This window comes from Astatotilapia calliptera, chromosome 23, assembly GCF_964374335.1.
Source record: "Astatotilapia calliptera chromosome 23, fAstCal68.1, whole genome shotgun sequence".
NCBI lineage: Eukaryota > Metazoa > Chordata > Actinopteri > Cichliformes > Cichlidae > Astatotilapia > Astatotilapia calliptera.
The window spans coordinates 13,581,609-13,707,835 of NC_137443.1; the positions used below are offsets into that span (position 1 = coordinate 13,581,609).

General features: G+C 42.0%; 3 protein-coding genes across 8 annotated transcripts; 1 reads left to right on the forward strand and 2 right to left on the reverse strand.

Annotated features, from left to right (window-relative positions):
- The first annotated feature begins 2,195 nt into the window (after positions 1-2,195).
- zbtb11 (zinc finger and BTB domain containing 11) lies at positions 2,196-14,734 on the forward strand. The gene is made up of 10 exons (XM_026157693.2): positions 2,196-3,415; positions 4,146-4,393; positions 5,322-5,553; positions 5,636-6,657; positions 8,477-8,794; positions 8,877-9,297; positions 12,693-12,810; positions 12,891-13,049; positions 13,594-13,769; positions 13,965-14,734. The coding sequence occupies exons 1-10, from the start codon at positions 3,106-3,108 to the stop codon at positions 14,504-14,506; spliced, it is 3,546 nt and encodes a 1,181-aa protein (XP_026013478.1). The 5' UTR covers positions 2,196-3,105; the 3' UTR covers positions 14,507-14,734.
- A 1,323-nt stretch (positions 14,735-16,057) lies between these two features.
- On the reverse strand, positions 16,058-75,071 carry tp63 (tumor protein p63). Of its 5 annotated transcripts, XM_080297453.1 has the most exons (15): positions 75,014-75,071; positions 74,781-74,911; positions 44,355-44,489; positions 41,677-41,806; positions 31,137-31,394; positions 23,471-23,657; positions 23,267-23,382; positions 22,865-22,974; positions 22,646-22,782; positions 22,376-22,458; positions 22,169-22,293; positions 18,882-19,027; positions 18,481-18,628; positions 17,512-17,605; positions 16,058-17,413 (listed from the first exon to the last, which is right to left on the reverse strand). In XM_080297453.1, the coding sequence occupies exons 3-15, from the start codon at positions 44,432-44,434 to the stop codon at positions 17,117-17,119; spliced, it is 1,911 nt and encodes a 636-aa protein (XP_080153579.1). In that variant the 5' UTR covers positions 44,435-44,489; positions 74,781-74,911; positions 75,014-75,071; the 3' UTR covers positions 16,058-17,116. The 5 variants fall into 5 exon arrangements, with proteins under 5 accessions (XP_080153579.1, XP_026013480.1, XP_026013479.1 ...); XM_026157695.2 differs by lacking the exons at positions 74,781-74,911; positions 75,014-75,071 and adding an exon at positions 49,757-49,998 and having other exon boundaries at positions 22,658-22,782; XM_026157694.2 differs by lacking the exons at positions 74,781-74,911; positions 75,014-75,071 and adding an exon at positions 49,757-49,994.
- Positions 75,072-89,385: 14,314 nt separating this feature from the next.
- Positions 89,386-116,621, reverse strand: tprg1 (tumor protein p63 regulated 1). 2 transcript variants are annotated; one of them, XM_026159681.2, is made up of 6 exons: positions 116,432-116,621; positions 116,031-116,290; positions 114,900-114,991; positions 111,384-111,560; positions 94,047-94,200; positions 89,386-90,400 (listed from the first exon to the last, which is right to left on the reverse strand). In XM_026159681.2, exons 2-6 carry the CDS (start codon positions 116,268-116,270, stop codon positions 90,206-90,208), a joined length of 858 nt encoding a protein of 285 aa, XP_026015466.1. In that variant the 5' UTR covers positions 116,271-116,290; positions 116,432-116,621; the 3' UTR covers positions 89,386-90,205. The 2 variants fall into 2 exon arrangements, with proteins under 2 accessions (XP_026015466.1, XP_026015467.1); XM_026159682.2 differs by lacking the exon at positions 116,432-116,621 and having other exon boundaries at positions 116,031-116,410.
- Between the last annotated feature and the right edge of the window lie 9,606 nt (positions 116,622-126,227).

Below are 126,227 nucleotides of genomic sequence, written 5' to 3' on the forward strand. Positions count from 1 at the left end.
CTGGGGATATTTTTGTGTTTTCCCTCCAAAAAAATCCCTTTTTTTTCTTGTACTTTAGGTTTTCTCTAATTGTTTGTGCCTTTTACACCATATTATAACTATACATTTTAGAGATACAGCTTTGAATAAACTCTAATTATGCACAAGTACTTCAGAGTCCACACAAATGAACGCTTTTTAGTTAATAACAAAAAATATCATCTCAAATTTCTGACATTGGAGAAATCTGCAGAGTTTAATGAATGCTGTAAAGAAATGTTTACAGTCGATATTTCTTCTGTGAGTGGAAAAAACCACTGGTGGTTTAACAGCAAACGTACAACCGAACACAAAATGGCCATTCCAGCGCGTAACAGGGGCAACGATCGGTGCTGTTTTTCTCCTCGGAAATGCCCGAGGCTATGCTGACTCTCTCTCTTATTTCAAGCTCTGAACTTGAGATTTTTTGGCTCATGCACATCTATGCATCACATGATGCAATGTGCACTTCTTTGTTACAACATGTGCACTGAGGATGAGTACATCTTTGAATTCTGAATGCATGTCTGACCATAAATGAGCAGGCTTTTTAGTCCAAATGTACAACTCCGGTGAGAAAGCACATAAATTGCTCGTATGGGAGGCTTTTATTGATAAACTTCCATTCTGTGATTCACTATGAAGCTGGGGAAATTGATGATAGTGGCTAATAAACAGAGGAAGAGGGTCCATTAGGACATACAGATTCCATGGAAGCTTTTTGTACAAAATAAATGACTCTGAAGTTAAAGCTGTTATCTGCTGTCAGGGTAAAGTGGTAAGAAAAGACCTGGTTTTCAGCTTTATGGTTAAAGTAGCGATCTAAAAAAGTGATCCCAAAGCAAAAATCCATCCACCTGGAATCAACGCTCAGTTATTCAACAAAATCTGTTTTTTTTTTGTTTATTCAGAATGATCGCACCACATAAAGTATATCACTTTGAGCTTTAAAGGTGTGGCTATCCACACGTTGTTCATAAAAATTTCTAAAATGAACTTAATCTGACGCATTAAGATGTTAAACTACTGACTGAGACCTTAAACGCATCAAAACAGCAGTATGCTCGTTTTAGACCTACTTTCAGCTGCTCCCTTACTCACAAGGGAGCGCCACAGCAGGTTGATTTGACAGAGTTTATAAGTCTTTCATGAAATAACCACGAAGGATTTATGTCCCAGGAATATTTTGCTGATTAGGCAAAGTGTAACCCACTGCACTAAGAGCCACGTTATCCAATCAGGAGTCGGCCCCTGCTGGATATTGAATAAACAGGTTTACGACACTTCTAAAGCGACTTCGCTTTATAGAATTGGGAACTCTGTGGAGGCTTTATGCTATATTGTTTATGGATAAGGTGACATTATAGAAACATTACAATGAAAACATAAAAATTTAGACAAAATAAAATAGCCTTTAAAGCAATGTCAGTATTTAAATGAGCCTACACCCTCCCAGTTGTCTGACATGCATCATCAGTGGAGATGTCACTCCCAATGAGTTTCTTTAGCATAATGCTGCCTCGTAGATTTTGGGGGGTATATATACACACATATATAAAAAGAAAGCTTCCTGTTTGTATGATCCTGAAACGTTTGACTGAACAAAGAACCTCTCTTAGCTGGTGTTGTATTGTTTTTTTACACCAGCCTTCCTGTTCTGAGTAATAGGTGCCTTTGTCTTCAGACCAGGAAACCTGCATTAAGCTAAACAATAGTACAAAGGAGAAGGAGATTAATGGTGGAGCCAATAAGCCAAAGAGGAAGTGACAAGATGTGCAAAGTGGGCATCAAACTGTGACGTGATGAAGGAAACACAGGCAGCTCATGTTTCCCTGTGAAGGTGTCATACTTTAGATTCACCTGCTATTAATCCTCTAGTTATTACTGGAGAGACCAGACAAACGTCATGTGACACAGAAACACACTGACAGGATGCAAACGATCTTATTTTTTCCCCCAGCGCTCACACAAACACTCTGCAACACGTGTTGGGGTGTCTGCCAGCAGCAACTGGGAATAAACAATATTAAATCTCTGACTCACAGGAGAGGGAACCGGATACGTCAGATCAACTCTGCATGGGAAATTAAGCGAGATAGGAATGGCAAAAGAAGAAACAGCAGCACTTCATTTGAAGCTTTATGATACTTAAACAGTCTAGAAATCCAAGATTGATTCCATTTTCTTTATGAAAAGCAGCAGAGGAAGCAGTAAAAAATGTAATGACCAAACATCAGGCTCTGGATCTGAAACAAGGATGAGATTGCAAGTGTTACTTTGTCTCCCCCCTCCCCGTCGGCCCAGTGTAACTCTGTGAAAATATGACGCTGTGGTGAAGCCCTGGAATGATTAATTTCTTTTTGCAATAGCGAAAGTGTGCAACAGCGCCCCCCTATGGTCTGCTGGTCCTTCAAGAACCACACAATTCCTCAGATACACACACACATACATATATATACACATACATACATACTTTTTTCTTTTTCAAATATTACTTATAATTATAAACATTCATCTTAAAGTTATTTAGTTAGACAAATACAAAATAAATTCAAGATAAATACATATAATTATTTAGGTTAAATATTTATTTGTGGGATTTAATTTATATTTTTAAATAAATACAATTTAAGATCAATACATGTCCTTACTCAGTGTCAGGCGAGACTGTGGGTTTTGTTACGCCCACTAAAGAATAATAAAGATTTATTTAAGTGCAAATATTTAATCTATAAATAAAAAATAAATACACTTTTAAATTGCTCGGGTTCTTTTCCATGACGTTAAAGCTTTGCACATTGTGCCCTCTTGTGGCAGGGAAAACATTTGCGTACTTCCGCCCCTGTTACGCCAAATCCGGTTGTGCAGCAGCCATTTTGTCTGTTCGGGCATTTCTCCCCAGTCAGTTGCGAACTGCAGTTCCACCTTCGCAAATAATTTGAAATGCGGTTGTAGCGGCTCTATTTCGCATTAGCAACGATCCGAGCGACGTCGAAAAATTTCCGTCCGATTTCGGTAAGCTGAGGAGGGCCCTCCTCTTCCAGAAAAATCCACAGTTCAGCCTGAGAAGCGCGGCTCGGCTCGGACATGTCGTGTGAGGAAAGCTACTTGGCCATCATACGCTACCTTACCGACGAGCGGGAGCCGTACGCGCCGGGGACGCCCGGGAACACCAAGAGGAAGATCCGCAAGGCGGCCGCCTGCTACGTGGTGCGGAATGGGACCCTATTTTATCAGCGCAGGTTGAAGGGCCAGAATGACTTCACGGAGCTGGAGGTGGTGCTGCAGGACGAGCGCAGGAAGGAACTTATCAACGAGGCGCACATTATGATGGGCGGAGAGCACCTGAACCAGCAGCTCACCTGGGAAGTCATCTCCCAGAAGTACTGGTGGAGAGGTGAGAGAGCGAGGGGTGCGGCTCATAGTTAGTGTGAGGAGTGTGAATGAGCCGGTGGAAATAAATACGATGAGCCTGCCTGCAGAAACGCATGCTCACTACTGCTCCCTGTCGCCATCTAGCGGCCAATGAGGAGATTGGTTTCGAGCGGATGGATGTTATTAGAAGGGAATATTAAATTAATATAAAGGAGAAAACGAATCGCTTCTTGTGCTTGCTTCGGACACATATCAGATACATGTCTGCGTAGAACCAAAGAGAACCTCAAAAATGTACTGCTCTGAAACTGTCCGATAATAATCGTAATGTGTACATTGAGATCAGATATCCTGGACAGGCGATCCAGCGTTTGCACAAACAAGCACAGATGCAGTGAGGAGGTCTCTGTTTACTGCACACACCGATGAAACTGCAGAAAGGCAAATTTAAGCGCTTTCTAACGATGCCCTGAGGTTATTGGACAGATCGAGATGGCTCAGGGCACACAGCTGTTTGCAGCTGTGTGCCCTGGATTGGTTAGTCCTCATTTCAGATCCATCTTTTTATTCTTGGAGTAGCTTTTTATGATTCAGTGTTCAAAATAAGCCTCCCTTGTCTTAAACCTGCCTAATTTTAATCCACCACCAGTCAGGAAATGATTCCTTTTACTGCTACAGGCGTGACAGGACATGCTTTAATTTTCGCACGTGTGTAGAACAAATCAGTTTCTGGTATTGATCATCCCCCTTAGGGATCCTGAAGCACGTGAAAGACCACATCAGGGAGTGTGCTCACTGTCAGAGCAAGCGGGGCACAGATGACGGCTCGGGGCAGCGATCGTTCTCCCGACCGGGCAGACGCAAGACTGCTGCCAACTCCAACGAAGAAGAGGAGGAGGAGGAAGAAGAAGAGGGAGAGGAAAATGTATTTTTCACAGATTCTTCTCAGCAACAGAGGTCCAAGATGGCGAAGGGGACGCCGAAGCATGAGCTGGTGTTTGTGAGTATCAGAGGTCTCGTTCAGTGTTTCCCACACATTTATGGTTGTTTGTGCTGCATGTTGATTATTTGACATGACTCATCATTGATGAAACAAAAGTCACGGTGTTACTGATGCTTTTCTTTGACTTTCCAAAGACATCAGGGGTGGTCCCTAGAATTTGGCTCTGGATTAGGGCGTGTTTGTGGTGCGTTTGAAGACATGAGTCGCTTTCACAGGTTCACCCTCATTAATGCGACTCTTACCTCCTCTGCTTAGATCTTGTTGAGCAGACGCTCATTTCCAGCCATCTTGGCTCAAGCTAAGTTAAATGAGCTTGTAGGGAGGGGTGACGACGGGCAGGAATGGGTGTGTGTGTCCCAAAATGACAAATGGCTGCGGTTCAGCTCAATCTCCTCCATCTTGAACTGCAGTTTGTAGTTCTGGTTCTGCAGCAGAACCACCTGTTGCAGGCTCTGGCTAGAGTGACCCTCTAGCTGAGAGATGATCTTAAGAACAGAACCAGGACCGCCATCGCGCTTCAGGATTCTGCAGACAGTGAAAACAGATCTGATACCAGTGATAGATTAATAAATTGTAATCTTTCACTGTGAAGACAAGTCTGGGAGGTGTTATCATCATCTGTAGCACACCTGAATCCATGACTGAAAGGATCCTGCTAGCTTGGATAGATTCCTGCCTTTGGAAGCAGCCGTCCAACATCTGAGACTGCCAACCAGCAAAAAACAGGAGGCAGGAAGGGCCTGGCTCATCTGGTTAGCATTGGCTGGACTTTCAAAATAAGAGCTGACCACTCGGTAGTAAATTGATCATGCTTGGTGTGGGAGGGAGGAGAGAATAAAAGTTGAAGTTTGCATGTGGGAGAGGTTGTTTTTTTTTTTTCTGAATAAAACTGATGCTTTTCCCTAAAATGTGTTTTATTTTTCAGGTTGACAGTAAAGGCGTGGTCAATCAGTTCCTGTCCAAACACAGCCAGACCATGTTGGACAAACTCAACGAGCAGCGTCTCAACAATCAGTTCTGTGACATCACGCTGCTGATCGAAGGCGAGGAGTACCGTGCGCACAAAGCTGTGCTGGCAGCGTGCAGCGAGTACTTCAACGAGCTCTTCTTTGAGAAAGGCGCTGCGTCCACGCACGAAGCGGTCGTCGACCTCTCTGGTGAGCACTTTGGGTTTTTTTTATTCCTTGCTGGATGTTTTCCTCCTTTGCCCAGCTTTAACATTCCTCCTTCTTCCTGCAGGGTTCACCAAAGCCAGCTTCCTCCCGCTGCTGGACTTTGCATACACATCCACGCTTACGTTTAACTTCTGCATCATGGCGGACATCGCAAACCTCGCCCGACACCTGCTGATGACCGAGGTGCTGCAGATCTGTGAGTCGGTACATAAGCAGGTGGAAGAACAGAAGCTGACGGTGTATCAGAGGGGAGACGTTCACACGGTGTTGTCGAGCAAGCCGGCCACTCAGGAAGAGCCGAAGAATGACTCTGAAACCTACATGGTGACCATAGAGAGTGACGGACAGGCATTAGTCACGCACAGCGGCGTCACCGTGTCAGGCGAGACATTGACTTTTGTTACACCCTCTGAAGACGGCTGCATCCAGCAACCGGTGGCGGTCATTACGCAGACAGTAGAAGGAGAGGAAGTACACGAAGGGGAGGCTGGACAGAGCGAGACTGTGGCCCTGATTGCACACACCGGGCAGGTGGAACCGGGCGAGACCGTCACTCTTATTTCAGGGGATGCTGAAGGTTTGGAGGGGGAGACGATGACTGTGGTCACCCACAGTGGGCAGGCCGGGGCCAGCGAATCCCTCGCCGTGGTGTCTGCATGTTTGGCGATGGAAGAGCCACAAGTCGCAGAGGCAGAAACATTTGTCATAAACGTGGAACTGAACAAAGAGAGCCCCTTGGAGGTCACCCAGCTGGCTCCTGCAGCGGTGACGCCAACTCAGGAGGCCACTACAGAGGAGCAGAGGGTCGAACCAGCACCACTGCCGCAGAAACGCAAACGAGGACGTCCAGCAAAGGTGAGGAAGGAGGTGGAGATAGACGAGTTCCTGCCGCTGGAGGACGAGGAACCTTCTGCAGATGAAAGTCCCTCAGACAAGCAGGAGTTCACGTCAGATGACCCCAACAGGAGGCGACTCCGGCAGCGCTCCATCGCAGAGGGCGGTTACGCTCGTCTGCATATGGGGCTGGAAGAGGAGGAGGAGGCTGCAAAGAAAGGTTCAGCCTCACCGCGTGTTGCCACCCCGAAGGTACAAAACAGTCATCCCATAAAAAATTCGGCACTGCTTCAATGCTTCCTCAGAATCCATGTTTACAGCATTAAACAATGTAGATTTAACAAAGACATGAAAAAGTTCACAGGGGTGTGTCTAAAGCCTGAGCTCACGCCTGGGGCTGAAGAACATATTTACTCAGTGAAAGAAGATTTCAGTTAACTGAAATCAATTTAAAAGCAAGAAATATTCGTAGTTTTTGTCTTTATCATTTTGATTGCTTTTCTCAACACTTCCTGCCTCACGAGGCTTTGTTTGTCCATACTTAGGATGTTCACATGACTCCGAGTTGGCTGCCTTCAAGCGTTTTGTGTTATAAGATCTACTCTTCCCAAAACTCACCTCTTCAACAAAACTCTCAACCTCACGTCTTTTTGTAAAGTGTCCCTATGATACAAAAAATACCCTCCATGTTACAATAATTAAGAAGACTAAAACCAACCCCGAAATAAAACTAAATGAACTTGAACAATATAAACTGAAACTCTGCAAATCCATTCTAATAATGAACTGAAACGGAGTTTAATAGTGAAAAAATAATTAAAAAGCTCAAAATAAAATCTACTTGGAAAGTAAAAAACAGCTTTGCTCTAAAACTGATTTCTTGTAGAGAAAGATACTGAACCCCCCCCCACTGAAAATGCAAACTGGTTTTCTTTAAGCTCCGTGAGAGCCAAACAAGAAGTGCTTGTGACTAGGGATGGGTATCGTTTAGGTTTTATCCGATACCGGTGCCAAACCGGTACTTTTGAAACGGTGCCGGTGCTCAAACCGGTGCTTAAAGAATGGAGAACACAAAATTGGTCCAAAAACCTCTCATGTTTAGCTGTTTTTTTTTTTTTTTTTTTTTTGTAAAAAGATAACAATGTTAGCCTTTTCTGCAGCTATGGGGCATATATGGTATCACTCTTGGCTGGAAGCAGTGCTTAAACAATGGAAAAAACACAAACGTTGTCCAAAACCTCTCATGTTTAACCGTTTTCCACTTTTTCTTTGGTCATTTTAGCCTTTTTGGCCAGGGTGAAGGGAGTATCTGCCATCAAACAAGAGGACAGCCGCATGTAGCTATGATGATGTTTGCTAGTTCACCTTACATGCATTAATGTAATAACGTGGTTAGCCTACTCAACGTAAATTACACTGGAACAACATTAAGCTACTCACGCAGAGAAGAACGGCTGCTGCCATCATCATCCGTCATCATTTCTGCTACACTGGCAGGGCTAGGGGCCAGGACTCTCCTCTTCGTGTTTTTGGGGGATGTTGCTAACTCCGGGTCTGATAACAGGCAACCCACCCGCAGTAGATGTGCTCGGTGTGATGTCTCGCAGCAAGCTATCAAATACAGCGCATTTCTGGGCTTTTAAAAAAAATGCTATGCGTCGCCAGGTGTTTCATCGAATTTGAGGTGTTACCTCCTTTGACAGTATCACAGTATCAGCTTAAAGCACTTGTTGCAGGCTGCTGAGTTTGCATATTTTGCTGTGAAGTACAGCCAGACTTTTGACCGCTTCGCCTTGGACATTTTTAATCTGTAGCTCTGCTCTAAAAGAACGTACGTATCTGGACCCGCCTACTATCCTCGGAAACGTAAAATGATTGGCTAGAATCTAAAGTGTATCACAGCTCAGGAAATAAAGCACTGAAATGTGCGCTGCTTTTCGGTCTGGTTACTACCGTTTATGTCAGATACTGGTACCCATCCCTACTTGTGACATTAAACCTTTGTTTTTATTAAAAATAACAAGATATGGCACATGTTCAAATATTTGTGGTGTTGGTACTTGTGTTCTAGGTTGGGTCGAGGCCCGGGAAGAGAGGCAGGCCGCCCAAGCAGCCTGTGGAAAGTCAGGTGGAAGCACTGCCTGAGTCTGCAACAGATCCGGCGGTCAGTGCTGCGGAGAGTGTTACGACTGAGGAAGTCGCTACTGAGGAGGCCGGGGCTCTGAAGGTTTCGGAGCCAGAGACCACAGCCAGTCCGGAGAAAATCCAGGCAGAGAGCACCGTAGACGGCGAGCACACGTGCTCCGAGTGCGGCATGTCCTTCCAGAGACGTTACTCTCTCATCATGCACACGTTAAAGCACGAGAAAGCTCGAGGGTACAAGTGCAGCGTAAGTGTTGGCGCGTGTCACTGCGTGGTGTTGAATTGTTAATGCTGCCCGCTCTCACCGTGATGTTTCTGTTTCCTTGCAGCTGTGCAGTAAGGAGTTCCAGTACGCCGCCTCTCTCCGCGCCCACCTGGCCCGACACAAGCAGCAGAGCAGCCAGCGAGCCCCCGTCGCCAAACCCTCAGTGGAGCAGGGCTCCGAGGGGAGAGCGGACAGCGAGGTGGACGAGAAAACGTCGTCATCGTCCTCGCTCACCAAGAGAGAATTTGTGTGTGACATTTGCGGGAAGACCTTACCGAAGCTCTACTCCCTGCGGATCCACATGCTGAATCACACTGGTGTGCGGCCTCATTCCTGCAAGGTCTGCGGGAAGACGTTCGCCCACAAACACAGCCTGAAGATGCACCGAGCGCTGCACGACGTCACCAAACAGTTCCAGTGCGAATTCTGCAAGAAGTCGTTTGTGAGCAAGCGGAGCATGGAGGAGCACACCAGCCTCCACACAGGTCAGTCACAGGACGTCAGCTTTCTTCTCTTTAATCCAGGATTTCTGAAAATTCTTCTTTCTGGTCAGGATCTACCTGACTGTACTTCTTGTTCTGCTTTGAGCAGTGATGGGAATAACGGCGTTACTTTTTTCATTAACGAGTAATCTAACTAATTACTGTTCCTATCGTTACAACGCCGTTACAGTTACTAACATGAAAATGCGGTCTGTTACTATTTTTCAACAAACAGACGGTTGAAGCTGTGTTCAGCTTACGCATCTTATATCAATCGCACGGAAGTAGCTGACTACATAAGTAATCTGGACGCTACAGCTTTAAGCAGCTGCGCGCTCCCGCGGACGGTAATCACGATCACTGTCTAGCACAACACCTGGAGCTCAGGGGGCAAAACAATCACATGAGGGCTGCTGTTTGACTGAGGAAGAATAAAGTAGTCGTGGTAAGCCAATCACACGACAACTTCAAGACAAAGCAACAAGGTGATATATACCAGTTTTTAAATTGTGCTGATAGGCCACGTAAAACCAGAGTCATGATAAACAATATATACGCGGTGTTTTTTCCTCAATAGTTTCGTTACGTTTGCTGTCTAAGGACAGCGCAGCAAGCACTCTCTGCTTATGAGCAAAAAAAACAAACAAAAAAACTGGAAGTTTTAGGAGTGACGGCGAGAGAGCGAGTTTTGAGATGTGAGAGATTTGTGACGTTTAGCGTGTTTGGAGTGTGTAGTTAATGTGTTGTCTTGTGTAGTTGGTGTGTAGTGTTGTGGATAGTTTTGTGTTGTGTGTCAGAACAATGAGGCGACTGCTGTCTCCAGGTAGAAACAGGAGTGATACACCTGCTGCTGTCAGACCTGCAGGTATCAGGCTGTGATGTTCTCCTTTATAGTGGACAGAAATATTTGGAGTTGCACAAATAATTTGTGCGGCATCGTATTGGAGGCAGAACAGCTGATTGTTCTGTAAATCGTTTGAAATGTTTTTTTTAAAAAATCAAGGTAAAAGGTAAATGGATGCAACTAACTTTGTTGTTTGCAAAACTTGTGCATAGGATTTTAAAATTGACAATTTACATTTGCATTTAAAGTTATGAAATATGATTCAATAAACATGTTTGTGGTTATTACAGTAAAAAATACAACTTTTTCTACTCGGATTTTATGTTTTTTGTCTGATTTTAGATCAGTTGTGTTAATACAATATGTCAAAATGAAAACATGACTGTAAATTCAGACACGTGAGGTTGTGTTGATGATACCAGAAAAGACAAAGTAAATAGTTTTTAAAGGTAAAATGTGGAGGGAAAATCAAAAGTAGGTAAAAATGGCCCATTATACTCTGGACCCCAGAGGGTTAAACCATTTTTTAAAGTAACGCAATAGTTACTTTTCAAGTAATTAATTACTTTTAGAATATTGCAACTCAGTTACTTTTTTGAAGAAGTAACTAGTAACTAGAGCTGGGCGATAGAACGATATGTATCGCGATATAACTTTTACTCGATAGAGAAATTAAGCTATCGCGATAGACCTCGCCGCTCTTGTCCTCTTAAAATAAAATAAAAATAAATAAATAAAAGTTTAGCCAATCCAAACTAAGTAGCGCAGAGCCGAACCAATCACAGTCGCAGCGTCACGTCGCGTGACTTGTTACGTACAGCACAAGTGCCAAGCCGCACGTGTGTTTGTTTGGGAAGCAGCCAGCGGGTAATGGAGGAAATGAGTGTGCCGACTAGAAAAATCAACCGAGCGTGACCGAAGAGAAAACAGATGATGGTTCCAATGCCGGAGAGATTGTCGAACGGAAGAGCCATAGAAGTTCCGTAGTGTGAAGGTATTTCGGCTATTTCAAGTCTGACAAAAAACAGAGTAGCGTGCACTGTAAATTGTGCCGAAAGCAAGTCTGGAAATACAATGAACTGGTGCATGCGTCACACTGTGCGCCACGTTATTGTTTCGGTGAAATGAATTTCTACAATACTGTTACTGTTAATTCTACTCTCTGCAGTGTTTAAATGCTTACATATACACACAGTTAGTCCCTCCACACATACGACTCTGTTCTGCTTCTATGCCCCAGCTTTGTTTACTTTTTCCCACCGAGGCTTCTAGACTTCTGATTGGCCAACATTTCTGCACGGTTAGGAATCTAGCGCCACCTGCTGCTTCGGCATGTTCATAGCAGCGTTTTCCTTCATTTCTGCCTTTATGTGTGGACGGGATTATTTTTTAAAACGAAAACGGAAAATCTCCGTTTTCAAAAATACCCGTGTACGTGTGGACGTAGCCTCAGTCTCTGACTGGAAGCGCTAATTCATCATTCGGCTTTTGTCAGACTAAAGTAACTGTTAAAACTGTTTGAAAAGCTCAGCTATACAACAAGGAGAGATTGAGAATTTCCTTTTAGTTCTCAGTTTATTTGATATTGACAAAAGTTAGTCAGTTTTGTCTGTTCTTCTGTAAAACAAACTAAGATTTATTTTTAGAATTAATATTTTGTTTCTAAGTGGAATTGACAATTTAGTCTGTTTCGTTTGTTCTCTTTTGAAACTTAAACGCTTTAGCGGCTGCCTTTTGTGTAGTTTGCAATATTTGCCTTTATTTATCTGAAAAAGTCTCATGTTCCTTAAGTACATCTACCCTGTTGAACTTATTATGGGAAATAAATATTTAAATAAAAACAAGCTGCTGATTATTTCACATTTTACTTGTGAGCAACGGCACATTTAAATCTTACAAATATAGTTATTTGGCTTATATCGTGATAGATATCGTTATCGCCTGAAATGAAAAAAACATATCGTGATATGAAAAAATCTCATATCGCCCAGCTCTACTAGTAACTATAATTAATTACTTTTTCAAAGTAACTTGCCCAACACTGGCTTTGAGACCCTCTGTGAACTGAACAAACGCTCAGCAGGTGGAGACTGGAGGGTCAAACTTGAGTTCAAAACAGGCTTTCTTTACATTGGTTGGCTCAACAAAACCTTAAACAGAGATGATGACTGTCATGATGGTGGTAGTCGACCAGGTTATGTGTTCAGCATCAGTTACCACGGTGATTTAGCCAGGAGAAAAAGAGCCTCTTTCACGATGGAGAAAACGCTTAACTTTGATTGTTGGTGGTTTTCTGTTTTATTTGTATTATTTTGGGTCTTTAACTTACAATAGAAAGTGTCTTGAGGCCCCTGTTGTTCAATTGAATTGAACTTGAGTTTTATCTTTGCAGTAGAGCTCTTGGGTTCATGTGCCGCTATGCTCTGAGGCTGCGGAGCTGTCAGGAGAGGCAGCTGATTACCGCTCTGACAAAGTGTCTATAGTGTTATATAAAAAAATCTTGGCTCAGTCGTTTGCAGTGGCCTTTATGACAACATCCCCATTTCCTTATCAGGTGAATCGAAGTACCTCTGCACCACGTGTGGAGCCACCTTCCACCGAGCCTCCGCTCTCAGCAAACACCTGAAGAAGCACCAACCCAAACCCGACGTCCGGCCGTTCGCCTGTGAACAGTGAGTAACTCTTCATCAACACCGTCCTCTTTGCTTCAGAGCCCGAGCTGCGGTCTCAGTCTGCTTCCTCTCTTCCACAGTTGTGATAAGAGGTTCTACGAAGCCAAAGATCTGCAGCAGCACATGAACAAGCACATGGGCCTGAAGCCTTTCCAGTGCCAGGTGTGCGGGAAATGTTACAGCTGGAAGAAGGACTGGTACTCGCACGTCAAGTCCCACAGCGTCGCCGAGCCTTATAAGTAAGTGTGACAGGGGTGATGTGCACCAGTCACATCCCAGAAATCAGAAGTAGAATAGCTTCAGGGAATTTACTCCTACAACACAACAGGAGCGCCCTGAGACACCTATCACCATGCAACTTCAGTCCTCTGAGACGAACTTGATACGTAATGGTGGCCCCTCCCCAAAACTTCTCCAAACAGCCACATTTTTTGCTTTCACTCCTGCTGTGACACTGAAAAACAAAATGAAGCTTTCTGCTGATTATAAAACATTTTTACCATCCTTCAGAACTTCATGTTCTGCTTTTCTTGGTGCCGATTATCAATGATTTCATACCAGCTGAAATAAAACCAAACTCGCTGCCATGGAAACATGTAAAGGAAAGTAAGCGGTACCGTTATTTCACTTAAACTCCTTCACGGTTAATGAGTGATGTAAATTGGGAGGTGGGGACAGTTACAAATGCTATGGTTGTTGCAACAACACGATTGGCTGGCTTTGATCTCCGTTCGGTTTTTGCATCGTGCGCTTTGCAGTGACGCCCTTTGTTTGTGTCGTCAGATGTAACGTCTGTGGAAAGGAGTTCTTCGAGAAGGCTCTGTTCAGGAGGCACGTGAAGAAAGCCACGCACGGGAAGAAGGGCCGAGTGAAGCAGAATTTGGAGAGAGAGTGCGAGCACTGTGGCAGGAAGTTCACGCAGCTCCGGGAGTACCGACGCCACATCAACAACCACCAGGGTAAGTCCGTCATGCAGCTTTTCTCATGTAGAAGATGCTTTTTATCGCTAAAGTACGAACGTATAACAACGTAACCTAAAATGAGACCTCCCGTCACTCTTGTTGACTCTGCTGTCCTGTGAGGGCGGCGAATTAGTTTTCTGTGCTATAAATGCGATCATTAACACCCCTTCATCTTTTTTTTTTCTCTTGAAGGAGTGAAGCCTTTCGAATGTCTGACTTGCGGTGTCGCCTGGGCTGATGCACGCTCTCTCAAGCGCCATGTCCGCACTCACACAGGAGAGCGTCCATACGTGTGCCCCATGTGCCAGGAGGCCCACATCGACGCACGCACTCTACGCAAGCACATGGCCAAGTACCACGTGGACAGCCTGCCTGGGAAGATCATGCTGGAGAAGGACACCCTCCAGTTTCACAACCAGGGCACACAGGTGGAGCACGCAGTCAGCATCCTGGCGTCCGACCTGCCCCCCGAGCTACGGCCTGCGCAGCAGCCGTCCTCGGAGGAGATCGAGACGGTGCTGATCACGGAGGAGACGGTGGAGGCCATGGAGGCCGTCCAGGCTGTGCAGGCGGTGAGCGACGGCTCGGTGGCGACGCTCTCGGATCAGGGCATCATGCAGGTCGTGAACTACGTCTTGGCCCAGCAGGCGCTGACGGGGGGGAAGCTCGAGGAAAACCCTGAGGTGATTCAGACGATGGAGGTGGAGGTGGCTCACGTCGCCGAGGTAGAATAGCTGTGGGCCGGAGGACGGGGACTCCCCACATAGACTGATCACGTTGCTTCAGTCTATATAAAATGTAAAAAACAACATTCAGATCCTATTTTTCTGAACTTGTAAATAGTGTAATGATCTCAGACTCGAGGTTTTCACTGTGTGCATTGTCTGTAAATAGCTAAACAAACAGTAAGTGTCGTCGCTCAGGACGAATGCAGGCAGAATTAAAGCTTTGGCTCAAACGTTTTCCTCTGGTCTGTTTTTGTTGTTGTTTGTTTTGTTTTTTTAGCTAATACCAAGATGATGATGACAGCTCAAGCCTTTGTCCTTGTGTTCTGTATAGTTTGTGGTTCTGTCACTGCACCGGCGTCCTGCAGGTCATCAAAAAGACATAAATGTCTTCTGTAGATTTGCAGATGGTGTTTTTATGTGTAAAAGGTACAGTAGATGATTTTTTTTGTTGAATTTGATTTTTCACATACTTCTCAGTGTCACAGTAGCACCACTAAAAAGGCACAGCTTGGACCTCCTTCAGGGCCAAGTCTCCTCATCTCAGTAAAACATTGAGGAGCTGTTTGGAAGCAGCTTGTAATTTATTGGTTTGCCCGATATTGTTTGATTACTTGTGTGGAAGGTAAAGCTCTTGTTGAAACTTGTTTGTGAGTCCTGTCATCCTGGGAGCCTTTTCTGTTTTTCTTTGTCTCTTGCCAAAGAGCTGGCCTCCTTCTTTTTGTCAGGTAGCTTATAAAGTTACTGCAGGTTTTTTTCAAAACCAAACATTTCAGCTACAAACAAAGGCAATTGCAGCTTTTCCTGTTTTTGGGTGTGCAGTGAAGGCATCGTGTTCCCAGTAATTTCGTTCCCAGCTGTTGACAGCTGTTTTCTTTTTCTTTGTAGACCAACACAGAAGGTGGTTCTTCTGAGAATTGGACTCTGTAGCAGGAGTTAGTTACCCTTTGTTAGGTAACTGTAGTTCTTTCCAATTTAAAAAAAAAAAATGTACACAATCAGATCTCTGGAAAATGTCCTCACCATTCCTGGAAGATCCCTCAGACCTCCACATGCAGATAACAAAGAGTCTATTTAATTTTTTTTAAGAGCGTCTCAGTAACGTGTAGATTCGTGGTAAACAGAAAGCTCGCCATCTCGCAGTTCCAAGGCTTTTTGTTTTGCTTCTGTGTTTTGACTTGGTTATTTCTCATTAATGACATGGTGCAAAATGTCCTTAGTTCATCTTAGGTTGTATTTTTCTGGTAAGACAGGTAAGAGTCTCTTTCACTTCTTTGTGCAGATTCTTAGAAGCACTTTGTTGCTTTTTGCAAACAACTTTAAAGCTTCTTTTTTCTTTACACAGAAACCTTTTAGTTGTCGACTTCAGAGGCTCAACCTCCTCGCTGGTTTCAGTCCTGCTTTTGTGTTTGTCCTTTCTGCTCAAAGAATAAAAAGAACATGCAGCAGTGCTCCGACGCTTAAACAGCTTCGTGTGACTTCTTGAAATGACGTCAGCCACATAAGTTCGAGATATCTTTGAGTTTGTTCAACGCAGAAATAAACTGACACACAGGAGTGTTAACATGCAATACAGCAAGTATGGATATTTATTTCAGATTTATATCAAAATACCCTCGATATAATGAGACATATTTACAATACATTGTACAAAAATATGAAACTGCAGTCGGTTTCTGCTTCTAACAAATGCAGACTACTGGAGAGAAAGCTGGGCTAAATCCTGTGTCCACACAGACACACTGCATGTACTCCTGTGAACTGATTAATACATTGTTCTTAGTGATAAAGCTACCAAACAGTTTGGTTCATGAAGGAAATCATGCAGTTCCCTTAGAGCAAGTTAAAAAAACAGAACTATACAAATTTATATACATTTAACTCCAGTTTCCTCTACCAAAAGATCAAAAAAATACTTTTGCTCTGCAATAAACGAGAATAAAACGACATCAGTCATAACTGTGAAACACTGGGTGGAGTGTTAGGCCTATATGTGGCTACATCAAATGAAATACCATCATTTAAACACGCACGCACTCAAACACTTCACAAACAGACCTTTCAAGGCGATGCGTTGGTCTCACAACACATGAAAAAACATTTTTTTAAAAAGCAAAATACGGAAGCTACAGCAGAAAAACAAATCGCCCATCAGCTGACGTAATACTTCTGAGAAGAAATGTTTGAAATGACTCCTGCCACGAGCGAAAACCAGTGTACTCGACTAAAAAAGGGTTACAAACTAAAATACACTTTTGCTACGGCCCATAGCAGAAACACAGCCCTAATAAAAGCCCTCTTACGCGGTTCCATTCACGCTTTGACTCAGGAATGAATCGTGAACACTTGAAACCTCAAAGCAATCTGGGAAGTCCTCAGCATTTCTTAAGTGCTCTCAAGAAATTACAACATAACAATAAAATGTAAAAGAAACAAAAACAAAAAAATGCACCTTTTGCTCAACACCTTTAAAATAACTTGGCGGGACAAAATGAAAGTAAGTGCGTCTGTGTGTTTGTTCTCAGCAGGCTTTGCACTAAACAGCAGGTTTTCAAATGAAATGTTCATCAGCAGGCGTGAAATGACAAGTGGGGACGCAGCGGCGGCGGTGGCTGCGTCTTACTCTCCCTCCTCCTTGATGCGCTGCTGTTTGTTGCGGCGCGAATCCAGGTCGAAGGAGAAGTCGGACCACTCGTCGCGGGGCGGGAAGGAGATGGTCTGGCGCAGGGTGAAGCGCACGGCGTCGATGACGCGCTCGCCCCGCGCCTCGGAGGAGCCCACGCTGACGGTGGAGGCGCTGCCGGTGGTGCGCACTATGTGGGGAGGAGGGGAAAAATCCATAGCCTGTCGGTGCTCCATGATGCCCTTCCAGATGATGTGCTGGAACTCGGCAGGGATCTTCAGCCTGGACAGGTCCTAATGGTCATTACACAGGGGAGCGTTAGTATTCGCAGGGGGAGCCAATCTTCTCTCTAACCCATCAAATGACTCGTGTTGGATAGGGAAGGGCTCACCTCCATGTTATAGTTCTCAATCTGGTAGATGTTGGTTAGGCCCTGTGCTGTGAAGTAGTCCAAGCAGCCGGCGCAGCCCAACCGAATAAGGAAGCTGCAGGAGGAAGAGGAGGAGGAGCGTGTTAGAGTTTGACATTTTTAGAGGTTCTCACCAGAAATACGTACGGAATTACTCGGTATGTTTGGAATAAAGCTTAAAGGTCGCTCTGTTGATGCTCAGTGTAATTCTTTAAATAGTCCAGTGAGGTCACCTTTACAATCTGCACAGTTATGTTTAGTTTCTATTGTTTTCTATTCTGTTGCCGTAATTATGACTCGACTGTTCCCTTATTCTAATAAATCTACCGTTAAGTATTTGTAGGTAACTATAATGACACTGTCATTTCAAATAAATTCCATTTAACGAGAGGTGAAGCGTCACTGATCGTTCTCAGGTGTCGTGTTTGTTTCTGACAGTGGACTTTCCCGGTGCCCCCCTCTCACCACGCTGGCATTAAAACCAGAAAGTGGGAACGGACGTCACACGCAGCTCGAGGTTTAAACCCGCCTCTGCGAGCTGCTTCGTTCCTCCCGCCTCCTTCCAAAGAATTTTTTTTGGTGTGTTTGGGGTTTAATTTACTCGAGCGTACAAATAGTCCGAAATTACAGCAAAATGCACAGAATTGTGTCCAATCAGTGATCGTGTTGTCTGATCAGTGCAGCCATAAATCTACAGTTTTGTAGCGATGGCGAGGGAGTGTGACTGGCTGAAAAGTGAGGGGGCTGTGCTTGGTGAAACCACTGTCAGAAAAAAAAAATGAACTAAAAAATGAAAAAGTGTGAAAACAAAGCGGTCTTAGATGCGTTTGGTCACGTGATCAGCTCGCTGTGTGTTGTTGAGCCTCCGCACGCTTTGAAGACGAGCACAGAGTCTTCAGAAAGGACTAAAGGTGATGAGTGGATGTGTGGCGCTGTGGTTTGGTGAGGTACCTGGAGATGCTGCTGTCCATGGGGTATGGAGGAGGGGGGGTACAGTGGGAGGAGGGCACCAGGGGCAGCTGTGGCTGCAGGGCGTGTGTGGGGCTCAGTGAACTCATGTCGGCATTCATGGGGATGTGAGTGCCCATCATGGGAGTCACTGCAGAGACAAGAGGAGCTACTGTGAGCCTTTGGGGTGCGGGGGCGTGCAGAGGTCACTCTGTACTTGACTAATAATGCATCATAACAGGTGAGGAAGCTGCACTGGGGGAGGGGAAGTGAAGCGTTCAGGTCCCCTCCCGCCTGCCTCGACCCGCCATCTTTACAAAAAACCCGGAAACACGGGATTTAGGGGAGCGAGGGGCGTCTACGACCCGAGAGAGATGGGAGGAGAAAGAAGGTGGCGCACTTACTGTCAGTGAGGCCTCCAGACATGCTTGACGGAGTGAGCGTGTTACGCTGCTGGGGGTTGATGAGCTGGCTGACGGAGGGCAGCTTGTTGACCTTTCCGGGAGTGGGCGAGGTGGAGCCGAAGGAGGGCTGAGATGACATGGAGGTTCTGGGGTGGGAGAGAGGAGGAGGTGACGGTTACTGACAGCATTCAGCAGAAAACAACATGGAAACATTTTTATTCTAATGATACAGAAAAAAAACAATCAGTGTCTTCCCTGCTACTGTCACCAGACCCTCGCCCCAGGAAGCCAAGGAGATGGAAATATTACAAATATTTTACGCATCTCTACTGCAACTTAGTTTTTTATCGTTTCACTACTTTCTCCCAGAATTTCTCCTTCGACCACACGGGATATAAAAGATGGACGTAGAATCTGTTCTAAAGCTCTCAAACCAGATGTAACAGGCGAAGGGGGCTGATCAGAGTAAAAACCAGATGGAAACTGCACACTGATTCACTAGCTGGCTATTAGCACTTTTCCCAGCAGACTTAATCTCCTGCAGAGGAGTCGCCTCCTGCTGGACAGGTTTATGAAACTGCTACGCTGGCTTCACCGTTCTGACCCAGGAGCTACATCCATCTTTTACACCAGGGCTGGGGAACTCCAGGCCTCGAGGGCCGATGTCCTGCAGGTTTTAGATCTCACTCTGGGTCAACACACCTGAATCAAATGATTAGTTCATTACCAGGCCTCTGGAAAACTTCAGGACATGTTGAGGTGGTAATTTAGGCATTTAAATCAGCTGCGTTGGATCAAAGACGCATCTAAAACCTGCAGGACACTGGCCCTCGAGGCCTTGAGTTCCCCACCTTCCCCTGCTTTACACAGTCTATAACACAGGTGTCAAACTCCAGTCCTCGAAGGCCAGTGTCCTGAAACTTTTGCACGTGTCCCTGTTGCAACACACCTGAATAAATGTAGTAGGTCATTAGAGTCTTGCTAATGACCAGTGAGACTCCAGTGAGAGCACACAGCACAGGACTACTCGAGTCTCCAACAATAAAAAGGCTTTAGCCCCAATTTCATCTCTTAACAGGCACATTTTCCAACAGAACAACAGGGAAAATCAGCAGTGGGCGTCACAATCACTGCATTTATCAAACCTGAAAGTGAAACTCTTAATATTAACTGCAGCATTAACTTTCTATGTTTCGACAAAAATCAGCAAACGCAAACTTATAAACGGAGAAAAATTCAAGCCGAAAAACCCCATTTATTAGAATCTGACAGACAAAGTGCAGCAGCCGAGTAAAATCATCTGTTTTAAACAGAACGGTTCACATCTTCCTCCGTTTAAGGAGATCTTTTATTGAGGAAAATGAAAAAACAAGCACACAAACTGTCCCGCAGTGACTTTAGAAAACATGACCAGCATCAGCAAAAAAAAAAACCAACTCAAAATTAAAATCTAGAGATTTGAGTCCAGCTCTCGCAACAATGCAAAGACGCAACACACTTAGTAAGAAATAAGAAATCTAAAATGATTCCTGTCCACAAAGTACAGTCTTTGTGGATAAAAATAATGCATGCAATTCACATGTTCATTTACAGTTCAGTTCAGATTAGGAGGGGGATCACGCAGGCCCGCAGCCTACCGAAACCCTCACACCGTCTGTCGCGGCTGAATAAAAACAAGACGTGATCATCCAGCATTTACAGCAGCAGCAGAGAGAGAAACAGAAAGTTCACATCCTCGGTGTAGAGTCCCGGGACGCACAGGAGGAAGCAGGTCACAGAAATCAGAGTTGATGAAAAGGAGGCGGAGAGGAGGTCCGTTTAAGTCGAGGGAGGAGGAAGAAGAGGAGGAATGTGGATTTCAGGAGGAGCTGCACCGCCGTCTCTGCTCTAATGCAGGTTCCAGGAGCTGGCTACCGAGACGGGTTTTTATCAGGCTGCAGGAAGGAACCAGAAAGAAGAGAAAGAGAGAGAGAGAAGAGCAGAAATAAGGGCTCACTGACAGAGGAGGAGGAGGAGGAGGAAGGAGCGAGGGACCCCAGAGAGGTCCAGATGTTCAGAAAACTCTACAAATGTTCAAGTTTGAGATTCAGGAAACTCCTACTGTACTGCAGTAACATGTGTGTCCAGAAGATGGCAGTATGCACACACAGATCACAGCCTTTTTACAGAATGGTGTTATTTGACATTTAAAGGGAAAGAAGGAAAGGTCTGAAACACTGCTGTTGACAGAACCTTTTATTTCCAATGCTGAATACAGTAATAAACTCCAACAGGTCAAAGGTTTTACAAAGAAAACTGGGAAAAGCATGCAAAAATGGACAAACGGGAGAAGGATAAACACCAAATCCCAAGATTCTGGGGGTTGGCATCAAAATCTGATAGTGTCGAATTTGAAAAACTCTTCAAAAATTCTGCACTCTCTGTCTGAAATTAAACGTCTGCTTTTTAAGCTCTTGTTAGTACTGAAGGGCGGACGGGCAGCAAAAACAGAAATAAAGTCAAAGAAAAACAGCGAGTGCAAGCACTACGTCACTGCGAGGCTGTCTGCCTTCTCTTAATGGGAAACTAGAACATAAGCAGTAATTATCATCACAGCGCTGTCAAACTATCACTTACTCCCATCTCCTCGTTTCCATAGCTTACAGTGAAAGAAGGGAGGCGGGACGAGGACGTGTGCGTTTGAGACACTTTTAATTACGCCGAAGCCGATAGATGAGGCCGAGGCACGGATTCTGTTTGCTGCTGTTGTGTAAAAACTTGGCAAAGCACCCAAAGGCGTTACCGGGAACCTTCTGGAAGCGTCTCCCTAACAAAGCGCAGCCAGGTACATTTGTCACGATTCATCAGTGTTGGCTCGTGTCCCATGAGAGAGAGCAAGAAGGAGGAAAGAAAATGACAAAAAAAACCCCAACAAAAAACAGCTTTTGCTTGGACGCGAGGCTGAGCTGATTCGGAGTAAATTCTGGGAAACGCTGGCTAACACCTACTCCAGAGCGTTTATTATCAGCTCTTCTAGCTGCAATGCTTCAGCGGCGGCAGTAAATACAATCAAGAAAGCTCATTTATCAGTGCAATCCACAATTCAAGCAACAAGTGAGCCATGTTCAGTCAGTTAGTCATCAGTGCCCTGCGTTCGAAAGACAAACAAACCTCCGCACAAGCAAAGAAGACGTTTACTGAGGCAGAGAGTGCAGCTGCATGCAAAGAAACAGTTGAATTCAACGGTGAAGCTTGCCCGTTCTGCACATCTGTGTTTCACTCCACCAAGAATCTGTTCTGGTACTCACTGTTTCTGCAGGAGGTTCTGCTGCTGCTGTCTGTATGACTCTATTGTGTGCTGCGGCAGGAACTGCATGAGTTCCAGCGACTCTTTGATTTTTACCAAAATCTCATAGATTTCGCGTCCTTTAATCTGAGGGGAACAGATAAGACGAGAGGTCAGTGAGCAGCTCAGACGCACCCCAAGCCGTGTGAGACAGCGGAGCCACACTTACAGGCAAACAAAAAACTTCCTCATCTGTAGATCTTCTCTTCTTGATGGCGGACATCTGTATGCCGTGGGAAACCTGTCGGAAGGCTGAAAAAGAGAAGAGGAGAGCGTGAATACAGTGGCCGCCGTGCTAAAGAGAACAAGTCGACCTAAGACAGAGCAGGAGGGGGAAGAAGCGAGGGGAAAGGCGGGTTAGTGAGAGTCCTCGACGCCAGCTGCATGTCGAGGAAGACCAAAAGCACGTCAGCCCGTCACCAGCCCCGGCCCTACTTACGGCGTTTCGTACCCTCACTGCTCTTTGTGGCGTCCGTTACGTGCTGCTTCCGGATGCTGTCCTCGTCGGCCTTGCGGTCGCGGCCCGGGCAGGCGCAGATCCTGGCTTCGAAGCAACGGCGCCCTAAAACCTGACCGCTGGGAGACAAAGACATCCTCTGTCAGAAACAAAGCACGGCCAACGAGGGGGGGCGACGGAGGTGGCGGCGGCACGGCTTACTCTCTGGTTTCCAGGGTGACGATGATGAGAATCGGGCGTCTGTTCATTCCGCCCACGCAGCTCGAGTTGCACATGAAATTGTACAGAATGGTGGTGAATTCGGTCCCCACCTGAGGAGGAGAATGAGACTGCAGGTGAGTGACGGCGGCAGGCGCAAAAACAGAGGTCGTATTTGGACATATTTCAGGTTCGGGTCATTTAAATTGGTTTAATTATGCAGAATCCAAATGTTTAACCAGTATTTGAAAAATGTGCGTCTTTGAAGCTTTCATGGCGGCACTGAAAGCTTTGACGGAGAGGTTGGCGAAGTGTCGAGCAGCTGAACATGACAGCGAACTCGCTGTCTGTCGCCATCCGAGTCGTTTGTCGCTTGGATACCCTGTAGGTTGATGGACAGCTCACCTGGGGAGGCTCATAAGGAACCAGGACGCTCTGTCTCCCAGTGATGGTGTCCTCCACGTACTGGGCGTGGCTGTTTCCCTCCACGCGGATCAGGTGGCTCGGCGGCGCTATCTGACCTGGAAGCAACGCGAGTCGTATGGTCAAACGCCAACAACAAACAAAGACGGCCGAAGTGAAACACGAGGCGGTGGGATTTCGACTGACCGTCGTTGAATTCGCGGCTGAGCTCGTGGTTCGGGCAGCGTTTCACCACCTCGGTCACGTGTTCAGCTTTTTTGTAAACAGGCATGGCTCTGATCACGGCACCCTGGGGAGGAGTGGTGAGGACTTTGATCTGAATGGGACATGTCTTGGCGATCTGGCAGTATAACTTCTTCAGTTCGGTCGAATACTGCAAAACAAAACGAGAGAAAACACAAAAGATTACAGAAAAGTTTTGATGGGGGATTGACTTAAATTTTAAAAGCACAGATTGATCACAGAAACACCCGAGACGTGATAGTAAATGGATAAAGTCAGGGGGGAAAGGCTTTTGGAAACCTTATTTTGGTGGAAACTCTCAGATTCCTGGTGACCAGTAAAATTTAATTAAACTAATTTAGCTTAAAAATAAGTGCACAGCGGTGTTTGAAGGACTTTGGTAACACCTGCTGCCTCAGCTGTGCACTTCTGGCTCCCCTGAAGCAAAAAGGGTTAAACTGAAGACTGTGATTATGACCCACTTAAATAAACACACACAGCACTCGGCCCTACAAGTGACTATTGGCCAACCTCAAAGATGTCTCACAGACAGCCTCTGGGACTTCCGAGGAGCACCATAAAATGGACCCCTCCAGGGGCAATTAAACAGGGCTTGGCTTTCATCTCTGTTAAAGCATCTGATGGCCACTCATCACACAGAGCAGCTTCTGAAGCGCCTGGCAGGCTGGAGCTGCATTAGGCTGAGTGCAGGTGGATGACAACGACTCCGAGTGAAGGAGCGGAGGGCTAATCGCGGCAGTCGCAAAAGATTCATCAGCGACGAGCCAAAATGTGATGGTTGATCACACAAACTGGCTCAGGCTCAAGTGTGCAAGCCAGGAGTCTTGAATAATGGATGCACCTTGATCCTTGGCACTGTTAGAAGCGATAACCAGTAAAGGCATCAGAAAGACCGAGTTCTTACTAATAGGCACAACCCAACTGTGTACACAAGCCATTCAAATCACTGCTGTGCAAGCAGAGCTTTAAATCCTCTATGTGCACAGAGCTGAGGGTGGAGGGGCGGAGGGGAAATTTTCCTGTCAGTTTCATTTCTGAGTGATGAAAAGTGAACATTGTGAAAACTGCTCGGGGCTGTGTTCGGGAACAATGCAACATAAAATTGCACCTCTATTAAGTTTGCTTCCAATGAAAAGAAGCACATCCCAGGAACCGTCTGTGCTCACTTTAAATATTACACAAGCTTGGCACGGACATTTTCTGCTCTTCTCCTCAGGCGCAACCTCTCCTTTCATCAGGACAAACCTAAAAGTGCACCTCCCCGTCTCTGCCTTATGCCTGCGTTTCGCCCACTGATGCAGTCTGCTATTAAACGCAACTTTTCACATGTGCTGCTTTCCTCAAGTGACCCTCTTATAGTGACCCAACGCCAACGCTGCAGCGCTGATGCTCACTGCTGGGAAATACGAATGCAAAGCAGAAAATTTTAACAATAAAACTGCGTTTTGATTCGTGCACAAGGACACGATAGATTGACTGATGAGGGCAGTTTAAGCTCAACACGGCAACTGAACTGACTCTTCCTTAAAATCAAAGCGGCTTTCTAGCAGCTTTTAAAAAAAAAAAAGCCTCCAAGATGAATGGCTGTAGTTGCCCCCTCGCTCCTAACCTGATACTCCCCGTACGCCTCTGTCAGTCAGCTAAATGAGGTGGAGAAGCCAAGCAGAGAGATGGAGGAAGGGGGGCGAGGGTGTGGAAGAAGAGCAAAAGAGAAAGAGAGAGGTGGTGTGTAAAGGGTCTGCACAAATCTGAGCCTAAAGATCTAATCGCGAATGTTAGGCCAGAAACACAAAGTTTGTTTAGATGATATCCTACAGTTTCAAACACACACACATGCACACACACACACACACACACACACGAGTGGCCCACCCCAGCCCTGAAGCTACAAACTTTGAGTGCACAGCTCTGTGCTGCTGCTGTGTTTGCTCAGCAGTGAGAGCAGGAGCTGCTGATTGCTGAAAGCAGCATGCGGTTAAAGCCAACACTGTTCAGGGTGGAGGACAGCCAGTTGACTGATGGGGATTCAGTGGCTCACACAGGGTGCGGCGCTCAGGTGTTAACATGTAATTATGAGCCTTTCATTGGTCACAATGTGAATTACACGGCCGAGGAACACAAGGCGCACAATGCAGAGCCGCTTAATCACAATCATTTGAAAGAAAACTTCTGCGAGTGTTTGCAGGAAACACACGTGATGCATTGTTCAGCTGGCACGGGGCAAAAGTAATAAATGACCTAAAGTGGCTGGACTTTTAAATTCTACGTGCACATCTGGAAAGCTCGGCTGGAAACCGTGCGGACACAGCACTGCAGCTTTCAAGCTACAACGAAAATGCGTCTCTGGGATAATCTGACTACGCGCAACATGCAATTTGTCCTGATACTCGGACATAGAAAGTAATTGCACACATGCAGCTAATGCACACAAACACACAGCACAGGAACACAGAGACACACACTTCCTGTGTTGCGCAGGTTGGGGCAGGCCCACAGTTGTAGCGTTCCTTTCTACCTGACAGGCGCTGCGGGCGCATGCAGAAGTCAAGTCCTGACAAACATCAGGCCTTAAACAAGCAACGTTTGGCGCCTCTGGTCTTGTCTTCTTCATACCTGACATGTCATGTCATGCCTACAGCGTCTCCCAAACCTGTTTAATTCAACAATAATCCAAAGAGTTCTTTTCCTCCCTCGCTCTACTTTTCTCTGAAACTGAAGCAAAGCACCTGCTTCTTAAATCTAAAACAGGGGGAAAAGTTGAACATTTTAGCGGACAATCTGCTCGGCCGAAGCTATCAGCACCAATCTCGACCACCCAATCTTAGGGATGACACCTGCCCCCGGGCAAGCAGCATCACGTAGCTGGTGTTGAAAGAGTCAAACATGTATCTGTCCCTCTTGGGATTTGCCAATCAAATGTCTTCAGCAGAACAACTGTAACTTCAACTTTAAAACTGAAAGCACAGCAGGTGGGAAGAGGTTTAGGGGAAAAAAAAGCAATCGAGGATTTTCTCCTTTTCTTTTCAGATGGAGAGCAGCCAAAGTTTGCTAAACATGCTTAAAATTATTTTCAAAAACTGTTTGATCTGCTTATCCTTGAAGGAAGCGTTTGAGCTGCCAGCACTTTTTTGTCGTTCCAACCTTCAATTATAACACAACAATGATTTCTGTGTTGAGAGCACTCCAACAAACTCAGTTTGGTGAGGTCTGATTTAAATTCCTCCTTTTCCCCCTGATGACAGACTAATATCTGCCTTTTATATTTATACCGCCACAGCATGAGCCTGCTTTCTGTTGCTGTAAATCACTGCTGCAGGTACTCTGTCAGAAAGCGGAAAAAAAAGGAATCTTGTAACTTAAACTGTAAAAGAAAGGGCTTTTCCGAGAAGATTATGGAGAAATCCCATAGCCCATATCATAAAAACCTTTTCAACTCTGCCTTTTTAAAAATTTTCCCCTCCACCTTTTCCCATCTGTAGCTTTCAGGGTTTGTCTCTCTGCGACGGGCGAGTCGTGACAAGCTTCTTGACACAAACAAGTCTCAGCCCCATCTCGTGAGGCGTGGGACGGGCCCGCAGATGTTCCATGGGCAAGTTGCGTCTTGCCGCCTTTCGCTAGAACACTCTTCTCTTTGAGCATTCCTCCTCCTCCTCCGGCGCAATGTGAGATGCAACCATCAAGCTTAACTCTCTCAAAAAAAGACAGAGCCCACTCCAAGAGCACAGGGTTCAGGAAAGAGGCACACGGTATTTACACAAGTATTATCTACAGGCCCTCAATCCATTACTGTAATCCCCCTGGGCTCAACAGCGTCCCAGTGATAGCCCGAACCATGACATTCCTCTCCTTTGACTAAATATGGTGGCAGTTAATACACACCGCAAACACAACTAGTCTTTACCCTGACAACAATGGCTGCCTCCTTTAGCGGCGCAAAGAAGATGAAACATCTCTAAACTTGTGTATTCATTTGACCCGGCGATTGTTTTTCTCTAACCGAGCGCTGGGGGAGGGAACGCCGTGCAGGCTGCAGGAGTGCCGGCAGGAAAACCGTGTGGGAGCAGTTTCTGGGAAACACTGACGTGTTGCACCTTTTGCTGTGTGCCTCATCCTAGACAGGAAGAGGTTAAGGTGTGGGTTAGGGATTAGGTGTGTCTCCATCAGAACAGTCATCAAACAGTACAGTACACAGTCCACTAAGTCCCCGTGGAAGATCCCACAGGCCTTCAAAAAGGGGGCATTAGTGGATCTATGCACAGAGCAAAGCTGCAGTGACATCTACGGTGGCTCTCTGCCATCAGTCCATCAGTCCAGCAGTTGAGCTTATTGGGCTGAGATTATGGGAGCTTTACGAAAGATCTCCTGAGATCAGGAGAGGGAGCCTCCTTTGAGATGGGAACCGACGCTGTAATCACTCTTCTTTAGAATCAGACTGGAAGCTGCAGCCAGCGAAAATGACTCTCTCTATGAGCCAATCTGGAAATCAACAAAACGATGTTCGGCGGGGAAACGCTGTAACGAATCCTCTCTGACAGGATCAACTGCATTTCAGAGTTGAGTGACATTTAACCTGGCTGCGAGGTACAAAAACAACAACAGAGCATGTGGAACCAGCCCGACCTCACAGAAAACATTACAAGCAATCAGTCACGTGCTGGTCATCATTTATTTGTGCATTATTGTTTTCAAGGCCAACTCCAGATGAGCGCTCTAAACAGGCTCTAAACTCTAAGCAGTGCAGTGCATCCACTTCCTGGCTCTTATTTATGTATGGTCAAAATCAAACTCCAATTAAAAACAGTCATTAAAAAGCAGTCTGTGTGTTTGTTTTCATGGACATAGATCGTAACAACAGGAAGTACGTGTCATGTCTGCAGTAAATAAAGGAACCAAGGAAACCTCCCCGCCTCTGTTACCACAGGGAAATAAATTGACATTTAAGTCAGACGTGTATTTTAACTTCTCAAATGGGCTCAGTTACTTGTTCCCAGTGCAATAGCTTTATATCAGCAGCACATTTGCAATCTCCACCAACACTGGTGGCCAGTTGAGGAGGATAATGATGGTGGTGCTTCAGCTCTGAAACAGGAACAGCTTAGAGTTTAGCTGTCACCGAGGGAAGTGAACAAGCTTGTTGTCGATTATGTGGTGCTGCTGATGTAAATGTCCAACTGGCTCCACAGCCTCTGTGCACAGACTGGTTATCCACAGGTGTGCAAAGTTGTTATTCTTGCTAATGTAAAAGTCATCGTAAGGAGGTGCTTTGCACAAAAGGTGATGCTAATTACTTTTTAATGGCTCTGATTTTGTAATGCTACCCATCCTTCGCTAGGAGAACAAACTTTATTTCGATTGGTTAACTGTACGAGACGATGTTGCACAACAGCACTTGTTTGTGTTTACTGCTCTCATATTTTAGCGCTCGTGCCCGTTTCTTATCCTTGTGGAGACTTTGGGCGACTGCACTTTAAAAAATAGAATTTATACAAAAAAAATGAGTTTTTAAAAATATTTTTAATGTTTTTTTAAACTCTGAACTACTAAATAAAGTTAAGTCTTTAATCAGTGCAATGATTGTAAGTAGCAATCCCTGACTTTTCCATGTTAAGCCAGACCAATCAAACCAGTCTTGCATCATGTTATGACTGTGGGACACATCGTTGGTTCCCTGCATGTGTCTACGACGGGACGACTGCGACTGGGGCGTGCCGCTCACAAACCACAGTGTGAGCCACCTCACGGTTGCGCATCAGACAAACACTTTTGTTTTTGGACTGAAAATGAGAGGGATGACTGAGGCACTGTGGGAACTGGGCAAATGTGACGATCCCACACTCGGCGTGGCCAAGGAGTAAGGCGAGATCGCCCAGCACTCCCTGAGTTTGCCTGGAAGCTACAGCACGTTAAATTCGGCGCATCAATGCGCTCAGCAGGTTTTCCTCAAACGGCCCGCATTTTTGACTGTTAATTGGAAATTTTTAATAAATATGTTTCTGTATTAAGCGTTTTCTGCTCCGTTATGTAATAACTGACATGTCACAAAGTTACGTCACCCAGATTCTGTATGTGAACAGACGGGGTTTCCTTTGACGCCCACGCCGTCACTAGATGATGTGACAGCTGTCCCAAATTATGACGCAGGGACAAAAAGCCGCCGCCAATTTCGTCCGCTAGAGTGCATTAGTGCACCGACCTTGCGCCTCTGTTCCCGCATCGCCGCAGATCGCACACATTAACAACCGAGCAGGCGGGGCACTGATGCAACAGCTGTCCCTCAGCCCTGTGATGCGTAATGACAGAGCGAGAGGAGCCGGTTGAGTCTGTTTAATGAGTCGAGGATGGTGACATCTAGCTGCACGGGAAAGGAGCAACGATTCAACCTGTTTACCTCTGTCATCAACAAAGCATCAGTAAACTTTACCCGACTTCTGAGGAAAAGGGACATTTCACTTGAGTGAGGTCACTGTGAGACTAATAAAGGTTTAAGCTTCTTCATTTTCACTTTAACCTGCCACACATGCAGGGCTCTGGCTTCCTGTAGAAAGTTGTTTTTGGTGCTTTGTCAAGAAGTTTTAACACTAAATGACCTGCACTGTTAGCAGTTTGGTTAGCTAAAATTAACAATTCCCAGACATTTTTGTATCTAAAATGGTCGAAATATGAGAAAATAGCACATTTTCTGTCAAGTGAGACAACTCAAGCCTTACTTACTCAAGCTAACACATTTCCTATCACATGAATGAGTGCATCCATGATTTTGACAGTGTATGCACTCTTCCCCCTGTCAGTGAGAAGTTAACTTAAAAACCCTGAGGTTCAGTCCTGATGTAAAAATATCTCAGGTGACATTCTTCCCAGCCAGAAGTCAGATAAGAAGTTCATAGGTGAAAGTGTCTCTTTAACCTCCACCCCGATAAATCATCACCTCCTACAATGATGGGTTAGGCTGACAGGCAGCACATTTAAATTTATTACACAATAAAAAAATGACAAAAGCTTTCATTCTTTTGTAGCTATAAAAGTCATATCTTTATCTTGAGTGCTGATTGTTATGATGTGTAATTAAAAACATAATTTATGGAACATAAGATAAAGAAAACATGAATGCAGCCTCTGTCCAGCAGGACAGGAACGATGGGAGATGGTGTAACAGAGTCTTTCTTCTTCTTCTCCCTATTTTCCGTCTTTATACTTAAGTAAAATTCCAGCTTCCTGTATATCTTATTTAAATCAAAAAGTTCATGTGTTACTTAGTGTACTCTCTTAACCTCCAGTACTCACCTGTTGATCAGAAGTGAAGCGCAAAGTTATTCTAGTTAATGCAAACTAAACCATAAACACATTTATCTGATCAATATTACAAAATTAACTTCAATTAAATATTCGGTAAATGTTCTTAGTCCGAGTCTTTTCTCACTCTGGTCAAATTTGTGAGTTCAGCACAATTATTATTAAGAAATAAATCATATTCACTCAAATCTGTCCCACCTGCAGAGGCCTATCAGTGGGGTCTGCACGACATTAATGCGAGACTGCTTGCAGAAAAGGAAGTGGAACCCCGCTAACTTTATGCAGGACTCCACAAACACTGAGCGAACACGGGTCTTACCGTCCAGGTGGCAGACTTTGCTGTGCTGGACTGCTGGAAGGACACGTCAAAGGTGTGTGGGCCTGCGTAATCTGTGTTGGATGGGATGGCCGGTGAGGGGGAAAGGGCATCGAAGGTGGAGCTGGGCTGGGCGTAGGGCGACGGGGCGGTCACGTTGTTCTGCGCGTGGTCGTTGTTGTAGGGGCTGGTGGAGGTCGAGCCGCCGTTCTGAATGTTCTGATCCATGCCATTCAGGAGCCCCAGGTTTGTGTACTGTGACTGAAGATGGAGAGGAGGGGGAGGGGGAAGAGCGACAAAGGTGTTCAGTCACAGATGCTTCAGACGAAATGTTTTGTGCAAATTTTGTAATAAAGAAATAAAAACAGTTAGCCTCATCCAAACATCAGTGATTAAGGTAAAAGATTAAGACAACACATGAAATAAACACGTTCTCCCTACAAAGCCATTTCTTTTCCCACATATATTCAGACAGGACGAGTGGAATTAAAATATGTCCCCTTTAGAGAGGATGGAGAGTACTCCTGGGTGGTAGCCAGCCCCTTCTTGCTTGCTCTGCTTGCCATTCACCTCATTCCTTTCCATTTATAAACAGCACATTCCTGGAAGAGGTGCCATCGCTCGTGCTCTTTAGACGGCCATCAATCTTTCCAGGGCCTCTCGTTTATTTCGAGCACGGCTGGCCACAGCTGTCCGACTCACACCCACTGCCCTGCCAGGTGTTAGTGTTGCTCCAGATGATCAACAAAACACTAGGTTGGTAGGTTAGATAACTATTAGTCAAGGGAGTGACTTATGAATCAACGATGCCGCTTTATTACACACAGATCCATAGACACACCTGAGAGAGGTCACTGGAGTCAACCTCGGCATACCTGTGCAGCAGCGCCACAGGGGAGCGGCTGTTTGGCAGAGGAAGGGGGGCTTAAGCCCCTCAGAAACAATGACACCGGAGCTTATAAGGAGGCTGCGTGAAACAATTATGCCGGGCATGCAGGTGTTAAGAGACAAGTGTTTTGTGAATGGAGCACACACGCACGCACAGAAAGAAAGAAAGTCCTTCCTGGGGGAGCCCCTGCAGCTTTTAGTGGGGACACACACGCTCTCACACAAATGACTGATTATACGCACGTATTACAGGTCTAAGAGTGGCTCTGTGGATCTAATCAGGGGGAAAAATGGATGGTAAGAAAAACAAAGTTCTTTTTTTCCCCACCTACGCATATTTTAAAAATGAAAATAATCCCCGTTTCCCATGGGAACGAGCTCGGTGGATTTATTTCCTGTTTGTACACCGTTTTCCCGTAAATGAAGCGCGAGCGATGGTGATATCAGAGTGATTCTTTTGAACTATGGTGCAATTCCACTGAGGCACTCAGCCATTGAGAGATGACACAGCCTCCCCCAGTACCTGATGCTGGCAGCTGCTATGGTGGATCTGACAGGCACCAATTATCAATGCCAAATGATTATTCTAAAGAAAAGGCTGATGGTGGCCTCAGACCAAACATAGATAAAAGCAGAAGCATAAAGCAGACAGGCTGACGTAGACTACTTAACATTAAATACAGGGCCTGAGATAATGCTTCTCGTGGTGTAAGTGAAAATCAGGATCAAAGATGAGGATTTGAGGATAAAGCTGTAATTGACCAGATAGCGAGGTTTCACCTGAACTCATCGCGTTTTAATGTTTAATTGGCTGGAAGCAGGATATCAGCTTTTAGAAAGGGCAGCGTGAGGGACTTTCAGGCCTTCTCTTCATTTCCTTTAATCAGATCTTATTCCACTATAATACAGCCAGCATTTAATAACCACTTTAGCAGCTCTTAAAAATTCCTTCTGTTTATAGCTGACGCTGTGTTCAGGCCTCTGGGATGCCACGGCTGTGCAAAGCAGAAGCGCAGTAAATCAGCAGCAGCCTTTAATAAAGTTTACAAAAAGCTGCGCTTTCTGTTCGAGGCCTGAGAGCTCATTTCTTTGTCTGAGAGAAAATGCTGGGCTAACGCTTCAGACCAGCGGCAAAAGGACACTGTTGACCTTCACAGCGATTGCCTGAATTACCCACAACACATAGCAGGGATATTTTAAATACACGTGGCAGGGCTCATTTAGAAGTTGCTGCTGCGGCGTTGGGTTCGGCGCGTGCATGCATTCAAATCAATGCATTCCTCGCTGGGTATGCGACCAAATGAATTCACTGAATAAATATGAAATGTTAATGGTGAAAATGCTCTCTGCACTCCCGCCAAAACTCTTGTCTAAAGAGTCGGTTCGGTGCTTTTGACTCGTTTCTCATCAGTTTAATAGCGCGAGTGTCATTATCAGCAGCATCGCGAGGCAGCAGAGATTGTTTTCTTTGTGAGAACACAGATCACAGTCTCTGATAAACCCAGAAAATTCCACAGACGTAACAGCAGTCCCCTACGCGGAGCAGAAGCGCCACACTCTTTCAGCACTTATACTGACCAACTGAAAGCTCCACAGTTTCTATCTAGAGCTTCTAAAATCCTCCTGTTGCTGCTGCTTTGTGTAGCCGCAGAGCGCAAACACTGATAACGCCAAATCTTGAGAGACAGCAGGAGCCAGATCAGACCCAGCCTGAGGGGGAAAGAGCTCATTCCAGGCTCTCCGCTGACCCGCTCATCGTTGGACCAGCGTATGAGACCATCTGGGGAGGGAGACATTAAAGGCTCAACAAGGCCGAGAGGGGGGAGGTGAGGTGGGGCTGGGTGGGTGGGGGTCTATCGGCACCTCATACCTGCTGGGGTGGGCAGAGCAGGTGATTGTATCTACATCAACATACCATTAAAGCAATTACGACCCCGGACAAAACAGCAATGCCTGGCCGGCCACCATCTAATGGCTGCAGCGGCTCCCAGGAGACTGGGGACCGGGGGGAACCCGATACCCCGCACACGCACGCACTCACACTCAGACACACACACTGACCTGGACACCACTTAAAGACCCCCTGCTCAACAACTTAAAAAGACAGCGAACTGACACACCTGCTATCCGCAACCTGCAATCTGAGAATCTATCACCGCTCGGCGTTAGCTTTGGTTTGGAATTCAGTTAGTGGGAAAAAAAAGAAAGAAAGAAAAAGAAATAACAGACATATATATGGAAAAGCAAAAGCACGATCCAAGGAAAAGAGCTGAGATTGAATTGTTTAACTTAGAGTTCGGGTTGTCAATCATATTTGAAAAAGAAGAAAATAAAGCTAAGATGATATGTTTGCCATCGAGCTCGGCAAACACAGATAAGGCAACAATTATGGTTTCCCTCTTAGGGTAAAATATGAATCTACAGGAACAGATTTTTTTTTCATTTTTTTTTAAAGAATATGTATCTATTAAAAACTTTTTCCTCACATTTTACTCTTTAAACTTTTGTTGTCTTTGGTTTCAACAGAACAGAAGATTTAATGGAAAGAGAAACGTGGCGCCACGTTAAATCAAAACCATTTTCAGTTTTGTCCCCCCAAATTTTCCAACTTTTACCAAGAAACAAACTCTGAGACGTAGAAACAGATTAAATCCTTTCCCGCCACACACACACACACACACACACACACACACACACACACACACACACACACACACACACACACACACACACACACACACACACACACACACACACACACACACACACACACACACAGCAGCCATTTCACAAGAAGGAAATATCCAGATTTGTGTTTACATTCCCCTGCTCTCTGGACTGTCACATCTGCAGTTTATGTCTCAGTTAGACGAATACACAAATCCAATCTACGGAACGTTAAATAGTGGCATAAAATCTACGCTTCAAACTACGAGGCCTTTTTCTCTGATGTGTCCTTCACGCCAGGGAGGCTGGGGGACCAAAGAATGGAAGCGAAGGCTGATGCCCTGTTTCCCGCACTGCTCTTACCTCGTTGTAAGAAGTTGTGGTCCCCGTCTCCAGGTACAACATGTTGGCACTGAGATTGAGCAGAGCTGCTGCTGTTTGCTCCACTGGCTCCAGGATTCCACAAATCTCTTTTCCTCACTCTAAAAGGAGTGATGTGGACTACAGATGCAAAGTGGACAAGCAGAAGCTCCTATAAGAATCTATGGGATGGTCATATATACCTTGGAAGAAAAGGGGGTGGGCCTGAGGAGCTTTACCTGTCCACACCCAGAAGAAGAGGCCTTGCTCTGCAGAGAAAACTCTGCAGAGAAAACGAATGACTTTGTCGACTTGGCAGCTTTGTTTATAATGAACTGCAACCAAAATAAAGCATTTCAGACGTTTTATTAATTTTTATATGCAACGACGTGACAACGCAGAAGGCAAAGCGACAGAAAATGGAGAAAAAAGTATGTTTTTGTCTTGAATTTTCAAAAAACAGCGCTGTTCTCAGACGAATTAAAACTAAAACATTTTAAATGAGTTTTTAACAAAAAAAAAGAAACGCCTCGGGTGGTTTAAAATAATTTTCCAAATTAGAAAAAAAGAGATGAGAGAGACGATTAATTCCTACAGTGCAGGCCGCTGAGTGGGAGCTGCGGTCTGGGCTCGGGACAGATACACAGTTGCTTGTTAGCATAAGAATGGCTCCCCTCTGAAGCCCCAGAGCACTCTGAATGGAGAGGCCTGCAGGAAAACAAAGGGACTCCCGTAGATTACTTGTATCTATCAGAGATGACTGCTGTAGATCTGTTTTGGAAACATGCATTGTTTCTCGGCCTGTGTAATGACGGTGGGACTGAGCCGCTCGCTCTCCTGTGACTCCAGCAGCTCCAATAAGAGTGGCCTAGTGAGTGGGATTCAATTTAATTGGGAATCATACAGTTTGTGCAGAGAAGCTTCTTACAACTGTTGGGTGATGCTGAGACATTTTTTAATGAATTGTTTTGATTAATATGAACTAAAAACATGCACAACGCAGATGTAAAAAATAAATAAATAAATAAAAATTCACAGAAAATTGACAATATAGGCTCAGATGAACATCTAAAAGAGCATGTGTGTCTTTATATAATCACATAAAATGAGAATTATTTTGACTTAAGAGGACATACTGCAGATATAATGATATTTAGATATGGCCAGCTGATCTGCTCCATGACAGAGGTAGAGGAGGAGGAGGAGGAGGCCAGTCAGCAGGGCACACATCACTCCTTTGGTGACGGGGGGATGAAAATCTTGCCCTGTGGTCAGAATGATTTGAAAGTTGTCTGAAATCTAAAGCACAACTGTGACGTGCAGTCAGTGTCTCCAATCATCAACCACACCCCGCTCAGGCCCCGGGGTTTCAGGCCTGCAGGTCAGCCTGTCACAAAAGGCAAATCAACACTTTAAAGAGCTCAAGCCAGTGGCCTCCTAAGACTCCCGGCCACAAACACGGGCCAACCTGCAGCTTCTGAGGGTGATCATTTGTTTGGCAAAACAAACTTCTAATTATGTTAAAACAACAGTGACCTGCGAAAGAGGTTAGAGTCCTCAGTTTGTGGCTAATGCAACGAAGGCAGGAGCTGAACTCCAAAACAGATCCATTTCTACAGCAACGTACTGATAAGCGTAAACATTAGATTCGTGATGGGTAACATTATGACTAAAAATGTCATGAAATAAACAGCTGGGTTCTTCAAAGACCCCAGTCGGTCACTTGAAGGTTAACTGCGTCACCTCGGCTGCTACAGCGGTGAGAAACTGAGTTGGAGCAAGCGGCGACTAAAGATCTGCAGATCCAGAGGCTCAGACAAAAGAGGCTTTGCTAAAGTTTTTCCTTTTAAAGAGGCTAGTCCTAAAGTCCGCTAGATTAGTTTAGTATCGGGTGTCGGGCTGCAGAGGCTGCAAAGGCACAGACACCTGACCTAAAACAGAGTAAGCTGCCGTCCTCACTGACAGACGCAGATGGTCGACCGAGCAGCAGAAAGCATCACTTGGGTGGCAAATCCCAAAATCCTCACAATCAACTGCCACCAAATCCTGAATCACTGAAGCTGCTTTTAGGGAAGCTAATTTATCCACAGACACATTTTATAAGTGAAAGAGAAACTGGGAACATTTTCAGCAATGATTTTTACGACCTTCACTGACCAAATGGCTGCAGAGTCACACTTTTGCACGCTAATTCAATTCTTTTATTTAAATACAAATAATCAGACAAGTGACGACACTGTAAAACAATGTGCTGGGCATCTTACCTTCATCTTTGCATTAACAGAGCAGCCGGGATGTTTTTACACCTGTTTTAGCACTGTGTCACATACATACTGGTAAGTAAAAGGGCTCAAATTCAGTGCTGCAGACTCCGTTAAAATCTAAACTTCACACACTGAGAAGATGGAAAGTATTTTAACTTTTCAACTTCACCTGCAACCACGGAAACCCACTTTTAGTTTTAGTTTCCGAGCTGAAGCTTCTGGAGGTTCAAGTACTGAACGCCTCAAGGTCCATGTGCGGGTCAAGCATGAGCCCCGAGTATTCGCACTCTTTGGTCGGGTTTAAATGTGTAACCTGTTCTTTTTGAGTTTTCCGTGTGAATCTATTTAAATGTTTCTGTAAAGCACTTTGCATCTGTTTCAAAAGTGTTCTTTTTCTATATTTATACGCTCTGTCGAGTCCTGGTTCAAAATGGGCCTACTGGAGTTGATCTTTATTACCTACTTTAACAGAAATCTCTCCGTTGTGCTATTTCTGACAATCTGATAAAGAAAAACGCTCATTTTGTTTGCATATATGAAACAGTTAAAATCATTTTGGAGAATGCCAAAAATGTTTCTACTCAGGAAAAACTCTGGCACTAGAAAATGAAATGTAGATCACGGCTCTGAAAACATGATCACTCGCACGGCCCGCTTTTCAATATCCTCCAGTATCACCAACAATGAGCACAGAGACTCAGCCGCTTATTTCAAACAGAATCGCTGCTTTTTCATTTATCTGATCACCACAGACGCCGTGCAGAAGGAAATTTCAAAGTTTCTTTTCCTGAATAAAAACATATAAACTAGTTAAAGATTTTAAACCACTGAGCAGTAAAACCCTGTTTTTTCTGCCCCAGCTCTCACAATACTGCTGAAAAACCTGGTTTCAAACATGATATTTCTTAAAATAATATCCATAACAGGTTTTTCCTGCTGGCATCCCTGAAGAGCCTCTAACTTTTCCTCTTAAGAAAATCACCTGGACTGGAAAAATATTCTTCACACCCTTGTTTATAAAAAAAAAAAAAAAAAAAGCACATCTTTATGAGATATGCACAGACTTCAGTTAAGCCTGTGTCCTCACCACATCTGGACCAGCCACACTCGAGTGCACAGTCGGCTCTAAAGTCTCATTCTGAGACAGATAAAATATTATCAAACAGTAGAAAACATTATTACTGAAAGATGTTTTCACCTGGTCACAACCTGCATGTTTTTTTGTTGAACCCGGCACCATATGAAACTGCGGCGTAAAAACACAGCTCACCATGACCAACAAAGAAAGTAACAGGGGCCCCACATCCCCACATCTAAACTCTGACTTCTTACCAAATCAACAGTCATTCAAGTGGACCGTGGCAAGCAACCGTTCTTTGGTCTTCACCTTTAAGTGCTGGAGGCAAACTGGTGGAGCATTAAAACAAAATAAAGGAGCGCTTTATGGCTGTCTACTTCATGCACCAGTTTGCTTCGGATTAAATAAAGTGTGATGTCCTGACGAATAAAGTTTGACGCCAAGCCTCTCGCTGCTTAGAAAGAGAAAAAAAAATAACGTTGGGAGGTAAAGGCTGGAGGAAAGGGCTCAAACGCTGTGGTAACAAGCGCACCACATGTGCTAAAGTCTGCATTAAAAAGCATTAATTTCAGCTCTGTTAAATGTGGGAAACAAAAGAGAAAACCCCTCATCTGCATCTGCACAAACACTGAACACAGGGGCACTCACGCCGAGACACACAGTAGGTGAGGGGAAAAAAATCCAAACACAAACATGTAATTAGATCTCGAAGGAGCCTCGTGTTGATTGAGCTACTCCTCTGTAAAGTTGTTTAAACTCTAACCTGCGACTGAAAAGCACCTCGGTGCCTCTGCTCGACAACTGCATCTTCCACGCACAGCTGATCACAGCTTTATCTGGCTGTAAAATCAGCTGTTTGGGGTAGGATATAGCGTTTCTCCTGCCACGATCCCCGCTACATTCCTTCATGTTATTCTACCCTCTCCTTCCCCCTTCGTTGCCACCCCACCTCCACAACCTTTACATGGAGAAGACACGTACTGATAGATGAGACCTGGGACCTCTACAACAGAGGCAGGTGCTGCGTTAAATTGTTGCCCTGCAGCTACAGTGCAAAAAAAAAGAAAGAAAGAAAGAAAAAAAAAGTAGAATAAAAAGGAATTTCACATTAAACGTAAAGCCCACACAATACAAATAAGTCCCCCGGGGCACTAAACAGTGAGCTGCATTCTAATGACTCATGAAAGAGGCACACCTCCACATGGGTGGAAGAGGAAGGGGGGCAAGTTGAGGGTGGGTTCGCCCACCGCAGCTTTTCATCAAAACAGAGGTATGACTCTGTAATAACGGCTGGGGCTTGGTGATTGGCAAGCAGCCACCGGAGCGAGCTTTTAGCCCACAGCGATGCTGCCAGATCTGCTGCTGTGCCAATCGCTGCACCACGCCCCTCTCTGGTGCACAAAGTGGAAAGTGGGTGGTGGGGGTAGAGCCGTTAATCATCAGTTCAAGAGAGCACAGGCCCCCTTGGGGGATGCGCAGTGTAACGTTACTCAGCTCCCCGAACGAAATTTTTATTTGCTATTTTTTTCCCGCCCTGGCTGGACAACGGCATTCCTGCACTGGGAGGGGAGCGTGCACATCATCGCTGAGCAGCAGAGCTGACAAGGACATGCCCCGTGCTACAGGTCAAACATGGATTTACAAACCTGTGTTTTAACTCAGCGTTTTCTCTGTGAGACGCAGAGAAGACCGAGGTGAAAAGATGGGTGAAACTGACACAACTGAGCTGAACTTTGTTTAACTAAAACTCAGCCCCGATCGTTTCTTTCACCAAAAAATATGGTGAGGTGTGGGATGTGAACTTTTTGGGGCTTCTAAAGTGGGGCATACCAGAAAAAGTTTGAAAACCACTGATCTAGAGCAAGAGAGATGATTTAGGAATGAGTTTCCTTGTTAAAGCCTTCACACACTATCCCCCATCAGTGCAGGCTGGATGTGCAATGAAAGCGTCGCTGCTAAGGATGCCATCATTGCACAAATGTAAAGAAAAATACCAGAACCGGCTGCGTAGCTGCAAAGAAGCATGAGAAATATGGAAGATAAAACAAAAATTGAGATCATTCCTTAATTTTTCATAGTAAAACTAAGTAAGAGTGTACATGAAAAACCTAGAAATGGGAAAAATGGGAGTAGAAACACTTTATAGTTGTCACATATAAACACTGTAAATAAAAACGGCAGCATTCACCTGTATGCATATGCTGGTATAATCATCAGAGCCAACAGCCAATCATGTGTCGAACGTGTTTCCGGCCCTGACATCTCCTGCATTGAGGTTTTTATCTTTTTATCTTCTCTGTGGCAAACCAGCAGGTAGCAAATCATTACACCTGAACTAGCCTGACTTCACCAATCTTCTTTTTAAATCTTCTTCTCATGGATGCTGGACTTCTTACAGAGCTTTGATTAGCAGTTAGCTGATTGTGTTGATGCCTGAAAAGCGTACAGCCAAGCAGCTGCAGAGAAGCAGTACTTGCAAAGGTGGGTTTCACACGTTTCCTGATATAAAATTCTTCTATAATTTTCCTTCCACTGCAGCTGCGTCTTGTTATATGTGGTGAAACTGGAAAAATCAGACTATCTGTACTAAGATGTTGCAAGCTTAAACTCCTTCTGTGTCCAAAGAGGGATGCGTCATGTGACAGTGACAGGCGCGCGCTACCATCAACTCACTACCTGCCTCAGAGGAGCCACCCAGGTCAAGCACAGCTCAGGCTAAATCAGATAAAATCGCCAGCTTACAGACAACATCTCAGGAAAAAACAGACCTTTCTTCACCGGTGTGTGGAACCACTCTGCACCACCTTCTCTTAACCTTCCCAGGGAAATTCCATTGGTAATTTGAAAGGAGGTTCTGTGTTTTACAACATATGTAATTTACACTGTGAATCCAATCAACTCAGAATGAAAGTGATAGCATACAGCTCATAAATGATGAAAAATGCACAAAATAATTAGCTACCGAGATAATGGTGAGTCATTTAAGGAGAAGCATGGTTTTCCGCTTTGGGGCATGAGATGAAGGCCTTGGAATTTACTGGTTAAAAAATAATAGCCCTCAAAAATAAATATTTGATTGTTTCTGTGAGTATTGAACCAAAAAACAGGCAGTAAAACTGGTTATTTAGTTTACTGGTTGCACTGTGCATTATTAAATAATGGGCTCAAACAATCCTGAGCACGTCATAGGTTACTTGTATTGTTCCTTTTATAAATTATTTGTTCTCAGGCAGCAGAATTTAAAGTAAATCATTTATTTTCCCACTGAAACCTCACATGTACTTACAGAAAGCGGTTCATCCGGCTCACGCATGGTTATGCAGTCCATGCTGATCTGAATGGTGTTTCCTGCCGACCCGTCGGCCGGACTGTCGCTGAAGTTCAGCTCGATGGGCTGGACTGAATGAATGGCAGATCTGAAACAGCAACAATACAGATTAATGGGTCGTTCCATGTAAAATAAACCAAATCTGAGAAACGTTTCTATACACCCCCCCTCAGAATCTGCTGATTTTTATTTACAGGGATTTCAATGAATTTATTGACCCATCATACTATGAATATTTTTAGCTTTTGGAGTACACAGTGATTGTTTTTAACTTGTGCTACATTTTCTAGAATTCTTGAGCCTTCATAACTTACAGTCCAGGAGATATTCACATTAAATATTAAACCCATTTAAGCTCTGTTAAGAACTGATTTCAAATCAATTTTGGACCCACTCCAAGAGTCCAAATCTAAATTCTTGTTTATAGCAGTGTGTAGCTGCGTGCATCGGTGTGAATAAACTGTCTGTAACGCAGAGGAACAGAATCGATTACTGGCATGCCGGATGTTTTATCCGTTTTCTGATAAATCACTGGCGCAGACTTCAAAAAATGAATTCTGGGTAAACTTTCAAGGTTCACCATGTCGTTAGCGTGTGGGATAGTTTGGCTAGATTGTGGTGTGGGCGTGAAATTGATCAGGCTTATGTGTCTCTCTCCCTCCTCTCTCTCATCTGTCCTGTGATTTCATGCTGTGATACATGTAAAATTATTACTCTGGGAGAAAGTTAGGGTTAGCAGCAGAAGCTCTCTGACTTTTGTTCTTGCACCGGTGCCCTCTGCCTCTCTGCAAAGTCTCACTGTTTGCTCACCCAGTGAACAGAGCAGAGACAGACAGAGCTAACAGAAGACAAGGGGGAGAGAGGAAAGTGAGACTTTTTTTTTTTTACTTAAGTCGACCTATAGCTCAGGAAATATGACACAGGAATAAAACTGACACATACAAAAGGAATTCAGGATGTTAGCTATTGACTGAAATATATAAGAGCTACACTGACCCAGCTCACAGGGACAAATGAGCCACCAGAGAACAAGACTTTAAAATACAACTGTAAATTAATTCTTTTACAAGTTAACTGTATATTTATACAATTAATAACAGAGTCCTTAATAATGTTGATGTTATTATTGACAAATAAATGAATATTGAAACTAATTTGTTTCCAGATATGAACATTTTTAGAAAAAGTACACTGCTAAAAAAAACCCGTAAATGAACAATTTTTAATCAGAATACAGAATCAAGTCAGTTAAACTTGAAATTGATATAATATCAGTATAGAAGTTATACTGACAGAATACTGATCTGGTCAGTTAAGTAGCAGAGTAGCAGAGCATAAATAAAACTGAATTAAATTAAATTGAACAATAGGCACACTACAGGGGCAACCATTCCAAAATAGGAATGGTTTTACAGGTGAAGCCCACTGACATTTTTTTCCTCCACATCTTTTCTGATGGTTTTTTTCCACTAGTTTTGCATTTGGCTAGGGTCTGTATCACTGCTGGTAGCAGGAGGCGCAGTGTGCAGTGTGTCTTCGGGTCCTCTTGGTGCACTACAGTGCTGAACCTCATGCGGTACAATATAGGCAGCTTTTGGAGAACGAAGGAATTGATACCATCGACCAGGCTCATCTGACCTAAATCCAGTAGAACACCTCTGGGACTTTATGTGATGATCCATCCAATGCTGTCAGGCTGCACCAGACTGTCCTGGAGCTCATTGATGACCTGGACCAGATCTGAGATTAGATTTCCCAGGACATCATCCGTCGATGCGAAGCACGCGGTTGTCATAAAAACTACCGAGTACCATTCGGAGTTTTCAGCAAAATTGTGTATAGTTGCCTGCATGGAAGTGCAGCTGGTAAATGAAGTCAACATACACTGCAGTTCCTCTAATGTCCACTCGAGGCTCCGTCGGTGAGTTAATCCCTATGGACGCCCATGTTAAAAAGTCCAACATTACAGTAGAAACTTGCAGTCTGAGTCCATAATGAATCTGAGGGGGTGAATTTTTTCTTATAAATTATCCACGGATGTGGCCACTTTGAAAGAGTTAATGAACTGGACTGCTTTTGTTGCCTTTACTGACAAGAAATTATGTCCTGCTTGGTGAAATTCTAGTATTTTAGTAGCCTCTTAATTAGTGCTTATTAGAGGGTATCGATGTATCTCTCCCACATTCTTACAGTTTATTTGTGCAGTTTGTTACTGTTAGCTTTACATCCTGTCCAAATACAATCACTTCTGATTTAAAAAACAAAACAAAACAAAACAATGGGGGGTTATCCTAACCCAAAAACAAGTGAGTGACGTCACGGTGGCTAAGTCCACCTTTTACCCACTGGCTGAAAATAACGTTGTTGTGTCCATAGGCAAGTTTTACACAGGGGCATAAACATGGATAAATTCAAATCTAGAAAAAAAGAGAAACTAAAGTGTGAGGATAACTGCTGCAAGTGAGAAGGAAGTCAGGCAAAGAAGCTGACATGGTTTATAATTTCCACATAAAAGAAGAAAAAAAATCCCCAAAGTGAAAACTAACGCACAAATATCTAAAATATGTGCATAGATGAATATTTCACTATGGCCTTTTTTTTTCCTTGTTTTGTTGTTTTTGGCAGTATTCACTTACTGGTCGAGCATATCAAACAGCTGGTTGAACACATCTTGGCTGAACAAGTCAGTTGTCTGTGCTGCCTGATTCTGGGACATGGTGGTGAGGAATGAGCCCTCTCTCCAGGACAGACGAGCTGAAGGGTCCCTGAGTCTGCAGAAAGACACCATCAATCAGCTGTAATCATTTTATTACACCCATTCCTGCTCACTTACAGCTGCCATTTCTGAAAAACTATTTTAAAGGGAAGCGTTTTATAGTTGCAAAGTCAGCGAACATAAAAGCTGATGTGCTGTGCTAAGATGCGGCCACCCAGCCAGTGGAGATAAAGGAGGAGGAGGAGGAGTCCTGCTGGCAGCCATTCATGAAGAGCACTTCCATTGTGAAGAAGTCAGCCTACATAATGTTGAATATTTGTACTACACATAATGGTGATTATGTACCATTCAGACAGAGGCACTTTGACCTGCTGCCTTGAAACATTACACCTGCTTCAGAGCTCTGCCCGCCATTGTTCCTGCTGAAGTGGCGCACGCTGCAGTCTGAGACAGGCGGAATTCCCCCCAACGTCTATATGATAGCACCGCTAAAACTTGTGGTATGCGTACAGCTGGGCGAGCTCGGGAGGGAGGCCGATGGGGCGGCCATAATCTGAAGCTGGCACTATTTTAGGTTTTGGAATTCCCCAACGCTGTGATGAATGATATTAATACCTGTCTTACAAACACAGGCATATCTAATGAAGCAAATAATTTCACGTATGCAGGAGGCTCATATGAGGGAGCGCTGAGAGCTGAGATGAATTTATTTTGCAAAGCTCAAGAATTATTATGGGTAAGATGTCACAGATTAGGGCCTACATATTAATCATGCCCAGACACATTTAATAGAGTAAAGTTAGATGTTTCTGCAACATTAGGACCACGACAAAGCTTGGATTGATCATAAATTACAGCGGCTTGCAAGGAAGCTGTATTTCAGCTCGCCTTGTATAAAAAGCTGCATGTATATCAGACCTGCACAATAATTAAACTGACACGATATGCAGCAAACCGAAACTCCAAAATGCTTCAGTGAAATCGTTCATCTGACCTCTTTCACCTGAAATGTAACGTAAATAATTTAATAAAGCCAGAAAAGAATTTAATAAATGTCTCAAGGTCAGTCGATCCGCTGCAAAAATAGCACGCACCCCTTTAAACCAGTCTACTAACAAGGACGGTTCCTCACACAGCTGCGTTTTTGTGATTTTTGTTTTAAACTTGTAACCAACCTAAATATATAAGTTTTTGGGGAAGCCTGTAAGCCATTCGTGGCATCTGACCTTAACATAAGATTTGAAAACTAAAACTACATTTTGGGACTTTTAAAACTTTTCGCATCCTATGTCGGATAGTTTTCGGTAACGATTTGCCCTTTCAGCAGCAGAGCGCCTCCAGCACGCTGTGCCCCTCTGTACAATATTTAAGTGATGGTGTTACGAAGTAAGGAACCATATACACTACGTGAGGAAAGTCGGCCAAAATAATGCTGCTAAATGCGATGATGATGAGAAAAAAAGTACTCAAGTATGTGGCAACTTTGTGTGGCTATAAAACACATTTGGGAAGGAAAACTACAAACTGTTAATAAAACAATATAGAAAGTGTTTTTCAGGTGTTCACACAGCTATAGTTGACATCTGCATTAATAGTCTATAACCTAATTTATTGCCTCTAATTGGACATTCTGTGCTCTTTTAAGGAAGCAGAATTATTTTGAGTCAAGCTGAAAAGTTCAAAATGTATTTAGAGTTTATTCAGAGGGGTAATACTTATCATTATTATGATGAGGAAAGCAGACAGAGCTCAATCTACAAATAACAATAAATATACAACTATTCAAATCTTTATGAAAAGTCACAGGGCTCTTTAAATAGATATACACATATTGTTATTTATATGCATACACATGGGTTTATGATCCAGAGCATATATGAAAATGCTCAAGCAAATCCAGCAGATTTTTCTTCTCTGCTTTTTTTGCTATTAATTTGTTAATTTTTAATTTCATTGTATGTACTCTTACTTTATGTAAAAAGTCACAGTGTGCATAGTTGCCATCTAGATCCTAAATTTATGTTACACTGCTAACACAGACCCCACACACACCAACTGGACCCCACTGAACAGACAAATTTAATATATTTACATGTTTTACAGTTTTTAAAAGTCTTTTTGTTTATGATTTGTGTTTAAATTGTAATGAAAATATAAATATATATTTTTTAAAGATATGAATGTTAAAAAGAATAAAGCATACTGTATATCTCTCTCTGACTGGCTAAATATTGTCAACTACTCACATGTGAGTGCAACCTAGCACATTTACAAAATAAGTTCACTGCAAATCGAATGCATTTGATTTTTATATATAACAAAAACCTAAAATATGAGTTTTGCAGAACTCAAACTGACCAGTGGTTTACAGCTGTACACTCTCAAATTGGCAGCTGTTGAAAATGTTTTAGAGCAAATGTGATGTTACATTAATGTTTCGTTAATGTAAAAATGAAAATGAAAACTGCTACAAACTTGTACGCAATAAGCCCCACCCAAACCAACTGCAACACAGATATCCTCCTTTTACATGAATGCATGAGTAAGAATATCTAAGAGTGCACCTCGTTGACTGCCGTCAGCCTACAGACACTAAGATGACATTTACTGATGGCAGCAATTGTTTATCTGTTCTGTCACATCAATTTTGTGCAGGCTAAATGTTTAAAGATCGCTAGATAAAGAGCATAAAGACTTTCTAAAGATTCATCTATGGCCATAATGAAGGTACCAATAAATCCATGTTTGCAATTACAGTGTAAAATCCTTTCAGTTCATCCAGACTAACAGTCTAAGGATAAAACGTGTAAAAGTATAACACTAAATACCTTCAGTACTTCCATAACAAATTTTTAAGGCATTATTTGACAATATGCTGTTAGTACCTTTGCTGAAGAACTCATTCCTGCTAAAGACTAAGCATTAAGTCACAGAAGGAATTAAACTGACAACAGATAGATGCCAAGATTTATTTGTTTTTTAAATCTACGAATTAAAAAAAAATTAATCAACTTATTTGTGCATATTGTTGTACAGCCAACAGAAAACATGTGACATCGACATCCGAGTTATTAATATTTTTCACAGTAATTCATAATATAATATAAACTGCTTTAAAAATGCAGAATTTGCCCCAGAATAAGGTTTTAAATGCTTATTTTTTTCTACTATTTTTGCAATTGCAACATCGTCCCATACATTTAAATTCAGGATTTTATACGGTTTCTTCAGAAGCACTGAAGATTAAAGAGCAAAAAATAAATAAATAAATAATTTGTAAAGAATAATAGTAAAATAAATTGTGATATTCTTGAATTGATCCATTATGTTAGGGCTTACTGATTCATAAAAGCCATCTCTTCATCCTTATCAACATGTTGCTTTGTTATGAATACATCCAAATCACAGCAGTATCTCTTCAGAGTAGATGTCAAAATAGTGATTGATTTATTTTTATTATTTTTTTTACTTTGAACAGCGCCAACACGCTTTTGTAGGAAAGCATTTACAGCAGTACACAAATCAAAACCTGGTGGCTTAGCTGCCTGCACAAGAGCACACGAGGAGTTTGAAGGAAACGTGCCAAAGAGGGGAAAAAAAAATCACAAAGGATGACTTTAAAAAAAAACAAAAAAAACAGGTAAATGGCAGGTAGAGCAGGTGAGTTGTCATCTGTGTTCAAGGAGAAAGGATTTAGGTGTGGTCATCCACGTGACCTGTGCCTCACATTAACTCCATTTCATTCTTTAATTTTCTTTTAAAATACAGAAGAACTAGTTTAACTGACATCCCATTAACTTGTCCAAAAGACTTTTGAGCTTTGCTTCTTGGTATTGTCTGATCACCAGTCAGCATCCAGAACTAAAGCTGTTTATCAGGTTCTGCGTGTACAGCCATCCAAGCCTATAAATACACTAAAACAGTTTAATGGAAGAATAAAATAGAAGATCTGCAGCCTAACCCTGCTGATGTCCTGCACTACTTTGTGCTTAAGAAAAAAAATTTCATTGTTGTAATAAGGCACACATGTCCACGTTCAAATGCATACCACATAAATGCAATATTCTATCTTTTTTCATCATCATTTCAAAGCAGTTTTATTTTATTAACGAAGTTTCAAGATGGGCTTTGTCCCTTTTCTGGCTGCATTTTGTCTGCGTTTGGGTGTCTGGTTACTCTGAGAGGTTTTCGGTTAGCCCGAGGCAAAGGCTGTTCAGCATCCACTTAAACACAGTGCAGCGCCTCCAGACGAGACTGGGGCAGAGAGGTCAGCACTAAACAGGGATGGCTATTGTCTCTTGGCAGGTTGTGCACACCGACCGATGAAAATGCAATCAAAACAAACAGCCCAGCCGATCGGGGTCCTTCTCCAGTGTCATTATTAATCACTTTTCAAAGGCCTAAGACCTTCTCCCCCTCATCTGTCAGCCGAGGCTGGAAAAGGGACACGAGTGAAAAACAATAGAAAGCCCCAGAGTTTCTCCTCCTTTTATTTTGATCATCTGGTGCAAGAGGGAAGGTAAGGCGTAGAAGGCAAAGGATACAAGACAGGTGGAGGGATTTACAGGCCAAGGAAGATACTTTTCATCCCTTTTCAAAAACAGTTACATTGTTTTCAAATTTGTGCCACAGCCAGAACGGTCAAAAATGTCATCAAGCAAAACAGAAAAACTAAAAAAAAAAATTACAAATGTAACTGTTAAACTCAACTACAAGAGTGCTGTGATGGTAAATTTAAAGGGGCAAAAAGCACACAGAACACATCCAATCTGCAAAGAATTTAAAGAATTTAAATATTTTAGAATGAGAGAAGAAACACTCATGTAGGTAGTTTTGGTGCAAAACATGTGCAATTATCAAAGCCTATAGAGCTACAGTACTAGCACATGCACTCCCATTGAGGTTCAAAAATCTCCAGAAGAGGACCTCCAGATGTCATGTAATCTGCCTGCCTTCAGCCCTGATTGCCCTTTACACATGCATTGCTGCCATAAGTATGCTGCCCTTATAAATATATCAGGACCGAGCAGCAGCAGCTGAGGATCCAGGCAGACACAACTGTTCTCAGGCCGTTTTGGACCTCCAGACAGCGTGAACTGCAGCGCGGGTCAAACAGGAGCAGGGAGATTCCCAGCCAGCAAGTCCTACATCATTCTTTTAAACTTAATGTAAGGCTCATTATGAAGGAGTATAGCTACACTTCGAATCCACGCAACACATATTGTTTAACTAATTAGGCAAAAAAACATGACCTCAATACAGTCTACCCTATAAGTACGTGTGAGTATAGGTCATCAATTTCAACAACCTTTAGGTACTTACCGCCGAAAGGGAAACTCAGGGTAATACTGCACAGCTGTGTAAGGTGAATTCATGTTGTCATGCCAGAGTTCACTTTGCTGAAAGCTTCAGAATGATCAGCTTGTCATAAATGGATCAATAGCTGTGTTTGAGCTATGAGAATCAATTAAAGTACAATAAAAAAAAAAAACAGTTAAAAACACAACCAGGCCTGGATTAAAGTGCCGGAGGGTACAGTGCAGAGTGCAGAAAGTTTGAGAGATGTTTTGAATTTAGGTATTTTTTCTTAGGCTACCCAAAATAGGCGGGGCTTGTGCCTTCTTTCTGACCAATCCCCTGCTCCAGCTGTACAAGATATCACTCACTCTCAGTTGCTAGGATATAGATATCAAGCAACTACATTTGACCCCAACACACAAACACCCACACGCCAGGAAGCCACTATCCTGAAAAGCTCCCCACTTACACCCCACTCCTCCATCTATGTCTCTGGCCTTGTTCTGATATTTCCACCCAGACTCCCGAGCGGATTTTGCGGCCCGAGAGCACGTCTGTTGCGTCACGCTTCTCAGCGAATACTGAGAGGGTTTCGGGCGCGCTGAATATTTCCACAAACGCGCCCCAAATAGCAGCAACTGTTCACTGTGTGCCGATTCAGCAATTTTAAGGAAGTGAAACAAACTCTTAGGTCAAGAACTGACTGTTCTCGTGAAAAAACTAAAAATGAGAATCCCCTTTAAACCTAAACAGACACCAGATAAAAATACTTCATCATTACAGTAGCCTACATAAACTCATATTTAGGCAAACGCTGAAATCGTGCCACATCCTGGCACATACTTCCAATTCAACCACCCTCTTAGCCAAGCAGTATGGCAATGTAAACCTAGAGGTGTTGTGTGGTTTTCAGAGATGAACAGCAGATGAATCAGTATGCTAAAATAAAAGGAAGGGTCACCGCAGGAGGAATGATAATAAATAGATGTGGTGTATCCAGGGAACACAAACCTTTATGCTGCTCTCTTGTACTTTTAATAAAGATATAGAGCCTCTCTCTGCCCGCGGTGCACCTGTGAGACACGGCACTGATACAGCGGATACTGTGTGCCAACCTGGTGATGAGACACTGTGGACACACGGCCGCTATTTTTAACATACTGTATTGGAAGGTTTCATATCAGCATTTTCACACTCGGCTGAGTTCGTAATGAATGAAGCACCCTCTTTGTTTGCTTCTCAGTGTAAAGAACATCTGGACAGTCCACTCATCAAGTAAACCCGTACGCTTTTGTGATGCATGTCACATTTTGGTGACGGACTGTGTGCTTTCTCAGTCATCCAGGGCATTTGAGTTGAAGGTAACTGGACTTCTGAGAGACCTGTAACTACCTTGAACCCAAGCATTCAGGACCACATTTTGTGGTTTATTGTAAAAACAAACCCAGAATTGGTCACATTACAATCCCGCCAATAAATATCCACTCATGAATCTCCCACTCCAGTCTTTTGAAGCCTGAATGACCATCTCTTTCTAAATGTGACAAATTCAATGAACAGCCAAGAAGTATTTTTTTTATTCTACTGTAGGCTATGTATTGTTTTGTACTGACTAGTTTATGGAAAAGAGCCCCATCAACCCTAGAAAGGCTGAACAGGTGCACCTGTATAAATAGTTGCATGATTGCCATTAGCCACTCCTTTTATACTGCTGCAAGCTTGGAGTAAACCTAAAATACACATGCATTGCAGTGTAGGGTCAGAGCTGATGAATCAGCGTGGTCACAAAAAAACTGGAAAGCATGAAGACATCAACGCACTCACGGAAGCAACTACAACACTCGCTTCACATCGATGAAAACAGAGCGATCGCAAGTTTAGCAGCTATGAAAACAATTAAATAATTCACTCATATTAACAATATTTCAAAACATTTCATAGCTGTCAAAATGGCCTTACTCTGTCATGGACCAGTGACTTTCCAGACACCATTTCTTGCTAATCCATCCAAACTGTGTTGATGTACTTCGGTCTGGAGCAACCAGCTAAGAGACAGTGGATGAGCAGCACTGCCATCTCCAAGTGACAGTTTTAATTCTATATATTAGGTTTACCTATCCTGACTTCTGTTGTTGTCTTTGAGGTGCAAACTGGGGTAAATACCTAAAACGACAGTGTTAACATTCGGGATATTTAGGGTATTTCCTGTGTGTAACAAAGAACTCGCACCAGCAAAGGAGGTTTTGGGCTTCCCCAACGGTAAATCACCAGGAGTGTAATTTTTAAAGTTGGGTTTAACTTACCTAAGCTTTGACACATACTTATTAATATTTTCCTTAACTGCATTTCATATTTTGAACGAGTAAAAAAACGTAAACTTCAATTTATGGGTGTAGTTTATGAACGCTACATGAATGACACGACATAAATACACTTTCACGTGTAGCCTTGGAGGCTCCTAATGATGCTCACATCTAAACCTGCCACAAAAGCGGGTAAACAAGAAACACCCGAAAAACATAAGTTCACAAGCAGAAAGCAAATAAAAGAACAATATGCGCAACTCACTCACACACTAAGTTACATCAGATGTGACTGAGCTGTGACTTTCAGCCACTTCTTCAAAAATAATAATAATTAAAAAAAAGAAGAAGCTGAAAACAAGCTGAAAAATAATTTTAGATGGAAATTTAACCCCAGTGCCTCATCAGAGCCAGCAACAAACACTGCGCTTAGTTGTGGCGCTACATTGTGCACGATCTTCTACAAAAAACCACCAACGGATGTGAACACCAAATGATCAAATGTGAGACCGTGTTGTGATATGACCGAATCATTGAGAGGATCCGCCGTTCTGCTGCTTGTCTGCTGATCCGATTTCTAAAATGAGTAAAGCTAGGCTTAACTGCTCATAGTTTTAGAATGACATTGAGTTCTAATTTGGTTTAAAAAAGTCCACAAACTGCCAATTTTTATGAAATTTTTAGAGACGTGAAAGTCTGAAATGAGTCACACCCAACGACCGTGCGAAAGTATGAGCAACTATTCCCCCAAGGTCACTGCTGGAAATACCAGCGACCGTTGTTGGGTTGCTCTGTGAAACATGGTTCCCAGCTGAAAAATGACAACCAATCACAGCTCACATAAACACGACTATCGTAAAAACCCACTTGTAAAATCCCATGGTGATTATTAGGTTATTTAAGCAACAAGCCTCTCTAAACCTAACACACACACACACACTGCAGCTTTGACCACCTCCCAGCACAACAAGGACAAACTGACCTCAAGATATCATTAAATCTGATATTTACACTGACACACGAAACCCTTACATCATTAATTACTCTAAGGCCCAGGCGCTGGAAACCAGTCACCGAGCCACTATTACTTCATTTGAGATGTATGTGTGTGTTTATGGGTTAGCAGCTACGTCAGGGACATCTCTGGTACTGTCATCAGTGGGAGAGCACATATGTCTAAAGTGGTTATTATTCTCACAGGCCTCTGGTTAGAGAGCGTTAATCCCGCTTTAATCTGCAATTGTATCTGCAGATCAAGCCAAAAATGGCAACCAGCCTGAGTGATCGGTGTGCTTAATTCATTCTGGTGTGTTCATCGTGCTGAAGGCATTATATACCCGGTTCACACAGCCTTATTAATGTCAGGAGTTTACATACAGGATGCCAACGAGCAGTTGGTGGAGCAGCTGATGAGGTAGCAGCGACGCTCGCTGCACTGTGGAGTGCTGCATTATCAGTGTCAGTCACACACACCAGGCTGAGGCCAATCACTCTCACGCCGTGTGGGGGTTATGTGGGCATACTTGTGTGCGTCTGTGTGTATATTCTAGTTGGTGACTAATGCAGGGGAAATCCAGATGAGTCAAAACTACCAGTGTCCGATGCAGTGTCTGAGAAGCGCTAATTTACAGCCTATGCACTAAACTGCCCAGCAACTTGGCATTGTTCCTGTCACCTCTATAGGGAAGTCTTGTGTTCGGGCAGTGTGAAGAACCGTTGAGGGAAGGGATGAAAAACGTAGTAAACAAGAAAACGAATCAAAACATTCCCAGCATAAATTCACTTCCTGGAGGGTGGAATATTTTGACACTCAGACAACCAGTCCTGTACTTCCATAACGACAAAAAAGATAAACAGCCGTGAACTGCCTCCAGCTTTCCCATGTGACCCACAGAACCTGTATTTCTATTGAATCACTGATTCATTTGTAGTAATATTCAGACTCCCAGACAATTATTGATGCTTTCCCACGATATGATTCAAGTTTTTCTTTATGCGTCTTTTGTCACAGTGACTTTTACACCTGAGATCAGGTTGTTGCCACGTTGGGAAAATCAACCTTGCCTGCGGCAACTGAAAGACAGTGAGCCAGAGTTGAAAAATACATCCAGTATGACTGCTTTTAGCTGGAATCCAGATTTGTTTGTTAAATGTTTGTTATGCTCAGACTGATGAGTTGAAATGTAAAGAAGGGATATCTGAGAAATGAACTCTTAATGCTGTTGCGGTTAAAGTGGCATTCATTTTTCAAACCAAGGCAGATTCCAGAAGTTTTCGTTTATCTGTTTGATGATGCAAAGAGCATCCCTCTAGTTAAATGTTTAACTAGTATGTTGAGGCAAAACAAAAACCAAAACACACCACTAACATGCAGGTAAAGGTAGAACAAGTAAATGTGATTCCTAAGTTAAACAAACCAGGGAAACTGCATACCGAGAATAGCAATTTCAGAGGTATCGTAATTACCGATGTAACAGATCTACGGCGTCCGTGCTAAGTCGCTGAAGAGATTGGAGGTGTTGTCAAAAGCAGTTTCCCGTTAGCTGAGATCTGCTATAGAACGAAAAAAAAAGCCACTATGATCATTTATAATTTTCTGTAAGATTGTTCAAATAACATTTGTGTGAAGTAGCCATCATTAACTTTTAGCAAACAGTGCACTTGAAAGGTAGCATGAGTCTCTCTGAAGAAACATAGCTAATGTTTGTGCATGTTTCAGCATGCATTTAACTTCTTTATATATATATATATATATATATATATATATATATATATATTTTTTTTTTTTTTTTTTTTTTTTTTTTTCCTCATTTAAGGGACACAATACATATGATTTCTTTGGTCATTGATTTAATATCCCAGTTGATCTAAATTTACTCACAGCCACATGATTTAATCTCACTGTTGTTGGGGTTTACTTCAAGCATGCTGTGTATTTTATTCCAAAATATGGCCTTTTCCTAACCCACACTCAATCTTTCCTAAAAACAAACAGTGAGTGAAAATGAAAGTAAGCTGTGCGTTAAAGAGCAACAAAAAACTGTCAAAACTGTCTGACATCAGGTTTACTGGATCTTATTAAAATCCATTTTTCTCCCAGAAAGTATAAACATGCCTAGAAGTCTTCTTAAAGTGAAGGAACATGTGACTAATGAGTCCATTTTGTTGTTTTGTTTACATATAAATACGTCACGGTGGACGTTTACTGTTTGCAGCTAAATCCCTGCTTAAATTGCAATTGTTCATTTATTAACGCTCAATGCAGGAGGTATAAATAAATAGTACTTGCAATGGGACTGACACATTTCACACAGCGATTCCTCAAACAGTACTTTATGTACAGTTTAGAGACATGGATAAGCAGCAGGCCACAAGGGACTGAAGACTAAACAAAAACATGAAACTGTGGATTAGAACCAGCTCCAGTTCAGACGAGTACGACTGGATCGCTTTGTTTTTTTTCCCAGGGGACTGAATCCCTTCACCGACTGGCGCAGAGCACTTCTGGTAAACACAATCAAAGCTCTCCAACAACCGGTCCCAGATCTGAGAGGCAGACAACCAGTGAACCACAAACCATCAATCACAGCTAATCCAACACTAAACCTGTCTTTGCTGCCGTTTGAAGTCAGTTACCATCACACATGGTGCGCTGTTAGCACAGAGCCGTGCTAATAATTTTACATTTACAGTGGAGAAAGGAGCAGAAACACTGGTAGCAGTAAGCTGACAGTGAGACTTACAGCCTAATTACACAAATAATCTTGTTATAACGTGACATTCAAGAAGTACATTAAAATAAAAGCGGTTAATGATTAGCAAACTAAAGATAAAATGTAACCGAACCATTATCGCAGAGATGAATTACAGGGTGCTTCCTGCTTCTAAACATGCTCCTCTGCCTCACTAATCATTCCAGCGCAGACCATTTTTGAGGATTAGATGGCGATCGTCTCCTCAATTGAGAGCAGGAATTAAATGAGGAAATTGTCCGTCCTCAGGAGCAGCGGGGTGATGATATTTTACACTGGACGAGCAGGTGCTGCCGGGACCTGCTTCAGCACTTCTGTAAGGTAATATAATACACTTTCATACTCTAACTTTCAGAAATATAGCCCATGATGTAAAAGTTGTGGACCGGTGTTTAGCAACCACACCGCCGGTATCCTGGCAACAGGTTGACAAGTGTGATTGGTCTGGCCCTCAACCTATTAAAAAGCATGTATGGTAGAACATAATGATGCTTCCACCCGTCCACATGTAATCTAAGTGAGGGGTTAAAGTGTCCTTTGTCACCGGATACACTTTAAAAATAAAACACGCTGTCGACGTTCTGGGACGCTTAAATGAAAGTGGATATTTCAGAGGCATTTCTTCGAGACTCTGATGAGTGGATGGATATAGTTTGTCTGTAACATACCAAACCATCAAACAATTACACGTTTAACATGCTGTGCATCTCATTCATCACGTCGTAAAAAACTATGTACACCAAAAAAACTGGGACATCTTGGGGTTTTTTTTTATAGGTGATTTCTCATTTTGTCATTTTTGTGGCTCAAGTATTCAGATAATTCAGCAGAGAGTGTACGGCACAGCCCTGCTTCTGTCAGTGTTGACTTCACTGTTAAATTCCTTCCATGAGTCACAGTCAGTAAAACACCACGGAGCTCGCCATTCAACAATGACCTTGATTTTTTATTAGTTTTTCATTCTTCTTTTGCTGACATGAGGTCAGCCCGAGTGAAGAACCGTGTAATCCTCTTTGCTAATTGATAGGCTTACAGAACTTACACTGCTATGACCACATATGAAAGTTGATCCCAGACAGCAGGAGGTAGTGGGAAGGGAATGTTTTCAGTGTCAGGTATGCCAGGTTCCAGCGAGATAACGTCACGTCAATCTCTGGCAGTGAGAGGGTTTGCAATTGTACATGTGTTAAGGTGTCATGGCATGGTCGTACGAGCTTGTGCGAAACAGACATGCAGAGCCCAGCTCTTCTTCTTCTCGTCTTACTCTTGCTATAGCCGTACACGATGTATCGAACTGCTGCCAAATCATGCCAGGGCAGCAAAGAGCCTTCGCAGCAGGTGATGTATTGCAGAGCGCTCAGGATACAGATGCTGATCAAGGAGAACGGATCTGAACATCTGATAAGTTCATAAGTGGCGTCTGTTAATCAGCGGAGTCAGCGTTGACCTTCAGCTTCACATCACATAAGTGGAGTCTGAGTCACTTAGCAGGCTTTTACACACAGTGCAAAAAAATTTTAAGGTCATTTAACCTTTTGTTTACAAAACCTTTCAACTCAAAATCAAACTTCTTATAAAGAAAAAAAAAATCATAACACAAAGACCTGCCGGACATTTTTCCTGTTGAAAGGTAGTTTTTTCTTCTCACTATTACCAAGTGACTGCTCATTGGGGATCTTTTGGTTGTCAGGGTATTCTCTCGATTATTGTGGGGTGTTTACCTCACAGTATAAAGCACCATGAGGTTTTTGTACCTGGCTGTTATCATGTTATGAGCTGAAGATGTGCAGATTGCATCACTTCTAGGGCCAGCATGTGGTCACTGGAGGAACAGCAGATTTTTCAGCTCCAGAGGTTACCACTGGTTTAAAACCTATTCCTGGGTCATGGTTTGGGATATTTCAGGTAACTTCCGGTTGTATTTTGTAATCATTGCCTACAGTTGTTGGTCATTTGTCACTTTGCAACCCACCTTCGTCCCAGTTCTTCCTTTCATGTTGTCGGCAAGGTCTGAGATCAGAGCCATGCAACCAAATACATTTTGCAGCACACAGAATTAACTTCTTAGTTTATTTTCTTAGTGCAATGTCACTGCAGTCACGTAGTGTAAACAGGACGATCGGTGTTGGCTAGATAAATAAATACAGCCAATTTCTCACATTCTTAAATAGAAAATAACTCCAGTTCATGGTGTGCTGCACTGCTGTCTTTCTTTACTTTTTTCATTAACATAATGTATGATGCTATAAAATATTTGGGAAGTGACCCATCATTTTCACACTGCTGTACTGTTTTTTGTGAGGCAGGCACTCTTATTGCACTGTATAGACTATAATATATTAATACACAATATAAGTTTGGAGGACACTACAAAGTGGCTTAAAACTCATTGTAAAGTCCACTACACAGTATGTGATAAGTGACAGACAAGGTAAATACTAAACACCAACATGCTAGCTTCTGATCTTTTAAATTGTCACACTCCTTGGCTTTTAAATCAGAATGACTTTGTACTACTTTTATTTGTCTTATTTCTTACTCAAATCTTCTAATTTTATGATTCTTTTTCTTAACTTTTATTATGTCTTCCTATGTTTTTATATCATTTGATAATCTTAAACGTACAGCTGTTCTTTTAAACGTGCTATATAAATAAAATTGACTTTAGCTTCGCTACTGTGAGAGTGCTTAAGTTAGCATTTAGTTTGCTGCAAGCTGCATCTCTGCCTAGAGTTCCAGAAATTGGAATTCACTACCACTGCTACTTATGAGTAGATATAAGTAGCGCTTCATTACCTTGCTCCCCCATATATATCTGATCTAGAATTCTGGCTACTGGTAAGTGGTGTCTGGAGCGATTCTGACAAAACAATGCAGGTTATTAATGTAACCGTACATTTAACCAATCAGTGATGAACCCAGCCATGAAGATCTCTGGGGGTCTTTAAAACCATCTCAGAAACGTAACCTGAGATTAAAAAAAAAACAAAAAAAACACAGCGTGACAATGTATAAAACAAAAGATCTTTGAAGTTTTTGTTTAATAACGTATAAACTAAAAGACAGAGTTGAATGTCATTCTTGTTATTGTAAAGTTGTGTGATCAAACTTATTTTTTAATCCACTACAACTCGTCATTGCTCAACATACGACCTTACTCACTGCAAGTGTGACAACACACTGTACCAGCGGACACGGTAAATTCTGAGTCACTGTTTTGAATGAAGATGTTGCATAACATTGACTGCTCCCCATAGACGATGGTAGTTTTGTTTACTGGTCCCATTCCAGTGTGTGCGGGTTTTAAACAGTCCAAAAAACAACAACAACAAAAAAAAACAAGACAAAATGTTTTTAGACGCTTTGCACTTTCCACTGATTAATGAGACGTAACCAGGAGGCCCTGATCTTTTAAGAGCGTGGAGTAACATGATATACTGAAAATACAGGAATGGCCCACTTTGTTTCTACAGTACCACTATTAAACTGAAAAGAGTGGAAGCAAAACATAATTTCCAGTTTTCTATTATTTTTGCTTAAACACAGCTAAACAAAACAAGCGAATCTGATTTTTTTTTTTCTTTAATTACTCATATTTGCAACAGCAAAAGAGTAAGCTTTCATCTGGTAATACCAAACAAGAAGATGGTAAAACTCCTAGGAAAATATCTCTTTGCCAACAATGGCACAAAGCCACAATTACTGTGACCAATCAGGGTGTAGGAGGTTAAGAAGGAGCACTAATTGTGTTGCCGTGTCTGCATGAAATCCACTGTAGCTGCCTTCTCTGTTTGTTTTCAGTTTGTAATACAAGAAGTCAGCATTAACCAAGCAGGAAAATAACAGGTCTGAAAAACAAATCTGTTCTTAAGACCACAGAGGGCTGGCTGAGGAGGTTGCAGGACAGGTTTGTTGAGCCTCAGGGGCCTGCAGATCCCATTCAGCTTCTGCAATCGGGCTCTCTCCTCACTCAGCTCCTACAGCGCAGACGGTTACTGCTACATAAAGCACATAAACTCTGTGAAATGTGTGCAATCCTGACAGGCGTCCAACATATCCCAGAGCCCTGTCACTCTCACCTAGCCAGAGAGAAAAAACCCAACGTGATGACAAATCCTTGAGCTTTCACTTGTAAAGCAAACGCATCGAGCTGAAGGTAAGTTTAAACAAATGTGCGTCCACTGCTGTTTTGGGTGCTACACGATACACATTTTTGTGTTTAAGAACACATTATTCACCTGGTTTTTGTTAGGAGGGAGGAAAAAATGGAAGACTGGAAACTGTGATGAATATGTCATCAGTCAGCTTTTCCATGTAATCTTCAAATGCCAGATTGCTCCTTTTCAGCCCCACCCCATCCCGTCATGGCCAAGTGACTGTGCTCAGTTGCAACACACACACACACACACGGTTTAACACCCTCAGGTGTTCTGTGCTGATACACTGTAAAAACACTAAGTTCTGAGGCACCTTTTCTTGAATGCAGGAAAACCTCTGATCTGCATTTATTTAATCACTTCCACTGCAACCATTTCTTTTAATATTAACTTAAATACACATTTGTCAGTGCTGCATTAGTAAATCACTACCTTTAGAACTTGAGCTCATAATCACATGATTATGCAAAATTTGAACACTTCAACTTTTTCGAATGTGCGGTTTTGCAGCTTTTCTTTGTCACATGTTTATTTGTATTTGAGCATTTTCTGACTTTATTTGACAAATTAGATAAAAACAAAACTGATTGATAAAAAAAATCATCAGTTCAAGGCTTCAAATCAAGTAATTTGAAGACACTAAACTCTTTGCAGAGTACAGAGAGGTCAGACTCGCGACATCAGCAGCTTATCTGAGCTCAGATTGCAATACACTTTAGTTTAATGGGAATTCTCAAATCCAATGTTCTAAAATAATCCACAGGTCCAGATTTTAGAAGCATATGCCTTTTTAGCCCATTTATAATTTCTTTATATGCAGTAGATTTATACAATTTTATTGATATGTGATGACGTGTAAGAAACCTATTTCAGCATTGTCCACAAAACTGCGTACCTTCAGAAAAAATGATTAATTACAGCTATGAATAATAATGTAGAGTAGATTGGGATCGTCTTTGCTTATATTTCCCAACATGCCTTGCATTAAATTCTGCTGAAAACATTTGATTTTCTGTATGAAATTCATTATAAATTTACTGCTGTTATCAGGTAAAATCCTATCTTGCTCCATCTCATACATAGAGTACATACAACTTTCTCTGAAAAGTTAACCAAAATAAAGGTTAAAAAACTTTTTTTTTTTTTTAACTACATGAATCCACCAAAACTTAACCGAACGGCCTGTTTTTAGAGTGCAGAGGAGGATGGCAAAGAGATTAACGGCTGAGTGAACTCGGACACAGTTCAAGTGCCAAACTTACTGTAAGGTGACTCTGTGAAGGCAACAGCACAAACACATATGGACACACACACGCAGAAGGAGTCATCGCACCTTCTGTTACTATTACTCACACCGAGTCATCGTGCAAAGAAAAGAAGCTTATCTTTCATCATGCAAAGCCTTTCAAAACACCGCACTATCCCACTTATCAAAACAATTTTTAAAAGCGGTTGCACAGATTTCAGCAATGCCAGGAAGTACAGAAATGTAGCTTAGATCATTTCTGGTGTTGGTTCAAATGGTGTCGAAGTGACCGGGGAGTGTCGGCGGCCGCACGTGTGCCAGAGTCGGAGCTCTAGACGCCTCCGTGCAACAGGAAATGCCAATGATGGTACCTTTTGCCTCATGGCAGACTGAATGCTGCTGGAATGTAAACTCCGTCCACATGCTGACATTACTGCCATCAGCCTGTCTGCAGTGCTGAAAAATCACTTTACGTTATACTGTGCTCGAGTACGGTTTTTAAAAAGTTGACTCTACTGCAATTAATAAAGGAAAATAGTTCACTTTTTACTCCAGTGTATTAACCTTCCAGTCATTGAGTAAGGTCATTTATGAAGCAGACTGTTATCAGAATAATGTTTCCAGCATGAATCTGTCATTCCGCTTCACCAAGAACCTTTTTTCTTACATGAATTCTTCCATAGGTGTGGCACAAATTATGGACAGTTGTTTGAAACAGATTATAAGGCTTTTATTTTATTGCAATTTGTAATTTATGGGTAACTATTCCATAACAGGACATCTCATTCTGACAGTGCTCCAAATACTTTTAAGTGTTTCACCCCCAAATATCTGAAATATTGCCAACATCTCCAAAACAGATGTTTGGTCTGATTTTAAATCAGATGGATGGAAGTAACAATTGGAGAGAACAAAACAAAACAAAAAACCCAAAACACCCGACAATGACGACTTCACTGAAATCTGTTTGACCCGGCCTGTTAGTGATGCTGGCCTTTAACCTACGCTGTATGGACTGTGATCAAGTGAGTTTCTTGTAAACTGAGTAGAGTTTTTTTTCCAGAAGGTGAAATACTCATGAACGCGCTACAAGTGACTCTTTGTGTATTAGCATCATTACTAAACCACAACATTTCAAAGAGCGAACGCAGTTTGACATCTGCAAGTTAAAAAAATACTAAAACACACTTAAAATGCATTTAATCTATGTCATGTTTGAAACTCTGGACTTTAGCTTGGTGGAAGATTAAAGCGCTGGCATCTGTAGTACCTTGTGCATAATGAGCGCTTTTGTGTGGTTAAACTGAAGCTGTTAAGATTTTTTTGTCATCCTTGGGCTGCAGAAGCAAGTTGTTAATGCAATCTCGCCTCTCCCTTTTGATGTATTAAAAAATGAGCTATTATGCTTATCTTTACTCTCTATCATGATTCATGTCAGCCTATAAAAATTTAATTTGTACAAAATTAACATAATTTCGTTTTGAATAATGCGTTAAGTGTATGCAAAGTTAAAGACCTGATGCTTCAGGCTGTCAAGCTTCCTTACTTAGAGCCAACAAAGTTGAGTGAGTGCAGCTCACAGGCTCAAAGGACAAAGGAAAGTAGGCTTTATGAGAAGGAAGCTTTAACAGGGGCTAAAACTGTGAGACAGAATATTCATTCAGTATGAAAAAAAGGGATTATTTGGAACAGTGACTCAAGCTAAGTTACTTTGAGATTCATCACAAAACTACAGATGTTGAAATGTGGATAACAGCACCCACGATAGCCAGGTACACAAACGCCTCTCAGCCTTGCTGCCAACGCAGTCTCTCATTGTGTATTTGAGAGAAAAAAAAAAACCCATTCCCACACCCCAGTCCTGGCTTTTTCTCTGGAACTGCAGAACCAGCCCATCTTTCCATCAATTTCAGGATCAACTGCCCTGCTGTTCTCTGTAAAGTGTACTCTAGGTTATTCTATTGATTGTTTTCACAGAAATATTACACCCAAAAAACACTTTAGGCTTAAGTTATTTCCATGTGAACATAAAACAACATATCCTCGTGCTCGTCCCCACAGTATTGAGCGTTTTGATGACAAACGTGTTGTTTTAACCACTGTTAATGTAATTTTATGCATATAACTACCAAATATGTGATAAATGTAATATATGATATAGGATGTAAAATAAATTTGGCAAAAATAAAAAAGTAAGGCTGTTATTAGGTCAGAAAGGTTATTATTTTGAAAAAACAAAACACTTAACTTCCCTTTATATATCATTTCCTGAAGTTCTAGAAAGACTTGCTCATAGTAAATCCAGCGACTCTTTTCATTTATCAGAACCAGTGTTATCTTCCTTACAGGTAGATAACAGAGCCATTACTCTTACTTAGAGGCTGTAGGTAACACCAGTGACTCACATGTATAGAAAAGCCTTATCAAAAACTGCTCATTAAGTTTGTTTTGCATAGCTTATTGATATTTTATGCAAATATCGTGTTTTCTTCATCATTATTAATCATCATGTCCTCAGATGGTTCATCGCATCATTTATGTTACTTATTGTTTGTCACATCTTATAAAATGTGTGATATTTGACACGATAACTTTACCTCACTGTCTACACGTGCTGAAGAGACCGGGGAAATAATCAGTCATAAAAACCTTTAACACTGCACAAAGAGCGACAAAGAAGCAACACCAGTGACAAAAAGACAGCATGTGCAAAGAAAATGAATACATTTTAATTTGAAGACATCTCGTCATCCTAAAAGCGTCTCTATAGAATGACATAAAACAGTCAGGACCAACGTTTTTCACTTCTCTGAAACTCGACAAGCAAGATTACTCATCAGTCAGAGCACCTTTCTGAAGAACTCCCCCCACCCTGCCCCCATAAGAAGTTCGCTAAGGAGCTCACAGACGAGTTATACAAATACTGTTGTACTAAAAGAAATTGTTTTACAAAAAGTACAAATTTATATCTGTGATTAATCTCCGCAATGCAGACCTTTTTAGGTGGGTAACTGCACACGTTGCAACTGAATCCCATTTATTCACTATTCAAACACAATAGCGTGATTTTTGAGCGTATCAATGCAGTGAGGACTGCTACACTTAAAAGAGAATTTCCATCTGCATGAATTTATATTTAATGCTTGTACTCTGTTGTGAGGGTGGCAGGAAGATCCCAGCACACAACAGATAAAGCAGTGATGACAGCTATGATGTTTAAGAAGTCTCACAGAACTTGACATGCATTTTAGATATTAGTGTCACAAAAACTTTCACATCTCAACCAATAATAAAGCTGAAATTATAATAACAGGTTCTAAAGCATAGAGAGATACTCATCACAGAAATGATTTACTTAGAAGCCGTAAAGCAAGACACCCAAGAATGAGCTTTGACTCAGAATTTAACTGAAGCACGGCCTCCGCTCTCTACGAGTGACTCAAGGAAACTGATGCTTGCTTTCTTATCTGCCAAACTCGACTGCTGTAACTCTCTGCTAATTAAAAACATTTTAATGTACTACAATTCATTCAGAGCTCTGCTGATAGGTGTAATGTGTTCTGTCCTTCTATTTTTAAGTCTCCACATCATTTTAGTCAATCAGTACAGAGTATATACTTCATAAACTGGCTGGCAGGAGGTCTGCTGGTTGTTAAAACTGCAGCTTTTACCTTTTGTCCTCCTGCTGGAAGACCTGAAAGCATTTGCTTTACAGACATTATTTATCTGTAGTTATTCACTTAATTGCACTTAATTTCATTTTAAGAGATTTTATTTTTTAATGTACTTTTTTCTGTATTTCATCTTAATGTTGCATTATTTAATTTAAACTTTATATGTTATTGCATTAATATTTCATCTACTTTTTAACTGTTTATTTTTATTGCGTACTCTCGCTTACAGTTTGCTTCAGTTTCAGCTTACAAACTGTTTCAAGAATATTACAGAATGGTTCAAATTTCATTTCATGTTCTGAGTTGTAGGAAACGTCATGTTGAACATCAAAGTAAAACAGATCTGCTAAATTTTAAGTTGAAATCTTTATATGACCTTAATTTAGCAAAGTTTACAATTTATAATCTTAGAACATGCCACTAAGGACGCCCTGGATTATTTTTCAAAAGTTGTACAAAGATTTTTCCATTATGTTTGAAGAGACCGAGGTCCTAGTTTTCACACTTTGCTGCCCGTTCCACTTCACAGGCTGGCTTATTCAAAAGTAACCCTGAGAACAAACCTGACTCGAAGTAATGAATCATGAATCAAAGTCTAAACACAGCACGTCTCAATTCATCATCACAACTCTACGAAATCAAGTCTTTGCCACGGTCCAAGTGTTTCATACCTGGAAAAATCAATTATTAACTGAAGTGAGGATGGACAACGGCAATCCTTAATATCAAGCCTCAGTACAAACTATTCATTTAAATGCTCTATTTTACATTCAGTTGGGATACTAGGGCTGTTCGATATAGCGATATATATCGGATGATGATATAAAAACGTCTATCGTTTCATTTTACGCTATCGTTTGTTTCGTGGTGTCGCAAAATAAACTGTTTACGGAAATATTTTTTCATCGTTTTGATGGTCACTGTAGTGGCTATATTAATTTTTAAAGTTCTCTCTTTCTCTTTTATTTTATATAACCACACTACAGACGGACAAGTGCCTGTTTTTATGCTTTGTGGTTAGCAACAACGACGGTAACAGCATTGCGTGTCCGCTTGTTTATGTTCCACATAAACCTTTCACAATAAAGCTCAAGATCCTGTTCAGACTTTTCAAAATAAACTGAATCACGTGAAAGAGCAGATTATTTACGGATGAGAATTTTAAAAAAAAAAGAGCCGCCAGGTGCTAAAAAATAAACCTTAGACTCAAACGTTAGAACAGGCTTTTCCCCGCAGCACGCCGTGTAATAAATACTCACAAAGAAAACGGCGGCCTTTACAACTTATGTCTAAAAATGTATAGTTTCATGCATCGGTTAAAACACTCGACTCCAGCTACATGACGCGCAGCTGGAAACACTTCACGCAAGTCAAGCTGCCCGAGATTCACAGAATTTACAGATTTTGTTACATTTCTGTGATTTATATCGTTATCCGACGATAGAATTCTTATATCGGGATATGAGAGTTTGGTCATATCGCACAGCCCTATGGGATACTGTTACATTTTCAGCTGTATAGATCTGTGTGTTGACACCAGCAGTACATCGGGTGTCAACACACAGACACACACACACCAGGGAGGTGATTTCCCACTTCCATCATGAAGCGTCAGTATTTATACCAGCACAGTGGGACAAGATCGCACTCATTCACATTCACCTTAACAGGTGGACCTGAGCAGCTGTGATCCTGTGTGTGCATTTTATTCAGATGTTTCTTTTTCACACGATGTTGAAAACACAGCTGACGCAGTTTTAACAGCAGGTGCTTCCTGAATTCTTGAAATGGTTAATGTGTTTAAAAAAAGCATTTTTGCATGTAGGCAAACAGGCACACAAACATTTTTGATGCCTAATCGCCACTTTGGCAGCGTTGGCCTTCAGAATTCACGAGTGCTAGTGAGGAAATTAGTAGGTTAAGACTAAGCAAACCAAAGCTACTGCTCAGTTTTTAGGTTTTGTAAAACAGAGCAAAATAGCATAAGCAGTAAGGATTCTGCTGCAAGCATCAAGATGTGCAACCTGAACTATGGAGGCAGCTGTTAGCCACATCTGTCCACATCTACTGCTAGCGCTGCATGCTCTTTCAGCTGTTTATGGTGCTTGAACACATGAAAATGACTTCATTGACAAGGACTGGGTGGTGCTGAGGGTCATTTTGACCACAGGGAGACACAGATTGAACTTCAGATTTAGCAGGAAATCAAATTCTTAACTGCACATTTCTCTGAGATGTGATGTGTTTATATTCTGATGTTATTTATAACTGGCTGTTGGTCTGTTATGACACTAAATTGTCTGTGTTCACTGTGTATGAGTTTAACATATGCAATAGGAATTCAAGCTTTTACTTAAGCTAAAGATTGAAGCTTTTCATCCACCATCCAGCATCACAGTGCCACCAGCAGGTTTTTGAAGAGTGGACAACAAAACTCCCCTCCAGCAGGAATTTCATCCCTAATGTGATCCGGTGAGCACCAGGAGCACAGATCCATACCGAGACTCCCGTCACAGCTCCAGCTGTGATTCTCTTCAAATCAAACACCGGCTGCATTTCATCAGTACGTGCCTGCGCGTCTTATAAATCATGGCCCAGAAGGCTCTGGCTATGCGAGCTGTGACAAACAAATTCTGGTTTGCGCTTTCTTTGAGCTTCGTGTTGAGAAAATATTTACTGTGCATGTAAAGTGCGTGCAGGGGGCGGCCAGTTCATGTCTGCTGAAGGTTAGCAACGGCAGACATCTGGTGAAATTGTAGCCCACAGCTGTCGCCAGCCTGACATCTCCTTGCTCTCAAATTTATCTCCCACCGCTGGGACATGTGCGTACGACATGCCAGCCATATCGAGGGCATATTTGCAAACCGCGAGGAGGTTGCTGGGGACACAGTGGCTGACACGAGGAGCCCACAGGCTGCTGCTCCTGCTGCTTGGGTGGAGGTGGGTCGGGGAGGAGGGAGAGAGAGGCGGAGTGCTCACTTAGGGTCAAGCCTTCGCATTCTTCCCTCCTGTGCCGGAGGTCAGGCTGGGGGACAGATAAAGGAGGGCTGAGACTGACATCTTAACCTCACTCGTAAACTGCTCCACTTGGTGAGGAAACAGGCCCACGGGGCAGAAACAGCCACTGGCTCAGACCAGTGCGGTTAACATTCTTAGAGGATAATAACACTATTTTGACACATGGGTCATGTGAGGTGTGTTTTCACACTGATGCGCTGAACAGTTTTGTATTTCTGAGGGGTTTTTTATTTCTTTAAGCCTAACTGAAAAACGCCTGAAAGTGCTTTAAAAATCCTTAAAACACGCCACAACTGGAAGAGGAGATAAAGTACAACTATAGCATTACATCAGGGTCGTAGTTGAGAAGGATATGGCCAATTTAATTACTTTATATGCATCTTATATTATAACAGTGCACCACCAAATTATACAGTCCAAACATTTACTTTGACAAAGTTCATCTTTGGGAATAAAATACACAACTTCACACTGATATGACATAGGAGTATGAAGTGAAATGGAAATACTGAAAAACATTAATCATCACAATAACCACAACATAAAATAAAATATAAATGAATGTGAAATAAATGTAAACACATACACAAACATTTATAGATGCAGAGCAAAAAGCAGTTTTTGTTACACTTCCTCTAGTGTTTTAGTTAGTTTAGACAAGGTGTATGCAGTTATCATTATTAATTATATACTAACTTGTCTATTGAAAAAGCATTTATTTTCTTTGCATGCAGAGAGAAAAGTAGGTTGGAGTGAAATTCCTTGTTTGTGTGTACAAACTTGGCCAAATAAAGATGATCTCTCTCTCTCTCTCCATATATCTATCTATCTATCTATCTATCTATCTATTAGGGCTGCACGATTTTGCATAAAATGAGAATCACGATTTTTTGGCTTAGAATTGAGATCACGATTCTCTCACGATTTTCTTTTCCAGTATAAATATTTATTGCACTTATTAACTGCACATCAACTTCGTAACAGTTGAGACTGAACATAAAAACAATAAATAAACATAAAAACAACAAACATCTCACATTTTGTCGTTGCCGCAAAATGTTGTACTGCTTGAAATTCCGTCTCCACCGTTGCTCGACGCTGCGTGTATAGAGCAGGTAGTGCAACAATAGAAAAATAGTTGCGGGACGGCACTGTGTAGCGTTTGTCTAGGGTGTTGATCATTTTCCTAAATCCCTCGTTTTGCACAGTGTTGATGGGAGCCATATCTTTGGTCAGGTGATAAGTGATAGCCTCCGTAACTTCTTTGTGCCTGCGGGAGTTCGGCGTGTATAGGGAAGCGCTGTATAAGGTTCCCGTTATTGATGTTTGGGTGGTTGACCAGGACGGATTTTCTCCTGTCACTTTCTCGTCATCCCTGACGTGCTCTCCGTTGTTTTTTCCCTGCTAATTTTAGCATCACACGGCACAACTTCTGTATCACGTGGTATAAGGCTCCGCCCTTGTCATTTGTTGAGCAGGAAGAGTGAGCGCTTGTTTTCATGCAGATTGTCCCAGATCAAAATGTGGTACAATCGTCGTCGTCTTTTTTTTTTTTCTTTTTTTTTAAATCGTTGTCATTTGGAAATGAGATCGCACATAAGTATGAATCGAGATCGCGATTTTCTAACGATTAATCGTGTGTGTGTGTATATATATATATATATATATATATATATATATATATATATATATATATATATGTGTGTGTATATATATATGTGTATATATATGTGTATATATATATATATATATATATATATATATATACACACACACACACACACACACATATAGATAGATAGATAGATAGATAGATAGATAGATAGATAGATAGATAGATAGATAGATAGATAGATAGATAGATAGATAGATAGATAGTTAGTAGGGGTGCAACGATATTCGTATCGATATTGAACCGTTCGATACAGTGCTTTCGGTTCGGTACGCATATGTATCGAACAATACAACATTTGTAATTTATTTTATCAATAGCTAGGTTTCATTTGACGTAGACGTGACGTCGACGTAAAGCGCGAAATTTGACTGGCGGTCGGAAGTGAAAAAGATAAGCGCAAAATCACAGACAGACAGTACGCAAAATGCCTATGTCCTGTTGTGTTTACGGATGCTCCAGTAGGTCGACCAGAGAAACTGATAAACGGTATTTTAGGGTACCAAAAATAGCCCAACGAAGAGGAGAAAAATGGAAAATTCTAACCGAAAAACGTAGGAAAAAATGGATTTTAAATTTACGTTTACAGTCGGGAGGAGCAGAGTCTGCCAATGCCCGTGTCTGCAGCGACCACTTCGTCAGAGGTAATGTTATGTTTGCAAACGAACTTATTAGCATTAGGTAGTCGTTAAATTCTCGTTTACTTAGTGCTTTTAAGTTAGTAGTCTAATATTGACTTGATTGGGACTATAGGCTGCCCAAGTGCTTTGGATGACGAAGAGTCGGAGGACTGGGCTCCGACGGTCAATCTCGGCTACGAACGAAAACCCAGATCGGAATCAGTTCTCAAACGAGAGAAAAGAATGAAGCTTAAGGCAGAACAGCATCGATGTGCAGAGGCGATTTTGGATATGCAACAGACGGCTGAGAGCCCGGATTTGAGCCTAGTGACAGTGGAGAACAGGCTACTAACCCTGCCATACAATTGCAATGAGCTGCAATCACTTCTCCATCCTCCTTTGCAATTACCCAAGTCTTCAGAGGTGTCTCGTTAGACCGCTGAGAATGGTTTACCTTGAAACAAACAACTGTCACTCTAACGAAGTCCTAAGGATGTGGCATGTTTGTTGACGTTAAAGCCGCTACCGCTAACTGTTAGCGTGTTTAAGATAAAGCAATATAAGAACAAACACTCACCCTTGCAAACACCAAACTGTATCCATCACGGAGACGTTTTGTTCCAAGGTTGTGGACCCACCTGCTGACAAAAAAATTGTACGCCTCCAGACTCTTGAAAGCTTTCATTTGCTGCCTAGTGTAGTAAGAAGTCTGGAGGACCAAGTAGTTGGTGATATCCACAGCCTCGATAGTAGGCAAATCCTTTACTTCTGTGGTGTATTCGGACATTTTCAAAGAATACGGATCACGTCCGATATATTTTTTAACTATCTGTTTATATCTCTCCCGAGAAACGGGGTCTAAAGTTGCACAATAGCTGCTCTCCTGACTCTCCACAGTGTCCTCCATGTTTACTTCCGCCCTCCACTCAAAAATCGCGCTGCCTCCGCACGTCATCAGAACCACGTGACCGCAACCCAACTATTTTCCTTCTGACGATGCTGTCTGTGTTGAGCGCTCAGTGAATCTGTGTTCGACTACTCTGCCTAGGCTGCACTGTCGAGCGCAGATCCACTGAGCGCTCCACACAGACAGCATAGTCAGAAGGAAGAGCACAGGGCAAGCTAGCGAGACAGAAGTAAGCTCTCCCTGCAACAGGCAAATTGAACCTCATTCAGATCTGGCGTTTGGAATTATTTTGGTTTTCATGTGACGTATGACCCTGAAGGTAAGCGAGTCATGGACTAAAGTAAAACAGTATGTTGGATGTGCCATGCAATGCTCAATTACATTGGTGTGAACTAGTGTGTTAGCGCAGTTAGCTCGTTAACGTGTTGGCCGTCTAGCCCCATGCACGGAGCGATCGGCGGTAGCTCGTTAACGGAGATTTGCCGTGTTGTGGCGTTAAGGTCATTTCAACGAGATTAACCTGAAAGCACTAGTGGGAACACAACGAATATGACTGCACATTTACGCCGACATCATCCTAGTGCAAAGACAAGTGGAAGCAGACAAAAAAAAGCAAGCATGCTACTAACTTTAGCCGAGTCATTTAGACAGCTGTTAGCACATGATTCTCCTTATGCTGCTGAGAATATAGCCCAGAAGAAGCGGATAGTATAGCTTTTATTTTGGAAAGAGCCATTTCTCTGTAATAAACTCTCTTTTCCAAAGATGAGTGATTCCTCAATCAGATACAGGGCTTGCAATATCGCTAGCCCGACGTCCCGGAGCTAGCGATTTTTTCAGTCGGGCTACCAAAATCTATCTCTTCCCTGCCCGTCGGGCTATTGTAGGAAAAATATATGTCAATGCTTTTGCATTCTTTCAGAAATGTAGCTGGGTAATTATGTCATTGGCATCGGTGAGCCACTGTCAATATGTGACATATTGAAGTCGCGTTTGAATTTGCGCTTGTTTTTTTGCTTTCACTTTGCACTCGTGCTAACTGTGTATAGAGAGCGACAGCACTGATCTGTGAGTGATGATAATTTGCGCACCAATTCCTCTGACATCGTCTTATTAATCGTTAGCTTACTCTGCAAACATGACAAGTGAAATCTCCCGCAGCAAGCTTAAACATGCGAGAGGTTGATCGCGCAGAGAATCGCTGAGCTTATGTGAGTGCGTGTGTAAAAGCATTTCAGTTCTGCTGAGCCAAATAAGACAGGTCAGGGTGAAGAAGTGACAGCCAAAGAAAAGCTTACCACAAAACGGAAAAGTTATGACAAATCAGACTATAAGGCAAAAAGAAAGTGCAGCTTTATGGTTTCATGGACAAAAGAATTTCTGTGGCTGCAATATGACGAGCTAAATAACCAGGGCTGCACATAAGTGGTCCGCAGGTGCGCATTCGCTGTCAAAATAAAAAACACGCACAAGGGTTAGGGTTAAATTTAAAAACTGTACTTTTGAGTTAAAATATATATTTATAATTTTAATAAATGACAAATTAAAAATGCATGAACATTTTTTTTGTATCGAAAAAATATCGAACCGTGACACCAAAGTATCGAACCGAACCGAACCGTGAATTTTGTGTATCGTTGCACCCCTAATAGATAGATAGATAGATAGATAGATATATCCACTACTACCAGCCAAAATGAAAAAAACAAAACAAAAAAACAACCTGTATCAGTAGAATGGGTGGGTTCACTGTGGTTAAGAAGCTGCTGTAAAGTGTTAAGCTCAGTGTAAACCAACAGTGACTGTTGCTTTTCTGCAACCCTGAACACGCATTAATTCTCCCACACCTAAAGGAAAACTCAGTGTAGCTCTCCATTTAAAAAGGATCTTAGTACATGTCCGCGAAATGGAGCATTTAAAGGTCAGCAAAGCCAAACATCTGGATGGACTTTGACACAAGCACCTGACTGACCGGGGGGAAAACAAACTGATGCCCAAAGAGAAATCAGTGATTTCCATGTTCAGACTAAACATGGATTTGAAGATCGGCAAGTTGACAATTGTGTCCAACATCAGGCTAGCAAATTATCCTAATTAGTCTCTCACACTATTTCATCCACAGAGATCAACTCTATTTACACTAATCATGAATAACATAACAACCACTGACAGGTGAAGTGAATAACACTGATTATCTCTTCTTTATGCCACCTGTTAGTGGGTAGGATAATATTAGGTAGGAAGTGAACATTTTGTCCTCAAAGTTGATGTGTTCGAAGCAGGAAAAATGGGCAAGCATGAGGATTTGATAAGTGCCAAATTGTGATGGCTAGACAACTGGTTCACAGCATCTCCACAACTGCAGCTCTTGTGGGATGTTCTCGGTCTACAGGTGTCAGTATCTATCAAGAGCGGTCCAAAGAAGAAACAGTGGCGGATCAGCGACAGGTAAAAGGCGGCCGAGGCTCACTGATGAATGTGGGAGCGAAGGCTGACCTTTGTGGTCCGATCCATCAGATGTGCTACTGTAGCTTAAATTACCAAAAACAGTTCACGCTGTGTATTCTGACAGAAAGTTGTCAGAATACACAGCGCATTGCAGTTTGTTGCGTATGGGGCCGTAGAGAAGCAGGCCAGACCATGCTGACCTCGGTCAACCACTGAAAGAAGCAACAATGGACGCATGAGCATGAAAACTAGACCAAAGAGCAATGGAAGAAGGTGGCTTTGAGATTGTTGCAGACCAACAACTGGTTTGACGAGCACATCAGCGAGTTTGAGGTGTTGACTTGGCCCCCAAATTCCCCAAATCTCAATCCAAACGAGCATCTGTGGGATGTGCAAACAAATCCAATCCATAGATGCCCCACCTCGCGGCTTACAGGACTTAAAGGCTCTGTTGCTAACATCTTGGTGCAGATACCACAGCACACCTTGAGGGGAGGAGTAGAGTCCATGCCTCAATGGCTGTTTAGGCAGTAAAAGAGGGACCAACACAATATTAGGCAGGTGGTCATAATATGGTGCCTGATAGGTTAATATTTGAATTAATCTTATAAATAATGGTTCCCACTCTTCAGTTAGCTGTACAGTATGGTTATCTGCTTGACGTGTATCTGCTATTGTTGGACGCTTTCACAGGTCCACTAGAAAGTAAACTAAGGGTTGGTGGCACTGAAGCACTTTGAACATACATCAAAAAATGTGGAGGCATTTAAAACTGTAAAACATAAACTCACATGAGAGGCCTCAGATGTGATCACTGATAACTTTACTGATGCCCACAGCACATAATTGGACTTCCAAATAGCTAACAGCACACAAAAGGCAACGTGAAAATAAAACTTACTATCACGTATCAACAAATATACATTAGGGATCGTGACATCCATCGTCTCTATGTACAGCATGTACAGTATGCACAAGGCAGCAGGTGGCTGTTTGCCCATGTTGGCGAGCAGGTGATCGTTAAAAGCAAAAATGAATGGAATCCAACATTAATTAAAGCTAACGATAAACTAATGTAAATAATAACTCAGACAACATAAATCAAACACAATGTTTTCCATTGCAGCAATAAAATATTATAGTGAGCGTCAGATTGCAGACAGCTATGACATGCATGTGTATGAGGACTTAAATACGAATGTGGGTTCAGTGTGTGTGTGTGTGTGTGTGTGTGTGTGTGTGTGTGTGTACATGTCTGAGGCTCGGGCCGGTCCCTGTGCAGGCTCTGCTCATTCTCCTCAACTGCAGCCTTTCCAGGAGCTTGTCATCGGTGCTTAGTCCCACCACCGCTGACCGTCTGCCCTGCGTCTAATGGGGGCATCCTAAAACAAGAGGCGGGATGACTGACACGGCAACACAGACTCACTCTCATACCCTGTCTGACATGCGAAATATGGAAGGGAATGCAGTCCTCATCAACCCACCTCAGCCAGTGAACAACAGCCAGTGTGGTGATTTTCATGTATTGCACAAGCTGCAAGTACAGACTGGAAATAGAGCTCAGTCAGCACACTTTCACTTGACATTTTGAAACATAAATCATATCAGTACACTGTGGCGAGGCTGAATTAAGTAATAATGACAAGCTAACAATCAGCATTTATGTTTCAAATTATTCTTTCCATCATCTGGACATAATTTACACAGGACTGTCTGACAAATATCTCATCAGCTTCTGTGTTGTGTTGACTCATTTCATCAACCCTCAGCCCACATTTCTCCAGTCAGCTTTAAAGTCAAATCAGAAATCAGATATCACAGTTTCTTTTCTTTTTTTCTCTTCTCAAACAACCCCACGCGATGACATGACAAAAATATCACTATTTCATTTAAAAATAAATGCTATATATGAGTTGTTTTTCAGGCAAAACTGTATAAGAAGACGGATGAAACTCTCACATTTGATACTTTCAAAGAAAGCAGAAGCCGGGAGCCACTTTAACTCAGCCGCAAACTGGAAAGTGTTTTAACACATTTCTGTTTCCACCCTTTAAAAAATTAAAGAAAATAATTTAGCTGACTCTAGCCTCACACTTGTGTGTTGAAAACTGGAACCAGCATGATTCTTTCCTAAACAAATACCTACCACCTCCAAAAGCCTGCAGACACACCTGCTGTTTCCTCTGCGCTCAACGAACATGATATCCTGCAGCTTCCGGTTAGAGCATCAGGCGTTCCCAAGATCCGGGAGAGCCATTCCACTTCCTGTTTATCCAACCGCACAGAAACGGGCTGCAGTTCAACCAGAGTTGCAACAGGGGGCGCTTAAAAGATGGTCCTACATGAATAATAATAAAGCGTATTAATGTCGTATGCTTTACGACATCAATACAATGTCACATTGACAAAAGAAATATAAAAGGATTTTTTTATCAATTAATTTTTTGATAAAGGATTTTGAGATAAAAATCAAAATACTACTTTAACTTTGTCGTAAAAAAAACCAAAACAAACAAAAACAAAAACCCCAGGAATTATTCAAATGAAAATTGGCCTTATACACCTTCGCACAAGATGCCTCACAAAATGAAATTGGAGGTGAGTTAAAACATGCAAAATATAAGGGAAACATTTAAGACAACCAGAAATTTCTTCTCTGATCACTAACTCATCAGGAAAGTGTTTACTGAGGTCAGAGGTCAAGTACATACGAGACATTTGGAGTGTCGCCCCCTGCTGGCAAGTGCAATGCACACAAGTCTACAGTATTTCCATGTTGGTTTCATTTATCAGACCCAAAAGCCACCTGCAACTTTTGTACTGCTGTAAAACTGCAACAGAAACTCACACATGTAAGAAACATGACAGATTAGCAGTGGCCGTTGCCGGATGCAATAAAGTATCTCCCTTGTGTTGTGGCATCAGAAAATTATTTCACGACAATCCGAACCTACAAAAAGAAATAAATGAAGAAGAATTCATAACATGATCAAAGATTGCAGAAGAAAAATGTCTTTCCACGTGAAATCTGTATTTTGTTCTACATCTTATGACCACTCACTATGAAAGCAGATATCCAGAGAGTAGAGGCTTTTAGTATTTAAAGTTCCTTGGCTATAGTTATGCAATATGCGCATAGAAGGTTGGGTTCACGCAGGAACAGCATGTGATGTGGAAGACTCATTATCAAAACTGTAGAATCAGCAGGCATGTCAGTAAGGACAAAAACCCTTGGAAGCTTTAAAGACAAGCTTAAAAATTAAGAGCATTGTGCTAGCATGTGTTACAATTACTGGACAATGGAAAAAATATAAGAACAGCTGACAGTCAGAGTCATTATAGAAGTCATCTAAGAGGTAAATCTGAAAAAAATATATATATATAATAACCAATATCCAGTTTTCCATAGTGAGTAAACAAGAATGTTAAAAACATTATTAAAAATTATTGTGTCCAGCCAAGAATTTCTTTGACACTCAAATCCCATTCCATTTCTGTATATTGAGTATAACCAGTTAATCTGTCAGCACCAGCGACATTAAAAAAATTCTTTCTGAAGAAAATGTCCCATAATTACCAAAGAACATTTAGATTTGAGTCAATCCATATAAGAACTAGTTTTTAAAAAGTGCACAGTATCTTTGCTGTTCCTATGACTGCATCTCAGATGTTATTCCTGGGATCTGCTAGAGCAACACTCGCCCAACTTGGAGGCCACAGTACTGACTGCATGTATATATATATGGAACGAGAGAGAGATTGTGAATAAATTGCAGCAATTCCTATTTAATGTCTAAAATGAAGGGGGGAAAAGTGTTGGTACACTGGATGTTTGATCTGTTTCCTGAGAATTCACTGGAGAAAACTTCAAAAAGGTGCATTCTGGGAAAACTTTCACGGCTCATATCACCCTGTGGGATAGGTGGCTGATCAGAACAAGTTGGAGCATGTGAAAGGTTTCATTTTTACCTACGGGTGATACAAGGCCCATCTTCTAGCTGCTTTCTCTTCTATGTCACAACAATTTTCTAATACTGTCATTTTTTAACACTTTCATGGCTGCAAAATGGAAAGACACATTGGTATTTACATGCTATAGTTAGGTAACTGATTAAACAACTTTTTCCAAAGCTAAAGTTTTTGTTTTATTTATTTTGACTTTGAAGGCCAGTCAGTGAAAATGGTGATAGTCTGAAGGGAAATAGCTTCACTAAATATGATCACGTTATTTTACACAAATGCTTTAGCTGATTCTGAAGAGCTCAAGTGGGAGGCAATTACATCTTAGAGAGAAAAAAAAAGTTGGAAATGAAATTGTTATAAAAAAAAAAGTAGGTTGACTTTAACATTCAGTATTAATCCAAAAAGAAAACTGTCTTTTAAATGTTTCAAATGAAGCTGCTCAGTCTGTCTCTGAAGGAAATCACACAGTAAAAAAAAGGACGTGTGGAAGTTTATTCGTTATGATTTAGCAGTTATCCTTCAATCAGGCACTTGTGACATGATTAAAAGCTTCTAAGAAATTCGGCAGCCCTGAGGTCAACAGCACAGCACAGGGCTGTGAGTTAAGTGATGTTTTTCACTTCTTTAGAGTTTTGAATGCGCAAAGAATAAAGACAAATTTATAGGTAGGAGAGTCAAATGGAGGTTGCACATTTCTTGAATGTCCAGCTCAGCTTTTGTTTTCCATAACAGGAATCCAGGGTGTGTTCGGAGCTGCAACATTCTGCATAGTTGGGAGTGTTAGTGGATTTGACAGTTCTCCAAGTGTCCCATGGCCCTGAGTTCAGCGAACACACTCCAGACACAACAGTGACAGCTGGGGGAGGGATAAATAAAAACAGTGTCTCTAGCTCCGTTACAAGACGGCAGTCCAGACAAACAGCCCGGTAGCCTGTGTGTGTGCGCGCGGACACATCCGCACACAGCGCCGGACATGCGTGAACAGACACGCACGCGCCTCCCCTCACACGTTCGCTCCTTCACACTTACTGAATTCACCGCTGCGAGGGCAACAGATGGACAAACGAGAGAGGCGAGAAGAAGGGGAAAGCGCCACAGAAGATAATAAATGCTGTTGGACTTGGCCCGTTAGCAACCGGCATTCCTCTGACAGGTGTAACATGTTTACCAAACAAACAAGCAGCGCGCATGTCAGAGAAATGAAAATGGTGACTTGAGGTTGCATGACCTGTGAAAAGAAGCCTGGTATCCATGCTGGCATATGTATGAGAGCTTTGATGGTATTTCAGAGAGATGAGAAGACTGCGTGCCACACCAGGATTGCAAGAGTGTCTCGCAGAATTTGTCTTATGTTACTGGCCTCAAGCATCCCAGGCAGCTCCGGGGCCATCCGGGGTCACAGGCGCTGATGGGCAGTTTTTAAGCTTCTCACTTTGACGACTACATTCCACTTCAGGGCAGAAGGAAAAATCGTCTCGCATCACAATCAAGCAAAATAACCACTTGGACCTGTCGAGCCAGACATGGGGACTTCCGCTCTGGATTACAGTGACCTTGACCTCCAACAAAACAAGTTATACCCAACCAACCCTTCAACAAGGATCACGATAACAAGCCAATATAGTAGTCACTGATTTCATTTTGTTCCTATACTCGTCATGCATCTTTATTTTCCATAATAAGACTCAAACATATGCCACAGAGCAAGGGACTTTTTTATAGACCTCATCACTCTTTGTGTGCCAAAGCTAAACACACTGTCAGGAGACCATGGCTGCAAACTGCCAGTTGATTAGTTTGATGTTTTACTGGTGGAAAATAATTGGAGTGAGCACAAGTCATATTTTCTAGCCCCAGGCACAGGCTTACCTTTCCAGAAAGGAATGCAATCATTAGCTTTGAAAGTCATTTATCTTGTGAATCCATGTGCTTCGCTCTGACAAAGTAATGATGTACTCTTACTACACTGCACTGCGCTGTGTGCGGAAAGAAAAGTGAGAAGAAAAACAGTTTAATCGCTAACACTCCCAACGTAAACCTCTTGTTTAATGTAAAAGGTTGTGAATAAATCACACTGTCGTTCAAGCAGAATTCAGTTTATATCAGCTACTCAGGTTTTATCAACCCCAAAAATCACATTGATCGATATTTCATGTCAGTAGTAGATTATATGAAAGATGTTACTTTACTTTGCGAGCAGGAACCAAAATGTGTTCCGGCTAACTTGTGTGTAAAAAATGAGCAAATATTTAGTTAGAGTTAATCATGTTACAAAGTGGAGGCTGCTTTGTGTTATTGATAATTCATCATGGATGTCCCCTTTGGTAAAACGTGAAAGCAATAATAACAAGTCAAATATCTTTTCTTTTCATATGTCGTAGTAGGGTCTACATTTACAGTAAAACCTGAATGGATTCAAGCTAAGAACCGACCCCCATTCAATCAGGAAGGTCTAATATTGAAATTCCGTGAACTGTAAAGATTAATCTTGACTATGTCCAATGCAGCTTTGCACATCCAGTAGCAACAATTTGAATTTTGAAGTAAATGTCACGGCTGCCGAGGTGAGCCGTGTGGAGTTGGAAAAAGGACCCAAGAGCAAGCAGTGTATGAAAAGATTAGTGGAGTTTATTTACAAGGTGTCAGTGGCAGGAACAGAAAACGAATAATGAGACAAACTAACGGAAACCTAAACTGGGAAAACTAAAGAGCAACTAGAAATCCACAGGACACAGGGTGAAAGGCAGAGAGACGCAGACTGACGGAGGATACAAAAACGCAGAGAGACACAGATGAATGCAGAAAAGCGCGGACTTACATGGAGTAATACAGACGAACTGGCAACAGGCAGGAGAACACACAGGGCTTAAATACACACACCAGTAATCAGGGGATAAGAGACAGGAGGGCAACACAGCTGGGAGAAATCAGAGCTGACGGGACAGGGGAAATGTAAACTGAACACACTCACATCAGACATGAACCTTCAGAATAAAACAGGAAATTAACAGACAGAGAACCAGACAGGACACTGAACTTGACAGGCAGACTCATGAGCAGACACAATAACACCATGGACAGACAGAGGGAACACAGAGAAGTGGGAGCAGGCAGGCAAAGAACAGAAACCTAACAAATGGCAAAAATAACAACAGAATACACACTCGGAATGAACAAAAGCATAAGGAAACACAAACACGGAGTCCTCAGACTCAGGACCATGACAGTACCCCCCCCCCCCCTCAAGGGCTGGCACCAGACAGCCCAACAGAAACACAAAAACGGACCAAAACCAAAAAAAAAAAACCCCCACGAACCAAAAAAACGACCCGACCAGGGCGGGCGGTGGGGGTCCAGGACGGAGGGACACAGTCCGAAAAGGCCCAGACGGACAAGGTCAGGGGGCCGACCCGGAGGCCAAAACAGTTCAGTTCCGGGGGCCGACCGTGTGAAAGGCAGCGGCAGTGGGGCAGGTCCGGAGGCCGGCCACGCAATAGGCAGTGGTGTGGAAACAGTTCTGGGGGCCGACCGTGCAGACGGCAACAGCGGCGTGGAAACAGCTCTGGGGGCCGACCGTGCGGACGGCAACAGCGGCGTGGAAACAAGTCCGGAGGCCGGCCACGTGGAAGGTAGTGGCGGCGTTCAGGAGGGCGTCCACGGTGGCGGAGATGCCCAACAAGCGGCCTGGCAGATGACCGACGATGTGGAGGTGGTAGTAGGGGACCTGAAGGCTGCGTGGCCCCTGCAGCCCCAGGCGAAGCGGAGGCTGGACCAGACGAAGCCGACGAGGACGCTGAAGCAGAAGCCGGACCAGACGAAGCCGACGAGGACGCAGAGGCTGGACCAGACGACGAGGATGAAGACGCAGAGGCTGGACCAGACGACGAGGATGAAGACGCAGAGGCTGGACCAGACGACGACGAAGATGAAGCAGAGGCTGGACCAGACGACGACGAAGATGAAGCAGAGGCTGGACCAGACGAGGATGCAGAGGCTGGACCGGATGAAGCCAAAGCAGACGCTGGACCAGGCGACGAGGATGAAGCCAAAGCAGATGCTGAAATCGGACCAGGCGAGGCCGAAGACTCTGAGGCCGCAGCAGGCGAGGGTGATGAGACTGCAGCTGGTGATGAGACTGCAGCTGGTGGCTGGACGGGCTCCTCGGGCCCCCCAGCTGACGAGGCAGATGGCTGGACGGGCTCCTCGGGCCCCCCAGCTGACGAGGCAGATGGCTGGACGGGCTCCTCGGGCCCCCCAGCAAAAACAGTCTCAGAACCAGTGGGCACTGGAGCCCCTGGCACACACAGAACAGAACCAGCAGGTGCGGAGACCTCTGGCAGGAACACAACAGAACCAGCAGGCACCCGGGCCTCTGGCAGGAACGCAACAGGACCAGCAGGCACCCGGGCCTCTGGCAGGGACAGAACAGGACCAGCAGGCACACGGGCCTCTGGCAGGGACAGAACAGGACCAGCAGGTGCGGAGACCTCTGGCAGAGACAGAACAGAACCAGCAGGTGCGGAGACCTCTGGCAGAGACAGAACAGAACCAGCAGGCGCGGGGACCTCTGGCAGAAACAGAACAGAACCAGCAGGCACAGTGGCCCCTGGCAAACACATAGCAGACTTCAGCTGCCCAGAGCGTTGACTCTGCTCAGGCAGTGACAGCTGGGTGCAGTCCTCAGCTGGCTTCTTGACCTCCAGGGATCCAGAATCAGCTGGGGGCTGAACCCCGGCCTCTGGGGAGGCCCTGGAGTGTGTCGCAGTCTCAGAACTGGCCAGCTTTTGAGGACTGTTGACAGTATTGTTAGATTTGTCTCTCTGCTTGTAGTGGATGGGCGAGGAGCAGTGTCTTTCGGGTAGAATTGACTTGTATGGTTTTACAGGTGGAACAACTGACACAGGATGCAGGGCTGGTGGCTGCTGAACAGGAGGCTGAACTGAGGGTGACTGACATAGTGGTTGTGATGACAACGGTGGTGGAATTAGAGACTGAGCTTGAGGCCGTGCGGCTAACTGAGCTTGAGGCCGTGCGGCTAACTGAGCTTGAGGCCGTGCGGCTAACTGAGCTTGAGGCCGTGCGGCTAACTGAGCTTGAGGCCGCGGGGCTAACTGAGCTTGAGGCCACGGTTCAAATGAATAAACAGTCCTAGTATTATCAGAGCTGGTGTTAATGGTCTCTGGGTTATATGTCACAGTTTTAGCAGACCCTGGGTTGGCTGACACGGGTTTAACAGTTTCAGAAGAACAACAGCCCTTTGCTTTCACTGAAGTCTTAAAAATGCCAACCTGGGAGAGATCGGTTACCACGAAGGTACAGTGGGGCAAAAAAGTATTTAGTCAGCCACCGATTGTGCAAGTTCCCCCACCTAAAATGATGACAGAGGTCAGTAATTTGCACCAGAGGTACACTTCAACTGTGAGAGACAGAATGTGGAAAGAAAAAAAAAAAAAAAAAATAAATCCATGAATCCACATGGTAGGATTTGTAAAGAATTTATTCGTAAATCAGGGTGGAAAATAAGTATTTGGTCAATAACAAAAATACAACCCAATACTTTGTAACATAACCTTTGTTGGCAATAACAGAGGTCAAACGTTTACTATAGGTCTTTACCAGGTTTGCACACACAGTAGCTGGTATTTTGGCCCATTCCTCCATGCAGATCTTCTCGAGAGCAGTGATGTTTTGGGGCTGTCGCCGAGCAACACGGACTTTCAACTCCCGCCACAGATTTTCTATGGGGTTGAGGTCTGGAGACTGGCTAGGCCACTCCAGGACTTTCAAATGCTTCTTACGGAGCCACTCCTTTGTTGCCCGGGCGGTGTGTTTTGGATCATTGTCATGTTGGAAGACCCAGCCTCGTTTCATCTTCAAAGTTCTCACTGATGGAAGGAGGTTTTGGCTCAAAATCTCACGATACATGGCCCCATTCATTCTGTCCTTAACACGGATCAGTCGTCCTGTCCCCTTGGCAGAAAAACAGCCCCATAGCATGATGTTTCCACCCCCATGCTTCACAGTAGGTATGGTGTTCTTGGGATGCAACTCAGTATTCGTCTTCCTCCAAACACGACGAGTTGAGTTTATACCAAAAAGTTCTACTTTGGTTTCATCTGACCACATGACATTCTCCCAATTCTCTGCTGTATCATCCATGTGCTCTCTGGCAAACTTCAGACGGGCCTGGACATGCACTGGCTTCAGCAGCGGAACACGTCTGGCACTGCGGGATTTGATTCCCTGCCGTTGTAGTGTGTTACCGATGGTGACCTTTGTTACTTTGGTCCCAGCTCTCTGCAGGTCATTCACCAGGTCCCCCCGTGTGGTTCTGGGATCTTTGCTCACCGTTCTCATGATCATTTTGACCCCACGGGATGAGATCTTGCGTGGAGCCCCAGATCGAGGGAGATTATCAGTGGTCTTGTATGTCTTCCATTTTCTGATGATTGCTCCCACAGTTGATTTTTTCACACCAAGCTGCTTGCCTATTGTAGATTCACTCTTCCCAGTCTGGTGCAGGTCTACAATACTTTTCCTGGTGTCCTTCGAAAGCTCTTTGGTCTTGGCCATGGCGGAGTTTGGAGTCTGACTGTTTGAGGCTGTGGACAGGTGTCTTTTATACAGATGATGAGTTCAAACAGGTGCCATTCATACAGGTAACGAGTGGGGGACAGAAAAGCTTCTTACAGAAGACGTTACAGGTCTGTGAGAGCCAGAGATTTTCCTTGTTTGAGGTGACCAAATACTTATTTTCCACCCTGATTTACGAATAAATTCTTTACAAATCCTACCATGTGAATTCATGGATTTTTTTTTCCACATTCTGTCTCTCACAGTTGAAGTGTACCTCTGGTGCAAATTATTGACCTCTGTCATCATTTTAAGTGGGGGAACTTGCACAATCGGTGGCTGACTAAATACTTTTTTGCCCCACTGTAGGTAGGCTTAGCGAATTAGCTCCCACTGACACACCCCGAACAATCCCGGAAGAAAAAGTCTTAAGGTCCGAATTGGAACTGTTATCCTTCCTACTCACCTCAGTCGGCCGCTCTGATATCCTGGGGTCCGACTGTGGCGAGGGGCGTCGACGGCGTGAGTGCTGATTCCCATTTGAAGGCTGGATCGACGGGCCGGGCAGGACACTCTCCGTCGGGTCGGGGAGTGAAGCATGAGTTGCAGGGTGGGTGGTAGCAAGGGGGAGAAGATGAAGCTCGTTCAGAACAAAATTCTGTGTGAGCAGGTGAAGTGAGCTGAGTAACCAGGGGAGACCAGAAAGTAAGCGCTGTAGCCGAACAGCTATGCTTTGGCGGAATTCTCTCCCCTCATGCTCCAGCCATAGGTTAATTAATTTGTCCACTGAGTACATAATGTCCTCCCGGAGCTCCTCGGGTGGGTTGACTGCTGCTGGGTCCATAGTGGCCGGTTCGTACTGTCACGGCTGCCGAGGCGAGCCGTGTGGAGTTGGAAAAAGGACCCAAGAGCAAGCAGTGTATGAAAAGATTAGTGGAGTTTATTTACAAGGTGTCAGTGGCAGGAACAGAAAACGAATAATGAGACAAACTAACGGAAACCTAAACTGGGAAAACTAAAGAGCAACTAGAAATCCACAGGACACAGGGTGAAAGGCAGAGAGACGCAGACTGACGGAGGATACAAAAACGCAGAGAGACACAGTTGAATGCAGAAAAGCACGGACTTACATGGAGTAATACAGACGAACCGGCAACAGGCAGGAGAACACACAGGGCTTAAATACACACACCAGTAATCAGGGGATAAGAGACAGGAGGGCAACACAGCTGGGAGAAATCAGAGCTGACGGGACAGGGGAAATGTAAACTGAACACACTCACATCAGACATGAACCTTCAGAATAAAACAGGAAATTAACAGACAGAGAACCAGACAGGACACTGAACTTGACAGGCAGACTCATGAGCAGACACAATAACACCATGGACAGACAGAGGGAACACAGAGAAGTGGGAGCAGGCAGGCAAAGAACAGAAACCTAACAAATGGCAAAATAACAACAGAATAGACACTCGGAATGAACAAAAGCATAAGGAAACACAAACACTGAGTCCTCAGACTCAGGACCATGACAGTAAATTTCATTTGCATTTTGGAGCAAATCTTGGGTCTGATGATGTGATGATGATCTTGGGGCTGTTGTAGCAACAGCGTTGGGAAAAAAAAAAAAAAGACCCAGCGGCTGAAAGTCAATAAAAAAAGTCATGACTGCTGCCTTCATTTTAGTTTGCGGATGTGCAGCGCATCCAAAAACCACATGCAAAAGACCCCAAAAAATTACAGCTGAATACTTCGCAAATGTTTATGTGTTTATTTTTCAGGACCTGCAGATTCAAACCCACGGATGCAGGAGCAGACAAACTTCCCTCTTTTTGCCACCTTGCATTTCCATGCGGCCTATCTCCCTTTTTTTGTGGTGATTTTGTGTCTTTTCATTTTTATGCACTTCGACTTTTTTTTTATTGATTTATGGTCCTTTGCAGTCCTGTCACAGTAGTGCATACATACAAATCGTGAGCACAAATAAGAGTCTTATTTCAGTTGGTGTACCTTGAGGGCTGAACATAATTATCCCTAATGAAAAAAAAAAGAAAAAGAAAAGAAAAGGATCATCTAAGGACAAAAGTGGATCATACACGGCAACACACCCTCCTATCTCCCGCACGCACCTCTGCACACACACAGGCACATGTTTAATCTATATGCTGGCATTAAGAACAAGTCACATCACATCTACACATCAGCCAAGAGCAGTGGTGACCTGAACTTTTACAAAAACAAATGCTGAGAGAAGAGAAAAGGGGAATTTGAAGCTCCGTTCAAACATAATATCTAAACTACTGCAGCAAACAACACGATCACAAGCATGAAACTGGGAAGTCATTATTTCAAATGATTTGTGACAGGAGCTTCTTTACCTGAAGCTAAGGCAGAGTAATGGCATTTTAGGAATAAAAAGATTACAAGTGCCAATGTAGTCCATGGTAACAAAACAAAACAAAGGCACTCATTTGAATGTTCTTCACTTAATGTTTCCACTTTGACTGGCCAAATGTAAAACTCTCGAGGGGCCGAGGAGCTCCTTTGGCAGTTAATCCTGTTTTCTGAACGTCTTTTACAACTTAAGGAGCAGAAATATGGACGAGGTGCTTCGCTTCAGGCCAGAGGAGTGCTTGATCCAGGATAAGAGACACGTTTTCGTCCTGGGAGGAAACGTGTTAACCCCTTCGAACCCTAAGGTAATGATACGTGATACTGAAGGTGCTGAACTTAGACTTTCACTTGCAGAGTGACGGTGGTGAGTATTCCTCGGACACTTTCTACTTAACCTTGTTTCCTGATGAGAATGCGTTAAGAGAGACTAAATACCGCTTGGTCAGGTTGTCTGTATTCACTTATATTTGGTCCTAACTAGAGATGGCACGATACCACTTTTTAATGTACGATACCGATTCCAATATTATAAATTTGGATATCTGCTGATACCGATATGAATCCGATATAGCGTATTTTGTCATCAATAAAACTGTTTTTATAAATATCTTGCTGCATTTTGTATAAGTTCATACTCAAGTTTTAAAAAACAAGAGACTGAAGCTATTCTGTTATACCTGTATGCGAAAAATGCACTCCACCCAAAACATTTTATAGTTCAGCAACATTGATCAATCTAATAAATTTAAACCTACACCATCCTCCCTATTCTGGTATTTTAAAGAGTACTTACCTACCTAACTAATAGGGTTGCAAACTCCCAGCAAAAATATTAGGGAACCACCCCCCACCCTTAATCGATGTAATCAACTTTAATTTAATGCAAGTGTAAAACAAATGCACATAAATCAATTATTTTTCTACAATATTTAAATAGATTCAACATCTTTCTTCAACAGAATTGCAGACTGCACAGATGGTACCTTCCCAAAGGAAAAAGTACTATAGTTTACTAGGGTGTATATTACACTTATTAGTTACTATATACAATAATGGATTTCTATACATTTAATCAGGTGACCACTTTTGTTGTAAGATTCAGATAATTATTTATTCAAATTTTTTAAATGACATAACAAAGAAAAGTATTTCTTTGTGCCCCCCTTTCCCTGTTAATGCCCACCCTGGCCCCCACAAAACTTTGCTAGACCCGCCCCTGCACAGTTAGCAGCTGTCAGCTATGTAGAAAAGGATCCTGGTGTTATTTGTCTCTCAGAAACAGTTCATAAGTTCCATTCAACTCATTCGTGTCACCTAAAAGGTAAACCTGTTTCTCCATCACCTGTTCAGCTCTGATGATTCAGTAAGGACATCTCCTGGTTTCATCTTCATGTTTCCCTCTCACCAGATGTCCAAACGGACATCATGACCAGCAGCTTTTACAGCTGTGGCTCCAGCAAACCTCAGCTGATACTAGAAAGTAATATTAAATACATTCTAACAACAGCTTATCACGCTTAAACGTGCTGCTGTTGTTTATCCGATGGTCTTCTCTTTCTAGCGTAAACTGGGCGATAAACAAACAAGAAAGACGGGACTTGCAGCAGAAAAGCCGATCAGCTGATCGTTGATCAGTTTCATGTTTGAAGTAATAACAGGAGAGGAAGGGGGAGTGAATGAGAGAAGTAGATGCAACTGCGCAGCAAAGACAAAAATAACTCCAGCTTTGTGTCTATTTTTTAATTCTAGTTGAAGTCCGGGACAAATTGCTTCCTTTTCACCTCAATATGGAACTCTGATGGCCAGTCCAGCTGTGGCTCAATATATCAGTTGTTAAGCTTAACGTGGAAATACTATGCAAACATCCAGGGATGAACTTAGACACTTGCTTTACTTCTCTGGGAGAGTTTTCGCCGAGATAAAATGCCGCGGTTAGGAAGCATGTAGCGAGGCTCCAAATGCTCCAACAGACCGTGGACAGGTCCTGCAGACAACAGCCACTCTATCACCTGACACATACTGCTCCGATGCGCCGAGCTGGGTTACGCCAAGTAGCGCGTTTTGTGAGGTGATTTTGTGATGCTTCGGATCATTACATTTTTTATTTCTCTCCGATATCTGATCCAGTAATTTAGGTCAGTATCAGACCGATACCGATACGTAATATCGGATCATTACATCTCTAGTCCTATCTAACAAAAATGTGAGACATACCCCTATAGCCATTTAATGTAAGTATAATTATTCCTATTGCTATGATGATTACCTTTCTATATGGTATCTGCCATCATTATTGGGAAGAACTATTATTTCTTTAATGACTTAAAGTGCACACATATGCATGAGAAATTCAAAGGGGTTAGACAGTCATGCATTAACTGTAACAATTTACTTACTTAGTTTCTTAGAAAGAAAGTCTCAACTAAAAAGGAGTTAGAATTTCCAGAATTAAGAAATATCAAGGTTAACGCAACCCCTAAAAAGGGTTTCAACTTTTCCCCCAAAAGGAAAATGACCAAGATTTTATTAAAATATTTTTATTATTTATTAAGGGGTTTAATTTACTTGCAAAAATCAAAATAACAGCAAAACATTTATAGAAACTCATTGCCATAACTATATGCAGACCAATCATGCGGTGGCGTGTAGTCACCCCCCCCACAAGTGCCCCTAAAGTGGCCTTATTTACATGTTGTGTCTTATCTAAAATTAAGTGATGGGCCAGACCAGAGTCAACTTAGTCAATGAGATTCATGAAAAAGAAGAACGTCTATAGCTAAGAGGTGAGGCTAGCAACTAATGTACTACACATGACATCGCCCACTAGTGGAAAACACAGCAACTGCAGAGAAGTATAATATACCTTTAGTTCACATGCTAATGCAAGTCATACTTTACAATATGGAGTCATTAACATTGAAAATAGAATGTTGCAGGCCTTTATTAATATACTACAGGTGTTTAAAACAAACAAACAACTCCCTGAATCTCAGAGGATGAGGTGGAAGGAGTTCATGTAAGTTCTCAGTAGTTGTTTGCTGTAGTGTTGCTGTTCCTAAACCCACTGGAACTTAACTCCCCTTAAACAGGTAAAGCCAACTGCATGATTTAAAAACAAAAAAACAAAAACACAAGCAGTGTACAGGAATTTGCATAAAGAGAGCTGCATGCTTCATACCACTTTTGTTTTATTTCTGTTCCATCCTGACAAACACATAATGCCAATCAAGGCAGAGCGTACGGTAAACACACAAATCAAGGGGAAATTCCAGGACTGTATGCACTGCAAAAATACATGTGAATGATAAAACTAAGCTGACAAATGCGGCCCAATGCTCCAGTGAATCTCTAAGGGGCTGAATGGCATGGGAATGAGCTTTTAGCAGAGACACCGGGGGTGGAAGAAAGGAGTCTCATTGCAAAAGAGTTGAATTACCATATCACTGAGGAGCAAATACAAAGCTCCTTGAGAGCAGCGGGGGATCCATCATCCAGTGAAGAGCGGTGTTGAAATGTGGATATTTCTGAGCGCTCAGACACCATACACTGGTAATAAGCAGTGGGGGTGATCACGCAGTTGTTTGAAGCTCACATTAAACATACTAAAAAACATGTGAAACGAAAAAAAAAAAGAATTTTCTTGCCAATCTTTGTAAAATATGAGCTGCCTGTAAACAAATTAACGTGAATTAAAGGCTTATAAATGAGAGCAAACAGTATGATTCTATTAAATGCTAAAGAGATTAGAAGCCCAAGTTTCCTCGAGCCATACAGTAGCCCAGTTTGTTTTCGTTCCCCAGGAAAGACATGAAGCCCACATAGGCCTCGATTTGAATGGGCTGGTTAAGGACCAGCACGCCATTGGCTTTCCCGGGAATCGGCTTCAAGGTGTGGACTTTCTGTGCTGCATCCTTCAGCTGTTCACGAAACTTTTCGACCTGTGGACCAGAGAACAGGAAAATCAGAAATACAGAGAATTCAGAGCACTTTGCTGTCTGCACACTTTTTTGCTTTGTGGTTTTTCGTTTATATCACCAAACACCCAAATCCTGCTTTTTTTTTTTTTTTTTTACTACAAAGGACTATATGTAGCTTTTTAAGGACAGAAAAAAGTCATTTATTAGATTGAAAGATAATAAAATGCTGAAAACTTGCCTAATAGATTTCAGTTTGTTCCTGTAAATCAGGAGTCTTCCTTACACATAAAGGTTGGTCATGGAGTTCCACAGGGTTCAATGCTGAGACTCATACGTTTTTACAATATACATGCTTCTCTAAGATAATATTACAAAATGTATCATAAATTGTCAAAGCTATGCAGATAATATCCAGTTATGTTTAGAAATTAAGCCAGATGACAAATCAATTGATTAAACTATGGACATGTCTTAATGAATTTTCTAAACTAAGCTTCTTCTATTTCTCCCTAAAAAGAAACCCTCAGGAACATAATCCCTGCTTTCTTTTTATCTGACCAGTATCAATACTGATCCTGTTACATATCCTATCTCAGAGTGACACTGGGACTAACTAGCTCATGTATTTGTTACTTCTAGGCTGAACTATTGTTATTCATTATCAGGTTGTTGTACAAGCTCTCTAAAAAGACTTCGGTTGATTTTAAATGCTGCAGTGAGACAAGTAACAGGGGTAAGAAAGACAGACCACATAATATTAGTTTCTGTTCATTGGTTTCCTTTAAAATCCAAAGTTTAATCACAAAGCCTTCTCCTTAGATACAAAGTCCTGAATGATCATGTAGAACATTATTACTATCCAGTCTGGATTCAGGAGAACCATCCCTTAGTTGTCCTACTATAGGCTCAGACTCCTTTAGTTTGAAGGCACAAGATAATCTGTGCTTGAATATCTCAGAAAAAAATTAAACTAGACTTATTTTAATTAGGTGGAGCTTGTTTGCAACAGGTTTACTGTTAAGCAAACCAGTTGTGAAGGCTGGGTCTAACTCCTGGCTGTGTCTGTGACTGCACTGATGACTCCTACCTGAGTAAATGCGTGAGTAATAGCGCAATATGTGGGTGCAGCAATTTCCCTTTGATGCTTTTCACCCTGGGGTGAAAGAAGTAAAAGAACTGATGTCTTATTAACATCTAAACCTTTCTGCATCTCACTCTATCGTATTCTCTGAACTTCTTTTTTAAACGTTGATTTAAACAGCAATCTCTTGAGATTAAACCCAAGTGTCTAAGAGCATTAAAACAAATAAGACAAGAATAAATAAATGAAATCAAGTGATCTAAAATACCAGACAGTGAAAACATGCTGAGAACACAATGTTCCAACCTGGAAGATGTGTTTTAATTAGTTTAACCTCCTAAGACCTGAACTCTTCCACGGCATGCATTTTTAATTTCTCTTTGATATTTGGGCTGATTGGGACCCGATGAATCTAAAAACAAAGAATTACCAGATTTTTTTTTTACCTTATTTTTGTTTCTAAGACAAATAAGAGCCACATATGAGGATATTCGTTTAAATTTTGATAGAACAGTAGCAGCATAATGTCCTCGTAAGTGGATATCAGGCCCTTGTAGAGCAAAATTGAGTATTTTGGGCTAAATAACCAAAAATGTGATGTCCACATATGTGGACGCCAGGTCCTAGGAGGTTAAAGGCCAGATGGTGCTAATAAAAGGACTGTTTTGATGCTAACTGAAAGAAAATCTATCAATTGATTTAGCTAGAATGACATTGTATGGCAGAATCTTAATAAAGAGTGAGATGTTTAATCCGAAATATACTCACGTTTGTGAAAAGGCTGGATTTGTTAGCGATATAAAATATTAAAGACTCTAAATCGCATCCATTGACTGTATTGACACGACAACTCAACACAATATGGGACATATGCTGAGAAAAAACCCATCCTCTAATTTCCGCCACACATTACATCGTCTGTAGTATCTGCCCATAAACATCTTATACTGAAGTTCTGCACAAATTTCCCCTTAATGGTCTTCAGTGTCATCGCGAAGAGTCTCCCTAACCTGAAACCTAAAATCCAGTCGTTTAAGTTGCTGTTCCAACACCTTTAAACGATGCTTTCCCTCCTTTCCATCCGTCATGTGTTCATCCATGCAGAAGTCAATAACCTTGTGTCACGACACTATTTTTTGTAACTCTTAATCTATGCAGAAGTGAAAATAAAACCAAGCAGTTTGTTTTGAAGTGGAACGGAATTTCAAATGCAACGTTTCATGAAGCTCAACAAATGTTTCTGTGTACTTTTATATACAGCCTGTCAGTGAGCTGAAAGTACAGAGGCTGTATTTGATAAATAAAATGTTAATGTATGATAATGCAACTCAGAGATGGGGAAAGATGCAAGAGTGAAAGGACGCGGGAGAGACCTGCGAGATTAGTTGCACAAGTTAAGAACTCACATTTTATGAGCTGTAAATTTAAAGTGATTCCTTTTACAGATCTTTATTAATCAGACAGCGCATCAGGACACGATGTGCTGCTGGTATTATCTGGTGATTTCATACCATCAAATGTAATTCACAACAAACTGCTGTTAGGAGACCGTTTTTACAATTTAAAACTGCCAAGCTGTTTGTTATGTGTCGGCTTTTTTGTGTTTGAATGATTCATAGGTCAGTGTCAAGGTGGATTAACAACGTTTTCTAAAAACTGTTCTTTGATTTGTCGCTTTTAAAAGGGACAAGGGACAAGGATTGGAACCAAAATGAGTGAAAAAGCAGCCAGTGTCCAAAGAAGGACCATTAGAAAGCCTGAAGAACGATTGCTCTGGACCACTTTTAAATTAAAAGAGTAAGTATGGCTGATTGGAAGTAAAATACATAGAAATGAGGGATGACTTCAGACCCTTGCATGGTACTGTAATCTGCAGTAATGCAATGTGTTGGAGTGGTGAAGAACCGGTTGTGGTGTCTGTGCTCACTCTTAGATTAGATCAGTTTTGCCTCACTTGACAAATTCCACTGCTTTCTATTAACTAGGGGTGAGGGTTAGGATTCTTCCACCTGCCAAATTCAACTTTAACCGCTGCATAGATTCAGATGGGTGTTTATCTTCAGTAGCTCATTAGGTGTTGAAAATGATGAATTACACATCAGGTGTTATCTGATGGCTAATTCCAGCTAGTTATTTCGCAGTGCTGACTCATTTCGCCAGACAGGGACTCCCAGCACACGGTTTCATTTTTGTTCACTTGATGGATCAATTCATCCAAATTACAAATAGGTATGTTGCACTCACAGAAGGGAGTCATGCAGCTGCACACTTGAACTGTTTTGAGAAATCTGAGTCCTCACCCTGTGCCAGCCTTCACAGGAAAAGCTCCTATTGGAAAATGTTTACATTAAGATTAAAGAAGATTACGTGGAATTGAAGGTGCAGTGCTTGGACCCACGTCTATAGGGTACAGACTGAAACCTACACAGGGGGATACTTCAAAAAGCATGCAAAGCACTGCATAGAACCAGGACACTGCTACTGGAAATAAACTCCAAATAAACCACATCTACTTACATCACGAGATAAACTGGAAAATGTTTTGTGTGTGATCTATAGAGATCCATGCATGCTTAATCAACTTACATCAGTGAGAGCAGTGAAGACATCGCTGATCTTTCTCACGGGGTGGTACGTGAATGTGATGAAGGGGAAGTCAGTGGCGAAGGGGTTCCACCTGGAGGTAAAGGAAGGCTCTCTCAGCCGGTCCCAGAAGACTCGCACCCCTTCTCCGTTTCTCCTGAAAACGCACCAAAACGCAAACATGAAAAAGTGTTCTCCTCTGCCAGTGACAACCGACTGAACCTTCATCAGATGAGTGATAAAAGGGCTGCGTTCAAACAAACAAGTCCTTGTGTTATTTTGCGCTGGGAGCCATGCTTCGCTGCCTCACTGCACAAACAGAGACAGATACCATAGATGCTTACAGGTGACAATTACAGGTGACACTTAAAAAACACTGACTCATTTTTTTGCTTACAGGTTTTAACTGAGGTAAATAGTGTTAAAGTTCCTAATCAAGCCAAATGAGCATTAACTGCATTCGGGCTGGGTAATACTGAATCGTGTCAGCCGTAGTGGTGTTTTTACTCAGCAATCGGTGGACCAGAACCCTCAGTCACACTTTCTCGATTACTCTTTTTCATAGGCACACAGCCCGAGGACAAAGTGAGAGAGAATGATCCAGAATTGTGTTCCAGCACCGTCAGTCAAATCTGATGGTCAGTTAAATACAAAATAATGTCAAGCAGGTTTATTTTTCATGGTGTGGAGACACTTGCTACCCTCATCCCACAGTCCCGCTTATACCATATACATGTTTCTTTCTCATCCCTGCAACGCATTCATGCACGCAGATGTCAATAAAGTTGTGGAAATTCAGCATATGTGACGAATCCCGGCTACACACAAAAACAGCCGAGCACTGACGCCATCAAGAACAACTGGACTTTCCAATATTTCCAATGTTTGTTATCTTAGCTTCACTGTCTGCAAATATCTCTCAGAACTGTATCTGAAAAATGTTTATCACACATTTCTCTTGCATAAGATGCAAATAAACAGCATAAATTTTATCCAAAATCATCATCCAGTAAACCTGTCAGCTGTGAGGGGAAATCCTCAGCTCAGTGCAGCCTCACACACCTGGGGGGTGGGGTTTGATCTGTCAGTCAGCCAATTAATTCTGTTCTATTAGCGATCAACTGGCAGTTTCTAGTAAACCTAGTGGAGTTTGTATTAAATCTCAGTTACAGTTTAAAAATTTATGGAAAATAAACAAATGTTTGGGGTTTTTTTGCATGTTAACCCAAATGTTTCAAAATTTTAGTTTACTAAAACATAAAAAATGAAAGTGGAAGGAGCATAAATGGAATAGCTCTGTGCAGAGTGGCAGGTAATCTCCAGTGCGGTGCTTCAAACAGTTTAGCAAAAAATCAGCAAACACACAAACTGTTTCTGTTTGGATCATCATCTGCCTGCAAGCCGATGGTTCAAGCTGCTGAATTTTCCAGGGAGAAAAAAGTTTAAAAAAAGAGATGGAGAAAGATCTAAGAGTAGGATGAAAGATTATTTTAAGTGACATTTGATAAAGTGAAAACTAAGCTGACATTCTGGATTTTTCATGGATGTGAACATCATGTGCCGCTGAATTTATCTGGTTATTACATGTTCTGAAATAATTTGAAAAACAAATTGAATTGTAATCATCTATCCAATGAAAATGCTAGGAATTAGGGCTGTTCGATATAACGATATGTATCGGATGACGATGTAAAAACGTCTATTGTTTCATTTTACGCTATTGTTTGTTTCGTGGTGTCGCAAAATAAACAGTTTACGGCAATATTTTTTAATCGTTTTGATGGTCACTGTAGTGGCTATATAAATTTCTTAAAGTTCTCTCTTTCTCTTTTATTTTATGTAACCACACTGTGGATGGACAAGTGCCTGTTTTTATGCTTGTGGTTAGCAACAACGATGGTAACAGCATCGCGTGTCCGCTTGTTTATGTTCCACATAAACCTTTCACAATAAAGCTCAAGATCCTGTTCAGACTTTTCAAAATAAACTGAATCACGTGAAAGAACAGATTGTTTACGGATGAGAAGTAAAAAAGAGCCGCCAGGTGCTAAAAAATAAACCTTAGACTCAAACGTTAGAACAGGCTTTTCCCGCCGTGTAATAAATACTCACAAATAAAACGGCGGCCGTTACAACTTATGTCTAAAAATGTATAGTTTCATGCATCGGTTAAAACACTCGACTCCAGCTACATGACGCGCAGCTGGAAACACTTCCCGCAAGTCGAGCTGCCCGAGATTCACAGAATTTACAGATTTTGTTACATTTTTGTGATTTATATCGTTATCGGACGATAGAATTCTTATATCGGGATATGAGAGTTTGGTCATATCGCACAGCCCTACTAGGAAGTGTACAGTAGTTTAGTTTAGGCTAAACTAATTTGGACTGCTGTACAGCAGGCTGTTGTCTTCGTGGTCACAGGTTAGATCAGTGAAACAGGAAGTCCAGAGGGTTGGAGTTCTCCATCATATTAGAGGTTCTTTGTGTAGAAGATGACCATAAAAAAGAAATCTGTGACACGCTGAGATCAAAATCAAAATTGCTGTTAATAAGATATATTATAACATAATCTACAACTAAGCTAACTGGTTAGCTCTGAAACAATGTAAAAAGGTTTAAAGTAATATAGATTAAAGTTCTGTTTTTATTATATCGCCAGTTTTTTACTCCTTCAATTAAAAGCAAACAAACAGGATATCAAGTGTTATAGAGGAAGTGGGTTGTATTAATCCGTAAATTAGATTATTATCAAGCATTAAAAAGTTATTTTCTTAAGAAATTAGCCTGTTAAACTGAAAAAAAACAAAACAGTTTTTGTTCTGATTAGATTTTATCTACTGCAGTGATTTTTAGCTGATGAATAATCTGCCTCAAAAAACAAATAAAGCTCTGAGGTGTACCCAAAAAAACCTGCCAAACACTGTACAGTAAACATTTTACATGCACAAATAAAACACACAGCAACCTTCTGATATTTAATTCCTACATATTCGTGTATCATTTTGTTTCACTTATGTCCCTAAAGGGGACAAGCAGACCTGCTGGTTTCGTATTAACAACGTTAGAATAATACAAATCTGCACTGATCTGTCCTCGGGGTAAATACTTAATGTGAGGGCAATCTCATGTTTGCCACGCTCAGAGGTAATCCACAGCGTGCTCATCATATTCTCTTTATTCTGCTGTTCTTTCTTTAGTCCTTCTAAAGTAAATACTGTAGGTTTTAATGAAAAAGCCCTCTAGTCATATATTTTCTGTTTAATGAAACCTCAGAAGACTGAGAGCAAACAGACGTCTAAACACTCACAGATCCCGTCTTTGAAATGATGGTAGTGTTGCTCCACATTTTGCAAAGATCGCCATAATTCTCTGTTTACTCTGCTACAGAGGACTCACTAATAGTACTGCTGCTACTACTCAAAAGGAACAAGGTCAAAGAGAGTCCCACGCAGCCCCTCTGCACCTTTCAGAAAGTCAAATCAAATCATAAATATATCTAAGAAAATTTACACATGACTTCATTCATTTCAAAACCTCTGTGAAAAACACCTGGTAACGTTTTGAGGTATCCATGGAAATGAAAATTTAAGTGCAAGCTTAAAAAAACAACATCAATAGCAAAAAGTAGGGCTGAACGATATATCGCATTTGCGATAATATCGCGACATGATCAAGTGCAATTTTCTAACCGCAAAGGCTGCGATTATACTCTGGACATGTCCAAATTCATGGGCTGCATCCTCCTGAGGCCGCATTTGTAGACCGATTACGTCACAGCGACGCGCCGAAGGCTGTCCAAATTACTACCATATCCCAGAATTCATAGCGCGGCCCAGCCAAACTCCAGTTTCCAGCAATGGCGGCCGCTACTAAGTTTTAAAATTACTCATACTAATCTTTCTGGGTCACAAAATAAACTTTTAACATATTTTCAGGCGAGAAAGTAGTTGTGTAAACATCAAATATCTGCTCGGTTTATCAAGATATCCCATATTTGCAAAAGTGCTTCGACGTTTTCAGAGGCGTCTGCTACCCACCAGCTCGACAGCTAGCCGGGAGCTCGAGGGTTACTGATGCGGCCGAGAACGGCACAACTCCCGGCACATCATTTTCAGATCACCGCGGAGTTTCGCTGCTCGGGTTAAACGTAATATATAAGTCACTTAGACAACCTAAAAATGTTATTGTTGGGTTTTGTTTGTTCGTGAGTAAATCGGTTTGGCTGAGATTAAAGTTATTAGATTAGATAAAATAAAACTTTATTAATCCCCCGGGTGGGTTCCTCCTTGGTTTTCACACAGCTGACTAAACGTCAAACAGGAAACTTATTAAACAGAAGTATGAGACAGTCGAGAATTTACGCCAGTGTCTGGTTATATTTTAGATAGCAAGAAGCAGACGGCCGAGTTTATTAAACTCCACCGAGACAGCGGTGACGCTAATCAGAACTAGCCTTCTGATTCAGAAGGCTAGACCGTCCAATTTCACGCCTTTAAACTTTAAAGGCGTGTTTGTGTGTGTGTTTATACAATTGCTATTATGTTTGCACTTTATGTGTAATGTTACTGACTGCAGAGATCAGTAAGATGTGTGTATTTTTTATTTATTAGTTTTATTTATTTAATATTATTTTTTAATTGAATGACTGTCTAGTAGTTCACAGATGTCGAAAAACTGAGTGTGGTAAAGCCACTGATTTTTTTTTATGTATATTTCTGCAATCTGCACATTGTACTGACTTTCATTTTAATGTTTACACCAGGGTTCCTTGCCAGCACTTTATGCTTAGATGTTTGTAAGCTAAAAATAAACTATTGTGTATGTTCAAATATACTGTTGTGATTGAAGAAGTTAAATAAAAATGTCAGTCATCAATTCATGCATCACCTCATGTCATCATAACAGAGGTCTGTCTTCCAGGAAAGAACAGTTTAAAATTAATGTAATATAGTATTGGCCATACTATATGATGTATTGCTTGTCTTTGTTTAATAATACAGAAGACAAAGACCTTAAAAAATAATCGCATATCGCATCGCAATCGCAATATTGGGGCAAAAAATCGCAATTAGATTATTTTCCATAATCGTTCAGCCCTAGCAAAAAGCTTACACATATCTTTTAGAAACTGAACATCGATACAGCAGAGCTAAGGCAATTAACAAGGATGCTGCATGTTACTCTTTGAGATCTTCTCCTTTGTACAGATCCGACACCTACATTTGTTCTCCTTTCTTCACATCTAGGAGTAAAAAACAAATATCCAGGGACATTTCCTTCTCTCCTAAGTATTTAATTAGTAAAGAAATTAATTTGCTGCTTTGCCAAGACGAGAGGTGAGACAGGAGAACAAATTAAACACCTGATTATTGTTAAAGGCGCTGCTCCAAGAAAAACTCTACTGGATGTCACAGTACAAAATAATTTGGAGTTATTTTGGGTGTATGTTTTGTTTCCCTGCTGCACCCAGGTGGCTCCAACCTGCCAAATCCCACTTTAACCCCTGATGTTACCTCAGCGAACACGGAGGAGTAACAGTGTTCCCCGCAGCACTAAAATCTCTCTGATGGCGCCTTGCTTGGAAAAATGCACGACTACTTGCAGAGAGCTTTAAAGAGCAGAAGAATAGATGTAAAGCAACAGTATTTGTGGCGGCTGAATTTGCCAATAATGTGATTACTGCGGTGTAATAAGTAAAACAATGTGTTTCGGATTATTATGCAGGTTGATACACTGAGTCTCAGTCTCTGGTAAGTGATGGTTTATTTAAAGGAAACATTACTTACAGATGTTCTTCCACTTTAACGAGCGAGTTAAAGTGTTTTCTTGCAGTGTGAGGAGGAAGAAAGATCATTTAGCAGATAAACAGGAGGCATAAGATCCCCAATATCTGCTGAAAAGTGAGGCGAGACCATCACACTGTGAAAGCCCAGATAATTGATTCAGAGCAGAATGTATGCAGTCTGATAAAGAAAGGTTTAAAAATGTAAAAATCGGATGGTGTTGTAGGTGGGCAGGACTGCAGCTTTAGAGAGGAGGTACTGGAGTTAACACTGGGGCTACATAATAAAAAAATGAAGGCATGAACATTTATTTTTTAAAGTCTGATCTACTTGCGCAGTAATTGCAACAGAGTTGTTTTGAGCTTATTTGACCTACTGAACTAGAACACAGTTGAGGGATTTACATAACCATACATACAAAACCAGCTACACAACCATCCCTGTTTTTTTGTAGTGTCTGTTTAACACAGCAGGTACCAAATAAACATTTACTCAAAACAGCGGCTTGACAAACTTGCTGCAACAGGTTTGACTACTCCGTCCATTGCATCTGCGGTTGAACAACAAAAAGAATACTGTTGCAGCAGCTTCATTATCCTTCTAAAGATAATTAAGAAGAAAAGCAGCGGGGAATTAACTGCTGTATATGTTTTGCTTTTTCTTCAGAACATTTCGTCAGTAGAACAAAAGCAAAAATGGTGGCATCACCATTTTTATGTCAGGAGAAGTTCAGGTAACATTGAACATTTAAGTCAACTGACTGAGTTTAAACTAGTTTGCAGAAGGTTCCTGTTCTGCAGGACATGCAAGTTAGAAACACTACACATAAAGCATTACACAATAAATCATGAAAGCAAGACATAAACAGCTACACAGTGAAGGCAACCAAAAGTGAAAGAAGACCAGAAGCTCTGTGAAGACTGCTTTAGTCAAAACGATATCACAGTCTTTACTTGCAGTCATTCATGTTTGGTGGTTTCAGTTCTGGGATTAACTGCACTTTCACACAAACACCCACTGAAAGCCTAAAGCACCGTGAACAGCATTAAGACCCTCATAACACAGAGTAAATAAGTAAGTCAAAGATGGCACAAATAAGAAATGAAACAGAGGAGCTGAGGTTGGGGTGGGTTGCAAACCTGTTTGCAGGGCCACCAAAAATTGTAGGCAGGCTAAGACAACTTGCATAGTGCATCCTGTATTGCATTTTTCAAAAGGACATGAGAGGATCCATCAGATGATTGGTGGGGATTGCAGGCTTGGATTAACTCTGTGACCATACAGAACTAAAGCTATGCTCAGTTTGCCTGTTGGAAATGTATGAAAGAAGTTACTACCAATCATCCAATCATCCATACATTCATTCATCTTCCCCTGAACCAAAGACACGTCATGGTAGCATTCCAGCCGTCCTTTTCCCAGTAACATTTGACAGTTCCTCCTCGGGGATCCTGAGGCGTTCCTAGGCCAGATGATATATAACCTCCCCGCCTGGATAACCTCCGAAGGTAGGTGTGCAGCAGAAATCCTTGTCAAATACCCGAAAAACAACTAGCTCCACTAAACAAGAGGAAGCAGTAAATTTACTATGATTTTCCACCAGATGGTCGATCTCCTCGTTCTATTTCCAAGGTTGAGCCCCACCTCATTACGGCGCTGTACCTGTGGCCTTATTCTATTGGTCTTCATCCAGATCTCATGACCACAGGTCAGAGTTGGAAAATAGATAAGACTGTGTAAGACTGTGAAAGCTTAAGACTAATCTTTCTCTTCCTCCTAGTACAATGCTTGCATTCCCGTTGACCCATCTGTTGGTCCCAATCACCCATGTCAGCACCAAGGTTTTCTGCTGGAAACCACTGGATTGCTCACTCTTGGGTGGGGGAGAGATGCTGCCCCAAGTACTTTTGGATCTGAGTCATTTGAAGGTATAGTGTGAAGTTATTTTGTGTAAAATGTGAGATCTCGTTACAGTTTTTAGGGTTTTTGTCAAAAAAAAAAACAAAATCTGTTTTCAAGCTGATGCTGGAATAAATGAAACTGATATTGTCTGAGGGAGGTTTGGGCGTTTTCCCTCTAATTTTGTAAGGTCTATGATATAAATAAAATTGAACTGAATGGAAATTTAGTTATCATTTTGAATCTGAAAGTAAAACATTTAATGGCTTGATTATTTGTATAACTGTTGGTCTACTGTGGTTTAAAGATTTCTTTTATGATGACGGAATATATTCCTGAAAAAAAACCCATTGTATTTAATTTTTCCAAGTCCAACTTTTAGCGTTTCTTTGTTAAACACCCCTCTATAGTTATACGCTTTTTTGTAATGTTGTTTATATGCAGCTGATGCGTTTTTCACTTTTTCTTGGAAGGCAGATATGATCACTGGAGATAAGACAAATGCCCACACACCACCCCCGCTATCACAGATTCCTGTGACGATTTGCACCACACTGTGGATTTAACTCATTAACCTTCTGCACATTTTTAACACTGACAATCAGGTATGAAATAACACTGAACCCACACATTACTGATCGCTGCTTAAGTAGCACGGATGCGTGGAAGCACAAACACTCAGGTTTTTTCAGTGTTCAACACCATGCAGAGACCCTGAAGTGAAGACAGATTTCAAGAGGCAACTTGCGCAATTTACTAAATAAAAACTGCAAACTGTCGCTTGCAAAGTGCAACTGTAGAACGCAGCCTGAGACGGATCCTGCGATTCTGTCAGCGGCTGTCACGGCTCAAGGTGGCGTGAGTGGTCGCAGTTTTTGGTGGCAAACGTACCTGCTGGTTTGCATATAATAAAAGGCGACAAAGAGGAGAAATAAATCAGGATGGAGATGATTTCCCAACAGTGTTCTCGTTTCCTTAATGACCTGTCATGCCTATGTGCTCATTTTACCACATGCCTTGTGCAACAGAGCACTTCCTGCCAACCAGAATTAAACACCTGAGGCTAAACAATAGTGGTGTAGCTGTTGATATGTCACGGTCCCAGGGAGGGGCTGCATCATAATGCAATCATCTAGCCCTGTTTACACAAGTGCTTTCAAAATGACAATGTGGCTGCTGAACACTTTGTGCCTCCTCCTGAGCAAATGTTGTGCAGGTAGAAAAAGAAAAAATGGCACAAAAGCAAAGCCCAGCCTAAAAGACTGATTATATTTCAGCTCCAAGGGTGAGGATGGTGGAGTTAGGTTTGTACACACTGCCCTTTGTAAAAGTGCGCACCTATTGCCCGAGTATCAATGAGGATATAAAAAAGCTTTGGAGAATTCCACAGGTAAGTTATCACTGTGAGAGGGACCAGCCCAAACAGGCAGAGCAGGGCTGGGCTTTCCAGCCAGAGGCCTTGGAAGTTTTCACTGTGTTTATTTGGCAGAGCTGGGGTTGGACTTTCACTGCACCTCATTTCGTTACAGCCACCGAATCACACAACTGGAAAAACAGGCAATCAGGGCCGATTCAAGGTTTGCACCAAAATAAAGGCGAGAAAAAGGTCAAACTGGGGAAATCCACCCTTCCCTGACCTTCCCATTGCAGTTCCACTTAATACACAGTGTTTATACAAAATGCACACATGCCTAAGAGACGCATGTGTTTTCTGAGCTTTAGGGCAGGTGACGATAAATTCCTCACTGGGCTTTCAAGCGCTTCGGACTCATAAGTCAACATGCAAGATAAATATCAATCCCAGCTCCAGTTATCATGGCAAGTGTCCCACATTGTCTAAGAGCACATAAACAAATCTGGTCTGATTGCTCAACACAGCCTGCGGGTTTGTCAGCCATCCATAAATGTATCCATCAAACAAGGTTGCACTGAAAGGACTAAAAACAGATGAAAAGCAAAGGTGGATTGGTACGTAGAAAAACAAAGAGAAGATGGGGAATTGAGCTGCACACATGATCAGACTGCTTATGCAACCTCTGAAGCCTAAAACACACAGCCGTGATACTGTACATACAGTCGTGCATACGCTGCGATATCATAGCTGCAGGCTGTTGGCAATGATGTTTCCACCGTGAAAAAGCAGAGTCCACAGGCTGAAAGCTGCTCCCCAGGTGTTTGAATTTACAGCGGCCTGCCCCAAACCATGAGTCTGAGTCTACTGCCGTTTATTAATTCATACTGTACACCACGGGTGCAACCTGCGTACACACTCTGCTCCTCATTTACGCTTTGGGCTTCTTAGCTTGTTTGTTTCCTGTTGTATTTACAGTTGGAACAAGACTTGCAGTACAGGTAGAGCTACAAAGCTAGGCATTATATTCTTACAGTTACGTATGTGATTTTGCTGGGCTTTGTTTCACTTGTGCAAATTCAAATCTGATTGTTTTTTAATTTTGCATTTTATGCAGAGGACAGTTTGCGTTTTTAAAAGTGCAATTATGGCAAAGCCCACTGAACCTTTTTTGCACGTGTTTCAGGTTTACTGTTTAGCTTGATCTAAAAAGACTACAGACTGAACACATTCCTAAGTCCTGGTCCTGGTAATGAGTTGATAGTCCATCTCATGATATTTTTAGTGCTTCTCTTGTGTCTGTGGTGAACTCTGCTTCTGTTTTCTTTCCTGTTCACTTTTCAATGAATCCAAATTCTACCTATTCATAGCATCAACACCATAGACCAAAAAAAAGATGTCTGCAGCACCGTAACTTCACCTTAATGGAAATAAAGGATCCACTGGTGGACCATGCAAGCTCAGCAAACATTTACTGCATACTTGATGTTGACTGTGGCACTTGCACAAATTTATTTAACACTTTTCTCCATAATTTTACTGATACAAATGTGAAAAACCTCCCTCCTCTTCCAATTTTTGCAAATTTGTATTTATGTGACTAACTATAGAACATTTGCCCATCAAGTTTGAGTTCAAAAGGTAACGTTCAAAAGACTTTCTTATTTTTCTTTATGATAAATGTACAGATTGAAAAATCTAGCTGAGTTATAATACAAATATATGGAATTAGCCTGCTTTGGTTTACAACAGCTGCAGCTGCTTTCACTTAATGCTCATCTCATGAGGTCTGCAACTGTGTGTTTTGCTGATGATACATTAAGTACCTACTTTGTACTGCCTGCCACCTGCTGTCTGAATGTATATGCTGCTTTAGTTTGTATAGGTGTGGTCGAATGACTTCACTACAGCCTAAAAGCAGAAGAAAGACGTTTGACACACCATTCATCTGTAACAAGTTAATTACCTCGCATGTATTAATGAGGAAGCATTTTATTTATTAAAACTAACTTGAGCAGATGAAGATGGGGGCTAAATAATAGTTGGCTACACACATTCTGAAGCCTTATAGAGAGAAAAGTATCCGACCAGATGAGAAGCAAAGGAGAGCAGAGCTGGGATTACTTCTAGCCCTCTTAAATATATATTTTTTCTTACAACAGTTACTGAAGCAACCTCTAGCGGGGCTTCTTTAAACCTCCACACCCAGCTCTCTCAGACGGGAATAAAAAAAATAGATGATGTGCTGGGTAATTAGATTGTCTAGACAGTTTGGAAAGAAGGCACTTAAAACACATCTTTCCCCACAGATGCAGAAGAAACTGTGCTTTTTCTTCACGGGTGCACCTGGAGAATGTGTGAAGAAAACACAATAATCAGGACTAAAAATACTGACACTCCCTCCACGGTTTCCAGTGACATCATCAAGGTTTCGGGAGACTGGTGGGGTGCACACACACACACACACACACACACACACACACACACACACACACACACACACACACACACACACACACACACACACAATGTGCTTATTTCTGAGGAGGTTGGGAACACTTGAGGTCAATTGTTAAGAGAAGTGCTTTCACTCAGGAACTTTAATTGTATTATTACTTTTAGGCAATCAGACTAAAAATGGAAATAATCAAATTAAAGAGTCATCCTTTGATGTCATCTCTCTGATACCGTGCCTTTGATATAGAAATGTAGCCAACAGTAGTACATTTAATGCCACAAACTGCCTCACTGCGGTCAGACAATGTGCTGATTTTTTGCCAGAGCCGTATCCCATACCATGAAAGGGGTTTGGACGTGATCCTATCATCATCCATGATGACATGACATGAAGAAATGTGATGTGGCGTGCTCCTGACTTGAACCTTCCCTTCACCAAGGGTGCACACTGACATCAAGTGGTCATATGACAACTGTCAGCATTCAAATCACGCTGCGGCTGCCTCGAAGAACAACAGCACAAAATCACACAGGTAGCAGAATTTCTCTGCTCTAGGTCAGTAAAAGAATTGTTTCATCACTCTGTGAGCTTTTTGATTTATAAAGGAAGAAGAAGCCTTTGTATTTGATTAATGCAGCCCCGCTGGGTGGGATCAACATTGCAGACGGAGGTGGAGCATTGCATATTCCTGATAAGGGAATGTGAACCAACAGGCATTTAAAGGGTGCTTTTCCAGTCATACTGACCATCCAAAGCTCGTTTACACTATAGTGAGCAGATCCCAACAGACAATGCAAACAAATAGGTGCAGGTATTTGAATGTAATTTTCCCAGCTCCTGCGTTAAGTAAATGCAGTGAACATACGGCGAGCACTTTTTAATCTGGTCACCCTAATTCACCCACACATATAGTACTTTCTGGACCACCTATATATTCAAAGGTTTCTAGAAAGGTGCTGGAAACAATCCCAGCTGACTTTGGGTTAGTCCAGGGGTCCCCAATCCCCAGTACACGAGGGCTGGTGTCCCTGCAGTTTTTAGATGTGTCCTTGATCCATCACAGCTGATTTAAATGGATAAATTACCTTCTCAACATGTCTTAAAGTTCTCCAGAGGCCTGGTAATGAACTAATCATGTGATTCAGGTGTGTTGACTCAAGGTGAGATCTAAAACCTGCAGGGACACCGGCCCTTGTGGACTGAGATTGGGGGCCCCTGGGTTAGTCTGTTACAGGGAGAGCAGAGACATTCCAACTAGGAACCTTCCTGATGTAAGACGCAAGGCGACAACGCTGCAAACTGCACCATCATTACTTCCCCACATTATTGTTTGTGTTTTTAAATTAGGGCTGCCACAAACGATTATTTTGATAGTCGACTAGTCACCGATTATTTATGCGATTAGTCGACTAATCAGATCATCATCCACTGGACGTAAAACTACAGCTTATTGCACCAGCAGCATCTGCTCTTATATAACTATCATTAGCTTACAGCTTTAAGTGTTTAAGGTCTGTGCTAACTAAAAATAAAGACAAGATGATAGTTTATTCAATTTTAATGAAATTTGCAGATTGTTTCGGTGAAGTTTAATGAACTCCTTGCTATCTAAAATATAACAGGACACCGGAGTATATTCTCCAGCATCTCACACTTTTGATAATCAGCTGTCTGCTTGACGTTTATTCAGCTGTGTAAAAACTATAACTTTAATCTCAGACAAACCGATTTACTCAGGAACAAATAAAATACAAAAAAAAAAAAAGCCAAACAACAACATTTTTAATTTATCTAAGTGACTCATATATATTTAACCTGAGTAGCGAAAGACGGCGGTGGGTTAGAAAACAATTTGCCGGGAGTCCGGTGTTCTCACCGCGCTAGTGACCTAGCCCCCGGCTCGCTATCGAGCTAGTGGGTAACAGACGTCTCCGAAAACGTCGGAGCGCTTTTGAAAATATGTGGTGTCCTGATAAACTGAGCCGATATTTGAGGTTTACACAGCTACATTCTCGCCTGAAAATATGTTAAACGTTTATTTTGTGACCCAGAAAGAATAATAAGAGTAATATTAAAACTAACTAGCTGCCGCCATTGTTGGAAACTAAGCTGGGCCGCGCTATGATTTCTGGGACACAGCTGCTTCTTCTTCTTCGGGGTTTAACGGCAGCTGGCATCCTTGTACATGCAGTGCTGCCATCTTTCAGTCCGTTATTACACTCTTAAATCCTGCTACTTATTCCTGCGTCTTTTGGGATCTTACAAAGCTTCAAACGACGCGTCGACTATTAAATCAGTCGTCGACGATTTTGATAGTCGACGTAATCGTGACTAGTCGACAAATCGTGGCAGCCCTATTTTAAATACACAGGAAGTAACTAGAACACCTGCATTAAATTTGCCAGCAGCAGATCACAGTTAAATAGTTTCACAGCTTTGTTTTGTGTCCAAAGATGTGAAGTCACGACACAATTCAAAAACACATGGCTTAAGCCAAATATGTACTGCAGGTCACATGGATGTGTTCCTCTGGACATCGGCTCCACACAGAAGATTCTCTGACTTTTACATTGGTAGCTCAAAGTACAGCACTGCAATAAAGACTTTCGCAATACGACTGTAGTCGCCTAAGATTGTTGTTTATTTTTTATAAATTCATGTTTTATGCAACCTTAAGTGAACACCATTTCCCATAAGCCCTGGGGTGTTAGCGAGACACATGTTTCGAGTGAACAGAAACTCATAGAGGAGCTATGGGGACATGACGTCATGACTTTGGCTCTGTCTTCTCTCTGTTCGCCACTGAGCTCCTCCATCACTCAGAAACGAATCATTAACACTGCAGCTCATCTCCCCAGCTGGCCTCGTATTAAGGTGTCGTGTGGAAACAAAGTTTTCGTGAAGCGTCAAAAGAGGAGCGAAGCAGGAAGATTCATTTCCATATATACATGAACATTACTGTAGATCGGCTTCTCTCAAAATAGGAACGACCTAGACAAAAAAAAAAGAAGACACTTCCTGGGGGAGAGACGAAGAGGAAGACGGGGAATGAAAGGGAAGGAGTGCTGAAGATGAAGACAGAAAGAGGAAATGTTTGAGGCTCCAGTCTTTCTCATTTGAAACCGTCTCTTTACTGCCGGACTCCCGGGTGGCTTCCACGAGCATTTTATGTATAATTTAATGTAATGCGCGGAGATAAAACCTCCAATAAAGGCCGCGCTCTCTAAGCTCTTCACAGCACATTACGTTTTATTCATCAAATTAGTTTTAGTTGGTTTGGTATCCCCTGAGCCGTCTTTAAAAGGTTTAGATGAAAGGACTGCATTAATTTTGCCACTAATCAGTTAAGTGACAGCTCCAAGTGACAGCTCTGCACTCCTTACCCTCAAAAACCTTGCTGCAAACACTCTCGCCATCCATGCTGTCCCCATTTGCTCCTTGCACCGATCCGCCGCACACATTTCACACTTTCTCCTACATCTTCTAACGTTTCTTTAAATTTGACACCGTGTTATATGATACTAGATTAAAATCAGCTGTGAGATGATTACAGACCGGCCACAAATGTGACCGGGCATGTTTAACGTTAAGGCGTAACGGTTAATGATGAAGCAAAGGGACTTATTCTTCACGGGGAATTGAGCTTTGTGAAACAAATTAGAGCAGAGTGAAGATAATTGGAGCTAATATTTATAATTCTCCAGGTAGACATTTTCGTTTGTTAATGACCGACTAAACCCCACAAAGAGTAGTTTAATGTAGTGTCAGGAAGCTTTCGTGGTTATGATTCAGAGCCACGACACACTAAACTTCTGCATTTAACCCTGAAGTCAGCAAACTAGTTTAGGGACTAAAATGACCGTCATAATCCCATTCAATTTTGTACAGTAAAAGCTTTTTTCTTTAATTAACACCCCTGTTTGCTCAGTTTAAATACCAATGTGAAATTCCTGCAAACATTTGTAGGCATACAGGACATTTCTCGAGCTCCCCCTTCTCTTTTTATTTTGCTTCCTAGGACCAAGACAAGGAGTCATTTTTAAAATGGTCTTGAGCAATAGTTCTTCTGTTTTTTCAGTTACTCTATGGACATTAGCTGCTTATTCTCCCATTTTCAGTCCAGTCCTTGCATCTGACAATTTTCAGAGGTTTTATTTGATCTTTTTTCTCTGAACTAACCCAAACAAATCAGACAACTTAGCAAAAAACGATTTCAAATTGCATCCTTGGGCATTCGTTAATAGCAAAAAGCTACTTTGGCTGATCTGTTATTCACAAAGGCTCACCACAGCAGGTAGCTCTGTATGATTTGGCAAATTTGTTTTACATGAAATGGCCTTGTTAACATTAGATTCAAGGTCTTTCACTTGTTAGGCAAACGTGTAAACCACTAAACAACAGAACCACTACTTTATGTTTTAATTTCTAATTTAGCTGAATCGATAAAAAAAGAAAACTGGGCAAGTGGAGGACAAAAGAAGAAGTTTCAGGCCTAAGAAACTATCTATAGCACACAGTATCGTAGAGTCATGTCCTTAAGAAACAGGAAGCAACGGTTCACAGAAGCCTAATCAGGAATGGTCTCAGCAGAATTTACAGCTGTCATTCCTAAGGAAGGGAAAGAGGAAGGAAAGGCTGAGGAATGCCAAATGACACAAGAACTGGACTGAAAGCCAGTAACAACAGGTCTGATGGAGAGATAAAGCCAAATTTGACATTTTCGGTTCAAATCATAGTAGGCATGTACAGAGAGCCATCTGTAAAACATGGTCTGTCGTGGTTTGGGTTGTGTTTCAGATCAATCTTGTCAAAACTGATGAAATTACAACAGCTGAAAAGTATGATTTGATTTTGATCCACCATAGCACTGTTGCCTCATAGCAAGAAGGTCCTGAGTTCAATTCCACTATCAGGCCGAGGTCTTTCTGTGTGCAGTTTGCATGTTCTCCCCGTGTTTGCGTGGGTTCTCTCCAGAAACACCGGCTTCCTCCCACAGTCCAAAGACAAGCACTTAGTGGGGATAGGCTAATTGGAAACCCTAAATTGCCCATAGGTGTGAATGTGAGTGCAAATGGTTGTCTGTCTCTATGTGTTAGCCATGCAACAGACTGGTGACCTGTCCAGTATGTACCCCGACTCTCGCCCTAAGACAGCTGGGATAGGCTCCAGCGCCCCCCAAGACCCTGAAAAGGATAATCGGAAGCAAATGGATGGACAGATAACATCATCTGCAAAACATCTGATTGGCAACAGCTTAATTTTTAGCATGAAAATGATCTTAAACACACTACCAATGCAGTAAGACATACCTGAATAGAAAAAACACACAATGGAGCACTAACAGTCATGGACTGGCCTCCACAGAGCCCAGACCTCAACATTGTTTTAGCAGTGTGGAATCACCATGATAGAGAAAAAAACAAAAGGCAGCCAACATCCAAAAAGGAGCTTTGATTGTCCTTTAAGAAGCCTACCTAAAAGAAGACTACCTAAAGAAATGACAAAAAAGCTGAATAACAAAGTTCAGCCTGTGTTGACGAATAAAAGTCAGACTAAATATTGACTTTCAAGCTTGGCAGGATAGTACAAACACTGTCTTTGCCTTATGTAAAGTATTTCCATGTATGTTTGCACATTTCAATTAATTCCTGCACCTAATTTAAATTTTCCAGAAAAATGCAAAGAAATGCACAGGACTGTAGATGATAAGCATTAGTAATCAACTGACAGTCGTATTGTTTTTGAATGTCATTTTTACAGTCCACTAACCCTACTCAGTAACTCGAATCTTAAAGCTTAAAGCTTAGAAGGCACGTTTTACTGTTGGACAAAATGAGCGGACTTACTCCAGCAGGGAGCGCTTTGGGAAGCTGAAGGTGCCGTGGGAGATGCGGTCCACAAAGTTAAGCGGGATCCTCTGCATCTGGTCACAGTTGAACATCATGAAGTCGTACTTGAACACCAGGAGAGAGAATTCTGTGATGAGAACAATGCGCTCCTTTTCATTGTTCCAGTGATCCACTCTGAAACAACCAAACAGTGTGTGAGCAAGAACAAAAAGAAAAACAGAACAGAAAAAAGCAGGTTTTTAAATGTTAAATAAAAAAATATTTCAGCTTCAGTATTCAAATATTACAATGTCAGCACTCAAACCGCTTCCAACAAAAGGTATTCTTAAGTTATTTTGCTTTCACTGACTCGTCATAGTCTTCTTCAAGTAAACTAACTTGTTTATTCACCTGCTATAAAGATGGATTAGCAGCATTGCGGTATTAGGAAACAGCAACAAGAAAATCAACCTCACTCATTTATTACTTCACTAAAAACCTTTCAAAACAAAACACTTAATGAAATGTTTTACATTTTTCATCAGCAAGTTTAAAAAATAAGCAAAAATAGCCAAAAATGATTGGAATTCTGGAGGTCATATAAAGTTAACACACACGCACACATATTGTAGAGCTGCTCAATTATGTACTCTTACAGTTCACGAAGTAAAATAAAAATGCCCTGGGCAAAGATCATACAATATGGATGTAAGCATTTCTGAAGCCCTACATTTTTACTGGAAAAATGGGCTTTCTTTTATGCCCTCAAAATGTCTCCAAAAATGTTTGCAGTACTAATTGAAATCACAAAAAAACCATCATTAAACACACATTCATCCACACACTCCATCCCTCACCGCTGTGCGAACAGCTAATTCGTGGTGGCATGGATTCTCTTGGAGAAGCTCCCTTTCTTACAGCCCACTGAGCTGGGCGCACTTGGTCACCTCAGAGTGAAACACTCCTGATTGCTGCTGGCATCCGTAAGCCAGAGAAGACAGTTCACTGAACAGTCAAAGCTTTATAGAAAGGTGTGGGTGAAGAGCTGTGACTGTGCTGATGAAATGAGTTAACCTTGACTGGGCACGGGGCAGCAAGCATGCTACAGATGTGATGCACACTGTGGGTGGGCTGACATGCTGTTAAGCACTCGAGCCTGACAAAACAAACTGTTGGTCAGGACAGAAACCGACAGGAAGTACCTCTGCAGGACCCTGCACACTGTTTGGTAGGGTACATTTTGAAAAATTGTTTGTTTTCTTTCCGCTAGCTTTTGCTACAGCTAGCAGACTGTTAGCATAGCTTAAAATCTCAAAGGAGTTGGTGAGCGGCGGCTGATCAATGAGCTCAACTGCGTTGCTTAAAACTGAGATAAATATCTATCTATCATTACCACAATTCACACAATTTCCCAGACATGTCTTTATCTCTGGTTGCCACATTGCTGCCGCCCCTTTAGAAATATGGTTGCATGCAACTCTAAGCTAAATATGAAGGCACAGTGGCTTCTAAATGGCTTGGCTTGTCATGAAGATTGTAAAAAGACACAAGTCTATCCTGAGACAATGAGATCTATGTATGCTAAAAGTAAAGCCAGCTAGAAAACAGGACAGACCAGGTTTTATCTCTGGACAATCAAAAGAAGCATTTAATTGCCCAGATTTACCCAAAGTATGTAAAGTATGTCTTTAAGTAACTTAAAGAATCTTCCGGGGCTTTTCTGAAAATTAACTGATGGAAAATAGTGTAACTAACATTATTTCTCTCATTTTTCCTACATAAAAAACACCACCTAGTGTATTTTTAAAAGATGGCCCTATTATAAGAAATGTACAGCAATTGAGACGACTTTTTGTAAAGCAAGTGACAACCTTCAGCTAAGCCAAATTTGAGGAATTTCTCATGCTTTGCTGACATAAGTCTTCGGCCTCCCTTGGGGCAAATTCTGCAGCAGAGTCGCAAAATTACCACATGATGCACTCTTTCTGTTGCTTGAAGTCCTACGCTGGCTTCTATGGCCATGATAACAGCGGGCCAAATGTAGGACAGGCGTTAACGTGCATGTGTGTGTGTATGTACCCAGAACCGCATAAACTGGGATGCATTATTCATTCTCACATGGCCAGCCTTTTAAATGTTTCCTGAAAGCTTGTGCAGGAGTGATGCAACCTGACATCACATCGAGTGCACTTTGTAAATGTCTTGCAGTCACTTTGTGTTGCTCTGTGTTCAATCACTATCTCTGCTTGAGATTAAGAGGTATTCGAGGAGGGGTTTTTTTCTTGGCTTTGATGAGAACAGAAACATTTGGAAATATAGCAAAAATAAAATATCAGCTGTCTTTCCATTTTATCCTGCGGATGCACACAAACTCCACAATTCACACACACATTCATACAAACACTTTTTCCTACATCTAAGTGTTTTAGATGTAAAAACCCCACACATTCACATTCTGATGAGCGCATTAGGAGCAACTCGGGGTTCAGTATCTCGCCTGAGGCTACTTTGGCATGCAGATTGGAGGAGCCGGGGATCAAACCACCATCCTTCAATCCCGCATTACTTCCTGAGCCACAGCCACCTATTAGCTGATCAACCTGCGTGTGGTGAGACAGGAAAGGCTAGCGAATTAGCAGCAACTGAACTTTCAAAATAAGTGCAAATGGACTATCCACTAGTAAATCGATCACATCGTTCTCTCAAAGACATGAAAAACTTACGGTAACTGGAATACACCTGTGTTCAAGTTTGAGTTAGCTAGGTCAGGACAGAACAGAATATGATTTGAATTAATTCATATGAATGAACACAATATGAAATTGCTCATTTATTCTAGTGGTTTTCAGTCATCGATTAATTAATTAATTTTCACAAAGTAGAGAGCAAAGACCAAGAAGCTTATCAATAAATAAAATGAATATTGAGCAGAATCGAGTTTAGATTATTTGTGCGGCCCTCCACAACAGCCCCAGCTTCTCACGGGCCCCTTGGGAAAATGAACGACCGACCTCGATATATAAAAACAACTCAAACGTAAAAGCTGATACAACATTTAAATGGATTTTACAAATGACTTAGGCTTAGGTTAAAGCAAACAGCCCTGACTAGCAGAACTCATCCTTTTATACATGTTGCAGCACTTTGGGTGTCATGTTTCCTTTCTGCTCTTTAATGTATGACCTCTTTTACTTTGTTTGACTTGGTTTCTACTGTGGGTTTATTTCCCTTTTAGTCCAGGGAAACAAACTTATGTTTAGTCACAACTCATTTAGTGCCACCTCTTATGTCCAGTCTGGTTATAACAAAACAAATGCATTCAAAAAAAGACTTTTAAATTCTTTTGGTACAAGTGTACTACTATATTATAATGAATTATTAGCCTTTTATTCAATGTTTAATAGTGTTTCTAAATGCTAAATGTGGGTGATGGTGTGGGGTTGAGGGTAAAGGTAAAAGGTTTTCACTTGGCACACAAGGCGCCGCGCACTCAAACATGGAGGTGTATAACAGAACATGATCTCATGAACTCACTCTGCCATCAGCCAAACGCTGAGAACGCTGCCATCTACCTCCTCATTCACCAGAGCTTCAACGTCTTTGATGGCCTGATTCAGAGTGCCAGGCTGAGGAGACAGAAATGCACGGGTGTCACTTTCTAATTTTCCATTGTGACAATCACAACGTGTGCACAGAAAGCTTAAGGGGTAATCTTTGAGGCAGATGTGCAGCTGGGACTAGTAAAATGTCAGCGTGTGTGCGTGTCAAACGAAATCACAATAAACATAAGCATGAAGCCCGGGCGTGTGAAAATGTCTGCGAACGAAGAGAGCCGAGCGTGTAGAAATGTGAGTAAGTCAGGTATTTGAACACACAAGGGAACACTCCAGCGCAGAACACACTGTCATCTGTGAGCATTTCTGGTTTTGAATGCTCTGCCAGTCTTGCACTTTATGTTTTATTATTTCAATGCCAAGCTGGAGCGAGTGAAAAGATTAGGAGTTCATATTGAGGTGCTCTTGACAGTCATTCTGTAATCTGAGGATGGTGCTGAGCTGGCCTGGAAACATAGCAGGTATGACTGATTTCCCATCAAAATCCAAAACAACAGGCCTCCAATGAACAGAATCTTAGCGATCCTGATAACGTTCAGCTTGTTGTTGGTACTTTTTTTTAAGTAAAAAAAGGTATTCCAACCTATATACTCATTTTTTTCTAACATAAACTCGCCTTTATTATGTTTGGTGCTATACAGATTACTTATATGCTTCTGTTGAAACCTTTGCACACTTTATACTTTATCATTATTTAAAAATAAAGTTTTTAATGACGTTACCCAGGTGTGTGGTCCACTCTGGGCTGATGAGTTTAAGCCACAGACAGGAAACAGCTTAGGCATGTTTCAACCACAAGTTAAGTGCGGGACTAAAACCAGGAAGAAGTTTGCTCCTTCGAGCCAGATGAGCTACTTTCTCATATGGAGTCCTATGAAATGACAAATTATATGTTGTGTCTCTTAAATATAGTAAATAAAGAAGATAGTGTATTAAAAAAATGAAAGTATTCTAAATAAAAGTCTAACCCAGGCGTCAGTGCGCTTACAGAAATGTGTGACATATTACTGGGAGCACTTTGCGTCAATTGGAAACGCTGATGATATTTTACCCTTAACACGAAGAACTTCCTTAGTTTAAACTGGTCCAGGGTGGGCTCCACCAGTAGGTGACGGCCCTGGGTCGAGGTGGCCACGCTCTCCGCTGGCCGCTCCTGCGCGTCCCCTTTGCGGCCAGCAGCTGTCTGAGAGTCCTCCGGAGGGGTCGGAGAGGAGCTGAGATCAACCTCCTCCTCCGCCTGCTGCTGCTGCTCTTCACTTCCTTTAACTACTTCATCCTCCGCGTCTGCCATGATGAGGCTTCACAACTCTTCTGTTAAAAGAAGTCAGAATACTGATGTGTCTGGATCTGATTCTGTCGGCGCCTTCCCAGCGACGGGTTCCTGCACGCAGTTTTTCCGAATCGATACTTAAGTCGAGTTATTCTTAGAAGCTGGTAATACAGGTTTCTTACCTTAGATTATAGAAAGCGCAGTACGTGTGGAAAGGTACAGTAAGGCAGGAGCAACAGGTGCACGACTTCCTTGTTCCGGGCCCAGTGTTTGTTTTGAATGGCGGCGGACAGCAGCGCTCACGTTTGCGCACATCCGATTTACACAGACGGCGCATGGTCTGCGCTTCTGACAGCAGCTCACTGGAAAGTCAAATTCATCTTATAATTTATAACTGCAGTGCACAGAATGACCAGTGGAAATCAGATGGAAGTTCATTATCCGCAATAATATGTGTGATATTACTGGATCAAAGTTATGGCTCACTCATTATATATAATTTTATCCTCTGCAGATGCTTTAAATTGCTTATATACAGCTAGGTAGCTTTATTTTTATAATATAGCATTATAAAACGGTCTATTTATATTTTAAAATCTGAAAACTTTTAAAATATAAATATACTGTGATTAAATAACCAACTATTTTTAAATAAGCAATATTAATATTAAATAAGTCTAAATACAGCTGTACTGGTTGTTCCACGCACTCATCCATCCAAAGATTAACAGTAGTCAACGAACTCAGTGGCATTAGTGGGACTGGTGTCACCCCATGTGTCCCCCCTGGACACGCCCCTGTTGTTGTAACTCAGACTGACTTCACTTACAAATTGCATGGACAGATTTAATTAAGGAGTCCATAGAGCAAATATTTTGGCACCCCATTCACTTAGCTTGTTGTGCTCCCTGGAGTGAGGCAGCATAACTGACATGAAAATTATATTGATGTAATTTTTCTGAAGAAAACTTTGTCCTCCTCAGTGCATCACCATAAATTACATGGTACTGTTTGCTGGTTGGTTTGTGAAATAGACCCAGCTTTTAAACAGCTGGTTTGAGTTTCGGACCAGTCTGATATATACTAATTCTTGTCCATCTACACAAAATGAAATGTTTTCAGCTTTAAATGGTGTAAAAAATACATGTTTCGAAACTGAAGAGGCTGGCTTTCACTTTAAAACCTCAGCAGCTCAATTTTCTTGGTTGCTAGGGTGATGTATCGGCATTGCAGCCTCGTTTACTGTACCTGCCTTTCCAGTTGTGCCAACTGTTATGAAAAAATGGGACAGTTTGTGTTCCTGAACATGAATAACTTTTCGTGACTAATTTATTTGCCGTGAGAATGGGCTGAAATGTAACATAATATTGAAAAATGATATTAATGTGCACTGAAAGTTTTAGTTCTAATTAGAGATGCAAACCGTTTCCTGACCCTTTTATTTAACAGTCTTTTACCAGGGATCTGTGAAACACTGGTCTTTACTTTGACCTGTTTCAAGTGTAGAAACTCAGCTGAAACTAGACTGTACTCATATTTATTATACAGGAGGTCTGCCTTTAAGTCATTACAACACACTGAACCTCTAACCAGGTTTCGAGGGATTAGGGCTGGTATTCATTTCTGATAGACATTTCTGACACTCCTGGCTATCAGAAACTACAGTGCACACAAACACACACATTCATTTCACATTAATGTGCTTAAGGATGTTTAATTACTGTTAAAACTTTAAGGTTTGCTGACACTGCTGTACTTTGTGTAATCACCTCAGTCTGCACTGTACATATCTGAACCATAGTGTATGTGGTATGTAAATATGAACCATAATGCAGGGGTGTGATATTTGACTTTACAGGTGTGTCTGATAAAGGGGATGCAAGTATACAATGCACAATGATTGGACTGGTGTATTAGACTGCATTAGTTTTAGCTAGGAGTACTGAACAAAAAGGCAACCAAGAGCTGGTTCTGTGGAGGAAGGAGGTTTTGTTATTGTAATCATCACAATCCTGTTGAAGTTTACAATCAGGAACAACGTAGAAGTGAAGAAGCTACCAGTTAGGCTCAACACGATCCTTTTAGTTTGCTCAATATTTCTATCGCAGGATGAAAACTGCAGAATTGTTGCTTTGGTTGTATTTAAAGGCAGCTTGGTGGGAAAAGTTGATTTCTGATTAGATTAGGCTCTCCGCTCTTTTGTCAAACTGTGTTTTTCTGCTGCTTAAAAAAGCGTTAGATTGCTTTGAATTTCCTCTCCTGAGCTTATGTTCCCGTCTTGACATTTTCCTAAAATACCAGTGAATGGCATTCGTGATTTGGCTGGACAATAACACAATCAAGCAATTGTGGGATGAACCAGATCACTGAAAGCGAATACGACTTTTTCCTCCCACAAATCCTTGAATAGCATCACCATTTAAACATCAGTCTGCGTGTGTGCTAATGTTTTCTGACAAAGCATACTGTTAAGGCCACTCAGCCCCAATCATAACTCTGTCAGGGAGCTTTTCCAACGCCTTGTCAGGAGTTTAAAACCAATCCAGTCATAATCTGCAGCCGTCAAAGGAATGCAGACAGATTTCTAAAGGCGTCCTTTCTGCATGGCTGCTTAGCTACTCCCACAGACTGCAGCTGAGATTTTCATGCTCTTTAGTGTCGAGTGAATGGCCGGTAGCTTTCAATCCAAAGCTCTTTTTTTTTCTTTTTCTGGCCTGCAGTTAAGTAATTACCTCTAATCAATCCATAGCTCCCTTTTCAGCAATGGTTTAATAATCAGTTTCTAAAAAAGAAAAAAAAGAAAAGAATAAAAAAAGTGTGGTGTAAGAGTCTACATTCAGTATTCATTGTAAATCTTGATCTCACAGATAACCTAAAGACCAGAGCATAACTGAATCACTGAGCTGGTGTCAGGCTTAAGGAAATATATCACTACATATCAATTCTTCTTTAAAACGCTTTACGTAAAACGGTGAACTTAGAAACCCCGTGCCCCCGATGCATCACATCATTCGGAGGAGTGAAGATAAGAATAATCCATATTGTTGTATCTAGGCCAAGTAATCAACACTGCATATAAGGAAATGCTCACTGGTGCCAAGCTGTAAGCATTCCACTTGGCAGCACCATACGTCTCTTTAAGTTTCGGATTCAGCCTGTACGTACACTTCTTCAGGGCTCTCCAAAGACGCACATGTTTATCAGTGCTGGAACTGACCATGAATTAATAATAAGTTAAATAATACATGCCATATTTTAGCGAATGTTTTAGTTAAAACATTGCCGCATTAAAATGCACTATAATGGCATGGTGAGTTGCATAGCACGTGTGCTCCTTTGTAGCTATGTTCACCAATGATTTGAGTATGTAGCATTTTTCAGATGCTTTTATGTGTTTACTGTTGCAGAGGATGCACCGTGTTCAGCTCAAAGGGAGATGGTGACATTTTATCATCATTTCAAGTAGATATGTTTAATTTTTTGTCAAATCATGACACACTGCATGAAAGCGCAGCTGATGGGAGGGGCCTATACAGAGAGATAGAAATGAAATGAAATAATACCCCGCAGGTTTAAGGTGTAGTCACCAGTTTAGTTGGAAAAATACTACAAGTTTTGTTCTGTGTTGTTTTGCCATGGCGGATACCACAGTACTACAGTACCCACAAGCCCGAGTGCAGCTCTGTGGAGAAGCAGCCTGTCACTGATGCAAATCAGTATGATAAGAATTTCAAAACACTTTGTGCTACAGTTGTTAACCAAACATAGAACAGAAAAAATTCAGTTCACCGCATCAGCTTTATATGTCACCAACATGTTTAAAACACGTATGAGAGGTTCAAGTTCCCGCAAAGATTTACAGAGACCAAGACTCAAGCTGCTCTTATTCACAGAGCATCAAATGCTGCTGTTATGTCAAAGCTACTGGGCTCTTAAAACTGGCCAAAAGACAAGTGTAAGTCCTGTGAGACAGTTTCCAACTCCCACTTTGTCAGATAGAGATGCTGTTACATTTAAAAGCTCTGGGTCAGCACTATTTTTCAGCAAATTGTATTTACGCGCTGGGACTTGTTTTAACCTCTTTCTAAACCTTACCAAGTAGTCTTTGGGCAAAAACACAGTGCATACAATACAAAATTAAAGCAAACAAAGTGCAAACCACAGTGCTCTCAAATAGGATGTGTAAAAATGAAATGCTTCTTCTTCTTTTTCTTTTTTTTTGCAGCGTGTAAGCAAATGATGTAACTAAAAACGCTGTTTTATCAGTATTAACAGTGTACAAACTGCAGTGGACAGTGTAACCTGTCAGTAAGTGAGGTTTCTCAGGACAGCATCAGGCCTGCGGTCGTTCTTCCTGTTTCCAGTCTCTGCAAAAATAATACTGTGACTAAATGAGCGGACTTATGAGTGGATGGGTTTATTTAAATTTAATGTCTTAATTAGTTGTTTTTTTGTCTTCTGAGTTGCATCTTTGCATCCAATATAAAATATTAACAGACACGACAAAGACAGTGAATTAATTATATATCTCAATGATTGCCTCGTTACATGTGTTTGAAATAAAAATGCTACGTATGTGACAGCACACGCTTCCACAGAGTTGTCAGTGAGATGACATTAGATCACCTTACAGCTTGAACAAGACACACAAACATGTCCACGGGAACCCACCCTTCATCTTCAGTGCTTTATGTGCATGGAAGTAATTCAATTATGTCCCAGCACGTTTGTGTTTGTTTATCCATGTCGCAGCAAAACCTGATTTCGCTCCCCTGAGATATCACACGGGATAAGCAGATGTTGCATAGACCTCCACGACCCCGTAAGTTCCAAAGTCATGATCTGTGTGTGTGTGTGTGTGTGTGTGGTGGCTTGCTGAGGCGTAGAATCAGTGGCAGCTTTTTTTCCCCTGCTTAGCCTGTGAGTAATGTTCAGACCAGAGCGCGGAGGCTGGGACATGAGGGTTCATTAACTCAGCTGAAGCCTGATGAAGTGGAAAACTCCTAACCTCAAATGTTTTAGCCCAGCAAAAGCTCCACTAAGGGACTATAATTTCACATGGCATGGTAAACGGCCTGACTTCTTTTTCAACCACTGGTAAACAGATAATAGGAAACACACCAAAAATAAAGGTGCCTTTTAGTCAGTGCAAACATACGATTTGAATACTATGCAAAGCGGCATCGGGTTACTTTCTGCCTTATGTAGGGAACACTTCCTGGCTTTGCAGTAAATAACGCGGTTGAGGATTGCTGTATGTTGAAGGTGTAGCACATTGTGACCACGGTGTTTACGTCTTAGAGGCTCCAATTGTATGGGTCAAGAAGAAGTTGTAGGTCAACGATGTAGCGTTTCAGGAGGTGTGTTTGTTGTCTGGCAAGCAAGAAGAGATATTACACACACAAATCAGAGTGACAGGTGGCTGTTATTTCTCAGAGATAAAAGCTTCAATGCCCCGACCTTCTCAGTCCAGATCTAAAACAAAGTTTCACATGGGTCACAGGCTCACATTTCGGGTTAAGAAGTAGCATGCAACACTACTGCCGTGTTCAGCTCAGAGTAGAAATACTTTCACTGAGAAAATAAAACTGTATGTTATGAGTTTATTTTATTTGACAGAACAATTTCGTGAAATTTGTATATTATCTTTGTTTGTGAGAGTTCAGTCTGTCCTAGTCTGACGCTACAGCAGAGGTGGATAACTTAAGCAGCAATCGTAGTCTACTGCAGAGTAGCCATTCCTGTTATACTTCTTTAGAGTGCGTATGTGTAGTGCATTGTAAGGGTTATGTCCATGTTACCTCAAACACATCTAAGCAGGGCCTCGTGCTCTCCATCTAGTTGCAAAGTTTACACCACTTGGACCAAAAGAAACTATAATTCACCTTTTCCTCTCGTGTATTAGCAAAACAGATGGCCTGTTAACACCAGAGGACACCCTGTGGTATTGTGAAACAGCAGTTTTATAATCTGAGAATTTGGGACGGGTTCAGATGTTACCCGCCATGCTGTTATGCTACTGGTCACCAAAACACAGTGACAGCAAATTACTCAATAATTAAACATATTTACAAGACTACAATGTCTTATTTATAAAAGACATGCCATTACTCTTCTTGTTTTCTATTCTTTCTTCTTCTTTTACTTAACAAACCTTCAAAATACATTAACAAAAGTTGGTTTTTAACCTAATTGTTTTTTGGATTTTTTTTTTTGCGCTAATGTATTTATTATTAGATATTCTTAGGTGAATGAACAATGTGGGAACAGATTAGAAGCTGTAGTAGTTCTATATAATGTTTACAATGAACTGTCCTGTCAAAGCATTGACTTGAAAGCAGGTCTGTTAGTTCAAAGTCTCACTGTGCTCCATAAATGTGGTTATCATTTGGTAATCAACACACAAGACAAGCCTATGGAAGCATGTTCGACAGCTCTACATGTTTCTGTTGTTACAGTTTGGGAACTGTTCCTGGGTTTGACATCAGAGCCAAGAAACAGATTCGGCCTAGTCTGGACCTAAGACAATGTCTTAATCTTGTTATTTATTGGATATAAGCCATGATTACTTCAATTTACTGTAAGGAGAGTCTTAAAAGTTAGCGTAGACATGTTTGTGACAGCAAAATAGTGCAAAACAGCTTCCCACCAATGGAACAGCATTAATTTTTTCTTTGTTTTGGCACCATTTGGTGGTATTATTCAGAAACAGGTCAGCTTCAGAGTTTGACACTATAAGCAAGGTGATAGCGTCAGAAACACATCAGCCTGGAAAACCTGAGGTGAACAATACCATACAGTATGACATTACACCATGTTTTTAAACTAGGCTAAAATGCAGACGCAGTGTGTGAAAAACAAGGTACACCTTAACTGCTTCTGTAGGAATCAAAAGGATAAGTAGCAGCCAGGCGCTGCTGATCGGATGCACTTGATTAAGTGATCATCAGCAAGTGTGAGCACCTCTATAAAAGCAGATTTTTTGACAGTTTGGTGGTCCCTAGGAACCAAAAAGACATCAGCAATAATCTTGCAGAAGGTCTATAAGGCCATTTCTCTAAACCATTTGCAGTCTGCTACTTCACACTGACAAAGATTATTCACAAACTAGAAAGAATTCAAGTCAGTCACCATCCTCTGCAGGCCTCAGGTAGCAAGTTCATGTCCGCACATAACAGACTAAACAAGTATGGCTTGTTTGCAGGGTTGCCAGGAGAAAGCCTCTCCTGAAAAGAACATGGCAACACTGCTTAGATTTACAAAGCTGCATCTAAACAAACCACAAGACTTCTGGAGCAATGACCTTCGGACAGGAAAAACAAGAGCGGAGATGTTTTGGTCATAATGCACAGAACACAAACATCTCATACCAGCTGTCATGATGATTCCAGCTTGCAGCCCAACTGAAATGTGTGGCGGGACCTCAACAGAGCTGTGCATAAACAAATTCATGCAAACCTCAATGAAATTTAAACAAAGCCGTAAAGAAGAGTACGCCTGAGGATAGATGGAAATGATTTTAGAAGCTGCAAAGAATCGGATGATTTTTATTTTATTATGTCCTGATACGTTAAACCTTCGAGTTTGCAGAGGGCGTGCATTCTTTTACAGTGACTGTGGGTGCGTATGAAAACAGGCATTGAGGTGAGAGTAATTGCAGGTTTTGGTGTTCCTTTGTGTGAAACTTTTAGCGGGTGGAGCACCTCTGACCAAAGACTTGCTTTAACTTCTGTAGCGTGTTTCCATTATTTGCCTCGGATCCCTTTCATATAACGTGTGTAAATAAATACAGCACTGATTCGAGCATGTAAATCTTCTTTACTTCTGAACTGGGGTGAAAAAGAATGCATTTGAATTTATGACATTTTATTCATTTTTAAGCACAAAGAAGCAAAGCGTGTTTTATGTTTTCAAGCTCGTCGCCCAAGGCCTCGGGTGACAAACGAGAGTGACACAGAGTGGAGTTTCCTCAGAGATCTCAGACAGAAAAACAATAAAAGTAAAATAGTTTTTCAGTCCACATCATTTCATTGTTCCAAGAACAGCAACAATAGAAAAGCAGGGAAAGCTGGCTGGCTGTTTTTAATAAAGCCCTTCCTTAATTACATCATCTCTTAAAAAGGTTGTACATTTTTCTTGTATACTTTATATTTCTAAAGTAAATCATCTAAATCCCACACAAAGGTTCAGGCAGTGTTGTACTGCTGAATAGGAATCCAATGCAAACCCAGAATTACTCAGGAATTTCTGAAAAATCAAAAGTTTACTTTGAATCTTGAAAACACAGAGATATTATAAAGCCTGTTCACATGGACTTTTTGTTTCTTTTAAATTATCAGTTACTCTTTTTTTTTTAAATCTAGATAATTAATGATTGATAACCTGTGTAATATTATCTTCTTTGAGGCACTCCACAGTTAATGTGAGATTTGAAAAAATGATTCTAACTTCGGAAAAATGCCTGAAAAAGTTGGACAGAGGACTTTTTTTTTGGTCGCGAAAATTCTTCCTTTCTTGCAGCACGATACAAAACCTCTGAGTAAAAAAACAAACAGACAAGAGGCTGAAATCAGTGAGACAATGAGATGCACATCAGTTCGGAAACTTTAAAATGTTAGTCCCCGAGGCTGAATCCAAACTACAGCTGAGTTGTAAATTGTTGGAAAATAACATTAAGCTCTGCACACACTGGCAGTCCGAGATTGTGTAAATGTCACTTAGGTAATAATACCTAACACTGGCACTAAATCATAGCAGCAGGAGGGGGTTACAAGCAGTTCAAAAAAGCAGGAAGGTAAAAAAAAATAACTTCCCATGCCCTATATTTGGGGATGAAGCCATTTTTCCTCCAGGGTGTTAACCCTCAGTTGATACTCATGAGTTCAGTTATGGTGCAAATGCCACGCAGGGCTGAGAGCCGCACGAGTGTACTTAGGCCAACCTTGTGTTTTGTCCAGAGGGAGATGATCCAGCCACTGAGTGGCAGTGTTGTTCCAGTGATAATCCGACAGCCGCGGAAGGAGGAGAGCAGCACCGCGGGGAGCAGATTCATGTCCTACACGCGTGATTACAACATGTTTAACATGTATTCAAACTCAATTTGTGCTTATTAACGGCGTGACAGCAGACACGTGAGAATGGATGTAAAGCCTCATCGTGGTTCCAGCTCATTCGCATGCCCGTGCTCTCTTTTTTCCCTCTCTTGCCAGCCTGATTCTGTCTCATCTTTCTCACATCACCTCTGACTGTAAAACAGACAAGGCCTCCTGGCATGTGTCATTACAAATCCAAACCGCCTCTCCGTGACGTACCGTGTCACTCTGGACACTCTGACTGCTCTCACTCGGGCCAGCCGTGCAGCAGGAAGCAGCGATCAAATATCGTGTAATTCATCAGAATTTGTGATGTTGTGACTCATGTGAGCAGCACTTTAGCCTTAAGCTCAGATTGGCACCGAAAAGTAGCCAGAAAAAAAGATGGCTTTGATATCTGGGCCTAATGGGAGGAGGATGAAAACCAGAGTGGACTTGATGAATTAAAGGTGGCAAGTAACACATTTAGTCCTAACTGCTGCCTTTGAGCAAGGCTGCATATTTTCACCTTCCCCTGTGTAACATAACCACAGTAAACAGTGTGAGAACATTCTCTAACACTTTCATTTCTACAAAACGGGGGAAGAAATGTGAAACTTCTGCGCACTAATTCTGCGGTTTACTGGCTATTACATCAGGGGAGTTTAACTGAAGGTGAGTAATGTTAGTGGGTTTTCCTGGAAACGTACCCCCTCTGTCACTATGACTGGAAGGATGAAGCCATTAGGCTGCTGGGCTCTCAAGAGCAGAGACTGATCTGCTTTTTATCTCTATTTTTTGTAGCTAACGGTTTAACATGTGTTGCAGATGTGTCACCTACATATACATGAAATCCTCTGGGAAACGCAGACGCATAATTGAGCAAAGTTGCGGCATGTACTTTAAA

What these genes read in the sequence shown, in the direction of transcription:
- zbtb11 (XM_026157693.2), top strand. Translation starts at nt 3,106, where the DNA reads ATGTCGTGTGAGGAAAGCTACTTGGCCATCATACGCTACCTTACCGAC. An exon ending in CGAAGCATGAGCTGGTGTTT is followed by an intron (nt 4,394 to 5,321) that starts GTGAGTATCAGA and finishes TTTATTTTTCAG; the next exon opens with GTTGACAGTAAAGGCGTGGT. An exon ending in AGCGGTCGTCGACCTCTCTG is followed by an intron (nt 5,554 to 5,635) that starts GTGAGCACTTTG and finishes TTCTTCCTGCAG; the next exon opens with GGTTCACCAAAGCCAGCTTC.
- tp63 (XM_026157694.2), bottom strand. Translation starts at nt 49,809, where the DNA reads ATGAATTCACCTTACACAGCTGTGCAGTATTACCCTGAGTTTCCCTTT. An exon ending in AGGAAGTTTTTTGTTTGCCT is followed by an intron (nt 22,294 to 22,375) that starts GTAAGTGTGGCT and finishes TGTTCCCCTCAG; the next exon opens with ATTAAAGGACGCGAAATCTA. An exon ending in ATGGACAGCAGCATCTCCAG is followed by an intron (nt 17,606 to 18,480) that starts GTACCTCACCAA and finishes TTCCTCCTGCAG; the next exon opens with CTTCCTTATTCGGTTGGGCT.
- tprg1 (XM_026159681.2), bottom strand. Translation starts at nt 116,270, where the DNA reads ATGGCAGACGCGGAGGATGAAGTAGTTAAAGGAAGTGAAGAGCAGCAG. An exon ending in GGAAGTTCTTCGTGTTAAGG is followed by an intron (nt 114,992 to 116,030) that starts GTAAAATATCAT and finishes CTGTCTCCTCAG; the next exon opens with CCTGGCACTCTGAATCAGGC. An exon ending in TCTTCACTGCTCTCACTGAT is followed by an intron (nt 90,401 to 94,046) that starts GTAAGTTGATTA and finishes TCTGGTCCACAG; the next exon opens with GTCGAAAAGTTTCGTGAACA.